At 50.7% G+C, this 125,001-nt stretch overlaps 4 protein-coding genes across 11 annotated transcripts; 2 read left to right on the top strand and 2 right to left on the bottom strand.

Annotated features, from left to right (window-relative positions):
• Positions 1–11,984: 11,984 nt before the first annotated feature.
• ENG (endoglin) lies at positions 11,985–50,639 on the top strand. The gene is made up of 15 exons (XM_049897119.1): positions 11,985–12,413; positions 21,690–21,841; positions 35,203–35,343; positions 38,046–38,211; positions 38,964–39,126; positions 39,442–39,568; positions 40,034–40,208; positions 40,444–40,586; positions 46,744–46,881; positions 47,121–47,159; positions 47,697–47,813; positions 48,169–48,420; positions 48,582–48,636; positions 49,549–49,656; positions 49,769–50,639. The coding sequence occupies exons 1-15, from the start codon at positions 12,014–12,016 to the stop codon at positions 49,891–49,893; spliced, it is 2,301 nt and encodes a 766-aa protein (XP_049753076.1). The 5' UTR covers positions 11,985–12,013; the 3' UTR covers positions 49,894–50,639.
• A 633-nt stretch (positions 50,640–51,272) lies between these two features.
• On the bottom strand, positions 51,273–74,854 carry FPGS (folylpolyglutamate synthase). Of its 4 annotated transcripts, none has more exons than XM_049897121.1 (16): positions 74,699–74,854; positions 60,230–60,371; positions 58,901–59,029; positions 58,763–58,816; positions 58,614–58,678; positions 56,757–56,904; positions 56,565–56,642; positions 56,370–56,431; positions 56,161–56,263; positions 55,808–55,885; positions 55,408–55,555; positions 55,233–55,322; positions 54,227–54,377; positions 53,971–54,046; positions 53,144–53,210; positions 51,273–52,210 (listed from the first exon to the last, which is right to left on the bottom strand). In XM_049897121.1, exons 2-16 carry the CDS (start codon positions 60,365–60,367, stop codon positions 51,801–51,803), a joined length of 1,797 nt encoding a protein of 598 aa, XP_049753078.1. In that variant the 5' UTR covers positions 60,368–60,371; positions 74,699–74,854; the 3' UTR covers positions 51,273–51,800. The 4 variants fall into 4 exon arrangements, with proteins under 4 accessions (XP_049753078.1, XP_049753077.1, XP_049753079.1 ...); XM_049897120.1 differs by lacking the exon at positions 74,699–74,854 and adding an exon at positions 60,706–60,842; XM_049897122.1 differs by lacking the exon at positions 74,699–74,854 and having other exon boundaries at positions 51,274–52,210; positions 56,790–56,904; positions 60,230–60,442.
• A 4,644-nt stretch (positions 74,855–79,498) lies between these two features.
• Positions 79,499–83,742, bottom strand: CDK9 (cyclin dependent kinase 9). Its single transcript, XM_049897129.1, has 7 exons — positions 83,430–83,742; positions 82,885–82,966; positions 82,050–82,140; positions 81,527–81,693; positions 81,242–81,413; positions 80,936–81,084; positions 79,499–80,407 (listed from the first exon to the last, which is right to left on the bottom strand). The coding sequence occupies exons 1-7, from the start codon at positions 83,519–83,521 to the stop codon at positions 80,042–80,044; spliced, it is 1,119 nt and encodes a 372-aa protein (XP_049753086.1). The 5' UTR covers positions 83,522–83,742; the 3' UTR covers positions 79,499–80,041.
• Positions 83,743–90,002: 6,260 nt separating this feature from the next.
• On the top strand, positions 90,003–123,737 carry SH2D3C (SH2 domain containing 3C). Of its 5 annotated transcripts, XM_049897114.1 has the most exons (12): positions 90,003–90,132; positions 92,191–92,668; positions 104,691–104,730; positions 112,429–112,557; positions 113,715–114,166; positions 115,860–115,984; positions 117,604–118,139; positions 119,032–119,147; positions 119,686–119,857; positions 120,674–120,785; positions 121,734–121,940; positions 123,125–123,737. In XM_049897114.1, the coding sequence occupies exons 1-12, from the start codon at positions 90,096–90,098 to the stop codon at positions 123,298–123,300; spliced, it is 2,580 nt and encodes an 859-aa protein (XP_049753071.1). In that variant the 5' UTR covers positions 90,003–90,095; the 3' UTR covers positions 123,301–123,737. The 5 variants fall into 5 exon arrangements, with proteins under 5 accessions (XP_049753071.1, XP_049753072.1, XP_049753073.1 ...); XM_049897115.1 differs by lacking the exon at positions 121,734–121,940; XM_049897116.1 differs by lacking the exon at positions 123,125–123,737 and having other exon boundaries at positions 121,666–121,849.
• The last annotated feature ends 1,264 nt before the right edge of the window (positions 123,738–125,001 follow it).

The following is a 125,001-nucleotide window of genomic DNA, read 5'->3' as shown; positions in this document are numbered from 1 at the left end:
GGGAGTTTCCTTGAGTTGGAGCTCTGGAGTGGGGCCTTGAAGATACCTAGGAGTTCGCCATAAGACAGAGAGCCTGGAAGGACAGGGAACAGCTAGGCAGAGCTGTAGAGGTGGAGAGCATCTGTTTGGCGTAGGGGGAGCTGAGACCTCCTGGATGCTGATATGCAGGCTGAGGGGCTGTAGCTGCTGAGAAGCCCTGGTAAACAGGAGCACGACAGGAGACGGGGGCCAGACTTGCAGGGCCTTGAACGCCGGCCCAAGTTCGTGGCCTTCCTCCCGGAGGCAAGGGGAGACTAAGAAAGAAGGTCTTGTTCCTTTTTTATTTTGAAATAAAACATTTTTAACACACTGAACATTGGTGGAAATAGTGTAATGAACACCCGTATACCCATCACCAACATTTAGCTATTGTTAACACTTTTCCATATTTCCTTTGTTTCTGTTTTACTTTTGCCCAAATACTTTAAAGTAAATTATGGATATGAAGAAATTTCACTCTTAAATACTTCAGTATGACTCTCTAAAAAATGACATTTTCCTGTGTGAAAACCACGACTCAAGGCTCAATGACACATCCAACAAAATTAACAATAATATCATAATAGCTAATACTCAGTCCATACGCAAATGTTCCCAGTTGTCCCTAAAATGTGTCTTAGCATATTACAGTCTGTGACCACACATTGTATTTGGTTGTGTTTTAGTCCAGAACAGCTCCCTCCTCCCTTCCTCTTTTTTTATGACATTGGTCTATGAAAGAACCAGTTATCCTGTGGAAGACTCCTCCTTCCAGATCTGTCTTTTGCTTCCTTGTGATGTTCTTTAACTTGCCCTTCTGTCCCCTGCGTCACCTATAAACTGGAAGTTAGTTGTAAGAGGCTTCATAGTTGCAGGTTAAGCATAGTTGCAGGATACCTGATAGGCAATGCCCATGAAGGGTTTTAAAACCCAGTCGGCTGGTCAGATCTGCAGCACTTCCAGCTTTAAGGGACCCACAAATTGCGTGGAAGTTTCGTTAAGAAGCAGGTTCCAATTCAGTAGGTCTGGGTTGGGCCAGTGATGCCCAGACTGCTGGCTGAGGACCACACTTGGGTAGCTCACGGAGAAACTCTGCTCAGAGAAGACCGGAGTGCCCAGGATGTGGGCAGGGAGGAAGGGTTGCGGTCAGAAGGATGTAGGGCCGTCTCTAGTGTCAGCATGCGGCTCATCTCTCTCTCACTGATGGCCTGAGAAGTGGGCGTGATGTGACATTGGGTCTGAGAAGGTCAATGCTGTCACATCCTCTTCATCTCTAGGGACACTCAAGGCAGCGGCTTGTCCCAAGGTATTAGAACTTTCTAACTAGCCAGCAGGATTAGTGCCTCTATAACCTTGGGGCCTAAGAGGGGTGGTGGCCTCAGATGCCCCCTGGACTGCACCCCTGTGTCTTGGCCTCAAGGGGCCCCAAGGGCTGGGGCCGGAGGCGCTGAAGTGGGAGAGGAAGGAAGCGGGGAGCAGAGGAGGCCAAGGCTGCCGCCTCCCAGTGGCGAGAGGGGCTGCAAGTAAACAGGAAGGCCTGGCGGCTCCACAATGGGGGGGCTTCGGAGAGGTGGGGTGGGGAGGGCCAGGAACCCTATGGGACATGCACAGCCTGATAGCCCAGGGCTCCCTCTCTGAGGGAGCAGGCCCAGAGAGGTTGTGTGTCTTGTCCCAGGTCACACAGCAAGGCAGGGACACAGGGCTGGGCCCCTGCACCCTCCTCTAGTTGTGGTCCCCATAGGCTCTTAAGATTTTGGAGAGCAGGTTTCATCAGGAATGCCAACATTACCAAGGATTTGGAGGCTGTCAGGTGTCAGAGCCCCTTCCACAGGGAAAGAGAAGGAGCCTTTGAGGGACCCCACTCTTCCCGAACAGAATGGTTACCATTGGAGTCACTGACTTCTGTGACTGCTCTATGCCTTTAGAGGGTCACTCCCCCTCTTCAGAGACCCTGTCTCTGTGTTCAGAATGCCCCCAACAAGCACACCCTGAGGACTCAGAATCATAAACTATGAAGCCTTGAGTGTGTTGCCCAGTGATTAAAGCCATTCGTTTATTCCATAAGCATTTATGGAATGCCTCGCCTAGGCCAGGCACTATTCTTGCCCTCATGGAGCTTCCATTCTAAAGAGGCAGACATACAAAATAAATGAACAATATATAGTGTGTCTGACTTAACACATGCCCTGAGGGCAAATTGCTGCTGGGCAGGATTATTTTAAATACAATGGGAAGGGAAGATCTGACTGAACAAGTGACAGACAATCAGATACTTAAAGGATGAGGGGGATCCTTGAGACTGTGTAGGGTGGAGTGTGTCAGGGAGAAGGAATAGCCTGAGGTGGAGGTATACTTGGCACATTCGAAGAACAGCCAAAAGGTCAGCATGGCTGGAGTGCAGTGAGGGAGGGGGAGAAGACAGAAGGCTCCATGGGGAGCCCCAGTGGCCATTTGAGGGTCTTTGGCTTTTACTTTGAATGAGATAGTTTCCAAGGGAGGGTGTTGAGCAGATGAGGGATGGAATTTGACTTAGTTTTAACAGGATCCCATGGCAGTGTGGAGAAAGGGGAAGGAAAGGGTGGAAGCAAGGAGAGACAAGTGAGGAATCAACTGCAATATTCCAAGAGATGCTCGTGGCTTGGACCAAGGCAGTAGCTGTGAGGTGGTGAGAAGTGGCCAGATTCCGCGTACACTGGGATTTGAAGAAGAAGCTGACAGGATTTGCTGGTGCTTTGGATGAGAGTGTGAGAGAAAGAATAAAGGTTGACTCCCAGGCTTGAGCAATGAAAGGCCGGAGCTCCCATGGAGGCAGGAGCAGTTTGCAGAAGAAGAATATAGTCCAGTTCGGGATGTGTGAGTTTCAAGATGCCTGTTGTACATGCAAGGGTCTGACACTTGGGTGGAGTCGTCAGTATATGTTGTTGTTGTTAGGTGCTATTGAGTCGGTTCCGACTCATAGTGACCCCTATGTACAATAGAACAAAACAGTGCCAGGTCCTGTGCCAACCTCACAATTGTTGTTATACTTGGGCCCATCGTTGCAGCCAGTGTGTCAATCCATCTTGAGGGTCTTCTTTTTCACTGACGCTCTACTTTACCAAGCATGATGTCCTCCAGGGACTGGTCTCCTGAAAACAGGTCCAAAGTATGTGAAAAGAAGTCTTGCCATCCTTGCTTCTAAGGAGCATTCTGGCTGTACTTCTTCCAAGACAGATTTGTTTGTTCTTCTGGCAGTCCATGGTGTATTCGATATTCTTTGCCAACACCACAATTCAAAGGCGTCAATTTTTCTTCAGTGTTCATTATTCATTTTCCAGCTTTTGCATGCATATGAAGTGATTGAAAACACCATGACTTGGTTCAGGCACACAAGTGACATCTTTGTTTTTTGATACTTTAAAGAGATCTTTTGCAGCAGATTTGCCCAATGCAATGCATCGTTTAATTTCCTGACTGCAGCTTCCATGGGTGTTGATTGCGGATCCAAGTTATATGAAATCCTTGACAACTTCAATCTTTTCTCCATTTGTTATGATGATGCTTATTGGTCCATTTGTGAGGATTTTTGTTTTCTTTATGTTGAAGTGTAATCCATACTGAAAGCTGTAGTCTTTGATCTTAATTAGTAAGTGCTTCAAGTCCTCTTTACTTTCAGCAAGCAAGGTTGTGTTATCTGCATATCTCAGGTCATTAATGAGTCTTCCACCAATCCTGATGCCACGTTCTTCTGCATATAGTCCAGCTTCTCTGATTATTTGCTTGGCATACACATTGAATAAGTATGGTGAAAGGATACAACCCCGATGCACACCTTTCCTGACTTTAAACCACACGGTATGCCCTTGTTCTGTTTGAACGGCTGCCTCTTGGTCTATATACAGGTTCCGCATGAACACAATTAAGTGTTTTGGAATTTCCATTCTTTGTAATGTTATCCATAATTTGTTATGATCCACACAGTCCAATGCCTTTGCATAGTCAATAAAACACAGGTAAACATCTTTCTGATATTCTCTGCTTTTAGCCAAGGTCCATCTGACACCAGCAATGATAGCCCTTGCTCCATGTCCTCTTTCTGAACTCAGCTTGAATTTCTGGCAGGTCCCTGTTGATGTACTGCTGCACCCACTTTTTTTTTTATTAACTTTTATTGAGCTTCAAGTGAACGTTTACAAATCAAGTCAGTCTGTCACATATAAGTTTATATACATCTTACTCCATACTCCCACTTGCTCTCCCCCTACTGAGTCAGCCCTTCCAGTCTCTCCTTTCGTGACAATTTTGCCAGCTTCCAACTCTCTCTATCCTCCCATCCCCCCTCCAGACAGGAGATGCCAACACAGTCTCAAGTGTCCACCTGATATAATTAGCTCACTCTTCATCAGCATCTCTCTCCTACCCACTGTCCAGTCCCTTTCATGTCTGATGAGTTGTCTTTGGGGATGGTTCCTGTCCTGTGCCAACAGAAGGTTTGGGGACCATGACCGCCAGGATTCCTCTAGTCACATCCAGACCGTTAAGTATGGTCTTTTTATGAGAATTTGGGGTCTGCATCCCACTTATCTCCTGCTCCCTCAGGGGTTCTCTATTGTGCTCCCTGTCAGGGCAGTCATCGATTGTGGCCGGGCACCAACTAGTTCTTCTGGTCTCAGGATGATGTAGGTCTCTGGTTCATGTGGCCCTTTCTGTCTCTTGGGCTCTTAGTTGTCGTGTGACCTTGGTGTTCTTCATTCTCCTTTGATCCAGGTGGGTTGAGACCAATTGATGCATCTTAGATGGCTGCTTGTTAGCATTTAAGACCCCAGATGCCACATTTCAAAGTGGGATGCAGAATGTTTTCATAATAGAATTATTTTGCCAATTGACTTAGAAGTCCCCTTAAACCATGGTTCCCAAACCTCTGCCCTTGCTCCGCTGACCTTTGAAGCATTCATTTTATCCTGGAAACTTCTTTGCTTTTGGTCCAGTCCAATTGAGCTGACCTTCCATGTATTGAGTGTTGTCCTTCCCTTCACCTAAAGCAGTTCTTAACTACTAATTAATCAGTAAAAAACCCTCTCCCTCCCTCCCTCCCTCCCTCCCCGCCTCGTAACCACAAAAGTATGTGTTCTTCTCAGTTTATACTATTTCTTAAGATCTTATAATAGTGGTCTTATACAATATTTGTCCTTCTGCCTCTGACTGATTTCGCTCAGCATAATGCCTTCCAGGTTCCTCCATGTTATGAAATGTTTCACAGATTCGTCACTGTTCTTTATCGATGCGTAGTATTCCATTGTGTGAATATACCACAATTTATTTACCCATTCATCCGTTGATGGACACCTTGGTTGCTTCCACCTTTTTGCTATTGTAAACAGAGCTGCAATAAACATGGGTGTACATATATCTGTTTGTGTGAAGGCTCTTGTTTCTCTAGGATATATTCTGAGGAGTGGGATTTCTGGGTTGCACCCACTTTTGAACGATTTTCAGCAAAATTTTACTTGTGAGTGATATTAATGATATTGTTCAAGAATTTCCACATTCTGTTGGATCGCTTTTCTTTGCAATGGGCACAGATATGGATCTCTTTCAGTCCCTTGGCCAGGTAGCTGTCTTCCGAATTTCTTGGCATAGACGAGTGAACGCTTCCAGTACTGTACCCGTTTGTTGAAACATCTCAATTGGTATTCCATCAATTCTTGGAGCCTTGTTTTTCGCCAATGCCTTTCACACAGCTTAGATTTTTTCCTTCAATACTGTTGGTTCTTGATCATATTTTACTTCCTGAAATGGTTGAATGTCAACCAATTCTTTTTGGTACAGTGACTCTGTGTATTCCTTCCATCTTCTTTTGATGCCTTCTGCATTAATTAATATTTTCCCCATAGAAGCCTACAATATTGGAACTCAAGTCTTGAATTTTCTCTTCAGTTCTTCCAGCTTGAGAAATGCTGAGCACGTTCTTCCCTTTTGGTTTTCTAACTCCAGGTCTTTGCACATGTCATTATAATACTTTACTTTGTCTTCTTGAACTGCCCTTTGAAATCTTATGTTCAGCTCTTTTACTTCATCATTTCTTCTGTTCACTTTGGCTACTCGATGTTCAAGAACAAGTTTCAGAGTTTCTTCTGACATACATTTTGGTCTTTTCTTTCTTTCCTGTTTTTTTAGTGACCTCTTGCTTTGTTCACGTATGATGCCCTTGATGTCATTCCACTACTCGTCTGGCCTTCGGTCATTAGTGTTCAGTGTGTTAAATCTATTTTTGAGATGCTCTCTAAATTTGGGTGGAATATACACAAGGTCATACTTTGGCTATCGTGGACTTGTTCTAATTTTCTTCAGGTTCAACTTGAACTTGCATGTGAGGAACTGATGGTCTGTCCCACAGTCGGCCCTTGGCCTTGTTCTGACTGAGGATATTGAGCTTTTCCATCATCTCTTTCCACAGATGTGTTTGTGGTGGATTGGCTTTCCACAGATGTAGTCAATTTGATTCCTGTGTATCCCATCTGGTGAGGTCCCTGAGCATAGTTGTTGTTCATGTTATTGAAAAAAGGTATTTGCAATGAGGAAGTTGTTGGTCTTACAAAATTCTATCATGCGATCTCCAGCTTCGTTTCTATCACCAAGGCTGTATTTTCCAACTATCGTTGCTTCTTCTTTGTTTCTAACTTTCACATTCCAATCACCAGTAATTATCAATGCATCTTGATTACGCGTTTGATCAGTTTCAGACTGCAGAAGTTGGTAAAAACTTCAATTTCCTCATATTTGGCATTAGTGGTTGGTGTGTAAATTTGAATAATAGTCATATTAACAGGTCTTCCTTGTAGGCAAATGGATATTATCCTAACACTGACCATGTTGCACTTCAGGATAGATGTTGAAATGTTCTTTTTGACGATGAATGCAACAACATTCCCCTTCGATTTGTCATTCCCAACATAGTAGACCATGTGATTGTCTGATTCAAAATGGCCGATAGCAATCCATTTCAGTTCTAAGATATCCATGTTTATGCATTCCATTTAATTTTCAATGACTTCCAATTTTCTTAGATTCGTATTTGTACATTCCACCTTCCTACTATTAATGGATGTTTTCAGCTGTTTCTTCTCATTTTGAGTTGTGCCACATCAGCAAATGGAGGTTCTGAAAGCTTGACTCCATCCACGTCGTTGAGGTCAGCTCTACTTTGAGGAGGCAGCTCTTCCCCAGTATTTTGAGTGCCTTCTAACCTGAGGGGCTCATCTTCCAGCAATATATCAGTGTGTGTGTGTATATATGTATATGTATAAAAAATATATATATATATATATATATATGGCATTTAAAGCTATTTGTCTGGATGGAGTCACCTAGAACAGCACTTCTCAAACTTGAATACAGTCATGAACCCCCAGGGGAGTCTTGAAAAAACATAGGTTCTGATTCAGCAGGTCGGGGACAGGGCCTGAGATTCTGCATTTCTCACAAGTTCCCAGGAGATGCAAAGACCACATTTCAAGTAATAAGGATCCTAATTAAAAAAACAAACAAACAAACAAACAAAAAAAACCCCACTATTGTCATCAAGTCAATTTGACTCATGGCAACCCCATGTGTTAGAGTGGAACTGCTCTTTACAGCAGTAAATGGTCAGGCCTTTCTTCTGTGGTAGCTGCTGGGTCGGTTCAAACCACTAGCCTTCAGGTTAGTAGTTAAGCACAAACCGTTTGTGCCACCCAGGGACCTCTTAGTAACGCTCCTAAATAACCGTCTAGCAGAGCATATTTCATGGCCAAGACCCACGAATGTGTAGTGAGATTAATAGAGTGACCCGTGATCAGCATTCGAGAGAAAAAGCAGGATAGATGCTCTCGGCATGCGGCACATTGTAAGGGTATTTATATAGTTTCACGAAGCACTTGTTTCAATCATTTGAGCCGGAGTCCCAGTGTCTGAGTCACAAAGATTTGAAGAAAACTTGACCTGGGGGTGAAGGTAAACAGAGAAGAGGCCCAAGGACCAAGCCTGGGAGGAGAGGAGGAGGAGACGGATAAGAGGTGACTACTGAGGTAGGATGAAAGCCAGGTTTGGGTCGGGGGTGGGGGGTTGCTTCTGGAAGCTGAAGGAGGAAAGACAGACCTAGATTTGAATTCTCTACTTCTCCCCAGCCCTGTGGCCTTGGACACCTGAGCCTCAGTTTCCTCCATTTTAAACTGGGGACAGGACAGTCTCTGCCCATTACGGTGGCTGTGAGGACTGAATGTGCACTCAGCATGGGGCTGTGGAGAAATTTCGATTCTTGTCCTGGCCCTTTGAACTCCCAGGCTAGCAGGCTACCCTCCCATTGTGCAGATGAAGAAACTGAGGCCCAGAAAGAGGAAAAGTCTTGGGTGAGGCCACTTGGCCAGCATGGGGCACAGTCTGGGTACCTTGATGCTCAACCCAGTACTTTCTCTTCCCTCTGTATCCACTGTCTGTCTTGCCCATGTGGGTCTGGCCCTGCTGTCCTCAGCGGTCCCTGGCTCCAGGCCGGTGCTGGAGACGGAGAGCCGCCTGGGGGGTCCCTAGGGGCTGCTTGAAATTCCTCTGGTGGCCAGGGGCCAGGGTAGACGTGCTCCATCCCTCCCAGCAACCCCAGCCTTCCTGCCCAGCCAGGAGGAGGAAGGAGCCCACTGTGGGGTCCAGGCACGGGGGCCTGGTCACCAGCCACGTGTCTCTTTGGCTTGTGGACAGGCGGCACCTGAAATCATCTGTATCAGTTAGAGCCCCAGCAGGAAACAGATGGCACGCTTAAATGGGATAATTTGAGGAAAGTTTAATAAAGGGTCTGTTTACACAGGTGTGGGCCGAGTTTAGAGAAACCACAAGGGACAGTGCAGAACCCCAGGACTGGCAGCAGCGTGGGCCATGACCACCCTCTACCTAAAGGGCGGTTTCCAGAGCAAGAGAGAGCTGTGTGGAGGGGGTCTTGACAGGGCCCTGGTCCTCAGAGGAGGGAGGCACCAGTGTGCAATGACCTGCAGGGAGGGAACAGAGGAATGAATGCTAAACTCCTTCCTCCTGCTGATCCCCTGCAGGGGCGAGAGTAGGGCTCTGTCTGTCCCTGTCATCCTCCAGGCTTCAAGCAGGGTGGAGGGTGCATCTGGAGAGGCATCAAGCTTCCGAGGGCCAGGAGACCCAGCCCAGAGACTGGCCTCTGCCAGTGGGGACGAAGAGCAAGACCCACCACTTTGTACCTCAGTTTCCCTGTGCCTCCATGACTTCCGACTCTGCCTTACTTTCCGGGATACTTCATACTTTCTATAAGTCTATCACAAGGGCCAAAAAGCCACAGGTTCTGTGCTGGGGACTCAGTGGTACAGAGGACACTGAAGTTCCTGTTCTCATGGGGCTTCCAGTTCAGTGGGGAGGCACATAGCATACAACCCCACATGGATGGGAATGATGGAGAAGCACAGGGCACTGTGGAAGCTGCGAGGTGACCTCCCACTCCACCCCCCACCTCTACGCCATCCCTGTAGTCCCAGTCTTTTCCTTCTTCCAGATGTCTCAAGCTCAGGGCTCCAGGCCCTGTCATGGTTGCCTGCAGGGTTTTTCTTTCCCTAGAGCTTTTCTACAAGTGCTGCCTCCTGTCCACCTGGAGTCTCTCCTGCTTTCTAGAGAATCCACTGGGTTTTGTTTATGGCATGGGTGGGGATGGGTTGTTCGGAGTGCAAGGAAGTAGGCAGGAGGGAGGTTTTAGAAGAGCCTCCGATGGATTCCCTGTTACTACCCTGGCTGCCCCAGACACTCACTCTGGACAACAATCTCCCCCACCCTGTGACGTCCACTGCCCCAGACATATGCTACCCCAAATCCAGCTCAGGTGGCGGAGGCAGGGAAAGAGCCCAGCTGGGAGCCAGGCAGCTGTGGGGTTGCCACTTTCCAGCTGGGGATCTTGGGAAAGTCGCTCAAACCTCACAGAGCTTGGGGTTCCTCCTCTGTAGAATGGAGGCCTAATAGTACCAACCTCATGGGGTGACTGTAAGGATTCAGAGCTGATGAGGTGAACGGCTAGGGCAGGGCCTGGTGTACAGGGAGAGTTCAGTCTCTTGGGGGTGAATTAACTGTCCCTGAGGTACAGGGCCTGGGGGGACTTCAAAGCCCCCTTCACTGAAGTCACCCTTTACCTCTCGTGGTTTCTACCTCCCCATCTCTGTGGCTGCAGGAAAAGACAGAGGAGGGACTGACCACTGTCAGGATGGCCCCCTCCAACATCACAGTCTTCCTAGCCTGCCAGGCGTGGGTGGGTCTCCCTTGACCCCACGCCCACGCTTGGCTGGGAACTGGCCGGTAGCTGCAGGGCTGCGCCAGCTGACCCTTCCCCCAATATCCACCCAAGGAGCCCCAACGCCCTTCCCACTGCTGGGTCAGCTCCTGCGGAGACAGATACTTGGCCTGCTCTGTTACTAGAGCCGCAGGCCAATGAGGGCTGGAATGCATGGATCGGGGCCAAGCCTCGGACCCCAGGGCAACACCCTTCCTCCAGAAGCACCCAGGGCTCCAGCTTTCTTCTCCATCTCTGGGTCACTGTTTCTCCGTCTGTGATCCAGGGCAGGTGGGTCCATCTCCCCTCTGGGTCCTGCCAGAACATGCCAAGGTCCATCTTCTCAAAGTCTAGCTCTGCCAGCATCCTCCTGCTCAAGAATCTTCCATGATTCCCCATGGCCTTCAGAATTAAGTTCTCCCAGAGCCAGCTGGAGTCTGTCTTTTCAGGCTTACTGCCCCACCACACCCCTGTTCGTCCCATGGTGGTCCAACCGACCACTTCCTGCTTCTGCTCCTTTGCTCGGACTGGTCCCTCTGCCCAGAATGCCCTTTCCCCTGTCTACTCCCCAGGCTTTCAAAGGCCAAGCCTAAATGCTACCTCCTCCAGGAAGCTCAGGCTTCCTCCTGTAAGCACCCTTAGGCTGACCCTAGCACCATGTACATTGCACATGTTGGGTACACAGTAGGTGCTTACTGTTTGCAGAATGAACACGGTTCCCTCCTGGAGCCCTAGACCAGCACCAGGCCGTTCTCTGCCTGGATTCTTGAATTGTCTCCCAGGCTCAGGGAGCATGAATGGGGGAGAGATTGAGACCCCCTTCAATGGGCACTTCTGTGTGCCAGGCCCAGGACTCAGTGCTGTAGTGCCTCACCCTCAGAAATCTCACAAAGGCCTGGTGAGGAAGGAGCTTTTGTGCCACTTTACAGACAGGGCGACTAAGGGTTGAGGGGACTTGCCCAAGGTTTTATAGCTCACACCAAGCAGAGCAGGGTTGTGAACCCAGGGTCATCTGACTTCAGAAATGCCACTAAAGGTCTGTCTCCCTTTTGTTTGGGGTTGTCCTTTGTCTCTGGAGGGTTTTCTACCCATGGAGGGGCAGACACAAAGTATGTGGTGCTGAGTGAGTCCCCTGCCTCCTCTGGGCCCTGAGACCCCGGCCCAGCTGCCTTCCTGTGCCAATTTGGGAGTGTTCCTTCTCCATCCTGGCCTCAGTTTCCCTGCCTGAGAAACAAGGAAACAGCAGCCCAGTGTCATGATTACATGAGCCAGCTTTGGAGCTCGATGAATGGGGGTTTGAATCCCAATGCCAGCACCTTCTTGGGCCAATTATCTCACCTCGTCAGGCCTCTGTTTTCTCATCTGCAAATTGGGAACCCTGAGTTCATGGAATGTGAGTCCCATGTGAACTGTCTCAGCCAGGGCCTGGCCCCTGGAAGTGCCTCTTGATGGGCTGTTATGGTGATAGTTTTCATCTGGACCTGGAGGGTTGCCAGATGCACCCCCACCCACCAGCCCTGGAGAGGGTGGGATGGGAGGGTGGAGTGGGTGAGGAGACAAGCCTGGAGCCTGGGCTCTTCCACCCCTGCTGTCCCCCCCCAGGCCCCCCACTCAGTGACAAAGCCCGTGGCACTTCCTCTCCCCGCCTAGCAGGCAGCCTGGCCCAGCCCCTTTTCTAAGGAAGCACATTTCCTGCCTCCCCAGCTGGGCTGGATGAGTTCGGAGCTCCCTGCCACCGACGGTCAGACTCCAACCAACATCCGTGTCCACGGACTGCCTCCGCTGCTGCCCACAGGAGCCAGCGCCCCCTCCTCGTCGTCCATCATCAGCCAGCCAGCCTCCGACCCCCAGCCCAGACCTGCGTCCCCCTGCCCACTTCTCCTGATCCCTCGGCCGCCCACCGCAGAAGGCTGGAGCAGGGACGCCGCTCCGGCCGCCTGTTCCCTTTGGGTCCCCGCGCGAGCCCACGCCGGCCCCTGCTCCCAGCCGAAGCCCTGCCCCTGGACACCGGATAAGGCCCAGCGCACAGACCCCCTGGTGGACAGCATGGAGTGTGGCTCACTTCCCCTGGTCATTGCCCTGCTGCTGGTGGTCTGCAGCCTCAGCTCCACAAGTAGGTGTCCAGGGATCTGGGGTGGGAGACAAGGCTCAGAGAGGGCAGGGCTTCGCCCAGCACACAGCCCAGGCCTTCCCGTGTCTGGAGCTCACGTCCAGTGGAGCTGGTCTGGTGTCTTGCCTGGGAGGACTGGGGGCTCTGGTCATCCAGAGTTGGGTGCTGTAGGGTGATCAATACCCCAGTTTTCTGAGACTGAGAGGGTTCGAGGGATACAGGATTTTCAGTGCTAAAAAGTCAGGGCCAATCCGGATGAGTTGGTCACCTTAACCCCAACCTCTGAACTCTGTCCTCTCTCAGTTGTGTCCAGTTTCTGCCCAGGAAGCCCAGGTTGCAGACCTTTTGTATCCCCCTCCTTGCTGTGTGGCCCAAGGAGAGTCCCCTGCCCTCTCTGGTCCTTGAGTTTTTCATCAGAGGAATGTGTGGAAAGGAGCCATGTGTGCTCTAGAGTCAGACTCGGGCTCTTCCTCGCTGTGTGATCTTGGGAAACTGCCTTCATACCTCTGAGCCCCAGTTTCCTCATTTGCAAAGTTGGGATGGTAATAAACTTCCCCCTCAGGGCTGTCGCAATGGGTGGTAATGAGTGTGCTTGTTACAGAGAAATCTGGCCCTTTCTCTGCTTCCCCGGCAGATGAGGGTGCAGTTTGGATGAGGTGTTTGAGGGTGCAGGCCCAGGTTAGGAGGCCTGTGGAGGATCCTCAGCCTGGGGGTTTCTCTAGGTGGTCTGAAACTTTGACCAGGGAAGTGGGCCCAGAGGAGCGGCGAACTCCCAGCCCCACGCCTTGCTCACTGTGCACCTCTGCTGTGACCTGCCCCTCATCCACCTAGTGCCACAGGACATCGCTGTGGACACCCCTCCACCTGTCAGGAACTCGCTAAAGGATCCAGAGCAGGAGGAGAGGAGGAAGAAGCTAATTGTGTGAACAGGAGGGTGAGAACAGGAACAGCAGCAGTGGTGGCCATCGCCTCCCCAGCTCATCCCACTCCACAGCATTTTGAAGTTCCCAATAATTGGTTGGAGCCCTGGTGGCACAGTGGTTAAGAGCTATGGTAAGCTATGGTGGGCTATGGCTGCTAACCAAAAGGTCGGCAGTTCCAATCCACCAGCCACTCCTTGGAAACCCTATGGGGCAGTTCTGCTCTGTCCTGTAGGGTCGCTATGAGTCAGAATTGACTCAATGGCATGAGTTTTTTTTTTTTTTTGTAATCCTTGTTCTCTCTGGAGCCCTGGTGGTGTGGTGGTCAAGAGCTCAGCTGCTAATCAAAAGGTTAGCAGTTCGAATCTACCAGCCACTTCTTGGAAACCCTATGGGGCAGTTCTACTCTGTCCTATAGGGTTGCTATGAGTCGGAATTGACTCGACAGCAATGGGTTTAATCCTTGGTCTCTAAAGCTCTTACCACTGCTCAACTGATAAATGAGAAACTGAGTCTCAGAGATGTTAAGTGACTTAGCAGGAATTTTCCCCTAGGTCTGTGGCTCCCCAGAACATTTGCTTCTAACCACATGTGAGACGGCAACCTTTTTTGAGATGGCAAGCCTTCCTGAGATGGCTCACAATCGCCCTGCAAAATGGCCGCCATTATCATCCCCATTTTTCAGGAAAGGAAATGGAGGCTCTGACCTGCCTAAGTTCACACAGATAGGACAGAACCCCTATCTGGGCACTGAGATGTGTCTCCAGGCCCATGCTACTTTCTCCCCACTGCATCTCACCCATTTCTAGCTATGATAACACTCTCTTCCTCTTGGTCATTGGAGAACAATCCATAGAGATATATGGTGTTTGTTTTTACAGGATAGAAGGCAGTATAGTATACTGGTAAATAATGAACAACTGGCTTGGGTAGGGTGCCCTGATTTGTAGCATTTGTCCATTTCCACGGTGTAAGTACTCTACGTGACTGATTTCAAGCTACCAACTCACTAAACTTAGAGCTGGGAAGAGATAAGCAGCATTACCCCGTTACAGGGTATTTCTACCAACAGATACAATAGCCGTAAATAACATTGAAAGCATGGATGTTAGTGAAATGGGGTAAAATAATTAGGCAGTGATGAGTTTTGATATTTATTACTTTCATTTTTAATATAACTTATTTAATTAGGAGTTTATATAATTTAATTAACAATGGCTTGTTCAAAAAAACCCTGAAAATTTATCAATTGCTCTTGCAAGCAGGTCAGAGCTGGTTCCAGCACACCACTGATTGTAGGACTCAAGGACTTTACAAATCACCTAGTCCAACTCATTCACAGCCCGGCAAACCCGGGAGGGCAGATGAGGGTGTGAGCCAGGGCCTGGAACCCAGATCTCCGGGCCTGGAGTGGGAGTGGGAGTAACACAGGCATCCTCACTCAGGCTGGAAGGGGTGAAGACAGCTCCAAAAACGGGTCTGAAAACAGGTCCAGCCTTCTGTGGGCACAACTTGATACCATCTCTCAAAACTATAACTGTGCCTAACTCTTTACCGCAGCAACTCAACTTCCAGGAAACAGCCCTACGGAGATACTTGCCTAGCTGTGTATAGATGTGTGGTCCATAGGTACATGTAACGACAACAACAAAAACCTGGAAACCACCGAAATTCCATCAGAGGGGCATCTGTTAAATGAATTATTATGTAGCAAAATACCGCACAGCATTTAACAAGAAAAAGGCAGATCTATGCGTCTACTGCTGTGGATAGATGTCTGGGACACACTGTTTCCAAACAACAATGATTCCATTTATGTAATAATAAAATAGCAATAACGCAAAGTATGCATAGAGAAAATTCCAGAAGGATGTGCACACACCGTTACTGTTCTCCAGGTAGGGGTTTCTTTAGGGATTTTCACGGTTTAATGTTTTAAGACATACCTTTCTGTTATGTTGGAAATTTTTTTTTTTTTTGAGAACAAGCATATAGATATATATTTTTTAAAAAAGCAATTTAGCTACAGATTTGCCTCGGCCCACCCCTCAAAAGAAAGAGGGGAAAATTACCCTCCCCAAACTTCCCTGTTAATATTGACACCATTAGCATGTTGATGAATTGCCTTCTAGCCTTTTCAGGTAATTTTAATTCAGTTGGATGAACATTTGGGTATCTTGAGTACCCTTCTCTGTTCCAGAAATTTCTGTGTCGTCATTTGGACTCCACTGCTGTCCCACTGCAGTTCTGGGATAGTCCCTCCCTCAAGTGCCATTGTTTTGCCTAATGAATCTCCTATTGCTGAATATCTAGGTTGTTTCTCCTTTTGTACTGATTATAAATACCACTCTGATGGATGTTTTAGGTAGATGCACCTTTCCAGTGTTTTGGATTATTTCCTTTGGATAGGGACCCAAAAGTGGGGGTGCTGGGGCTCATGGCCTATTCTGTGTGACTGGGATTGAAGAGTGTTCATGTGTATTGATGATTGTTCCCCTGATAATGGGCCAGATGTGTGGCTTGGGCTCCTGTGCTTCTGGCCACTGTGTGGGGGTCTGGGATTCACTGCAGAGGGGCTAGTGATACAGCACAGAGACCCTATATATCTGTCTCTAGGGGCTGCATTCAGGAGCAGCTACTCATTTAACAGGAGGAAAAAGAGCTGGAGCAGGAGCTGTGTGAGCCAGAAAATGTGGGCCCCTGGGGAAAGTGGGGACATGAGCATTAAGAGATCTTCATCTCAGCCAGACAGATGGCGACACTAAGGCCCAGGGGGAGAAGTTTTCTCATGGTCACAGGTGGATCAGTGCTGGAGCCTCTGAGGACAGCTTGGTCCATTGTTCGAGGAGGACCTGAAGGGGCAAGAGGGAGGAAACCACCTGTCCAGGGCCCTCAGTGGTCCAGCACCATGCTGGCCCTTTGTTTCTCTCTGTTCTTAGTTTACAGATGAGGAAACTGAGGCTTGGGCCAAGTGGCAGGTTCAAATTTGAATCCAAACCCAGTATTTTTTCCCTGCACCAGACCAGGGCCCGGACATTTGGTGACCTGGGCTGCGGAGACTTGGAGAGCTGATTGTCCTGGCTTTGGGGCCCCATGCAGCCAGCTCCAGCCCAGACTTTGGGGGGTCAGCCCTAGAGGTTGAAGAGGAGCCTCATCCAGGGCCTGAGCTGGCTTTAATACCTGTGTGTGGCAGAGGCAGAGGGCAAAGATAAGATGATAACCTTTGGCATTTATTCAGCACTTATGGTGCACCAGTCGTCGCTCTAGCCATGTTATATGTACTGTCAGGTTAAACCCTCACAAAATCCTTATGAGGTAGACAGTCCTGGGGCACAAGCAGGTGAAAGAATTTACCTTAGTCAACACACCCTAGATGTATGCAGCTGGGACTTGAGCCCTATGCCTAACCATTGCACCATACTGCCTCAGTGGGGATGATGGGGGTCTCCCTGTTGCCTAATCTTCCCATACCAGGCAACCAGCCCCTTCCCCTGCCCCTAGAGTGGCCCTCCCACCTACAGCACAACCTCTGGGACCCTACCTCTATCCTCAGTAGCCCCATCAATGCCCTACCCTCTGTTCCTGCCTTTATCCCCAGACAGAATCTCAGAATGTCAGATTCCCAGTAGAACTTGGAGCATGTCTTATCCAACCCTCTCCTCCTCTCCAAGTACCCATGGGGAAACTGAGGGGCCCAGACTAGTGGAGGGTCTCAACGCAGGTCATCCAGCAAGTTAGAGGTAGGCTCAACAAATAAATTCTACTCATGCCTACTCTGGGCTCTGGGTTGGGCACTGGAGATTCAGGGTGGTCTGAACTCTGCCTGTCGTGGAAAAGCTTACATCTACGGGGAGAAGTAGACATACAAAGAAATGAAAATGACCCACCTGGGCTGTGTAGCTCCAGAAGGACATCCAGGCACTAATGGACCTGAAAGGGCAGGGATAGGTTCTGATGGGAGGATTTCCAGAACAAGGTTTTGAAGGATGAATAGAAGTTGAACAGGTGGTCAAATAAAGGAAGACCATTAATCTGGGAAAGGACGTAGCAGGGGCAAGCAGCAAGGCGTGTTTGGGGAAAAGGCCCAGCCTCTTCCCATTGACTGGATATAAATAACTATGACAGCAATTGCCAGTGCCTGAATATTCCCACAGGTTAGCACCCAGCTTAGCACTGTGTGTGTTATCCACACTTATCGGCTAGTTGAGGAAGGTATTATGACTACCATCATTCCCGTGTTATAGATAATAACACTGAGGCATGGAAAGGAAGATGGGAGGTTGCAGAATCAGAATCTGAACCTTTGCCATGTCAGATGCTGAAGCCTGCACTTTTAAACTCCACTCTAAGTTGTGGAGTGTGGTCTTGACCCTGCAGGTATTGGGGAGCCATGTGAGAGGCCAGAGCAGAGAGGAGTGTTGAGGCCTCATTGGTGGCCAGGTCCAGGGGGAGTAGTTGGACTGAAAGCTGGCAGATCTGTGAGGCTATAACTGGATCCTAAAAGAAGCAAAGGTTGGCAGGTAGCTGAAGAAGAAGGGTCAGCCTTTTCAGCAGAAAAGAACCTTGTCAAAAAGTATCCGCCCTGGTATGAAATAATAACCACAGCTGCTGTGTTCAGAACATTTACTGGGTACCTGGTGCTTTACACAGGTTACCTCATCGAACTGACACACAGCCTGAGGAGTGGGTGCTAGATTCTGGAGCTGAAACACCTGGGTTCAAATTCAAGCCCTGAAACAGTAGCTGAGTAACCTTAGGCAAGTTTTTTAACCTCCCTGATACTCTGTTTCCTTGTGTATAAAATGGGTATATAATGATATTACCCACCTCACAGGGCTAATGTAAGGATCAAATGAGTTAACTTACATGAAGTCTTCCTTTGCTCTCAGTAAGCATGATGGAAACATTTGCTGTGATCATTTCTGTTTGCAAATGAGGGAACTGAAGCGGGTTAGGCAATTGTTGAAGATGACCAGCTTTCTAGAGGCAGGGCTGGAATTTGACTCAGGCCGTCTGTCTCTAGACCTGCTTTTCTTGACCACAACCCTGTGTGCCCTCCAAAGGTGCTAGGGGTGGTCATTTGGACAGCTCTGGTGGTGGTTGTGTGCTCATGGGGGTCCATAGGTAGGGCAAGAGGAGGAATGGGCCAGTCCATAGGTGGGGAAAGAGGAGGGTGGCTCCAGGGTCTCTCACTCAGGCCCTGGACACTCAGGTCCGCAGAGGCGCCCCCACTGACCTGGTCCCAGGAGGCCCTGCGTTTCCCTTGGTGCCAGGGGATTGTTTTCGGCTCTGTCTGGGCCCGCCTCCGGCTCCTCCGGGAGACTAGGCGTCAAGGCGTCACACTCCCGCCTGTCTCCCCATTCTCGTCTGCGGGGTGGGGGCGGCCAGGATTCGAAAAGGCCCCAAAATAAATGGACCTCTTATCTGATCTCCCAGCCTGGCCTGTTATCTGATCATTACATAATGGCCAGGCCTGTGGCCTCTCCCGCTGACGGCATGGAGGAGGTGGCCCCGGCAATCCGGGAGGAACTGGGGTTCCTGGAAGTCTGGGGAGGGGGCAGGGAAAGTCTGAAGGGAAGGAGGGAGGTGCTGTGCTGATCTGCAGGCCAGTCCTGGGTCGTGTGGGGAGGAGTGGGTGCAAGACACAGCCTGGTCAGCCGTGAGCAGTGTGGCTTTGGCCTCAGTCTCCCCATTTGTATCAGAGGAGGCTAGGCTAGGTAACAGCCAAGAAGTCTATGTTCGCTAATAAGAAAGGGGGAGGGTGGGGAGCTGAGGGGTTGGAGGGCCAGAAAGTATGAAATCAGCCGGAGAGGGAGTCAGCCCTTGAGTTTATTGGGGTGAGGGGAGTCGATTGGCGTGAAGACGGCAGTGACCTTCTTCCCAGAGGCCCCTCACCTGGAGCCTACCCCTTCTTACTACGTCACCCCACCTTGGAGACTGTTCATTCTTCTACAATGACTGAATTGTAGGTTCAATAATTATATGTTTAAAAACCAGTTGCCATCTGGTTGATTCCAATTTATGCCGACCCCAAGTGTGTCAGAGTAGAACTGTGCTCTATAGGGTTTTCGATGGCTGATTTTTCAGAAATAGATTGGCAAGCCTTTCTTCCAAGGTGCCTCTGGGTGGATTCAGACCTCCAAACTTTCATTTAGCAACTGAACATGTTAACTATTTGCACTACCCAGGGATTTAATTATAATATATAATAATAACAGTAATTATTATTATATAATTGTTATATTACTGTAAGACTTGCCATATGCCCGGTCTTGTGGAATCCTCTCAATAACCCATGAGGTGGGTTCTTTTCTCATTTTTACAGATGAAGAAACTGAGGCCCAAAGTGGTAAAATTTTTCACCAAGGCCATGTAACTTGTAAATGTTGAGCCTGAGATTCAAACCTAGGTCTGCCTGGCCCCAGAGGCCTTGCTTTTAAAAAAAAAATTTTTTTTTAATGTACTGTGTTAAAATGTATATAACAAAACAATTGCCACTTGAATCATTTTCACTTGTATAACCCAGTGACATTAATTACGTCCACCATGTTGTGTAGTCATCACCACTATCTGTTTCAAATTTTCCTGTCATCCAGGTGTCTTACTTTTAACCACAATGCCCTAGCACTGTGGAGTCCCTGGCACACTCAGGCCAGAGCCAGGGCAGGGGGTTTATAAGGCCTGGGTCTCCACGGTGGTAAAATGTCCTAATCCTGATCTTATCCATCCCAAGATGGAGCTGGTGGATAGTGTTGCCATGCTGAGGGGCGGCCATCTTATGTCCTTCTCTGACCTCTGGGGGAGCCTGAGCCCAACAAGGTTGTGGAAAGGTGGGGAAGAAGGCCGGGTTAGGCAAAAGAAAGTCGGAGTTTCAGAAGAAGCCACCCTACCCCCTCCTCCTGAGTTGGCGTCAGCTGGATGTGAGGCCAGTCCCTCCGCACCCATCTTTGATCTCCAAGAAAACAGGAAGTGAGCGCGACAAGATGGAGACACAAACTTCCAAACAGTCTCCCCTTCTCTGTCCTCCTTCCCTCCTCTGGAGCCCCCCCCTTCTTCCCCCCACACATTCCTTAGGACTACGAGGTGTAGGGGCCTCATTTCCTCTTCCTCTTCTGCTGGGTCAGGGTGAAATTCCATTCCCTTCCCTCAGGACTTGTGTTTCCCGGCAGGCAGCTCAGGGTAGACTCTGGGGCCTATTCCGGCATCTTTCCTCCTAACCTGGGCTGTCCTTTTGGCTCACCCTGTCTCTTGGAGCCAGGAAACTCACAACACTTTTTGGACCAGAGAGCTATTCTTCCTGGCCTCCTTGAGGCACAAGAAGGGAAGCTTTGTTTCTACATCTCAGCTCCCGCCTTCCTTTGGAGGCTTAGAGGCTTGGGTTAGCATGTGGGCCTGGCCACATAGTGTTGTCAGATTTAGCAAATAGAAATATAGGATGTCCAGTTAAATTTGAATTTCAGATAAACAATGAATATTTTTAGTGTAAGTATGTCCTAAATATTGCATGAGACGTACTAAACAATCATTTATTATCTATCTGAAATTCAGATTTAACTGGGTATTCTGTATTTTATCTGACAACCCTATGTGTAGTAGCAATGAAATCTTAGGCAAGTAGCTTTTTTCTCTAAGCCTCAGTTTCTTCATCTGTGGAATGGTTACACAGGTAGTACCTGACTTACGACATACTCAAGTTACGCAAAACCGCACTTACAACCATCTCCATCTGTTTTTTTTTTTTAAACTTACTGTCAGTAATATGTACTACATGCAGTGTTGCAGCACGTAATTTTCTGATGTTATTCTTCTCAGATGTTCACTGGTAGGTGTTTATATTTGTAATATTTCCAACTCCCAAAGATTGGATTTATAAAGATAAAATAATAAAAGACAATAAAAATGAAAACCTAAAAAAAGAAAATGTATTTGACTTACATCAGAACCAACTTACAACGAAGTCGTTGGAACAGAATCTCATCTTAAGTCGGGGACCATTGTTGTTGTGTGCTGTCGAGTCAAATCCAACTCATAGTGACCCTATAGGAGGGAGTAGAACTCCCCCACAGGGTTTCCTAGGCTGTAATCTTTATGGGAGCAGACTGACATATCTTTCTCCAGCTTCCTCTCTCAGAGTGGCTTGTGGGTTCAAACCGCTGACCTTTCAGTTAGCAACCGAGAGCTTAACCACTACACCACCAGGGCTCCTTAGTTGGAGACTACCTGTAATTATACCTCATAGGGTAGCTATGAAGATACAGCAAAGCCCTTAGCCCGTACCCCTTACCCAGTTCAGAAAGTGAGAGCGATTGTCACCACCACACTCTTACCTGGCCCTCTCATGGCTGTGCTTCCCCAACAGGTCTTGCAGAAACAGTCCATTGTGACCTACAGCCTGTGGACCCTGAGAGGGGCAAGGTGACATACACCACGAGCCAGGTCTCTGAAGGCTGCGTGGCCCAGGTCCCCAGCGCTACCTGTGAAGTTCACATCCTCTTCCTGGAGTTTCCAAGCGTGAGTGCCCCATGGCAGGGTCAGGTGGGGGTCTAGGGGAAGCCCCAAAGCCAATGAAATGAAGATGACCATCCCTGTGGCTGTCCCTGGAGCAGTGGGCTGAGTCCTTACCAGGGCCCTTGCCAAGAGGGTGACATGGACATCTCATAAGGCCTATAGGGGATGGCATTTCTGCGGGTAGGATCTGGGATTGGGATAATATTCTGGATGTCACTACAAGATCTAGTTGGGAAGGGCTGGGTTTGGCTGGCGACCGGGTGGAGTGTGGAGAACAGCCAGATGAGTGGCAGAGCGTACCAGGTAAGCCACTGCCGACAGGTGAGCTGCTGCTTATGCCTCCCGATGATGGAGAGCACACTCCTTCCCAGCAGACACAGCTCCACGACAGGCCAGCTCAGACTTAGAGAGAGTGCTCCCCTCAACTGAGCCCAAATCTTCCTCCCTGGAATGTCCCCTGTCAAGCCTCTACGACCTCCAAGGCAGCCCTTCAGATCTGAAGACAGCAATGTCAGCCTCAGAGAGTATTCTGCCCTGATGAGCCTTCTTGAGGTTCACCATCAGTTTGTCTAAGCCCTTAATAATAACACATTGACTGATAACACATGGTATGTACTAGGTACTATGCTAGGTCTACTATGTACCAGGAATCCAGTTAAGCATCTGACGTGACTAAGCCTCCAAAGGCCACCCGGCAGCATCTGTTGTTATCCCAGCTTTTCAGAGGAGCAAGCTGAGGCTGACCTAGAGAGACATGCCAAGGCCAGAATTCATACCAGATCCCTGGGGACTCCAGAGCCAGGCTCTCACCTGGCTCTGCAGAGAATCTCGGTATTCAGGTGGGGTCTGGCTGGCCCAGACTGAAGGCCACACCTGGCTGATGTGGCCTTAGGTCCTGATAGCATCTTAGCGGCGTTGGCTCGGGGTAGTTTTGTGGCCAACCTGCCTTCAAAACTGTTAAACTGCCCTACGTTTGTGCAGTGATAAGAAGATGCCTGGACTACCAGTATCGGGGGGGGCCTTGCTCCCCACTGCCCTGCCTACCATGAGGACTGTGGGCCTCGATAATCCCCAAACCACAGATAGTGCCAAATACATGTTCACTGTTTTCATGAGCATTATAATTTTTTCAAATTTGGTAATGATATGAAAAATAGGATTTCCCTCTGTAAGTTCAGTTTTTCACTCTGATGTTCAGGCCCCTGTGTCTCCTCTGGGCGACTAGGATCTCCCCAGCCTAATCATCCAACAGCTGGGCCGGACTCAGAGAAAGGCATGGTCCCTGCTTCCAGCGAGTGCCAGGCCTAGGGGACGGGTGTATAGATATGGGGGACAAGCGTGTAGACAGTCAGGATCCAGGTGATTGGCGCATCTGGGGGAGCACAGGGCAGAGCACCACAGCTGCTCTGGGACTAGGCAGGACTTTCCAGACCAAGCAACACCCAGAAGGACGGCCAGGAGCTCACCAGGCAAGGGGGGACATGGGGCCATGGGGAAGAGCAGAGGACAGAGTTTATGCAGAGGCAGAGGGAGGAGCATGGCTGGGTGCCACATTTTTTTTTTTTTTAATAATTTACTTTGTTGTTATTGAGAATATACACAGAGAATATACACTAATTCAACAATTTCTACATGTATAATCCAGTGACATTGATTACATTCTTCAAGTTGTGCAATCATTCTTATTCTCCTTTTCTGAGTTATTCCCTCTCCATTAACATAAACTCTTTGCCCCCTAAGTTTCCTATCTAATCTTTCAAGTTGCTGTTGTCAGTTTGATCCCAAATACGTACTTTTTAAAAAAGCGCAATGCTCAAAGCAGACATTCTTTACTGATTAAGCTAAACTATTGTTTGGCTTAAAGAAGACTTCAGGGAATATTTTTAGTTTAAAGTTTAATGAGTATCTCGGGGAAGTAGTTTCAGGTGTTTATCCAGCCTCACTGGCTCCAGAAAGTCTGGATTCCATGAGAATTTGAATTTTTCTTTCACATTATCCCCCTTTTGATCAGGATTCTTCTATAGAAGGGTGCCACGTATTTCACATCACCATAACTCATGTTATATTCCAAGAATCCTAGAGTTCATAACCACAGAATCTCCATGTCATGCTCTGCCTCTTCCAGACAGCTCAGTCTAAATAATGTCCAACTTCTAATCAAGGAGCCAGATTTCAAGCTTTAAGACTACCAAAGACATTTGTTTGAGGAGGTGGTGGAGAGAGCTGGGATTCAGGAAATACAGGATTCAGTCCCAACTGTCACTGGGGTGCCCGCATCCGCTCCTCCCTACTCTCTAAAAGACATATTTCTTGTGCTCAGGGGCTCCCCTAGGAATCATGGAGTATCTGAATCTGGCCCAAGGCTGACATGTACTAAATAGATGCTTGTTGAATCTGTGAATGTGTATATGAATGAATGAATGTGTACACTGCTATGTGATCTTCTGGGGGTGGTTTAAGAACATGGGCTCTGAAGCCAGACAGGCCTCAGTTTGGATTTTGGCTCCACCACGTACTGGCTGCATCACCCTGAGCAACTACCTTGCTGAGCCTTGGTTTTCATGTCAGAAAAATGGAGACAATAACAGTACCTACCTCCTGAGGTTGTTGTGAAACATAAATGACAAAGTGCAGGCAAATAATGAGAGCTCAGAATGGCTGTCGTTAAAAATATATGGTAGCTGCAATTGTTATTTTTACCTCTCCTCTCTGGGCTCCATTTCTCACCCATCGATCCCCTCATTTTCCAGCACGATACAGTTTACAAAGCATCCTCACACTGGTCGTGTGGACTGATCTGATCCTCAGAGATAGTCACTACTAGGCAGATGAGGCAGGGGCCATGAAGCTATTTTCAGAGGGGCCAACTGAGGCCTGATGAAAGGTTGTGCAAGGCGGAGCTAGGCCTCTCACCAGGTGTCCCTGGCCTCCCTGCCCCAAGGGCTGAGCCCATGATCCCACCCATCCCTACTGCTGTGACCACTGGTTCTCTGAGAGATCCCTTCCTCCCTAGGCAGACCCAAGAATGGGGTCCACAGTGTGACAGCCCCCCTCAGCCAGTCCTCACCAGGTGTCTGCTCTGTGCCCAGCCTGTGTTGGATGCTGAGGATGCAGAGAAAAGGCAGCCCCATGGGCCCGGCCTTGAGCCACTCACAGGCCAGTGCAGAAGCAGATGTGGCATCAGCAGCCCTGGTGTAGAGTGATGGAATCAGCAACGGGGGGTTCAGGGGGTCCGGCACTGAGTGTGAAGGAAAAGGGGCATTAGGAAGAAGACTCCCAGTGTCCAGATGCACACAGAAGGGTAAAGAGCATCCCAGGCAGGGGGCATAGCATGAACAAAGGCCTACAGGCAAGAAGCAGGGGCTGCCAGTGGGGGCAGTGTGGTAGGGTGGCTGGCTCAGCTCCCAGCCCAAATCCCTTCCGACCTATGGCTACCTTCTTCAAACCCTGGCAGCAGAGAAATGGCTTTCCCATCTATCCCTGCATGACCTCAAATCCTCCAGTTTCCTGTGGGTGGGTGGCAGATGAGCTGTGGCCGCCAAGAACCTCAGGCAAGAGAAGTTCAGTGTTATGTGTGTGTTGGGGAGGTTTTGCAGACAGACGAGAGGGGGCCGCCGGGCAGGGGCTCTATCTCACTGGGTCCCTGAAGGGCAGGCCGGAGCCTAGATTCCGGGAGGGGGCCCAGGGTCACATCCTGACCTGCAGAGACAGGAAACCAGCCGGGTGTCTCAGTGATTCCTGTCAGGCTGACTACTCTGATCTTCCGCCTCCCTACAAACCCCCAGGCGGTCAGGCTGGGACAGAGCTGGGCAGCCTCTGATTCAGCCCACTCCTGGGGAAACTCAGGGGAGCCTGGGGACGCCCCACCCACCCCCAAGTGGACAGAGCCCACCAGGCCCTGGCACTGACACACTTCTGGCCAGAGGGGCAGGCGAAGCTGCTCAGGCAAATATGGGAGTTGTGAGGGGCCCCAGCTCCCTGAGACCTACTTAGGGGGCTGTGGAAAGCAGTGTAGCCCTCAGACCTGGGCAAGGGGGCCCCTGCTCCCAGCCCCACAATTATGGCCCCTCTCTGGCCCTCTTCTAGTTGCATCCCTTCCCTGCGTGAGGAAACCCATGGGACCAGAGGAATGTACCCACCTGAAGCCTACACCACTCCCCTTCCAGACCATGCTCTGGGTACCAAAATCAAAAAATCTGTTGTTGTCAAGTGGATTCTGACTTATGGGGATCCCAAGTGTTATAGAGTAGGACTGCTCCGTAGGGTTTTCTTGGCTGTAACCTTTACAGAAGCAGATTGCCAGGCCTTTCTTCCATGGCACCATTGGGTGGGTTTAAAATGCCAACCTTCAGGTTAGTAGTCGAACTTAAACCACTTGCACAACCCAGGGACCTCTCTGGGTACCAAGACCCCAGAATTCCTTACCCAAATGGCACTGAGCCTCCTCCCAGGGCTGCATGGGACTCTTTCTGTTCTATCCTCTAGAGAGGGCTGCATGACTGGTGGAAGCACCCCCAGGCCTAGATGATCAAGGGTAAGTATGGCAGAGCTGGAGCCCTGGCTGCGTAGTGGTTAAGAGCTCTGCTGCTAACCATAAGGTCAGCAGTTTGAATCCACCAGCTGCTCCCTGGAAACCCTATGGGGCAGTTCTACTCTGTCCTATACGGTTGCTATGATTTGGAATTGACTTGACAGCAACTTTTTTTTTTTTTTTATGGCAGAGCTTGAGTATGTGGTCCTGGTTGTCCACGTGTGTACATGCGTGGGCCCTTGGTGTGTAGTCAGAATCAGGGTGGAAGAGAAGGGAGTAGGTTGGGGACCAGAGTCTGCCATCTGTATTCTTTCCCCAGGCCATAAGAGCACAGGTTGACAGGTTCAACAGGCTGGGCAGGGATCACGACTCTCTCATTCACTGCCGTATGCGCAGTGCCCAGCTCAGCGTCAGCCCAGGAATCAATATTTGTTGGAAGGATGGGTGGATGGATGGATAGTGAAAGAAGGATAGGAAGGAAAGGAGGGAGGGAAGGAGAAAAAGGAGGAAGGCAGGGAGGAAGGGAAGGAGGGAGGGAGGGAGCGAGGAAAAATGATGTGTACATGCACATAAGCATTTGCTGATTGGCCACCCCTGAAGGGTTCATGGTGTCACTTGCTGTTCATCTCTGTTGTTTGGGGGTGTTAGTCTTGTTCTTCACCATGCTTCCAGAGGGCAGAGTTGTGCCTTCTCCTGACCCCTCTGGGGCCACAGAAGCCCTAAGCTGGGCCCAGTTCTGGCCTCTCAGATGGGCAGATGAGTTCAGGAGTCGGGTGAGCATGGGCTGACGACCAGTGGGGCTGTAGGGACCAAGGACCCTCAGGTGGGGGAAGCAGCTTGTCTGGAGCTCAGTTTGTGGCCAACTGGCTGGACACCAGAACTCTCAGATGGCAAACAGTGAGACCCCTAGGAAGCAGGATGGGGCACAGATGCCACACAGTTCTGGAACAGCACTGAGCCTAACTCCTCCCTGCACAGAATGAGACCCAGAGAGGGGATGCCACAGTGAGGCATGTCCTGTGTCCCTTGTTCAAATCCAAGCTAACTGCTCCCCAGCTCTAATGCCAACCCTCCCCAGCTCCCAAGCCATGGCACTTCTCTGACGAGTGGTCAAGGAGGAAGTTGGAGGGAATGAAAGCCAAGTTACTACCACATATTTAGCTGGGCACCGGACAACCTACTTTGTGGGCAGGATTTCACTGAATCTTCACAACTCTGTGAAGTGAGTGTATTGCTCAGCCCATTTTTCTAGGTTAGGGGACTGAGGCCCAGAAAGGGGGGTTACTACCCAGGGCCACAGGACTGGTGGCAGAGCTTGGATTTGCATTCACATCAGCCTGGCTTTGACCCCCTTCCCCGGCCACTCTGCCTGTATGTAGCATCTGAGTCTGCTGGGGTGGACAGAGGGACAGCTGGCTCCAATCTGCCGGCTCCCGTCTGGCCCTGGGAGGGTGGGGGCTGCAGGCAGCCCCGAGGCTCCACTCCTAGAAGAATTGCTGGAAGCGACTTTCTATAAGTGGTTACTAGTACTCAGGGCCTCCTCACTGAAATCCCCCATTCCCGCCACCAACCACTCAGCCAACAATGGCGTTTGTGGAACACTGGCACAAAAATAGAAACTCGGGCTCCTGCCCACCCACTTAGGGAGGGGACCAGGGCAGGCCCAGGCTGGCCAGATGGGGGCAAGGGGCTGTCTGGCCTGCCAGCCTCTGCTACACTCCTAGAGTTCCCAGGATCCCATTCGGAAGACTGGGAGCTTGGGGGTGGGGGACAAAGCAGGTTCCTTTGCCTTTGGGCCCCAGGCCTAGCGGAAGAAGGAAGTAAGTGTGCCTGTGAGTGACCACGTCGGTGAGTCAGGGCCATGGGGATGGAAATATTTGCTGTGGAAACCCTGAGTGTTGTTTTTCTGGTAACCGACTGGCCTTCGGCTAGCCCCCAGAGCTCAGACAGCAGTTTTCCAGCCTTCCTGAGTTTTCAAGCTGCTCACTTGCTGTGTGATCCTGGCCAGTAACTGCCTCTCTCTGGACTTCAGCCCTCCACCTCTGTCCTAACTCACAACTCTGCAGGAGAGACCTAGTGATAGCTGGGTGATGGGTTTGTTTTGTGAGCCATGAGGGAAGAGCTGGGAGCTAGGGGTTGTGACAAATGTCCCAAAGGTCTACTAACCTCCTAATTCCTCCACTCCAGCATGACTAGCGCTGACCTCTGCGCCCCCCCCGCCCCCGCTTCTTAACCTCCTTTGCTATAGCCCCACCTGGTATTTGTTCCAGTTCCTGTCTTACCCCCATTTCACAGATGAGGAAACTGAGGTGCAGAGAGACGGGGACTCTTGCAAGACAGCAGTAGGACTAGAACAGTTGCAGGGCTCATCCCTCCCAACTTGGAGCCCGTGGTCCCAGCTGCTCTCTCCAGCTCCTACAGCCCTTTTGGCCCATGGGTCTCTACCAAGAGGAAGATGATGGATGTCCTTGTCTTCTGTGGCCTGGGCTATCTCCAGGCTACCATCTGCTAGCCCATGGGGCCTGTCTCTGTGCTGTGCGTGAACCTCACAGTTCACTCCAGCCCCACCTGGGGACAAGCAGATGGAGTTTGACAGAAATAAACTGTGAAGTCAAATTAGGGTCTGGGGGTGATAGTAGACTTAGTCCAGGCAAGCTGCACAGAGGCCCAGGGGCTGTGGGCTCAACTCTGGCACCAGGCTGATATGCACTGGGGTCCTGATTTTGCCACTCACCTGTTGTTCCCTTGGCAGGTTCCCTCCCTGAGCCTCAATTTCTGCATCTGTAAAATGGGAGAATAACTGTCTCTGCTTTAGTGCATGCTGAGCGTGCAACGTGCTCAGCACAGGGCCAGACGTGGATTAAGTGGACCCCTGCAAAGTTACTGATACTTGATTTTTTTTTTTTTTTGCAGCTTTATTGAGATAGAATTCACCCAAGGAAAGTATACAGTTGAGTGGCTCGTAGTGTATACACAGAGCTGTGAAACTATATCCAGTTGTTTTTGACTTGAGAAACAGCCCTTTCATATGGTTCAAGCTAATAGTGCATATGCAATAAGGGTAAGGTGGCTGGGCGGTCCATTCTCAAAGATCCTGGCCGACTGACTGTGCCTGGGCCTTCCCGACAATAGCTAGATGGGTCTCGATTTGCTCCCGTTAATCCCAGGTAGTGAACACAATCCTGGGACAAGATGTCTGTTCTGATATTTATTTAGTATTTTACCAAAATATAGGTATACTTCCAAGATTTAATTTTTTAAGTGTGTAGAATACATAAAAGGAGCCCTGGTGATGTAAATGGTTAAGCACTCAGCTGCTAACTGAGAGATTGTTAATTCGAACCCCCCCAGTGTCTCAGTGGGAGAAAGACCTGGAGATCTGTTCCTATAAAGATTACAGCCTAGAAAACCCTCTGGGGCAGTTCTACTCTGTCACATGCAGTCACTATGAGTCAAAACCCTCTCGACGGCACCTAACAACAGAATGCATAGTATTTTTAAAAATTGATGAAATAGGATATTTCAAAAACCAAAATTTACAGACATATCCTAAAACATTAATAAAAAGGTGAACTTATACACACATAAGTTTTAAACACCTTATCATTCTAGTATAAATTATCATTTAAATTAATTAAAATAATTATTTAAAAAATAACCAAGCTAAGGAGCTCACTAAAATGGAAAAAAAAAATTATCTGTTAAATATTGAGAAATGAAATAATATTATTTGCTTTTTTTTTTTTTAATAAAGAGAGCAAACTTAAAAACAAAGCATGATTATGGTATCATCATTGAGACACGGAAATATTTCTGGGCAGATTTTTCCAGCGGCTGGAAGGCAGTCTCTGGCTCTGTGACATCGGCTGGGGAGACAGTGAGGAGATGATAAGAAGAGAAATCCAAAAATTTTCCACTGGTATCTTCATCCTTAAACATCCCTTTCCTTTTTGGTAACTTTGAAGGAGATTTTTTGGGTGAACTTTTTGTTTCTTTGGAAGAACTGCAAGCTTTTGTTTGAGAGCAGCTGGAATTTGTGTTTCGGTCAAGTGTGTCCTCATGAGCCCTTGGCTGGGGTCCGGTGGCATTTACCTGTCTCAGTCTCAGTGCTCACCTGTTCACATTGACTAGTTCAGAAAGTCTTTGAGTAAACTTTTGGTCTATATTTTTTCTTTCATCATTTTCTAACATGGTGATGTTACCGTAATAGAAAGCGTTGGAATGCATTCTTCCTTTTTTAATTTTGTTGTGTTTTAGGTCAAAGTTTACAGCACAAATTAGTTTTTCATTCAAAAATTTATACACAAATTGTTTGGTGACATTGGTTGCAGTCCCTGGAATGTGTCAGCACCCTCCCCTTTTCCCACTTACCTTGGGTTCTCCATGTCCATTTGTCCAGTTTTCCTGTCCCTTCCTGCCTTCTCATCTTTTCTTTTGGGCAGGTATTGTCCATTTGATCTCATAGACTTGATTGAACTAAGAAGCACGTTCCTCACATGTGTTATTGTTTGTTATATGGGCCTGTCTAATCTTTGGTTGGAAGGTGGACTTTGGGAGTGGCTTCAGTTCTGAGTTAGCAGGATGTCCAGGGGCCATAGTCTCGGGGATTCCTCTAGTCTCTGTCAAACCAGTAAGTCTGGTCTTTTTTTGTGAATTTGAATTTTGTTCTACATCTTTCTCCCACTCTGTCCAGGACCCTCTATTGTGATCCCTATCAGAGTGGTCAAGTGGTGGTAGCTGGGCGCCACCTAGTTCTCCTGGCCTCAGGTTGGTGGAGGCTGCGGTTCATGTGGTCCATTAGTCCTTTAGACTGATATTTTCCTTGTGTCTTTGGTTTTCTTCATTCTCCTTTGTTCCAGATGGGATGGGACCAACAGATGTATCTTAGATGGCTGCTTGCAAGCTTTTAAGACCCCAGATGCTACTCAGCAAATAGGATGTAGAACATTTTCTTTATAAACTATGTTAGGCTAACTGACCTAGATGTCCCCCAAGTCTATGGTCCCCAGCCCCAGCAACTTGGTCACTCAAAGTGTTTGGATGTGTCTAGGAAGCTTCTACAACTTTGCCTTGGTCAAGTTGTGCTACCTTCCTCTATACTGTGTGTTGTCTTTCCCTTCACCAAAGTTAACTTACCTACAACTTAGTTAGCGATTTCCCCTCCTTACCCCTCCCCTCCCTCATAACCTTCAAAGGTTGTTTTTCTCTGTGTGTAAAGTTTTTCTCCAGTTTTTTTAACCGTGGTCTCATGCAACATTTGTCCTTTTGTGATCAACTTTTTTCACTCAGCATAATGCCCTCCAGATTCGTCATTTCTCGGATTCATCATTGTTCTTTATTTTTGTGTAGTATTCTATTGTGTGTATGTACCGTAATGTGTTTATCCATTCATCTGTTGATGGGCACTTAGGTTGTTTCCATCTTTTTGCTATTGTGAGTAATGCTGCAGTGAACATAGGCGTGTATATGTCTATTTGTGTGACGCTCTTATTTCTCTAGGATATATTCCTACGGGTGGGATTGCTGGATCTTATGGTATTTCTAGGTTTACAAGTAGGCACCATATCATTTTCTATAGTGGTTGTACCATTTTACATTTCCACCAGCAGTACATAAGAGTTCCAATCTACCCGCAACCTCTCCAACATTCGTTATTTTCTGTTTTTTTAATTGGTGCCAGTGATGTTGGGGTGAGATGATATCTCACTGTAGTTTTGATTTGCATTTCTCTAATGGCTTTTTTTTTTTTTAATGGCTAGTGATCGTGTGTCTGTTAGCTATTTGAATGCCTTTTTTGGTGAAGTGTCTGTTTATATCCTTTGCCCATTTTTTAATTGGATTATTTTGTCTTTTTGCTGTTGAGGTGTTCATCTCCTTTTTTCTTTTGTGCGGTATATATTTATAACAGTATAACCCGTTGCCATCGAGTTGACCCTGTAGGACAGACTACAACTGCCCCATAGGGCTTCCAAGGAGCAGCTGGTGGATTCAAACTGCCAACCATTTGGTTAGCAGCCAAGCTCTTAACCACTGTGCCACCAGGGCCACTATAACAGTATAGGGAATGTATACATATGTATAAGGTTTGGTAAAACTTACTTATAAAATAATCTGGGAATGTTGTTTTATTTAGTTTATATACTTGCATTTTTTTCAATATTCTTTCATCATGGTTTGTATGTTCAAACAGTCTACCTCATCTTGCTCCAATTTTGTAATACTTAATTATTAAATCTTTCCTTTATATTTTAATATACATTTTTTTAAAAAAGAATGTCTTTGAAGTAGAGCTGTTGCTGTTGTTGTGTGCTGTCGAGTAGATTTTGGCTCCTAGCAACTTTATACGACAGAGTAGAACTGCCCCATAGGATTTCCTAGCCTGTAATCTTTACGGGAGCAGATCACCAGGTCTTTTCTCTTGCAGAGTGGCTGGTGGGTTAGAACCACTGACCTTTTGGTTAGCAGCTGAGAGCTTAACCATTGTGCCACCAGGAGCCCTTTTGAGTAGATCAGTCGTTTTTTTCAATGGAAGCTTTGCCTTGTGAACTGTCATGTTCCTTTTCCTTTTGGGAGTAAGGAGGTATAGAAAAATGTGGCAGGACGGATAGTGGTCAAGAGCAGAGCCCTGCCGGGCTCAAATCCCAGATCCACACTTACTTGCTGTGTAATCATAGGCAAATGACTTCCCTTCTCTATGCCTCGGTTTTCTCACCTGTAAGGTAGTGCAATAATTTTTTTTTTTTTTACCCTGTAGGGTTGTTCTGAGGATCAAATAAACTCTTGTGTAAGGTGCTCAGAACTGTCCCTGGCACATAGTGACTGCTATATAAGTATTAGGTATTATGATGATGATGCTAAAGAATCCCTGGTGTGGTTAAGCGCTGAGCTGCTAACTGAAAGGTTGGTGGTTCAAACTCACCAGCCACTCCTCGGGAGAAAGATGTGGCAGTCTGCTTCCATAAAGATTAAAAAAAAAAACAAAAAACCCATTGCCAATGACTCAATTCTGATTCACAGTGACCCTGTAGGACAGAGTAGAACTGCCCTGTAGGGTTTCCAAGGAGCGGCTGGCGGATTCGAACCGCTGACATTTTGGTTAACAGCTGAGCTCATAACCTCCGTGCCTTGACAGCCTTGGAAACCCTATGGGCCAGTTCTGTTCTATAGAGTCTCTGTGAGTTGGAATCCACTCCACAGCAATGGGTTTGGTTTTCATGATGATGATGATGATGATGAAGAAAGCATTCTAAACACATCCACCATTGTATTAGTCTCCTAGGGCTGCGGTAACAAAATTCCACAAACTGGGGGGCTTGTAAGAACAGAAATTCATTGTCTCAAAGTTCTGGAAGTTAAATGGCCAAATTAACATATGGCCAGGCCATGCTCTCTCCAAGGCTCTAGGGCTAGATCCCTTCCTGTCCCTCCTAGCTTCTGGTAGCCCCAGGTTGTTTCTTGGCTTAAAGCTGCAGCATAACTCCAACTCTGCCTCCACGGTCACATAGCCATCTTCCTCTGTCTGTTTCTATCTCTGTTCTTCTCTTTTATAAGAATTGAATTAGGACCCATCCAACTCCAGTAAGATCTCATGTTGACTGATAACATCTTTAAAGATCCTATTTCCAACCAAGATCACAGGTTTCAGGGGTTAGGACTTCAACATATCTTTTTGAGGGACACAATTCAATCCATAACAACCACTGATCCATTAAAATTTATTTATTTTATTGTACTTTAGATGAAGGTTTACAGAACAAAGTAGTTTCTCATTAAACAGTTAGTACACTTATTTTTTTATGACATTGATTAACAACCCCACGACATGTCAACACTCTCCCCTCTCAACCTTGGGACTTTCCTATCCCCTCCTGCCTTCTAGTCCTTGCCCCTGGGCTGGTGTGCCCTTTTGGTCATGTTTTGTTTTATGGGCCTGTCTAATCTTTGGCTGAGGGGTGAACTTTGAGAGTGACTTCAGTACTGAGATAAAAGGGTGTGGGGGGAGGGGATCACGCTCTCGTGGTTTCTCCAGTCTCTGTCAGGCCAGTGAGTCTGGTCTTTTTTTGTGAGTTAGAATTTTGTACTACAATTTTCTCCAGTTCTGTCTGGGACCCTCTATTGTGATCCCTGTCAGAGCAGTCAGTGGTGGGTAGCCAGGCACCACCTAGCTGTATTGGACTCAGTCTGGTGGAGGCCGTGGAAGATGTGGTTCATTAGTTCTTCAATTAAAATTTTTAATGCAGTGGCTACATTTGAAGACATAAATGATTTCAACTTCACATTCTTATAAAACGTCAAAATAATGGCATTGTGCCAACAAAAATACGGGCATTTTAGTACTTTAAAATAGTAAGGCAAACAGGAATACTGAAAATTGGCAGAGTAATTGTGAATGCCTGGTGTGGCTGGAAAGGAGAATTGTCACCCAGACACAGCCTGAAAGAGGGTGATGGGGGAGGGGTCATTGACTCAACGATGCTGCACAGGGACATGGAAACGGCACAGGGCACACTAAGTCACGTAGGTAGGTGCTCACAGACCCAGTAAGTATACAGCCAGTGCTCAATGGAAATAATAAACCTTGACTGACCACTGGATGAAGTTCAGGCTCACTTCCACTTTCTGTGTCTTTCAATTTGCTGAGGCAAATCACATTCGTTCATTCAGCAAATATTTTCTGTGCTGGGAACTGGGGAGGTGGGCTGGACAAGCTAAGTAGGGAGAGTACCTGTGGGCTGCAGTGGCAGCTGATAGTGAACGAGGTATCACAAGGGATCTGGGTGGCACAGCCTGTGTGACCGTTTCTGTGCATGTCTCTCCCCTGCCCCCAACCTAGGTGCCGTCAGAGCTGCAGCTCACTCTCGAGGCATCTGAGCAAACTGGCATCCGGCCCCGAGAGGTGCTCTTGGTCCTCCACGTAAACAAGTATGTCTACCTGAAGCTGCAGGCCCCAGGAATCCCCCTCCACCTGGCCTATGTGAGTGTTACCTCCAACCCCAGGCTGAGGTGCTGGCTGTCCATCTCTGTGGGTCAGGGTCTTCCACCCCAGGACCTCTGCTTACCCTTTTCACTCTGACATTATTCACTAGGGCCCTGCAGAAAGAACCCAAAGGGCAACAGGACCTGGGGTAAAGAGCCTAGACTGGGAAGTGGGAATCAGGTCATGTGTGATTCTGGCGAACTCCCATCCTCTCTCGCAGCATCAGTTTGTCCTTCTGTCCGGGGGGAGAATTGGACTCGATGACATTCCATAAAATAATCATGTCACTGTCTCGAAAAAAGTCGCAAGGTGTATATTTGAAAATATTTAAGTACAGAGAAAAAGGTCCAGGAAGAAACCTAGCACGGGGTTAACAATACTTACAGCTGGGAAGTGAGACTAGGAAAGATTTCTATTTTGTTGTTTACACTTTACTGAATTTGCAAGATTTGCTCTAATGAACATGGCCTACATTGGAGAAAAATTATTTTTTGAAAACACAAGTTTTTAAAAGTGTTGGGCATATCCACCAGAGAGGAGGTCAGCTGACTGGGACCCCAGAGGCTCAGGGCTGAGGAGGCAAGCGGACTGTTCTGCCTCCTCCAACATGGAAAGCCCTGGGAAGCTGCTCTTCCACCGGGTCCCCCCCTCCACCCTCCATTGGCGCCCGGATGTGAGCAGCTGTTGTTTACAGCAAGAGAAAGTGGGTGGGGGGGAGCAAAGACAAGGGGGAGAGACACAGAAAGAAAGATGGAAAATGAAAGAGGGAGAGGGACAGACAGACATGCAGGGAGTACAACTCAGAAAGACCCATAGAGACAGAGGAGAGGGAGAGAGGAAGACAACACACAAGCAGACCCAGCGCCAGGGCAGGCAAGGAGACCAGCCAAGTGACAGATTAAGAGAAAAGGATGAGGGAAGAATCCAGACTGACGGCAGAGACAGCACAAAGACAGACTGATGGACATGGCTGAGTCAGCAGGGAAGGCCCCCGCGGGGGAGGGCGCGGGCTAAGGCCCAACACAAGGGCCGAGGACCAAGCTGGACTGATCCCATGTAGCTCATCCCCAAGCGCCCAGAAGGGGAAGTCGAGGCCTCAGGGAGGACGCGGTTTTGCCATGGCTCCTCCTCTCTCTTGATCTTCCCTTTTCCCGCCTCTCCCCCCACCCCACCCCACCCCACCCCCTTCCCCCGGCCCTCCCCTTGGCGGCTCGGGCTGGGGATCTGAGTTCCGCATGGCCCTGGATGACGCAGGGAACATGAAACGTGCCGGCCGGCCGGAAGGTAGCAGCAGCCGCCGGCCTGCCTCCTCCGCCCCTTCCTCCCCGAAGCAAGAACGCTTGGGGGGGCGGGGGGGGGTTATGGGGGGTGGGTGACGTCGGAGCCGCGCACTGTGGGCCCAGCACCGGGTGACTGACTCCTGTTATATCCCTATTTTACAGAGGATGACCTTGAGACAGAGAGGGGTGAAGGGCTTCTCTCAGGGTACCCCCCCCAGGCTCCAGCTCTGAATCACTGCCCAGCCTTTCCCACCATGGGGGCTGGGTTTCTTTCCTCCCTCCCCCAGATGCTTGTCACTTTTTACCCTTGTTAAATTCGTGGGGAGAAAGCAGGGTGCTCCATTCTAGGTCTACCGTTCTATGGTGTCTCTGCCGTCAGTCTATGGCGTCTTGCATACTGTCACTGTCTGGCATTCCTTAATACCTAGCCAAAAGCCCTTAAGCTGTTGCTGCATCAGCTCAATGTCCCTGGCTTTGGAGATGGAACACAAAGGAACCAGGTCCTGAGTCTGTGGCCTCAAGAGCTTCCTCTGAATCCTCCAGCCTCTCCCAATCACCTCCTCCAGGAAGCCTTCCCTTTTACCTTCCCCTAGCCCACAAGGGTTTCACCTGACAAACGGCAGTGGGGGGCAGTCGGGTGCTGGAGCTCCCCAGATTCCCCATCCTTGCCCATCTAGGGGAACCTGTCTTGCTCCTTTGTTTCTTATTAAATGATACCCTCTGTTTTCTATTGTTTTAAATGATTCGATGCATGTCTGACATTTATCCATGTCATTCATTCATTCATCCATTTCTTCTTCCCTTTCCTTCCTCTCTTCCTTCCCATGTGCAGAGAGCATCCCATTGCTAGGTCCAGAGCCCAGCACAAACTTGGACAAATATTTCTCAGTGCCTATTATATGTCAGAGCTCTGGTAGCTCAGTGGTTAAGAGCTCAGCTGCTAACCAAAAAGTTGGCAGTTCGAATCCACCAGTCGCTCCTTGGAAACCCTATGGCGCAGTTCTAATCTGTCCTGTATGATGGCAACATGAGTTTTTTACTATGTGTACAAAGCAGACGTTATCCCTCACAGACCCTCAGAGTGTAGGAGGAGATAGCCGTTAGCCATGTGATGTCTTTAAATGTGTCTTGAATGAGTGTGACTATGAGGGTGGGTGGGTGAAGTTTGGACAGATGGATATGTGTCCATCCACATCCCCAGGAAGGTGTGGAAGGGACATGGGTTAGCCCTTGCCCTGGGGATGGTGGCACCTGGGAGCTCTGAGCTGACTGCAAGTCTACCAGCCTCAATATCCTCAGCCCTGGCCTCCTGTTCTCACCTGGGCCAGCTGCCTCCCCAAATCACCTCCTGATCTCCCACTTGGGACAGGAGACACTCAGGCCTGGGAGCAGCATCTGAGCCTCCACGTGTCTCCCCAGAACCGCAACCTGGTCACCCACCAAGGGTACCTGGGAGTCAACACTATAGAGCTGCCAGCCTTCACCGTCAAGAGTGAGCTCCACGACTGGGCAGCTACGAAGGGCTCTATCGCCTCTATCGCTGAGCTGGACAACCCTGGCAGCATCCTCCTCCGTCTGGGCCAAGGTCAGCTTCCCAGCAGCCACTGTGGGTTCTGGAGGAATCTGAGCTCCTCTCTGGCCATCCCTCAGATTTGGACATGAAGGCTCCAAGAGGGGGCATGATTTGCCTCAGGTCACACAGCAAGCCAGTGCTTTGTTGGGACAGTAATTATTCCTTCACCACGTATTAGGTTGAACCCTGGGAAACTGCTACTATTTGACAGTCTTTTGACCTACAAAAGCAGCTCTTTCCTGTTATTTATTGAGCACTTAATATGCGCTAGGCACTTGGAGACACTGCAGGGACAGACCCAGGCCCTGCCGTCCTGGAGTTGACACCGTGTTGGGTAGGTGACAATAAACATGTACACCAAAAAACCCAAAACCAAACCCATGGCCTTCGAGTGGATGCTGACTCATAGCAACCCTATAACATGTACACAGATAAATAAATTCTATAATTTCAGGTCAAAAGCTATAAGAAAGATAAAAATGGGATGAGGTGCTGGCGGTTGGGAGGCTGCAGCCCTAACATGTGCCATGTGCTTTTATCCCTTACATTAGCCCTATGTTGACAGATGAGAAAACAGGCTCGGGGATTTTCCCGGGGTCATACTTCCCTGCAGGGGAGTTTGAACCTAAGTCCTTCGATGCTTGCCCCTCCCCCCCGCTTGTGGCTCCATCCTGCCCCGCCCAACCAACCCCATCTGGGGTGGGGCACTGTGTTAGGCGCCAAGATACTCTAGGAGGGAACTGAGGTGACGCTTGTCTCCGCAGCGCCGAAGCCACTGTCCTGCCTGCCCGAGGCCCGCCTAGACATGGGCAGCACGCTCGAGTGGCAGCCACGTACCCCGACATCGGTGTTGGGCTGCCGCTTGGAAGGCGTCGCCGGCCACAAGGAAGCGCACATCTTGAGGGTCCTGCCCGGCCTTACTGTCAGGTAAGGGTGCCCGCCCTTCCACCCTTGCCAGGCCCCGTCCCTATTCACACCCCGCCGTTTATTAACCGCGCCCCCGGCTTGATCTCGGCCCTGCCCCCAGTCTGGTAAGAGCGCAGTCGCCCTCACCTGTCTCTAGGCCCGATCCCCTTGTGGGCCCTTCCTGTAGTCAGACCTCGCTCCGCCCAAGCTCCGCCCCGGCCTGCTAACCATCGCAGGTTAGAGCGCAGCTGCGTCCGCGGCCTGGCAAGTCCTCATCTGGCCCGGCCCCATCCCTCATTGGTGCCCGCGCTGACGCGGCTGTCTGTCTGACCGCAGGCCCCGGACAGTGACGGTGAAGGTGGAGCTGAACTGCACATCGGGGGACCCCGACGCCATCCTCATCCTTCAGGGCCCACCTGAAGTATCCTGGCTCATCGACACCACCCGCAACATGCAGATCTGGGTGAGTCTTGTCCCAGACAGCTAGGCGCAGGCCCCACCAAGGCTCCCCGAGGGAGAAAGCCCCCTACCTCCACCTTTGAGGCCTCGCCATCACGCCAGGTCCCTGCACCAGCATGCTAGCCCTGAGCCTTTCCACACGATGATCCTTTTGCCCTGAATGCTCTTCCTCCATCCACCATCAAATCTTCCTTCACACCTTTGCCTAGACATCACCTCCTCCTGGAAACCCTCCCTGGTCGGAAGGTCAGGGAAGATTCCCTGAAGGAGGTGACCCCCCCCACCCCGCCCCCCACCCCACACACAGCAGAGTCCAAGGACAAACAGGAGCCAGTAGGTGAGGGGAAGGGTGCCCCAGGCAGAGAAAAGGGCTAGAGCAAAGGAGAGAGCAGGGCTGAGCTCTGGCATAACCCTGGGTACCCCCCTGACTCCATACGGCTCCGTGCTCTGCCTCTCTCCCTGCCATTAGACTACTGGTGAATACTCCTTCAAGATCTTCCCTGCGAAGAACTTCCCTGGCTTTATGCTCCCAAATACTCCCCAAGGCCTACTAGGAGAGGCCCGGAAGCTCAACGCCAGCATCGTGGCATCTTTTGTGGAGCTCCCTCTGGCCAGTGCCGTCTCACTTCGGTCCCCCAACTGCGGTGAGCACCCAACCCCTCCTCCTCTTGATATCCCCTTGGATCAGTTGCCACACACTGGTGAAGCATCACCATACCACTGTGTGACCTTGGGCAAGTACATCAGCCTTTTTGAGCCTCATTTCCCACCTCTGCAAAATGGGGACGATGAGAGTAGCTAACTCTAGGCGGGCTTAGTACCCAGTGCACAGTACACACTCAGTGACTGTTCGCCTGGTCTGCCTCTGCTTTCCCACAGGTGGCGGGCTGCAGACCTCACCAGCACCAGTCCAGACCACCCTTCCCAAGGACAGCTGCAACCAAGAGCTGCTCATGGCCTTGTTCCAGCCCACATGCTCCAATGACGTCATGACTCTGGTACTCAAGAAAGAACTTGTCTCGGTAAGGGAATCCCTACCACCACCTGAAGAAGGGCCAGCGCTTCTAGCTGACATAGGCAACTGGCCTAAGAATCTTGAGGTCCCAGACCTGGCGCAGGGACAAGTCACGTCCCCTCTGCAAGCTTTAGTTTTCCCATTTGTAAAATGGAGCTGATGATAGTACCTACCACATGGAATAGAATTAAATGAAATCCACACAGTCACGTGTGGCTCACAGTAAGTGCTCAGTAAATGATTCCAATAAAAAAATGATTCCAATACTACCTACTAAATAAGGGTTATTATTATTATTTTTTTAACGTTTTGAAATTTTTTATTTCTTATTTAATTTTTCACAAAATTTACATTTGTTGTTGACGTTGTTGTCTGCTGTCCAGTTGATTCTGACCCATAGCTACACTATAGGACAGAGTAGAACTGCCCCCAAAGGATTTCCTAGAGTGTAAGTCCTTATAGGAGCAGATCTCCAGGTCTTTTCTTCCATGGAGCTGCTGGTGGGTTCGAACACAAAACCTTTCAGTTAGCAGCCGAGGACTTAACCACAGCACCACCAGTGTTAACAATACCATATGTTGCATCTTTTACAAATCAAAGCAACCTTGGTTCTCCTATGAGTCTCTGTTGTTCACTGCCAAATAACCAAACCCATAAGGGTTATTATTAATCCTAACTGCTGGCTGAGCTGAGTGGTAACTTAACAGAGTATTTATATGATATGATTTTTTCCTGACTGAAGACTAAATATATTTATTACAAAAATAACAGGTCTCTGGGTGGCACAAACGGTTGGTGCTTAGCTGGTAACCAAAAGGTTGGTGGTTCAAACTCACCCAGCGGCAACAAGGAAGAAGTCTGGCAATCTGCGTCCATAAAGATTACAGCCAAGAAACTCTATGGAGCAGATCAACTCTGTTAGACACATGGAGCTGCCATGAGTCAAAATCGACTTGATGGCATAAGACAACAGCAACAACAATAAAAATAACACATGCTTTGGAAAAATGTATAGAAATTAAAGAAGAAGAAAATCTTAATCTGCCCACTCAAAGACAACAGCTACCAGTATTTTGGTGTGTTTCCTTTTGGAATGTCTTCTCTGTGTATTTCTTACATGGGTGTAATCATAACAGATCTAGTCATTTGTTTCCTGCTATATTCACTTAACATATTTTTAGAACTTTGCCGTATTTACTTAATATCACGTTTGATAAGCACATATTATTCTATCATCTTGACATGCCATAATTACCTCCTCAACAACATAAACACTGACTATACACATGAACTTCACCAAATGGAAAACACAGGCATCAAAACAACTACATCTGTGGCAAGAGATGATGGAAAAGCTCAGTATCATCAGCCGAACAAGGCCGGGGGCCGACCGTGCAACAGACCATCAGTTGCTCATATGCGAGTTCAAGCTGAAGCTGAAGAAAATTAAAACAAGTGCACAAAAGCCAAAATACGACCTTGAGTATATCCCAACTGAATTTGGAGACCATCTCAAGAATAACTTTGACGCATTGAACACCAGTGAGTGAAGACCAGACGAGTTGTAGGAAAACATCAAGAACATTGTATATGAAGAAAGCAAAAGCTCATTAAAAAGACAAGAAAGAAAGAAAAGACCAAAATGGATGTCAGAAGAGACTCTGAAACTTGCTGTTGAACGTAGAGTAGCTAATGTGAATGGAAGTTATTATGAAGTAAAAGAGCTGAACAAAAGATTTCAAAGGGCAGCTTGAGAAAACAGAGTAAAATATTATAATGAGATGTGCAAAGACCTGGAGATAGAAAACCAAAAGGGAAGAACACGCTTGGCATTTCTCAAGCTGAGAGAACTGAAGAAAAAAATTCAAGTCTCGAGTTGCAATTTTGAACGATTCTGTGGACACTGGGGTTTTTTTTATGGGCAAAATGGAGCCCTAGTGGCACAGTGGTTAAGAGCTTGACTGCTAACCAAAAGATCAACAGTTTATCCACCAGATGCTCCTTGGAAACCCTATGGGGCAGTTCTACTGTGTCCTACAGGGTTGCTACGAGTCGGAATCAACTCCACAGCAACAGGTTTGGTTTTCTTTTTAATGGGCAAAATATTGAATGACACAGTAAGTATCAAAAGAAGATGGAAAGAATACACAGAGTCACTGTACCAAAAAGAATTGGTCGATGTTCAACCATTGCAGGAGGTAGCATATGATCAAGAACAAATGGTACTGAAAGAAGTCCAGGCTGCACCGAAGGTACTGTAATAAAAACAAGGCTCCAGGAATTGAAGGAATGCCAATTGTTTCAACAACAGATGCGTCACAAACAGATGCGGTGCTGCAGGTGCTCACTTGTCTATGTCAAGAAGCCTGGAAGACGGCTACCTGGCCAGCCAACTGGAAGAGATCTGTATTTGTGCCCATTCCAAAGAAAGGTGATCCAACAGAATACAGAAGTTATTGAACAATGTCATTAATATCACACACAAGTAAAATTTTGCTGAAGATAATTCAAAAGCAGTTGCAGCAGTACATCGACAGGGAACTGCCAGAAATTCATGCCAGATTCAGAAGAGGACATAGAATGAGGGACCTCATTGCTAATGTCATGGATCTTGGCTGAAAGCAGAGAATACCAGAAAAAGGTTTACCTGTGTTTTATTGACTATGAAAAGGCATTCGACTGTGTGAATCATAACAAATTATGGATAACATTGCAAAGAATGGGAATTCCAGAACACTTAATCGTACCCATGAGGAGCCTGGACATAGATCAAGAGGCAGTTGTTTGAACAGAGCAAGGGGATACTGCATGGTTTAATATCAAGAAAGGTGTGCATCATGGTTGCATCCTTTCACCATACTTATTCAGTCTGTAAGCTGGGCAACTAATACAGGAAGCTGGACTGTATGAAGAAAAAAGTGGCATCAGGACAGGTGGAAGACTCATTAACAACCTGCGCTATTCAGACAACACAACCTTGCTTCCTGAAAGCGAAGAGGACTTGAAGCACTCACTGATGAAGATCAAAGACCACATACAGCCTTCAGTATGGATTACACCTCAACATAAAGAAAACAGAAATCCTCACAACTGGACGAATGAGCATCATCATAAACGGAAGAAGGATTGAAGTCAAGGATTTCATTTTACTTGGATCTACAATCAATGCCCATGGAAGCAGCAGTCAAGAAATCAAATGATGTACTGCATTGGACAAATCTGCTACAAATGACCTCATTAAAGTGTTAAAAAGCAGAGATGTCATTTTGAGCAGTAAGGTGCACCTGACCTAAGACATGATATTTTCAGTCTCCTCACATGGATGTGAAAAAAAAAAAAAAAAAGTTTTTTTTTTTTTTTACATGCATGTAAAAAAGCTGGACTATGTATGAGGAAGACCAAAGAAGAATTGATGCCTTTGAATTATGGTGTTGGCAAAGAATATTGAATATACCATGGACTACCAGAAGAACAAACAAATCTGTCTTGGAAGTACAGCCAGGATGCTTCTTAGAAGTGAGGATGGCAAAACTTCGTCCCACATACTTTGGACATTTATCAGGAGGGACTGGTCCCTGGAGAAGGGCATCATGCTTGAAAAAGTAGAGGGTCGGCAAAAAAGTGGAAGACCTTTACACATGCCTTGACACAGTGGCTGCAATAATGGGGTCAAACATAATGATTGTGAGGATGGTGCAGGGCCAGGCAATGTTTCGTTCTGTTGTACATAGGGTCACCTTGAGTTGGAACCAACTGGACAGCACCTGACAATACCAACAAATTAACTCCTCCTCACTTGTTATACATTTAGGTCGTTTCCAATTTTGTAATATTATAAATATGCAGAAAATGTCCTTATGCATGAAACTTTTTTATTTAGAATTATTTTCTTGGGGTAGATTTCCACATTAGTGAGATTGTTGAGTCAGAATGAGTGAAATTCTGGAAATTTTGGTACATACTGCCAACCTGCTTTCCAAAAGATGATTTAAATTTTCTCTGCTGATTTATGAGCAGTTCTTGATCATATCTCTCTCTCTCCAGGTTATTACTAAAAAAAAAACCCTTACCAACGTGAGAGGTGGAGAAGAGTGTTTAATTCTTGTTTTAATTCATAATTCTTTGATTAGTAATAGGGTGGGCATGGCTCCATATGACTGATAATATAACCCAAGCCTCTTTATCATTGGGGCTTGGTTTTTTTTCTTGATAATCTTTATAAGTGTTTTACATTAAAAAAAAATTTTTTTTTGGTCCTTTGTCCATTATTCTTATTGAAACCATTTCTTGCAGTCTGTTATAGTTCTTTAAATTCTGGTTACAGTGGTTTTTAGCCTTTGGGATGTTTTAAAACATCGGGCCATCCTAGCTATTCATCTTTCTCTTTGTGATTTCTTCTGGCCTTTCTGAGGTGGAAAATCTCTCTTCAGGGCCCTCGATAAATTGTCCATGTTCTCTCAGGGATTTTTAGAGTGAGATTTAACTCTGGTTAAGTCTACATGAAAGTTTTTGGGGTACACGGCAGGGGAGGCTCCACCGGTCTTCCCCTCATTCCAGGCGCAGCAGATGTCGAGATGGAGGAGCAGACATTGCTTCTGCCCAGCCCCAGGTCTCCTTGTTTCTCCATCTTGACAGCCTTTCCAGAGCTCCCTACTTACTGCCCAAATGCTTAAAAACTGCTTTCTTACTGGAAATAGAAGTTCTCTTAGACGAGTTAGCTGGTCAGTCCTTGGAGTGTTCAGAAGTAGGCAAGAGAGAAAAATGACATCTTGGCCAGGGTGAGGGGAAATGGAACCTTCATACATTGCTGATGGAAGTTTAGGTCCTGATACAGCCCATTGGAGGACAATCGGACCACAGCCAATATACTTTATGATTAAGATTTACCTGGTAAATGTTGCTTTATGACCCAGTAATGCCACCACCCTGCTGCCTGTTGCAAAAGGATGATCCCTGTCACATCATTTGTAAGAGAAAAATTGGAAACCTAAATGTCCACCAGTAGGGACCTGGATAAATAAATTACAATCCATTAATCTTTGCAGTGCTCTGTGGCAGTTTAAAAAAAAACAAAGGTGGTAGATCTATCAATACAGACACAGAAAGGTGTGTATGATTTATTGTTGGGTTAGAAAACTAATGTGCACAATGAAGGACCGCATGATGACATTTAAATACAACAGGATACAAGTCTACACATTTTCTCTAAGTACACGTGTCTGTATAGAAGAAAACACAAAGAAAAAGATCTGAACAGATTCACCCCAAATGTGGAGTACACTGCCTTCTCATAGACTTATAAAATGTGGTCAGTGGGCAAATTTAAATTCCAGGCCCGTGCACCACTGGAGACTTCACTTAACTTAAAAAACTTAGAGGCATTTTATTTGGTGGGCTGATATCGGCTAACATGGGCCCAGGCCGCTGGGGGGCAGTAGCAGTCAGGGGTAGCATTCTGGAGGCGTGGACAAGAGTTAGCTGGATGGGCTCAAGTGTGACCTCCAGCAGCTCCTCAGCTGTAAGACTCTGAGATTCTTTGATGCTAAGACTGACTAAGAAATTCTAAAGACAGGGGTTGGCAAACTATGGCCTGCTGCCTGTTTTGGTAAGTAAAGTTTTATTAGAACACGGCCATACCTATTCATTTATATATTGTCTGTGGCTGCTTTCATGCTATGATGGCGGGGTTGAGTAGTTACAACAGAGACCATATGGCCCACAAAACCCAAAATATTTACTATCCGGCCCTTTATTGGAAAAGTTTGCTAACTGCAGGTCTAAGAGTCTGATTTTGAGATTGTATTATGCTGTGGGGTCTGCATGCCCTGGGGCTGTGAGCGATGATTCTATGTGGAACTTAAATGAATGCTTTTAATTTTAATAGTTATGTACTTATTTTAATATACATAAGAAAAAAAACAGTAAGTAGCAAATCAAATTCATAATGTCACCAATAATATTGCTTAGGACAAGACTTAAGTAAAAAAGTCAAGTTCAAGAAAAGTATTAAATCTTAAATGGTGTAAGATGACGAGATCTAACCAATGGAGGAATGGCTATGATTTGGGAACCCTGGGTTATGGTCAGTCCTTGGTGCTGGAGTGTGACAAATGGGCTTCCGGTATCTCCTGACAGTCCCTTCTCCCCCTCCCTTCCTGGCCCAGGCTCTGCAGTGCACCATCACGGAACTGACCTTCTGGGACCCCAGCTGTCGGGCTGAAGATAGTGCTGACGAGTTTGTTCTGCGCAGTACCTACTCCAACTGTGGCATGAAAGTGACAGAAAATGTGATCAGCAATGAGGTAAGAGCTCGAGCAGGACCAGTATCAAGGGAGCTTGGTTGGTACCTCCCTCTGGATGCCTCCTTGATCCTCCAGGCTGCTGGGTGTTTTGGAGAGCAGGGCATAGACCTAGTAGGAAAACAAGATAAGCTTAGCCATTGGTTGGCTCAGTCTCCCCATCTGTAAAATGGGTGCATTGGGTGGGATACCCTCTGGGGTCCCTGCCGGCTCTGACCACTTCCTTGGCTCTGTCCTTGCAGGTGGTCATCAATGTCCTATCCAGCACATCACCACAGCGGGTAAGATGGAATAGTCACTGTGCTAACGCACTGGTCCAGGATCTGCTGATGGGGGCTGGGGCCCCTTCCTGGTGTGGGAGGGAGCAGACCTCAGGAAACTCATGGCCTGATCTTGATAAGCCAATCATTCTCTGGCATACCTCAGTTTCTCCTTTGGTACAGTGGGAGCAATGCTGTTTAACATGCCATTCTTAGCCTCAAGTCAGGGGGTTCTAGGACATGCTGGTTGTGTGGTCTTAGGCTAATCACTTAAGCTTTCAGAACCCAAATGTCATTAACTGTAAACAATGGTCTAAGGAAGGTCCCCACCCCATGGGGGTACTTATGAACAGTCAAAGACATGGAGCCTGAAAAGCACTTCATACAGGCCTGGCACAGAGTGAATTCCTGGTAAATATTAGTTCAAAAAAAAGAGAAAGATGAAGACGAGGGCCAGGCAACTGCCCTGGACCATGATGCCTGCTACCCACCCCCAGCCCCTTCCCTTCCGTTGGTGCCTTCCAGACTTACCAAGTGCCCCTCCCGTCCCCCCCGCAGAAAGAGGTGCATTGCATCAAGATGGAAAGCCTCTCCTTCCAGCTGGGCCTCTACCTCAGCCCACACTTCCTCCAGGCCTCCAACACCATCGAGCTGGGGCAGCAGGGCTTTGTGCAGGTACTGGGTTGCCCGGTCACCACCTCACATCCAGCAACTCCTGGAATTTCCAATGTGCCTTTCTTTCCACCATTAGTGCAAAGAAGATGAAAATTGAACTTCCCCAGAGGAAGGAGGGAGCTAGCATGGGTGCATGGGGGCGGGGACAGGCAGAAAAGGCAGAGCTCATAGACAGGGAAAGGAAGTGATAGTGACAGGAGTGCCTCCTTATTTGCTCTGCACATGCCCCTGCCTTTCCTTCCACCTTTAGGCCTCAGGGGCAGGAACTTGACATTCTAGCTTATTTCGTGAGAGTAGCTGGGGTGGAAGGTTAAGAGTAATTGACTGTGCCTCCTGTCCTTACCCACCTGTGCAGGTGAGCATGTCCCCGCTGGTCTCTGAGCTTGTGGTCCAGCTAGAGAGCTGCCACCTGGACTTAGGACCTGAGGCAGACACCGTAGAACTCATCCAGAACCAGGAAGCCAAGGGTAGCTGTGTCAGCCTACTGTCCCCAAGCCCTGATGGTGACTTGCGCTTCAGCTTCCTCCTCCGTGGGTACATGGTGCCCACACCCAAGGCTGGCACCCTCAGCTGCACCATAGGCCTGCGTCCCACGACCTTGTCCCAGGTGAGTGAGGCCTGGGTCCAAGGCTCCCAGCTAAAGTGTTGGAAATGTGATTCAAACTCAAGGCTCCAAGGTGGGCTGTGGCAAGCCAGGGCCCAGAGCCACTGAGACAGGAACCTGCTGCCCAAAGGCTGTGCCACATGCCACTTTCTCTTCCTCCCCAGGAAGTCCAGAGGGTTGTCTCCATGCGCCTCAACATCATCAGCCCTAGCCTCACTGGTGAGCTCCCTCTGGGTTTCTCTTGGCTTTGCTTGAGTGGGTGTGCAATGGATAGCCCAAGGAATGGGGCCCCAAGGGGTAGGGCCCGAGGCATACAGCAGGGAGGACCCAGAGAGAGCAGCCTTGGGAGGAGGAATGGGGTGAAGGCTTCCCAGAGCTCTAACAGCCTAAACTAGGATCCACAGCTGCATCTTATAGACAGAGACTCTGCTCATGACCAGCCTTGGGACCAGATCCCAGGCTTCTGGCTCCCTGTCCAGGTTCTGATTCCCAGGATTGGGGGGGGTGGTCCTGGAGTCAGGTGTCTTCGGTGGGACAGAAGGCTCCTTGGAGTAGTGTCTGGGAGCATGCTGGGCAGAGTGCCACCCCCAGTATAGAGGATGTGCCTTCAGCCCAGTGCCCTCCAACCTGTTTGTTCAGCTCCCCCTGGGCCAAGGTCCCCACCAGGCAGGAAGAGTCCCTGACACTGGGGCCCAGGATAGAGCCCCAACCCCAGGCCAGGACCTACAGAGCAAGGCTAAGAACCCCTCTGCACAGCTGGGACAGATCGAAGGTCACGGAGTAGGCCAGGACAGGCATTAGTCTCCCAGGCCCCACTGTCTTTGCCCATATTATGCCATCCATTCTCTCTGAAAAAGCTTCTCCGTCAGCCTTGGGAGGCAGAGGCATGGGCCAAAAGGCCTGGCTGGGCCCTCTGGGTCTATGGTCATAGCAACTGTAGCTTAGTGCTGGGTATGGGGGTGATGAGCTCATTTGCTAGAGGAAGAGACTGGGGTTCAGAGAAGTCAGGGTGAGTGGCTGAGCTGTGACTGGCACCAAAGCCCCTGTTCCTGACCAGCACAACAGGATGTGGGGCCAGGGGTGGGCCCAGGGAGGTGGCGGCAGCACTGACCACAGCTGGCCCTTCCTTAGTTGCAGACAAAGGCCTCGTCCTGCCCGCCGTGCTGGGCATCACCTTTGGTGCCTTCCTCATTGGGGCTCTGCTCACTGCCGCGCTCTGGTACATCTACTCCCACACTCGTGAGTATCCCAGACCCCCACATGAGCGCTCAGGGCCCCTCCACCCTGGGGGAGCCCAGTGAAGCCTCTGGGGGAGTGGGGCCCTGACCTCCGCCCCTGCCCCCGTCACCAGGTCCCCACGGCAAGCGGGAGCCCGTGGTGGCGGTGGCTGCCCCGGCCTCCTCAGAGAGCAGCAGCACCAACCACAGCATCGGGAGCACCCAGAGCACCCCGTGCTCCACCAGCAGCATGGCATAGCACCCAGCCTGAACCCCTGGGGGCCACTGACAGCCCTCGCCCAGCAGGAGAGACTGAGCAGCCACCAGCTGGGAACCATTGGCCACGGACTCATCCTGGGACCCCAGCCCCTCCGCTCAACCAAGGATGGACCACACCCTCTGCACCCGCTCCTCCCGCCTCCCTCAGTTGACTGCTGCCAGCGGGGGCACCGGCTTGGAACACCTTGGGGTCACCCCACCCCACCTCACAGAACCTTCAAACCCAGTGGGTCTGGGGTACGGCTGCCCAGGACCAGAGAGACCACAGCCCTGTATGTCCACGTTTTTGTAGAAACCTGAGTCCCTGTCATTTTAACCCAGATCCACCACTCACTGAAGTGGGCTGAGTGGCAGATGAGAACTTGAACCAGACTCAGTCCGGCCCACCCAGGCCCTGACGGCACCTCCTCTGTGGGAACGGGAGAGGGTCCAGACCAGAGCCACGTGGATCTGATTCCAGCAGCCTCTACACCTGTACCGGCACAGCTCGGTGGGGGAAAAAGAAGCCTAGGGGTCCCCAGCCTGGGAGGCCAGAGGGCAGCAGTGGGGAAGGCCTTAGCTTCTCCCTGCAACTGTCACAAAGAGACCCCCTCCCCCACCTCAGGTGGGCAGCAGATGTGGAGTGGCCAATCTGCCTGCCTGGGACCCACCCCTGTATACTCACCACCAATAAATCAGACCATGAAACAAGCACTGGGCTGGGCTGGGCAAAGTGGGGGGCATCCGAGATAGAGTGTGTATGTGTGAGGGTACAGGAGGGGCCAGGGACACAGAATGGGGCTGCTCTTGTCCTCAGCCCCCACTGGGCCAGCCTGGTGGCCACGGGGTATCCTTGGGCGACACAGCAGCAGGAAGCCAGGCTATGGTAGGTTTGGAGGATACCCACTTCCTCCCTGCTACTCACTCACTCGGAAGCAAATCTCTGGAACCAGGGCTGATGAGAAAACAAAAATCAGGAGGCCCTGCTGACATTCCGCCTCTGGAGTTCTGGGGACAGGCTCTTGACAGCTCTGGGTTCAAATCCTGACCTGCCACTTGGCTGTGTGACTGTGGGCAAGTCCCATGGTTACTTTAAACCCGCCACAGCACCCACATCTGTAAATGAGTATGATAATTCCTCAGTCACAAGGTCTCTGCGAAGAGGTCCGCAAAGCAGTGCCTGGCATGTAGGAAGTGGTCAAGACATATTTGTCCAGTCCTATTCAGACGGGCCAACTGAGGCTCAGAGAGAGGGAGGGGCTTGTCCCAGGCCACATGGCTGGGCTCCTCCTACACAATCCAGTTCCTGTGCCAGCTGCAGCCCATCCCCTACTGTCTGCTAAGGGAGACAGAGGTCAAGAAAGTCAAAAGTTCTGTCATTTCTTAAAAAAAAAATAACAAAGGCTTTAATTTACTGTAGCCACCCTCTGTTCCCAGGGGGCCCCAGGCAGGGGTCCTCCGTTTTCTCAGAAGGCACTGGAAGGAGGAAATCCATCACAGGCACCTGGAGGGACCCTAGGCCTGACCAGGCAGCTCACACAATACACTGGGCCTGAGCCAGGAGGCAGCGAGGTGTGGGGGGAGATGGGCTGGGCTTCCAGGCCTGCTACAATAGCGGGAAAACTGGGAAGCCCCCAGGCTGACTCAGCCAAGAGGGAAAACATTTGGGGGAGAGGCCAAGGCATGGAGGGGGCACTGAGGCCAAGGCCACCCCAGGCTCAGAGACAGAGGGACATCCTCCTCCAGCCTCCCCTCTCCAGTCTCCTATTCCACCGCCTGTGCCCAGGTCTGTGGGTCAGTGTAGACAGAACCAGGAAAGCAGAAAACAAAAGGCACCTAGTACAGGAGTTCACGGAGAGAACGCAGGGAAGGTGTGGGAAGACCCCACCTCCAACCCCGCTGCCTCAGCTACTGGGACAGGGAAGGCTCCAGCAGCTTCAGGACACCACCCACCAGGTGCAGGCTGCCCGTGACCAGCACATGGATGGCAGCAGCCTCCCGAAGTACACTGGCCCCACTGCCTGCCACAGGGTGGGTGAGAAGACCCCGTGGGGAACAGGGTGGCTGAAAGACAGGGTCCCGGCCTTGGCTGATCCACTGTAAAGCATGGGAGATGCAGCTGAAGATGAGGGAGCTGGCGCTGTGGCTGTGGGGTGGGTGGGGTGCCAGCAGCAGGGATGTGGGTCCACTAGGCTCTGGGTTGGGAGGCCTCCACAGGTCTGGGCTGGCCTGCTTCTCGGTCAGGTTGCCCCAGTGCTGCTGGTGTTCAAGGCAGCGAAGCAGCATTTGGTCCAATGTCACTGTGAAGTTCTGCTGGTCTGCAGGGCACAGAAATAGGCATGCTGGTGAGGGATGGGGTGGGGTCAGCGAAGGGGGAGAGGGCCAGGTGTGTCAGGAGCACCTGCTCTGTGCCAGGCCTTTGACACGCCTCATCTGACAGACCTCCTAGTGGTCCTCACAGTGGATGCTATGAAGAAACTGAGGCTCAGAAAAGTTCAGTGACTTGCGCAAGGTCACAGAGCTGGTGAGAGGCAGAGCTAGGCAGTCTAGCTCCAAAGATAGGGCTTTTGCCCACAGAATACCATTTGCCCACCCTGGGGTCATTGCCTTCATTTGTAAAATAGATGGTTAGCTAGGGTTTACCCCCAGCTGGGCATAACTCTTTCCAGGGAAGCTGGTTAAAAATGCACGTTCCTGGACTCTCCCCAGACAGCCTGATGTGAGGTCTGAGAATCATATTTTTTACACTAGTTTAAACATTTTTAACCAAGACCCACAGTAAAAAAGACATTTTACACATTCTACACATACATCTTCTGAGTATCACAAGAGACAATGGATATAAAAGTGCCTTTTAAAAATAAAAGGAGCTAAACAAATGTAAAACAAAACAAAAGACATTTTTACATCGAAACCCAGTGTGTGTGTGTATACCCGGAACAAAATCTTCACAAAACAGTACCTAGCCTTACTTCATGCAGTGCACACTGATATTTTCTATTCTATTTTATTTAAAATAAAAAATGCTGGTTCAGACCCACTCAATCGATTTCAACAACCATTAGTGGGCTTTCACTTGCCTTTTGAAAACCGTTTCCTCAGATAATTCTTTTTTTGGCATTGCAGCCTCATGGTACAAAATTCAAAATGTACTTCCAGTTTCCCTCTCAGCCCCACTGTCACCAACAGAGCAGTCTACCTCAGGGACCTCAGCCCCCTGCCCACCTCACCTGCGTTGTCTGTCACCTCACCTGCATTGTCTGTGGGTGATACTTCTGTCAGGTTGGGGCAGAAGACGGCATAGTCAAACTGGCAGGGCTAGAAGGTCAAGGGGGTAGATTTGGTGTCAGAGGCCAGCGAGGACTCTCCCCATCCTGACTTCCACATGCGTTCCCATCTCTGGAGATGTCCCCCACCCCTAAACCCTGGCTGAAATGGAGTAAAACTGCATAAGCCCAGCTGCAGCACTTCAGTTCCCCAAAACCTCTCAATCCACCTCCATTACCCTGCCTGGCTTGTGGTCTGGATGGTGAAGACATCGGTCACTTTACAGATGGGGGAACTGAGGCTTGGTGGGGGGTGGGGGCACTTGCTTAAGGTCACCAAGTAGTGAACAGGCCCCAAATCCAGGTTGGAGAAAGGCTTCGCCTGTACAAATGGGATATGAACAAGAGCCTCTGCCTATCTGTGAAATGGGAGTGAAAAACCAAATGATTCCTAGAAGCCACTTCAGCCTGACAGCCGAGGGCAGCCCAGTTTCCCCAAGCAGGGAAAGGCCCAGTGACTCCTCAACCCTGAGAAGCAGGTATCCCTAGCAACCCCGTTTTATAGAGAGGCAAACTGAGACTCAGGGAAATGAAATCTTTTGCTCAGGGTCATATGCAATGCCTAGACTTCCCCACGTGTCTGGTGCTTCTATATTCAATCCTCAGTACAATCCATAGGAGGGGGGATGACCCCATTTTACAGTTGAGGAAACCCAGGCTCAGGATGAAGGTGCTGGCCTGGGGTTATACAACCAGAGTGACAGAACCAGGCCTGGGCTGCCTGCTACACATCCCCCGTTGAGGCCCCTCACCTGCAGCAGCTTCAGCAGTGCGGCCCGGTCCCGGTCCCCAGTGGCATTGAAGAGCAGGACCCGCACCTCCTGCCCGCTGTGCGAGAAGGGGAAGGATAAGAAGGCGGCGACCTGCGGCCCTCCTCACCCCCTCTTCTTTGTGAGTCCCACCCCAACTCTTCCTCCAGACCCCAACTCTCTCCACCGGCCAGTCCCGCCCCCGTCGCCGAGACCACACCCCCTCCTGGGCCTGGCCCCGCCCCTGCCTCGCCCTAACCTGCTCAGCCTCTGGCGCCTCTGCAGCGCTTGTCGGAACCAGCGCACGCAGGCCTGCACGCTGCTGGCTGTGTGCGCGCCATCCAGGTACCAGGTGAGGGGCCCGCGCCGCAGAACCTGGGTCCTGCCCAGCCACTCTGTGTCCCGAAGCCCTATGGGGGGGGTCAAAGCAGCCCTCCAGCTGCTGCCACGAGAATGCCGTCCCACGTCCACTCCCACTCCAGCCTCCTCTGCACAAGCAACCTGGAGCAAGGCCTCCCTGCCCTTAGCACCCCCGCTGCTCTGAAGGCTGCCCCTTACGAGGGTTCTGGGGATCTGAAGATCGTATGAGCCTCTTACTGGGCGCCAGTCAGTAAGCTCTTCACTGCCCTCCCTATCTGGTGGAATCTTCCAGGCAACCCGGAGAGGAGGCTGCTATCATATATTATTCCCATGTTACAGTTGGAGGACCTTTAGCTCAGAGGTTAGGTCACAGAGCAAGTGAGTCGTGGGACTGGGGTGGGATCCGAGATCTGCCTGGTTCCAGAACCTTATAATAACCCCTGACACGGGGCCTGGCACACAGTGGGCATACTGGAACCATTTGCTGGAGGGGTTTAACAGCCATTAGCACCTATTATGTGCTGAAAGCTTTGGGGATGGCAAAGCAAATGACAATCTTACCATCCTCAAGAACCTCATGGTCTTATAAAGATGGTAATAAAATGACAGTAACAACAGCTACCACTGGCCAGGCACTTTATCCCATATCCACCAGGCCTGGGCTCAGCACCTTAGCCATGTCGCCTTACTGAATCCTCACCATAGCCCTTTGCGATGTGTCCTATCATTATCTCATTTGGCAGATGAAGAAACAGACTCAGGGACAATTCATTAACTGGAGGTCACAGAGACTTAATGACTTCACAGTCCTCTTAGCCATCAGATCAAAATGATCCCATCTCCCAAACAGGAAACCAAAAGAAGAGGCACAAAGACACCTGGCTGGGCAGGAAGAACCCACTCACCGTGCCGCATGTGGGAGGTGGGCTGGAACACGGGTGCCAGGGGCAGCTGCCGCAGGAGGCTGGATCTGGATGTCTTCAGCTCCCCGATGCCTGTGGGGGCAGGGAAGTGAGACCAAGTGTGCTCAGGACCCTCACAGGCAGGGGCCCCTGCCCGCCCACTTACCTCTCTACTTACCTGGGTGATTCTGCCGCTGCAGCCAGCAGCGGGCCAGTTGTAAGGCTAAGGCAGCGTTGGACCGCTGGTGCTCCCCCTCTAGGCCCAGAGTCAGTGGTGGTCCCCCTTCCTCCAGGGCTTCCAGTGGTGGGCACAGGTAGAGAGGACACTGCCCAGGAGACAGAAAACAGCTGGTCAGGGAAGCTACCACTGCCACCTTGGCCAGGAGGCCCTCCCTGATCCTGCCAGTGTTCCCATCTTCCCCCACCAACCAGAACCCACCAAGCCCTGCTCCCAAAACCGAGATGTGTTACAACCAGATGAGCAGCCGACCCAGCTCCCTCACTGCACACACAAGCAAACTAAGGCCAGAAAGGATAAACTGCCTCCCCAGGCAGGGCCCGCGTTCCATCAGACTCACTGAGATCTGCTGGGCACGATCCCTCAGCACCGCCAGGGGACCATCAGGCTGGAGCACGGTATAGGCAGGAACGCCACACTGTGGGAGATCAGGGAGAGTAAGACGGGGGTGGCCCAGGGCCTTCCATCCTTCCCACTCTGGCCCTACATCCTGGGTCTTGGCCACTCACTCTACCTCTGCCCCACAGAGAACCCCTTGTCCCTCATGTTACGATAGGTAGACAGAAGCCAGAAAGAAGGCTCAGCTTGCTTCACTCATCCCACTGATGCCCTGTCCCAGCCCCACTCCTCTGAGCCTGAGGGCCAGGCCCAGGCCTTCCGTGTACCTCCCCTTGCCCCAGCCTGACTGGCCACCTTAAAGATTCCCCCTTTCTGCCATGCGATCTTCTCCACCGTGTCCCCCAGAAGGCTGGTGTGGTCGATGCCAAGAGAGGAGACCCCACATACCACAGGCTTCCTGCAGAAGATGAAACGGCTGTGATGCCCCTGCCCTGAGTTCCCAAGCAATTGGTCAGGCCTGGGCTCCTGGCACCCCACTCCTCACCCCAAGTAGCTGCCCTTACCTGATGATGTTGGTACAGTCGTAAGCCCCACCGATGCCCACTTCCACCACCGCCAGGTCCACCTGCAGAGGACCAGAGGGCATGGCAAGGGGCACAGGATATCCAGGTGCCATGTGTGCACAGGGAGCCCCCTAGCCTGCTGAGATTGCCCTCCCCACAGCCTCAGGCACAGGGTTCTGGACAGCAGACACGCACCTTCTCCTGGAGGAAGACGTGGAAGGCCATGAGCGTGAGGAAGCGGAAGTAGGCAGGCATGGAGACACAGCTGCCGTCCTGTGGCATAGGAACACATCAAGGTCTAGAGCCCCGCAGCGCCTCCTCTAGGGATGTGGGGTCCTTTGACATGCAGTGCCCTCTGGGCTATCCACCCATGCCAGCGCTCCCTACCCTGTCCACCCCCAGTCCTCCAGCATGGGGCACCTTGGTCTTCTCCAGCCGGTGGTAGAGGTGCCAGAAGTGCTTGGTGAACAGCTCAGGGCTAATGGGCTGCCCATTGATGCGGATCCGCTCACGCACCTGCACCAGGTGGGGAGAGCTGCCGGGAGACCTGGGGTCATCAGGACTCCCTTTTCAAGCCCCCTGGTCTTTCCCCACCTTGTAGTCAGACCTGTGACTGACTACAAATCTGACCTGTCATTCCCCTGCTGGAAACCCCACTACCCTCAGCAAAGCCCCAGCTCCTCACCTGGGCCTCCAAGGCCCCACTGAGGCTGATGCCACTGACCTCTGTGCCTCACCTCTCCTATGCCCCAGCTAGCTCTCTATACCCAAGTTTCCTTCACCCAGACTATTTTTAGCTCCTCCAGCCCCCCCGCCCCATCTCCAGGGCTTTGCACCTGCCTCCCCCTGCTTCACCTGCCTCTCTTCTACTCACTCCAGAGGTTTGGACTAAGACAGCCCTTCCTCCATAAACACCCCCCCACCTCCTGAAGCCAGCCGAGCATGCTCTCTGGGCTCCAGCAGCCCCCCTGCCCGCAATTGCATTTTCCCCGTTACACATTGATCAGTCACTCTGTTAATACCTGCACCTATATCCGTTGCCTTTCAGCCCTAAAGGGCAGGGCCATGTCTGCTGGGTTCAAGCTGCATCCCCCAGCTGGCCCACAAGGACACATGGGCCTGAGTTGAAGTTTAGGGTTTTTACCAAAACAATTATTTAAAAAAAAAAATTGTTGACTTATATTTAAGTCCTCACAGACCCTCTCTTATTACGAGTCCTCCTCTTTATTTCTTTATTTTGAATAAAAAACTGTTTGGGGGAAACACGGTGGCCTGAAATGACCTCAGTCAGCCAGTTTGAGATGCATATGGAGGTCACTGGATAAAAAAAAAAAGTGGTAAAATAAAAAGAGGCAAAAACCTTAAATGCCTCAACCACAAGGAATAAATTGCTTTATCGGTAACTGGCTTAAAAGAGGCCTGTAGTACACAGGGAAGAGGGACCCATATTCTATCTCTGATCCTCTGTGTGTCTGGATGCCTGAGCTGTGACCAAGAGGGGGCGCTGCCTCAAGGGCCAAGCCACAGCTAAGGCTAGCAGCGTGAAAGCCTCCCTTCTGTTGCCCACACCCAGCGGCCTTGACATGGACGTCATAATTAAACCAATGGCCATAAAGTCGATTCCGACTCACAGCGATTCCATGTGTGTTAGTGTAGACCTGTGCTCCACAGGGTTGTCGATGGCTGATTTTTCAAGAGGAGATCACCTTACTCCTAAGGCACCTATGGGTGGACTCAAACCTCCAACCTTTCCTTTAGCAGCTGGGCACATTAACTGTTCGCACCACCCAGGCACTCCAAGAACATCATAAACTATCCTTATTGTTTAAGCCAGGTTTTCTGCTCCTTATTTCAAAGACAGGAATAAATATTCATTTCTATGTGATTTAAAAATTGTATGTGGAATTTAAGTTAATTAAAAAAATCTGACTATTCTAGCTATGTATTTTGTTTGTATATTCAAGTTGCCTTTCTCTTCCAAAATTTTTTCATTATGAAAATTAAGGACTGCCATAACATATAGGGTCACTGTGAGTCACAACTGACTCAGTGGCAAAGGGTTTGGGTTTTTTCATAATTAACACTTGGGCCAATAAGGTCAGTGCTAATTGAATGTTTGTTGAATGAATAAATGCTGGGCAGAGAGACATGCAGCTGAGCTCCTGGGGGTGACCCTGGCCCTGGCTGTTTCCATAGGCTCCCAGAGAGCTAAGAGACACCGTACACCCCCCCACAGCTATGTACCTAAAGAATCCTGTCTTCAGGCCGTAGCTTCGGAGAATCCGTTCAGTGAAGGCACAGGTGGAACCCTAGAAAGAAAAGGTATTGTCTGAGCAGGCCTCATCCCATCGTGCCACTAAGTGGACACCCTACCCCCAGGTCCTGTCCCTTACCTTCCCTTTGGTCCCGGTGACATGGATGATGTTCAGCTTGTCCAAGTCCTCCACCTGGGACAGAAAGACAAAGTTCTGCCTCAGTCACAGGGATGGGAAGGGGGGGTCACAGGCCCTGACTACCACAGCCCTGCTTACCTGCAGCCCACTCTGTGCCAGGTACAGCACCATGGCTTCCAGTTGTGTCTGGGGGTCACCTCGCTGGCGCTTCACCTGGTCCAGGTAACTAGCATTGGTCTGCAGGGTGTTGAGTGTGCGCACAGCATCCTGGCAACCACAAGGTTAAGGCTCACTAGGGGTCCGTAGATACAAGGCACCTGGCACACCAGTGGCCAGAACTGGGTGGCAGGCCTGCCATGCCAGCCCTGTTGCCCCAGCCTAAAGGTTGGGCAACAGGAGAGAGAGGTGGCCCCTTTCCAGCTCTGGCAGAAATGGGAGCCTGGGGCAGCTCAGCCCCACGCAGGGAGTGCAAGGCAAAGAAAGTGGCATGACTGACTAGCAGGGCTAGCCTTGCTTCCTGTTCAGGCTCCCCAGGCTTCACCACCTGGGCACTTTGCCCTCATTCTGTCCAGTGGGGTCCATTGCTGTACTGGGCACCTGCTGGGGTGGGGGTCAGAATGCAGAAGCCGGGAGTATTAGGGTTCTGGAATCCCTGGAGGCTCCACACCCAACCCTGGAGACTGTGGGGTTCCAGATTCTGACCAGGAGAACTGCTGGAAACAACCAGGTGGGGGAAAGAAAAAAGCTCAGAGGGAGGAAGGGTGTGCCCAGGGTCACCCAGCCAGGTTTTGGGAGGTAGGTATGCATCAGGAGGGCCCACAGTGGAGGTAGGGGTGAGGTGCTGTTTATTTTCCCTCAGGCTTCAGATGTGGCCCTCAGGACCTCAATGGCTGGCTGGTGGGTGGTCCAACCCCCTACAAACAGGTACCACTCCCTGCCACCTCCACCCTCACTAGCAACAGGCCCTTGGCACAGCACCGTACACAAACTGTCTTTGTTTCCCAGGGTCTTAGGCTCCCCACTGCCCCACTTGGATACCCCAGTCCTCTGAGCTCTGGAGACTCCACCCCCAGATTCACACTCCTGAATCTTTCAAGTCTCAACTCCCGGATCCCTTCCTCCTCCCCCTCGCGTCGCACTGCCGGTTCGTACACCAGGGCCACCGGATCTCCAGAGCCCCAGTTGAGTCCCTGGACTACCCAGTCCTACCATGGGGTGCACCTTCCCACCCTCTAGTGCCTGACAACTTAGCCTCAAATTCCCAGATCCTGCAGCCCGGGCCTAACTTCCTAATCCCTATCTCCACTCTCAGACTCCAGGATGTTCCCGCCCCCAAAGCCCCTTAGTCTCATTCTCCAACCCTCACCCCCCCCCCGCCCACATAGTCAGCTGGTGAGCCTGTATGGTGGGTGACTCAAGCCCAGCCCACGTGTCATCGCACGACTGCCAGCCCGGCCCGCTACATACCTGATACTCCATGCCAGGCTCTTGCGGCGCCGGCCGCGCGCTTAACCCCCGCTCGGTCCCGACCCCGGTCGTCGTCCAGCGCGCAGAAACCGCCGCCAGGAATAGGGCCGGGTGCAGGCGGGCCCGTGCCCTCGACATAGTCCTGGCGTAGTAGACCGCACACTAGGCCGGGGCCGGAGACGCCCCGCCCCGCTTCGCCCGCTCTAGCCCCGACCCGCCCACGCTCTCCACCAATCAGCGCCGCCTAAGCCTTCTACCACCAATGAGGATCCAGCGCCTTCGCGGGTGCCATCCTTATGCGGGGCAGCCCGAAGAGCCGGGCGGAGCCCATGATTATGAGGGGCACGCTCCCTGGGGCGGCTTTTCCCTTAGCGGTACACCATCCTCCCAAGGACCGGGCTGCGCCTCTCAAAAAAAGCCGATCCCAGTCGGCAGCCCTCAGCTTGAACCAGCCCCACAGAGACAGACTGACAGACCTGGCCAATATCTTGAAGTCATCGAATCCTGGCCCAGACGTGTCCCGACTAAACGCGAAGACCGCAGGCAGCGGGGATGTGGCCTTGGCCCTCCGGATCTGACAACCCAATTGCAGGAGATGGACCAAAACCCAGGCACCTACGCTATTGGGGCCCTAACTGACCCTGGGAAGGCTTCCTGGAAGAAGTGGCATTCTGGCTGAGGCCTGCAGGACTGGGGGGAGTCACGAGGTAGCGAGGTGAGGTGAGGGGAAAGAGGTTTCCTGGCAAAGGGAGAGAACCATGTGTGCAAAGGAAGAGATTGCAGCAATGGGGAACTGAATATAGGCCTGTTCAGGCCTGGTTGTTTCTGAGTACAGGGAGGCCAGATCTTGCCGGGAGGGCTTTGTAGCCTGATGAGTGTGGATTAAATCTAAGTGAAAATAAAATGGTTTTGAGGAAGGCATAAGATCAGATTTGTGCTTTGGAAGATCACTCTCGCAGAGGCTGGGTGGAGAATGGATTCCAGGCACTACCTGGGGTGGGGTAGTAACCTAGCCTACCTATGGGTGAAGGGGACCCCCATTTGTTCTGGAGTTTTCAGAACTATCTCCCATCTATGACCTTCTTGGCTCTGACTTCTACCCTGAAAAAGTAAAATGGTGATTCTCTTTTTACAGATAGGGGAACCTATGCCCAGAAGGGGGCCAGGGGCTGCAAATAGGGCTCCAAGGAAGATCCCACAGATAGAAAGCAATCCTTCAAAAGACTGATGGGATTCCAGTACCTCCCTCCTCCCTCCCTCTTTCCTTCAGGCATTGGGGGTAAATATCAGAGCTTGTTTGATTTTGAAATAAGCTAGTGAGGTGTTGGGAAGATCCCATCAGTGTTTGAGGTTCTGCCCTTCACATCACTGCTAGGGGCATCCCTGCCCCTGTCCCCTCCTCCCCCTCCCCCCACAAGAGATAGAGACACCCTTACCTTTTTTGGTTTCTTTTTCTTTTTTTAATCATTTAAACTGTGTCTGTGCATATACCAGTTGCTACTTTTTTTACTGAGTTGATTCTGACCGACCCAAGTGTTTCAGAGTAGAACTGCACTTCATAGGGTTTTCAATGGCTGTAATCTTTCAGAAGCAGATTGCCAGGCCTTTCTTTCAAGGCATCTCTAGGTGGATTCAAACCACCAACCTTTCAGTTAGTAGCTGAGCGCTTAAACATTTGTGTTACCCAAGATCCATCTCTGCGTATAACCAAAAAAAAAAAAAAAACCCATTGTCATAGAGTCAATTCCAACCCACAGGACAGAGTAGAACTGCCCCAGAGGATTTCCAAGGAGCAGCTGGTGGGTTCGAACACCTGACCTTCTGGTTAGCAGCCGAGCTCTTTAACGCCACCAGAACTCCTCTATGTGTATAAAAAAAAAAAAAAAAAATGTGTATACATGCATATAATTTAAATAAATGAATAAAAATGACAAAGAGCCTTTAAAAGTTTTTCTTTTGCTTATTGCCCCCACTCCCTACTGCCTACCTTAATAACCCTTGTTAATAGCCAAGAATGTATCCTATATTTTTCAACGCTCATGAAATCACAGAAGCACTTATAATCTATAGTTTAGTCAATGCAGACAACAACCTTTTCTGCATCTTAACTTTCTTAATCAACAATAACCTTAAAGGGATCCCTCTAAGATATTTAAGGATTGCTGGTGGTATAGTGGTTAAGCGCTCCTCTGCTAATCAACAGGTTGGTGGTTCGAACTCACTAGCCGCTACATGGGAGAAAGGTATGGCAGTCTGCTTCCGTAAAGATTACAGCCTTGGAAACCCTATGGCGTAGTTCTACTCTGTCCTATAGGGTCACTATGAGTTGGAATCAACTCTTCGGCAATAGGGCCTAAGACATTTACTAGCAAACACTTAGATAACATTCCTTGGCACCAGACACTGTTCTAAACACTTTATCCAGAGAAGCTCATTTAACCCGCACGACAAACCTATGAAACAGGAACTAGCGTTATAATCACCCTTGTTTCACAGACGAGGAACAAAGGAGTAAAGGCACCTGCCAGAGTCACAAAGTCAGGCAGAAGAGCGCAGAGTCCTTACCCCTAACACTAAACCTTTGCATCCTTACAGCTTTATGTGAGGAGAGCATCCCTTTTGCAGAATGTCCCCCAGACCACTGATGAAAAGTGGCATCTCACTGTTGCTCTCTATTTCCCTACTTTAGCATCATTCCATGCGTTTATTTCGGCAAGCTGCTTCACTCATCCTTGGCCCATTTTTCTAATGTCTGTTCATCCCCTTCTCTTGTCAATTATAAAAGTGCTTTTGTATCACAGATTCTGTCCTCTGTATGGCAAGTGTTTTTTCCAGCTCTACTATTGGCAGCCTCAGCTGATTCATCTGTAAGAGAGGGAAATGGAGCTTAGGCCATTCCTTTAAGAACTGGATCCCAGGGACAGACTCCCCCCCTCAGGCATAATGTAGAAACCCCCATTAATCTACATGCCTGAATCTTAACTGATTTCTGTCCCCCCTCTCCCCAGCAAAGAAGTCCTTGTAGTTTCTCCCCTGTAACCTGTTACAAGGAGCCCTGCTGGTGCAGTGGTTAAGCACTTGACTGCTAACCTAAAGGTCAGCAGTTTGAACCCACCAGCTGCCCTATGGTAAAGAGTACAGCCTTGGAAACCTTATGGGGCTGTTCTACTCTGTCCTATAGGGTCACTATGAGTCAGAATTGACTCAACAGCAATAGGTTTGTTAAAGCCATCCATTTATGGTATTTCTGTTATAGCAGCACTAGATAACTAAGAAATGGGATAATGCACCGTATAATTAAGATATTTAAAGGTATAAAAAGGTGTACAGTGAAAAGCCTCTCTCCTACCCGAGGTCTCAGCACCCCAATTTCCCTCCCTAAAAGCAATTGGTGGGATCCAGATCTTGTGATCTTTCCAGAAATACTGTATGCATTTACAAGCAGATAGAAAAACATATCTATTTCTCTTTATACTCACAGGTAGAAGACTGCACATGATCATGCGTCATGCTTTTTCCACGTAACTATGCTAATTGAGGAGCCGGCTGCTAACCAAAAAGTCAGCAGTTCCAATCCACCAAACCGCTCCTTGGAAAGCTGATAGGGCATTTCTACTCTGTCCTATAGGGTCACTGTGACTTGATGGCAACGGGTTTGGTTTTTTTGATTTATGCTAACTGAGGAGCCCTGGCAGCACAGTGGTTAAGAGCTTGGCTGCTAACCAAAAGGTAGGCAGTTCAAACCCACCAGCCACTCCTTGGAAATCCTATGTGGCAGTTCTTCTCTCTCCTGTAGGCTCAGTATGAGTCAGAATCAGCTTGATGGCAGCAGGTTTATGCTAGCCGAAAAGGAGCCATGGTGGCACGGTGATTAAAACACTCAACTGCCAACCAAAAGGTCAGTGGTTCAAACCTACCAGCCACTCCACAGGAGAAAGATGTAGCAATCTGCTTCTTTAGAGATCACAGCCTTGGAAACCCTATGGGGCAGTTCTACCCTGTCCTATGTGATCGCTATGAGCTGGACTCAACGGCACTCAACAACAACATATCCTGGCCCTCATTCTGGACTATCTTGGTACATGTGAGCCACCCTGTTGGCTAACTGGTTTTTTTGAAGCTGCATAGTACTTCATTGTGTTGAAATACCATTGTGTAGGTGACCAGTCTCCTGCCATTGGGTGTTTATGTTGTTTCCAATAATTTGCTTGTAAGCAATGCTCCAATGAGTAACAGTCTGTCTTCATTTTTCTTCCATGTGTGAGTATACTGATGAATAAATTCCAAGAAGTTCAATTGCTGGGTCAAGGGCAACTTGATTTTGAAATTTTCATCCATATTGCCACACTGTCCTCCAGAGGGTTGGGACCAGTTTCCACCCTAAGCAGGGTTTAATCCAGCCTGTTTCCTCACAGCCTCACCAACATAGAGTGTTCTCCAACTTTGATCTTGCCAACCTGATGGGTGGAAAAACAGATCCTCATGGTAGTTATAATTTGCATTTATTTTATTCTGAGGGAGACTGAGAACTTTTTATGTTGAAAAGCCATTTTTAAATGGAAAACAATAGGCGTTGGTGAGGTTGTGGAGAAACTGGAACCCTCATCCATTGCTGGTGGGAATGTAAAATGGTACAACCACTGTGGAAAAGTTCGGCGGTTTCTCAAAAAGTTGAACATAGAACTACCATATGACCCAGCAATCCCAATTCTAGATATATACCCAGAAGAAGTGAAAACAGGAATGCTAACAGAAACCTGTATACCAGTGTTCATTGCAGCACTTTTCACAACAGCCAAAATGTGGAAACAACTGAGATGTCCATCAACAAATGAATGGCTAAGTCAAAACAGCCTGGTACTGGTGCAACAGATACATAGACCAATGGAACAGAATTGAGAACTCAGACGTAAATTCATCCATCTATGAGCAGCTGATACTTGACAAAAAGGCCCAAAGTCCATTAAATAGGAAAAAGACAGTCTCTTTAACACACGGTGCTGGCATAACTGGATATCCATCTTCAAAAAAAAATGAAACAAGACCCATACCTCACACCATGTACAAAAACTAACTCAAAATGGATCAAAGACTCAAATAGAAAATCTGAAACAATAAAGATCATGGAAGAAAACATAGGGACAATGCTAGGAGCCCTAATACACGGCATAAATAGTATACAAACCACAACTAACAATGCACAAACACCAGAAGAGAAGTTAGATAACTGGAAGCTCCTAAAAATCGAACACATACACTCATCAAAAGACTTCACCAAAAGAGTAAAAAGAGAACCTGTGGACTGGGAAAAAAATTTTGGCTACGACATATCCGATTAGGGTCTAATCTCTAAAATCTACAAGATACTGCAACACCTCAACAATAAAAAGACAAATAATCCAATTAAAAAATGAGCAAAGGATATGAACACACTTCACCAAACGAGACATTCAGGTGGCTAACAGACACATGAGGAAACACTCACAATCAGTAGCCATTAGAGAAATGCAAATCAAAACTACAGTGAGATACCATCTCACCCTAACATTACTAGCACTAATCCAAAAAACACAACATAATATATGTTGGCGAGGTTGTAGAGAGACTAGAACACTTATGCACTGCTGGTGGAATGTAAAATGGTACAACCACTTTGGAAAACAATTTGGTGCTTCCTTAAAAAGCTAGAAATAGTAGTACCATACAATCCAGCAATCCTACTCTTTGGAATATATCCTAGAGAAATAAAAGCCATCACGTGAATAGACATATGCACACCCATGTTCATTGCAGCATTGTGCACAAAAGCAAAAAGATAGAAGCAACCTAGGTGCCCATCAACAGACGAAAGGATAAATAAATTATGGTATGTACACAGAATGGAATACTACAAAACCATAAAAATAATGATGAATAAGGAAACATATCACAACATGGATGAATCTGGAGGGCATTATACTTACTGAAATTAGTCACAAAAGGACAAGTATTGTATGAGACCACTATTATAAGAAATCAAGCAAAGGTTTAAACAAAGAAGAAAGCATTCTTTGATGGTTATGAGGGCAGGGAGGAATCTTAACTAGGTAGTAGACAAGGATCATCTTAGGTGAAGGGAAGGACACCACACAATACAGGTGAAGTCAGCACAACTGGACCAAAGCAAAAGCTAAGAATTTTCCTGAACACATTCAAACACTTTGAGGGACAGAGCAGCTGGGGCTGCTGCCTGGGTATCATAACTTCAGGGGACATCTAGGACAATTGGCATAACAGTTTATTAAGAAAGTGTTTGGCCTCCCTCCCACTTTGGTGAGTGGCATCTGGGGTCTTAAAAGCTTGTGGGTGGCCATCTAAGATGCATCAATTTGTCCCAACCCACTTGGAACAAAGGAAAATGAAGAACAGCAAAGACAGAAGGAAAATATTAGCCCAAGAGACTAACCAAACCAAGAAAATCAAACCTGTTGCCATGGAGTCAATTCTGACTCATAGCGACCTCATAGTTTCCAAGTGCCTGATGGATTCAAACTGCCTACCTTTTGGTTAGCAGCCATAGGTCTTAACCACCATGCCACCAGGGTTTTTGAAGAGAGTAAAGGTCCGCCTAAGCCAGAGACTCCACCAGCCTGAGACCAGAAGAACTAGATGGTACCCAGCTACCACCAATGACTACCTGACAGGGAACACAACGGAGAGCACCAGACCAGGAGAAAAGTACGGAGCAGAACTCAAATTCATGTAAAAAGACCAGACTTAGTGGTCTGATAGAGACTGGAAAACCCAAACCCAGTGCCATTGAATCGATTCCGACTCATAGCGACCTTATAGGACAGAGTAGAACTGCCCCACAGAGTTTCCAAGGAGCGCCTGGCAGATTCTTTGGTTCACCAACCCTTTGGTTTGCAGCCGTAGCACTTAACCACTACACCACCAGGGTTTCCAGAGACTGGAAGAACCCCTGAAACTATGGACCCCGGACACTCTGTTAACCCAATAGTAAAACCATTCCCAAAGCCCACTCTTCAGACTAAGATTAGACCAGACTATAAAACAAAAAATAATACACGTGAGGAGAGTGCTTATCAGTTCAATCAGATATATGAGACCAAATGGGCGGCTCCTATCCGGAAGCAGGATGAGAAGGTAGGAAGGGACAGGAACTGGTTGAATGGACACAGGGAGCCCAGGGTAAGAAGGGGGAGTGTGTTGTCACATTGTGGGGATTGCAACTAATGTCACAAAACAATATGTGTATAAATTTTTGTATGAGAAATTAACTTCAGCTATAAACTTTCACCTAAAGCACAATTAAATAAAAAATTAATGGACAAACAAAATGTGGTATGTACATACAGTAGAATTTTTACTCAGCCATAAATAGAAATGAAGTCCTAATACATGCCACAAAATGGATGAGCCTTGATGGAAACATCGGGCTGAGCAAAATAAGTCAGTCACAAAAGGACAAATATTGTATGATCTCATTTATGTGAAATAAGCAAATATATAGAAACCAAAAGTTATTGGTGGTTACCAGGGGTGGGAGGGAGGGGGGAAAGGGGACTTTTTCTTTAGTGGGTATTGAGCTTAGTTTAGGGTCGTGGAATCATTAGGAAAAGTACAGCGAGAATGGTTGCACGACTTGAACATAATCAATGTCACTGAGTTGTACATGCAAAAATTGTTGGGGAAAAAAAGGCTGTTTGTATTGTCTTTATGGTCTGCTCCCCTCCTTTGTATCACTTCTTTTTGTTTGAAAAGCCACAGACACTTGTAGAAGAAAATAGAGGAAAGGATAAAGAAGAAAATCAAAGGCACCTTCATTGCACACATGGGGAGAACCACTGTTGCCTTTTGGTGCCACCATGAAAGCATTCCCACTCTCTGGGAAAAACAACAATAGAAACAAAGCCATTGTCCAGAGAGAAAAGGAAAGAAAATGAATGGCAACAGCATCAAGGGTGCAGGATAACTGGCAAGCAGCCGCTGAGGTTGGCAGGTGTGGTGGAGGGGTAAGTGAGGGCCTGAAGCAGAAGGCGGTGGAGGAATTTTCCTTTAACCCACACCCTCCCAAAGGGAAAGGATGTTGTCCATTCATTCATTCATTTGTTGAGAAACTGTCTCCATGCCAAACCCTGCACTGGGTGCCAGGGACACTCTGGGGAACAGATGGCAAGTTCCTGCCCATCGAGTACTCAGTCCAGCTGATAGGAGCACAGTAAAGAAGGCAACTCCCAAAGGAATACAAGTATTGCAAACCATGATCAAATCTACCCTCATTGCTGTAGAGGCCGGAGACCGAGGCCCAGAGAAGGACAGAGACAGCCTGGGGTCACAGAGTGAGTCCCCAGAGTGAGTTTTCTAAACTCACATTGGCCCAAATTACTGCCCTGCTCCCGCCATCATGCCCTCAGGACAAATAGAGCCCCTGAGCCCCCTGTGGCCTGGCCAGTGCTCACCTCCTGCCTCACCCACCTCCGCACGCATGGTCTTGGCAGCTAGCTGGCCATGGCCTCTCACCTCCAAACTTTTGCTGACAACACATGCCTCTGCCTGAAACACCCTTTCCTTATGCTTTTATTCTTTGCTTTTCTGGATGTTTGTTTTTTTAATTGTGGTAAAATACACGTAACATGAAATTTGTCATTTTAATCATTTTAAAGTGTACACTTCAGTGACATTAAGCACATTCCCAATGCTGTGTAACGATCACCACTGTCAGTTTCTGGGTGGGTTGTTTTTAGCCAACGTTTATTAAGTGTACGTCCCTGCACTGTGCATGGATGATCTCTTTTCATCATGAGAATTGTGTAAATTAGATTATCCCCATTATCCAAAAAAAAAGAAAAAAAACCATTGCCATGGAGTTGATTCCAACTCATAGCAACCCTATAGGACAAAGTAGAATTGCCCCATAGGGTTTCCAAGGAGTAGCTGGTGGATTCAAACTGCTGACATTTTGGTTAGCAGCTGCGCTCTTGACCACTGTACCACAAGGGCTTCATCCCCATTATACAGGGGGTGAAGGAGGGGGAATGCAGTCTCAGAGAGGTTAAGTAACTCACTCAGAGCGACACAGCAAGATTCAAACCCAGGTTTATTGACTCTAAAGTCTGCTCTTCTGACCCAGCAGCTCCAAGGAAGAAAGACCTGGCAATCTGCTCCCGTAAAGATTACAGCCTGGAAAACCCTATGAGGGAGTTCTACTCCATCGCATGGGATCGCTCGGAGCTGAAATCAACTCCACGGCAGCTAACAACAAGAAAAACAAAGTCTGATCTACTCACTCATTAACATCACCTGTCTGGCCATCTTTGCTCTCTGCTGCCTTTATGCCAAGGAAGTCACTTCTCCTCTCTGACCTTCAGTCTCCCTCTCTGTTGGGTGAAGGTTAAAATTAATTCTTTTCCAGCTCATACCTCTGGGGATGTCTAGGAGACTCTCGAGAAGGACAAGAGTCCCCAAAGTCCACCCCCTGAAGACCCTGAATTGGAGGGGTACAGCTACCCCCTGCCCCAGGTTCTGCGGAGACCAGAAGAGGTTCAAGCGTGGCAGCAAGTTTGTGGAGAAGTCTAGCACTCGTCGGGGTGGGCACATTCCTGGTGGCCACGTGGGGGTTCTGACCCTTTGGTGTAGACAAGGACTCTCTCCCCTCTGAATCTCTATTTACAGAGAGTGACCCACAAGAAAACTCTTCTCTGTAATTGGGGGAGAAGAAAACTTGTCTTCAAAAGAATTCTGTATCCTCCAGGGGGTGTAGGGGTGTGGAGGGGGGCAGGCTCTCCTAATCCTCACCCTGACTCTGGCTCATTAGGTGTTAATGGACTTTAGTGTTTTGGGATGGCAACTGGGCCTTCAAATAGGCCTCCCTTTGACCCTGCAGTTCTAATTCTAAAATGACCTGGAGGAAACACTCAGGGCTGTGCTCGTGACCCACACCCTGTTTATCATCCTCAATCTCAGTCTCCTGTGGCAGGTGACACGGCTGACGACATCCTCTCCCTGACACCCTTTCTTCTCCAGACTTCTGGGACACCTCTCTCTCCAGGTTCCCCTCCTTCCTTGCTGGCTGCACCTTCTCCCCAGTATCTTCACGCTGGCAGGTCGGACGGAAGCTCACGCCTCCCTCTCCAAGGCAGCCTCCTGCAGTCCTGGGTCTGAGATGATGCCTGACTTTAAATGTCCCTCTTCAGCCTGGCCCTCCTCACTGAGCTACAGACACAGTATCCGATGGCCTGCTGGCCTACCCACCCGCCCCCCCGCCCCACACCAGGCTGTCCACAGGCATCTTAAATAGCCCACGTCCACTGAACCTCTGCCCCCAAACCTGCTCCTCCCCAGGCCACCCCAGCTCAGGAAATGGCTCCACCATCTACCCAGCTGCTCAGGTCTGAAGCTAGGCCTCACCCTGGGTTTCTCTCTTCCTCACACCCACACCCATCCATCCACTCTACCCCACAGTCTCTTCAGAATCTACTTCCTCCTTTCCAGGCGACCCATTGATCAAGGCTGCCATTGCTGGCCTGCTCTACAGCCACCTGACACAACCATTCTCCTAATTTTAAAGAAAATCAGATCTTATCTTTCTGCTTAAAACCCTCCATTTCATTCCCATCGCACTTGGAATGAATCTGAACTCTTGACAACAGGGGGCAAGATCCCTTATGATATGGCCCCAGCATGCCTCTCTTAACACCATCACTCTAATTCTCAAACACATCAAGCTCATGTCTACCTTCACAAAGTCATTCATGAGCACTTAGCTTGTCACATAGGTCCCTGGGTGGCACAAGTGGTTTGCACTCTGCTACTAACCTAAAGGTTGGCAGTTTGAACTTACTCAGCAATGCAGAGGAAAGGCCTCGTGACAGGCAAGAAAATCCTATTAGGGAACAGCTCTACTATAACACACGGGGTTGCCGTGAGTTGGAAAGAACTCAATGGCGATGGGCTTGATTAGGTTTGGTTTCGTAAGTTGTTCGACGAGCATCACGTGTGTTCCTGTAATCCTCGCAATGGCTCTAGGACAGATGGGAGAGAACCCTGGTGGCACGATGGTTAAGTGTTTGGCTGCTAACCAAAAAGTTGGCTGTTCGAACCCACCCAGCCACTCCACAGGAGAAAGACCTGGCGATCTGCTCCCGTAAAGCTTAAAAAACCAAAACCAAATCTGTTGCCATTGAGTGGATACCAACTCATGATGACCCTGTCGGACAGGGTAGAACTGCCTCACAGGGTTCCCAAGGAGTGGCTGATGGATTCAAGCCGCTGCTGACCTTCTAGTTAGCAGCCGAGCTCTCAACCACTACGGCACCAGGGCTCTCCCGTAAAGATAAAAAAAAAACAAAACAAAAACCCGTTGCCGTCAAGTCAATTCCGACTCATAGTAACCCTATAGGACAGAGTAGAACTGCCCCATAGGGTTTCATAGGAGTGGTTGGTGAGTCCAAACTGCCGACCTTTTTGTTAGCAGCCAAGCTCTTAACCACTATAACCCTATGAGGCAGTTCTACTCTGTCATGTGTGGTCATTATGAGTCGAAAATTGACTCTGTGGCACCTAAGAACAACATACAGATGGGAAAACAGAGGCACAGAGAGGTGACTTAACCAGTCCAGGGTCACACAGGGTGGATGGATGTCAGAGTTTCAGGGCCTTTGTATGGGTTATTCTGCTACTTTGAACACTCTTCCCCCAAAAGTTCACATGACCAGCTCTCTGTTCAAATGCCACCTCTTACCACATTTTCACCTTGGGAATTGTGGACCATGTGGTTGTATTACCATTTCAAAATAAATACTTAAAAAAAAAAATGAGTGACATGAATCACAATATAAAAACACTGTGAGGGAACAAATCCATTGAGACAGTATGGATAGTGTGGCTCCACTTTTGTTAAAATAATTATAATCTAGAAAATAGGCTAAAAGTTTTATTCCCTAAATGATAACTGGGACGTAAGACTAGGGGTAACTTTCATCTTCTTGTTCATTTGTTTCTTATTATATTCCCCCTGTGAACATGCAGAGTTGAGAAAAAGAAATAACCGATTCCTACACCACGGGCCATCTGTGGGGACACTGAGGCCCAGCAAGAGGCCAGCAGGGCCAGAACTGACCTGGAGCTGGTTGTGGCTCCCTAGGCTCTGGGTACTCCTGGGGGTCCGCACTTGTGGGCAAGGGGGTCCTTAGGTGGGCCGTGCCATAGAAACCTTTGGTTCAGTCCTGCTTCCTCAAGGGGCCTGAAAGATCTCTGAGCTCACCAAAACATTCTCTGCTCACACCTGAGACCTGCTCTTGCTGATGCCCAGAGGGGAAAAAAAAATGTTTTTTGATTTTTTTTTCTTCCCAATTTGTTATCTCCCTGTAACCATGGATTGCCTTTGACCCTTGATCCCTGGGATGTAAGATTTACTGGAGCTGGGTGCTATGCTGCGCCTTGTGAAGGAGGGGCTGGCACCATCACCCCCATTGACCTGCTGAAGAAACTGAGGACCGGAGGAGAGGAGTCACTTGCTAAGGTCACCATCTAGCAAGTGGTGGAGTAAGGATTCTGTTTAAATCCAGTTCCGTTTGATTTAATCCACACAACAGCTCTGGGAGTACTATGATTATCCTCACCACACAGAGAAGGAAACTGAGGCACTGACAGATTTTATTTAGGAGGTGACTGTGTGTGGGGGTGGGTGTATGTGTGTGTGGGGGTGGGTGTATGTGTATGTGGGAGACAGAGAGACAGAGAAGAAAGTTAAAATATGGAGGATTGATGGAATTCACACCACACGCTCCCACGCTAATCAAGTTTGGGCATCCCTGGCTACTTGGTTTTCTTAAATAATAGTTATCTGAGTTCTTCCTAGATATTACCACTGTGCTGAGAGCTTTACACACACCGTTTCATTTAATCCCCAGCAACCACTCTGCCAGGAAGGTTGTTCCAAGGCTCATTCCCCAGGGGAGGTAACAAGGGCCTAATAGGGGAAGTGACTTGCCCAAAGTCATGTAGCCACAGGGGTAGGGGCTCCGGTCTGTGTGTCTTTGGGGTCAGCTGTACTGGATGAGGATGAGGGGCCCCTGGATCTGTGCTCTGTGCAGGTTGCACCTCCTTGTTTCAGGTCATTTATAGGCATCTGCAACACCAGCCCCCCAACCCCAGACTCTACTCTTAGGCCACCCTGGACTCTGCCCCCATCCCGCCTGGTGCCCTGTTAGATGAAAGGTTATCTGGTCTACGGGGCTCTGGCTTCAAGTTGGCTCTTATTTCAGAGTGAGGAGCCCTGTGAAATGCCGATGCCCTCTAGCCCCTGGGGGCCTACCCTTGGCTTTCTCTCCCCTGGTGAAGGAGAGCAGAGCCCAGCTCTGAAGACAACCCTTGTGTGACCCTGGGCAAGTTACCTCACCTCTCTGGGGTCCTGATCTCTAAAGCGAGGGGTGCCTAGATGACCTTGAAGTGGTCACTGCTCCCAAACCCTGGGGGCCTGGGGCCACGCTTCTCTGCTGCAGGGCAGAAGGTTATGTCTGGGCAGAAGGTCCAGGGAGGCACAGCACAGCCGGTGGGCAGCACCTGGACCAAGTGGTGAGAAGCAGCCCTGCCATTTGCCATCTGGGCTTTAGACTGCAACCTCAGGAGGGAGGGAGGCACTGCCTCGAAGTCCCCATTCTAGAGAGGAGGAAACTGAGGCTCGGTGTGGCTAAGCAACGTATCTAGTATCTGCTGGGATGTGAACCCAGATTGCCTCTCTGCTGCCCTGCAGCCCAGCCCAGGGTCCGGTCATAGGCTCTGGTCAGTCTCCCGCCCAGCTGGCTGCAAGTCTAGGGACCGGCTCTGCAGCTTCCCAGCCGGCCAGCTTCAGGGCTGAGTCCTATGTCCTTAGCTGTAAAATGCTGCCAGCGTCTCTGCTCTGAGGGCTGTGATGAGGCTGAATTGGAAGGTGCTGGGCCCATAGCACAGAGCAAGGGCATCTCCATGTGAGCTGAGTTCGAAAACCTCTAACTCCTAACCTTAGCTTTCTGATCTACAAAATGCAGATAATAATGGCCCCTGCCTGGGGCACAAGTAGTGAGCACTTGATCAATGTCGCTATTATTATTACCATTATTGTTGTTATTGAAGTATGGCTAGCAACCTTTCCTCACAGAACAACCCTGAGAGTTAAATCAGATGAAATCCAGACTGTAGATCTTAAAAAGGATGTATAAGTACATCGGGGCTTCTGAAGAGAATCCGCTGAGCTGAGGGTGGAGCTGGGAGGCCAACGCCATCCTTTGAGTCACCTCAGGCCTCTCAAGCAAACCTGCTGGCTGACAAGGCCTTTCCTTTTGGGCCCCACAAAGGTGTAGAGTTATCATTACTGATGGCCTTTCAATCTCTGAAAGATTATTCACACTCATTGTACCAAAGAGGAAAGATAGAAACTGAGGCTTCCAGAGCTGAGGTCACCTGTCCGAAGTCACTTGTTTCTCTTACCTGGAAGGAGGCAGCTTTTGCCCAGAGAGGATACCCAGATGAGCCCTGCCACGCCATGCTTGCTTCCCACCAGAACTTCTCAGCCACTGGCCAGGAGGTGGCCGAAGACCTGGCACCTCTCATCCCATGGCTTCCCGCTCCCCTTCCGGGCGGGGCCTGCAGTGACTCAGGCGCGAGAACCTCTGCCAAGGCAAACCTGATCAGGCTTTAGCTGGCGCCGTGGGCCCAGGCTGGGCCAGAGAGGGGAGGGTGAGTTTGTGGGTGGTTCTCAAGGCCTTGTCTTCTCCCCTGACAGGGACCTCGGTGCAAAGTTCTAGCCTCCCTGGCTGCAGGGAGGAAGGTGTTACCTGATAGGTTCCTGTCCTCATTCTGGGATCTGCCCAGAGACCTGTTGGCCTCCCTGGCAGGTCTCTGGAGTGCAAGACTAGTCAGAATCTCCCCATGAGTTAAATAACTACTGGGTCAAGGTTAAAGGTGAGCTGGCAGGCAGGGTTGGAGGTGTGTATTTGGGAGACATCCAATCCTTGGGGCTGGACTTCCTAACAAGGTGGGGCTAGCTTTATCTGGCTTTTCTTCCAGTCCTCCTTATCACAGCCCACCTCCCCTGACAGTTAGGGCCCCTTTTGCCCTCATCCTGCCAGGCTGGAATCCCCGTGGGCAGAACTGAGGGTCTGGCACAGACATGGGGACCTTTGACCTAAAGAATCAGAGTCTGCTAGCAGAGAGGCCTTGCTTCATCAAATCATTTGGTCGAAAAGAAGCCAAGACATGGAGTCCTGTCCCTAGCAAGTGTGTGTGAGGGGTTTTTCAGTTTATACAGTCTCTCCAATCTTTCATCCGTTTACTGACTCACTCAAGAGTACTTGAGAGTTTTTCTTGTGCCAGGTCCAGGAACATGGTAAAGCCCCAAACACACCCTGCCCTCATGGAGTTTTCCTGGTGGGGAGAGGCACACCTCATTCCACAGATGGAGTGAGCCCAGGTCACACAGGGTTTGGGGCTGAAGATGGACAAGAACACGCACTTGACCTGGTGGGCTCAGGCTCCTCCCCAGAGTGGAGTGTAGAGGAGGCAGTGGGTTTGAGCTTGGAGCCAGCAGCTCCAGAAGTTAGGGCCATGCTTTGGTCTTTTTAAAATGTTGTTTAATTGCACGAGTAAAAATATGAATTAAGGGACACGAGGAAACAGAGAAGCATGAAGGTCAGAACCCAAAATCACTATGGTAACGTTTTAGTGTGATGCCTTTTTCTTACAAAAATGAGCTCAAGCAGTACCTATTTTGTAACCTGCTCTCTCCACCTATTGCATCAAGTACGTCTCTCTGTCACAATGCAGGTACTTCCACATTAGTTCTAAGGGCTGGCTAGCATCCCACTACAGGGCTATGCTCTATCCAAGCTGCTGAGATCCTACCACTAGGGCCAGCATCACCTGAAGCTTGGTAGAAATGCCCCTCCCAGGCCCATCCAGATGGTGATTTGTATGTGTTTCAGTTTGAGAAATGTCACTCAAACTTACCTAAGTGGATGGAGCTTATACTTCTCCCCAAACAGGGCTGCCCTGAGCATTGTGGGCGCCTTCACGAGGCAGCAAAGCACAGGCTGGGGCAATGCTGTGAGGTCACAGCCTCAGTGGTGCCTCTGTACAACCAGCCACAGGGCCTTGGGCACTGCTTGAACATCTCTGCACCGTTTTCTCCTGTGTATCGGATCATAATAAACACGTTCTTCTCTCAACAGGGTCATTCATTCTCACGCTGTCAGAGCTCTCGTAGAAAATAAAAGGCTAGCTTGCTCCCTACATTCTCCTTTACAGCAAAACCATCTCACCTTCAATTCTCCCTTGTTCCCACTGTCTTGATTCTACCACTCCTGTCACGGTTTAAGGCTCAGCACTCCACCCAAATGGCTTTTGTCAAGGTCTACTGACATTAATGTGGCTACACCCAACGGTCAGTTCTTAGTTTCATCTTTTGGACCTATCCGTAGCACAGTTGTGTATCTATCCCTCCTCCCAGAAACGCTCACTGTCCCTTAGCTGCTGGAACGCACTCTCCTCTGGTCTCTGCTTACTTGTTCCCTTTAATGCCCTGACCACACCTAAACACTGCAGTGTTCTAGTGGATCATACCCCTATTCTCTCTGGCGCCATCCCATCCTGCCTGAAAACCACTTGCTGTGAGCCAACTCCAGATCATGGTGACCCCATGTGTGTCAGAGCAGAACTGTGCTCCATGGGATTTTCAATGGCTGATTTCTTCAGATCGCCAGGCCTTTCTTCCAAAGTACTTCTGAGTAGATTTGAACATCCAACCTGTCGGTTAAAGCCACGGGCACATCCTGCTTTAGGGCTTTTAAATTCACCAAGCTGACAACTCCCTAAGATGTGTCTGCAGCCCTGACTTTGGGCCCTGAACTAGTCTCCAATACATACCTGCCAACTCAGCCTGGATGTCCATGTGGCAGCTCAAACTTAAACACATCAAAGAACCCAAGCCCCAGCCTGATCCAACTGCAGCCTTCTCCTTATCAGGGAATGACAGCCCCATCCTCCCTCCAGCCAAAGCCTGGAACTCCTGACTCCTTTCATTCACATCTTACCAAAAAGGAAAACAGAAACAACCCCGGTGCTGCCAATTCAATTCTGACTCACGGCGACTCCATGTGCTGCACTGTAGAGCTATACTCCATACGGTTTTCAAAGCTGTGACCTTTTGGAATCAGATCACCAAGCCTTTCTTCTGAGGCACTTCTGGGTAGGTTCCATCTGCCAACCTCACGGTTAATAGTCAAGTACTTAACCATGTGTGCCACCTAGCGACCCCTTGTGCTCACATCCAACCTGAAGGCAAGTCCTGTCAGATTTACACCTCACAATTCATCCATCAATCTAACCACCCCTACTGCCAGCTTCATTACCAGCTTGGTCCAGGCCACTGCCATCTCATACCTGGATGACTCCAGCAGCCCTTAAGTCTCCTGGCTTCCAGCTTTTACTCAACAAAGAGCCATTGTGATCTTTTAAAACATCAGACCACAACTCTCCTCTGCACAAAACTGCAGGCTTCCTCACCCAGGGCTTAGCACTTGCACCCACGCCCACCTCTGCACATCTTCACCTCTCAGGCTCCTCTTTCCTCCTATTCCACTGTTTCCCACCAAATTTACCCATCAGACTAGTTCACACCTACTAGAACTAGTTTCATAGGAGAGTGTGGGCCAGTTCTGTTCAGAGGTATTGCGTGTAGAACAGACCTGCCTCTGGGAGGTACCTAATAAATAAATACTGGTTGAATGTCTCATTCATATGAAACTACGAACGCTGTACCAAGGATTCAGTGAGGTAGCAGACTATCACAGTACAATTACTCAAAGAAATTTCTGTAGGTCTAACTACTGGGTAAAAGAAAACCAACCTTTGAGAGACCTTTTTATCCTCCAGAAAAAGAAAAAAAAAAAAACCTTTTTAACAGTTAGGTTAGCCATGTATGAGAGCTTTCTCATGCCAGGTATTTGATAGGCACTGACACCTTACTGTTGTTTTAACTTGGATTTAATTACTAGTTGTACTGGGCTGAATAGTGTCCCCCTAAACTCATATCCACCTGGAACTTCAGAATGTGAACTTATCTGGAAATACAATCTTTGTACATATAATTGGTTAAGATGAGGTGGTACTGGATCAGGGTGGGCCCTAAGTTCAATGACTGGTGTCTTTATAAGACAAAAACACACACACAGAAGGCAGTTGGCCATGTGAAGACAAACTGATGTGTCTACAAACCAAGGACACCTAGGAGAGAAGCATGGAACAGATTCTCCCTCAGAGCCTCCAGAAGGAACAAATCCCACCTACACCGATGGATTTTGACTTCTAGCTTCTATAACTGTTGGAGAATACATTTTTGTTGTTTTAAGCCACCCAATTTGGGGTAACTTGTTACACTGGCCGAAAAAAGTAATACATTACTTAAGAATTTTTTTTTTTTTTAAACTTCCACTGGTCTTTTGCAATGCTGTGATCTGGGCCAATTTTCAAAAATAAAGAACAGTTCCAGTCAAAGATGCTGCCAACCTACCCTCTGGCTCCACATCAGTCAAAGGCCTCTGCCTTCGATAGAACGTAGAGCCCTTCTTCTCGAACACGCCTGTTCCCAACTTCAGGTGCACAGGAAACGTAGCCAACAGAACACATTGTTTTTTGAGGGGTCCCAGCTGAGCTCTTATGTGACCTTCTCTTCTGTCTTTCCCCTTGCCCACATCACCCTGATCCGAGCTACCACCATTGCCCCAAATCCTGCAGATCCTACAACTCCCTCAGTCCCTTCCTCTCTCACTCACCAGTGCCCCTCTCCACTTAGCAGCCGGAGGGACCTCCGTAAATTACAGATCTCATCATCGTGCAGCCTCCTGTCTGAGGGTCAAGTGCAAGCATGTACTGTCAGCTGTACTAAACTATACTCACCTGGGTCACTGCTACAAACCCAGCTCACAGCAGACCCTCTCCAGCTGTTTTCTCACCTGCCTTATCTCTCCTCTGAGACTGAGCAGAGAAATGTACAGGGGCATCACGGTACCTACTCTAGTGAGGAATGATGGCAAGTGTTCCGGAAGACACCCAAGTCAAAAAAAAAAGATTAACGTCCTCTGCAACGATGTAAGGGAACATGAATTGAGAGGAAGAAAAGAATCAAGACTTCCAGTGACCTGACAAATCAAATCCCAACTGTCAGGCCCAACCTGTTGGCTGCTGGGTAAGAGCTTGGGATCTGAGCGCAGAACACAGAGAACACAGCCAGTGTCTGGAAAAAAGAAAAAAGTCAACTTTTAATTGTAACTGACCAATCTGTGTCTAGGAACGTCTCCGAACAAAAGAAACACGATAAAATTCTTCTACTGAAGAAACCAAAAGTTTTCACCAGCCCCAGTGCTTCTGAGCGTCAGGCCAAGAGCAGCCCATTCCTGAGGCTGACTCTGTTCCCTGTACTAGTTTCTCATCCCACGAGGAGGGTCAGGATGGGTGAAGGACTTATCCTCTCCTCCCATCATGCTAGGAACTCTTAGAAAGTCACTGGCGGGGGGGTGAGTCTTTCCTCCCGTCCTTTGTCCTGTCCTGTCCTAAGGGAAACGGAGACCCTCTGTGTGCCATGCAGAAAATCAGAGAAGGGGTGAGGCAGCCCCAGTACCCTCAGCCAACCTCCACCTGTCTACTCAGCTGGTTGTGCCCGGAGTAGAAATTAAAATGTGGACCAAAACCTCAGACACCCCGTCATCTCCACAATGCAAGTCATATAGCAGAAGGCAAAATAAAACAGCCCTAATGGAAACCAGCTGCAGCTGGCCCTCAGAAGACGCGCTCGAACTCCGTCTGGTTGGTAGTGGCAGGATTGCGGCTCTGGTTGGTGGACTGCTGGGTTATCTGGCTGCCCTTTCGGCGTGGTGGCGCCAGGTACTCGAACATGGACGTCAGGTGTGTGGACAGCATGCCTTTGAGGTCTGAGGGCATGGGGTCGGACCAGAAGAAGTCGTGGTTGAGGGCATCATCGCTGTCGATGCGCTGTGCGGGATCCAGCACCAGCAACTTGTCAATGAGGTCCAGTGCGTAAGGGTCGCGCACGTAGGCCTTAAGCCTGTCCTTCACCTTCCGCTTCTGGCCCTTGGGCAGGTCCAGCTTCTCAAATAGCTCGTACTTGTCCACATTTGGCCACACCTGGGGGGGCGGGGACAGTGACAGGGAACAGAGTTAGTTCACGGGGTGTGTGGCTTATCTGTCGGCCATTTATTCAGATGCTACTGAAGTACCTAAACTAAGACAACTTATCTACTCAGATGTTCCGCAGGCACCCCCGGAGGGAAAACTCAACTTTCCAAGGCGAGAAGGGCAGCAGCTACCATGTACTTAGCACATGTGCAGTGCCAGACTTTTTAAGAAAGTCACCCTGAGTATATGCAGTGCCAACCTAATAGAAGCATTACTTTTGCTTCACACACACACACAAAAAAACAGTTCTCAGATCAGCAGTTCGAATGGCTTGCTGATGGTCCCAGAATTAACTGGTAACAGAATTGAGACTTAAACACTCGCCATGTACTGCTCAAAAGCAGGCCCTTCCCCTCCACCGACCACATCTCCGAGGGGGAGCTTTGGGCCACTGCACTCTCCACTCCTCCCCACCACAGAGGCTTCTGGGCCTCTGCACCCATGGGGACTGGGAGCCCACGCGGCTTGGCCACGCACCTCAGGGGTGATGGAGCCACAGAGCTGGCTGATGAGGGCAAGCTGGTGCTGCTCGGTGTTGCCCTGCATGATAGGGCTGCGGGTCCACATCTCTGCCATGATGCACCCAGCGCCCCACAGGTCAATGGGGGGGCCGTAGTCCCGCTCCCCTGGGAAGAAGAGCGCACCAGGAGGGCCCCTTGAGCCCAAGGGCCTCCTGAGATGCAATGCCCCAGGGCCGACAGCTCAGGAAGCCACGGCAGTGAGGGGCTGGGGTTGGGCAGGTGCCTGGCCCCTGCCCCCCTCTGCCCGCTCGGGGGTCCTCACCGAGCAATAGCTCCGGGGGCCGGTACCAGAGCGTCACCACACGGTTGGTGTAGCGGTTGGGCTGGCTGTTCTTGGCCAGGCTGAAGGCCCGGGCCAGCCCAAAATCTGCCAGCTTCAGGACCCCATCACGGGTGATGAGCACATTAGCTGCTTTCATGTCCCTGTGCAGGATCTGCAGGAAAGACAGGAGTGCAGGCTCAGCCAGGCTCCCCTGGATCCTCTGGCCACAACCATCCCACAGTGGGAGCAAAGGCCTTAGTCTCTCTCTCCTCCGCCGGCCCCTACCTTGTTTCTGTGGATGTAGTACAGGCCATTGAGCAGCATCTGCATGACCTTCTTGATCTCAGACAGTGTGAACTTGACTAAGACATTACTCAGCAGCCCAGCAAGGTCATGCTCGCAGAAGTCAAACACAAGGTATATACTGCCCTTGCAACGGTTATAGGGAGATGCTGAGATGGAAAGAATTGGGGTGAAGGACAGGAAGAAGAGTCAAAAATCCCATATGCAACCCATTTCCCCATAACCAGCTCCTACTCCCTCTAATCCATGGACCACCCATGTCCTCCAGAGCATCCATTTATTCATTCCTTCGCTGGCAAAATATATGTTGAGTGCTTCCCTGGGCCAGGTGGTGTGGTAGGCCCTGGGGAAGAACCAGCTACGACGAGAGAGAACCAAAGAAAGCAATCACCACTGCCTAAGAAGAAGCATTTTAAGGCCCTCCAGTTCTAACTTTACAAACAAAACCTTAGGCTATAAGCCCCACTTTCTCCATCTAAAAACGAAGGATGAGATCCAAACATACCTTTGGTTCGACAGATCTCAATCAAGTTGACCACATTCTCATGTTTCAGAAGTTGGAGAATCTTGATTTCCCGTAGGGCTGTGATGGGAAACTGGGGGGAAAAAAGACGATAAGAGGTCAAAAGTGAGTCAGAGAGCTGCGGGCCAAGGAACTGGTCCTGGGGTCTCTACTAAGGCATACAGATTGAAAGACAGAGTTAAGAACATGGGCTCTGATATAAGCTCACTCAGATCCCTTATCTGTAAAAGGGGTATGATAATAGCATGCACACCTCAAAGAGCTGGTTTGAGACAATGAACTTAATACCCTTATTTTACACAAATTCTTTACTATTCATCACTATATACGCTATTGTCTCCTGCTATTTTCATGTGTTAGCTCTATGCCTGTGTTTAACTTGCTCTGTGGTCACAAAAATAACCTTAAAACATCTTTGATGAGAACTTGGTTTCTGGGGAGTGGGATGAGAGCTAAGATTGGGTGGGATGCTCCTTTCCAACACACTTCTTTGAATATTACTCACTTTTTAAAGCCATATGCATACATTTTTTACATTAAACAAAATCATATACTAAAGAAAACAATTTTTAAAGCTTCTAAACTCTGAACCAAAGTGCATGCAGTGCAAGCATGAGCTCCCCCTCCTGGACTCAGCCCTACTTAAACAAATGTTTAAGATATTTTAATTAAAAGACTTAATTTCGAGGCCAAATTCCCTGAAATGTGCCAATTTCCGAAACTACTAACAAAAATTCAACCTCAGCAGGAGACTCCTGGAAAAAGCAGGCTGGAAACCCAAACCCGCTGCTCTGTGATGCTGGCGGGCCGCACTTACCCCCTCCTTCTCGTTCTCCATCAGCACCTTCTTCAGGGCCACCTTCTGGCCGGTCTTGCGATGCTTGGCCTTAAACACCTCCCTGCAGGCCGAGAGGGGACACTGAGGGCTGATGAGGCAGTTTCCGCAGGGCTCGCCCCTCCCCCACGAGAGGAAGTGTGGCAGGGACAGGGAGACTCCCGGGCGGGGCTCGGCCGGGCACCCGGCACTCGGCCACCTCACCGGCCTGGGTCTCCGGCCCCTTGCCGGGCCTCCGCTTCCCTCCCTCAGTCCCCCCTCTTTACCCAAGCGCCTTCCGGAGGTCCCGCTTTCCTCCCCAGTTCCTCTCTGCAACCCCTCGCCGTCCCACACCCCAGGCCTCAGGCTCCTCCCCGCCAGCCGGCCCCGTCAGGCCCCGGCGGGATGCGGCCCGGCCTTGCGAGACCAGGGGGCATGCCCGGGACTCAGCGGCTTCCCAGCCAACTCAGGCCCAGCTCCCGACGCTCCCACGTCGGCCCTGGGGAGTGCTGGCCCCGGGGCCCCAGTCCCTCGGGGCCCAGTCTTACCCAAAGGTGCCTTGGCCGATTTTGGCGAGCTTCTCATATTTGGACACCTCATCACAAAAGGGGCACTCCACTGAGTCGTACTGCTTTGCCATGGCCGCCTCCAGCGCGCCGCCACCACCTCCAGCCACCGCCGCCGCTCCCACTCCTGGACCTGCTGCTGTGCTCCAGGCCCCTCCGCGGCCGCGCCACTTCCGCCTCCACGGCCACTTCCGGCCTCGCGGCACAGACCCCGCCTCTTCCGCCCGCCGCCCGCCGCCGGGCCCCCTGGGACTTGTAGTTCCCGGGAGGCTAGAGGGAGCTGGAGCTGCAGAGGCGCCGCCGCCGCCGCCGCCGCCGCTGCCCCCGCCGCCGCCGCCGCCGCCGCCGCCACTGCCGGCAACGGCCCCGATCGGGGGCGCGGGGAGCCGGGGCGCCGAAGCTGGGGCTCTGAGCGGTGCGTCCCGCTGCATTGGCCCGGGCCGCTGCTGCTGCCGAAGCTGCTTGCCGCTCTGGCGCCCGATCCGGGGCCAGCCGCAGTGCCCTGCTCCTCCTCCTCCGACGGCACCGCCTCCGCCGGGCTGCGCGGGGCGGCGAGCGGAGGGGCGGTCCCCGAGCCGCGGCCTGGGGGATCCCTGGCCGGGCCCCGGCTCGGGGCGTCCGGGTTAGGGGGCGAGGCAGAAAGAGCCGACGAGGAGGCGGCCCGAGAGCCCCGAAGGGGGCGCGTTATAAAGGGGGAGGTGCCCTGGCCTCGCCCTCCCTTCTCCCTCTACCCGCCCCCTCCCTCCCACCCTCCGCGGCCGCACCTGCCGCCGCCGCCGCTGTCGCCGCCCGCCCGCCCGCCCGCCCGCTGTCCGCCGGCCGCCCTCGGCGCGTCACCGCCTGCGGCCCCTCCCCCGCTTTCGGAGGTGGGGCTCCGCGCCCGACACCTGGCTGCGAGGCGGCCCACCGCGTGCCTCAGTTTACCACCCCGGCAGGCTGTGACGGGGAGCCCCTTCTTTCACGGCTCGGAGTTACCCGCCAGAGGCGAAGGCGGGAGGCGCCAAGGGAGCGGCCTCCGGCCCTGGGAGGAGTGAACGGCCCCCGCCACCGCCCCCCCGGCCCCCGCCACCCGTCGTTGACATGGCAACCGACGGCCGCCAGGGGGCGCGGCGACACTGGAGGCGGCGAGCTAGCAACGCCCCGGCCTCGGGCCCTGTACCCCTGGTTCTCTGGGAGGCAGGAATAAGAATCACAGCGCCCCCACCCCATCCGTGCTGCGCCAGAGCCGGTTGGGCCCATGAAAATAGCTAACATTTACTGAGGACCCCCGTGTGCTCAAGAAGTGCTGGGCGCTCACGCTGAATCCTGGCAACAACCCCCGCAGTCAGGATCACTAACCCATTTTACAGAGAAGGACTCTGAGGCTCAGAGAGATGAGGTCATTTGCCCAAGGTCACACAGTGGCAAAGCTGGAACTTGGTCTCTCTGAACCTGCACGAGGATTCTTTTGACTCTGGCTATTTACAGTATGCTCAGGAGGATAGCAGTGGTGCTACCTGAGGTATGCTGTCCTCCTGCCAGGCACTAAGCTTCCCACTCACCACCGTCCCCCTCCTGACCATACACTTCCCCACATCCCCATGCTGCCTATGCCTTTCCCAGCATCTTCTTGGTATCTTCCTAGCGCTAGGAGCCTCCATTTCTTCCTCTAGCTCTGCCCAATGACCAGCCGCTAGCAGAGTTGTCTTTTCTATGTTCTTCAATCTGCCCCCTTCTTTACAGCTCTGCAGATGTATCCTGAATCCTGGCCACCCCAGTCCAGCCTTTCCATCTGTCTTTCTCACAGCACCCACCAGATTATTCTAAAGTGAGGTCTGCATGTATTTCCCACCTTCAAACCCTCCACTGTCTGGTGACATTCAAGGCTCTTTGTAACTCACCTCCCCAGGTCTATGGCCACACAAATCTCTCTTCCACTTCCTAACTCCTTAAGCTTTCCTGTCTTCAGGGCTGTGCTCTCCAGTCCTCTCCCACCACCCTTCCCCTGACCGAATACCCTTTCTGCCTTCAGAAAGCTCAGGGTTGCTCCCCAGCTCTTACCCTATACTGCCTGGCCTTGAAACCTTCTTGTGACAGCCAGGAATGGGTTTGTTGATCCTGGTATCCCAAGAGGCCCTGTTCTGGGGCAAGGCCTTGCCAGGGAGGGCCTTAAGGATCAGTCCAAGGAGTGGGGAGGCCTCTCCTGAGGGCAGTGTGGAGCCTGTGAGGGTTTTAGGCAGTTGAGTGATGTGTCAGAGTGTGTTGGGCCAGCTTCACGGGTAACCTGTTGCAAACAGGGAGCCCATTGGCTAATATGGGGGTGAGCGAGGGCAGGGAGGACAAAGATAATGATTATAGTAATTAACATTTATTGAAGAAAAATAAATGGGGCAAACCCTACACCTAGCACCATATGAGAATCATCTCAATTCTCACTCAACCCTGTGAGTGGGTACTATTTTCAACTCCGTTGTACACACTGGGTCAAATAGCTAGCCAGTGGCCAACTGGTATTTAAACCAGGTCTGTGTGGCATAAAGCCCAAACCCTTACCCATGTCAGGGCCTGGCCCATCCAGACTGGAGGTGGAGCCAGGGCAGAGCCGTGACACAGGCAAGTTGGCCTGGAGGTAGGATGGGAGGTGGAGGAAGGCAAAGTAGCAATGCGGGTCTGCCATGGGTCTACGTGGCTGCCACCCTCATACCTTCAGACCAGGGCCTGCTGCCTGTTTCCCACGACACCTCCTCTAAGCCACGTCCTGTGGGCAGAGACCTCAGCAGAGGTTCCGGTGCTATCATCACCTCCAACCTACTGTCCCTGGCCTGAACCCCGATATCCATCAGTCACTCCTACTTGGAGCCTTGAACCCTCAGCCCTCCCTGGGGAAGGAAGGCAGGCAAGGGGGGTCAGGAACCCTTCTGAAGGCTGCCACCCACTAAAACTGGCAAAACCCAGGCAGAAGTGAGAAGAAATTAGATCCCAGCCAGAAATAATTTCTCGCTAACTTTGACGTCTGTTTTGCTGGTTTCCTGCTTCCTGTGGACTGGCTAAGCTGGCAAGGTTGGGCATATGGCTGGTACTCACTAACTGTCTGCTGGCTGACCTACTGACCAGGCTCTGACAAGCCCTTAGTCCTGCTGCCATTTAACAGTTTGGGCAGTTGAGACACAGAGCAGGAAAGGGAGCCACTGGACAGCTTTTTGACCCTGGCCTGGACCCTCTGTTTCTACCCCAGAGCAGGAATGGGGTAGAGAAATGTGAACGGGAAGGAAGATAGGCTCCTGGGCTGGGCTGCTTTTGGCTGCTGGTGTGACCAGACAGACAAGGGGTCACTGCGTAGAGGGATACAGGACAGAATGGCTGCTGATGTCCATGGCCCTATAAAACCATGAAAGTTCTGCCCACACTGGCTGGGCACTGACTCTGTATCTGGCCTGTGTTGACATGTGTCATCATCCCCTGAAACTTGATAGCACCTCTTTTGGGAGGTGCTATTTTTGAGCCCAGGTTACAGAGCAGGAAACCGAGGATCTGAGAGGTGAGGTGGCCTGCCCAAAGCCACTCATCCAGGGAGCAGTGGAGGCGGGATTCAAAACCAGGTCTATTTTCAAAGTCCAGAGTCATTAACCATCATCCTATACTGCCCCCAATACCAGGCAACCAGGTCAACCCGGGGAAAAGCATCTATTGAGCACCTATGGTATAGCTGCTGATATGGTAGGTAAGGCATCCAGGAAGCTTGAGTTCTGTTTGGAACATATAAATAAAGACACAAATAAATGTAATAAGAATTATAACCTCAATAAAAATGTTTTTATTTCACTTTCACAAGATGGTGTGGAGGGATGTTGTATTTGCTCCATTCTACTAACCAGGGAAAAGAGGCTCGGAGAGGAGACATGACTCCCCACCCCACACACAGGTGGGGACTGAACTTGGGTTTGCCTGAGTCCAATGCCTTTGAAGTTTTAGGTCTCCAATTTCTGATACTACTTGGTGAAGCTTCAGGTGATTGAGTCATAGACTAGGGGAGAGGGGCAAGGAAAAGGGACAGAAATCAGAGTAGGGTTCCTGGGGGCACTGTGGCTTGGCCAGCCCTGGAGAGACTGGAAGGATGCAAAAGTTTGAGCCAGTGGAGGGGAGAGCAGCATTCTCGATGTGGGTCCAGCCCAAGCAAAGGCCTGGAGGCAGGGGAATGCTAGTTAGTGTGTTCAGGGCTGCGAAGCGTGGGCTGGGCAGGGCTGGCTTCCAGCACAGGCTGAGAAGGGCCTGTGGGACAGCCACCCGCCAGCAGTTTCCCAGCCACACTCCCAACGGCCACTTGAGGCAGCACAAAGGGGGCTCTGAGCTTGGCGGAGCTGCCACACTGAGCTCCATTCATTCTCCCAGCGACAGGGGCAATTCCGCTGGCACCCGGGCCAACGGCAAGACCAAGACCGGCCCTAGCGCTGATGAGGAGCCTCCGCCAAAGCAGCAAGCCCACCCACCAAGGTTTTCCTGGCCTGAGCGGGTTTGTCCTTTTCCTGGCTCCCTCCTATTCCATAGCAACAACAGCCACTGCTTGCCGAGGCCCACTGCGTGCTAGCATTTACTTTTCATTCTCCCATCTTCATTTCACAGATGAGGAAACTGAGGCCCAGAGAAATTAGTCGCAGGATCACACAGCAAGTCAGGAGTAGGCTGGACTGGGAAGCCAGCACTGGCCGATGCCACAGCCCTGGAACTTAACCCTAGTTATGTTGGAACTGCGTCCTGAGAGAGAAGCTGGAGCGGGGGGACCCACCCTCTGCTTTCTGCTAGGGGCCCTCTCCATCTTCTGACATCAACCTGAGACAGGAAAGGGCACTGGCCTGGGAGGACAGACACCTGGATGTCTTTCTCTCTAGTCTCTGCTCGCCCTTAGCCTCAGTTTCCTCATCTGTGAAGTAGGGACAGTACCAGAATTTGCCTCATAGGTCTGTTGTAAAGATTCAAATGGAGGATTGTGGAGGCTTCCAACCTTGTACCTGGCACATTGTCAGTGCTCGATAGCAAGAGCTAGAAATATACCTTCTTCTCCCAAGTTCGTGACTCAGAAATCCCTTACTTTCATTTGAGCCTTGAACACTGGTCTCATCCATGCCTATCTGCAAGCCAGGACCTTGCTCCCTTGGCCTCATGGGCTCTGTTCCTTTCCTTTTCAGGGCCCCTGTTCACCCTTACACCAAGAAGAAAGTTCATCCAGACTCTCCTCCCACCAAAGTGCATCACCTTGCTGACAGGGAGTTAGGGGAGGCCATGAATGTGGCAGTTAAAAACTCAGGCTCTGTAGCTGGACCAAGCAGGTTCCAACTCCAGGTGACTTAACTTTTTGGGGCCTCAGTTTCCACATCTCTAGAATGGGGACAAAAGTAAAATTATTTACCTCTTATGGCTAAGGACTGAGCTATGTGGCTGGAATGAAGTTGGCAGAAGATTTTAGTCATCATCATTATTTTTATAGAGGATACAAAAACCAGCTCCATCTGACCTTGGACTCCCTCCCTCTTAGGCCTGGTTGTCGGCCTGGAGGCCAGAATAATAATAAAATAATGCCAGAACCTCTGCAGGTTGACTGTGGACCTCATACCCATTTTAGAGGTTAGGTGACGGAGGCTTTGGAGGCAGAAGTACTTGTCTGCACTAGGATTTGAAGCCCCTGGTTTTGCTGCTGCACCAGCCGGAGCAACTGCTGACACCCTCTGCAGGTGTTGGGGATGACCTGCTTGAGGGGAGGTTGCATTTCCTCATCTCTGTCCTGCTCACAAGAGTGTGCATACAAGGGAAGGTTGTAGGGTAGGGAAAGTACCAGGCTCCTGTTAAGGGACCCGGAAGGGAAAATTGTAACCCAATCTGTGCTACTGACCTATTGTGTGACCTGGGGCAATCACTCTGTCTGTGCCTTGGTTTCCCCCTCAGTGTACAATGGGTGTGGTGGACCAAATTACTGCTGTGTCCCTGCTAAGTGACCACGCCTTGATAGGCACCAAATCTGTGCCAAGCTCTGTGCCAAGCATGGGACCCTGAGGGGTAGGCACTGCAAGCACCTCTGCTCACAGAGAGGAAACTGAGGCTCAGCGAGTGAGCTCTCCAGACCAAGATGACAAGGTGGCCAAGTGGCCAGCCAAGAGTTGAATTGGGTCTGAGTGGTCCCAGAACCCACAGGTCTGACTACAGACGCTCCTACCCCAGTTGCCAGTCTATCTCCAGGGTACCAAGGCTTGTAACAACTGCCCTGCATGCTGGCCTGACTTCCCGTACCCTCCCCTCTCACTGGCCAGCCCCCCTGATAGTTGCTGGAGGCCCTCGGTGGCCCCTGGCCCAGTGGGCTCCGTTCCCAGAGTCTGTGGTTTGTTCCCCAGACCTTCCAGGTCCCATGGGCTTGTGGTCCCCCTCCTTCCATCCCCTGCTGCTGAGGCCAAGGAGGCGACCCAGAGGGGCTGAGAATGGGGAGGCCCCACCCCCACCCCCTGTGAAGAGGGTGGGGTGGGTGGGGCTGTGGGAGTTTCACTGGTTTAAAAATAAACAGAGGAAGCCAGCAAGAGGGCTTGAGAAAGGGGAAGGGGAGGTGGGGAGGCACATCATTGTTGATGTCCAGAGCCTCAAGTGGCTACTTGCCTGCTGCCCTGGGGCTCTGCACAGCTCGCCAGGATGACAGAGGAGCCCAGAAAAGCCAGCAAAAAGTTCAGTGAGTGCGGGACTGCTGCCTGTGCTCGTCTGCATCCCTCCAACTGTCTGTCTGTCTGTCTGGGCTTCTGGCTGCATCTGTTTCTCTGTTCCCCTGTGCCTTTTCTGTTTTTCTTTCTGTCCATTGCTGTTTCTCTCCGGAGCTCTCTGCTTCTGAATTTCCATGTTGCTGTGTCTCCAACACCCTGGCCCAGTCTCTCTCTCTCTGTCCCCTCAGATGGCTTGACTCCATCTCCTTGCTTCTCTTGTCCCTGTCTCTTTGCCCATCTCTGTTTCTCTGTCTTTCCCCACCCCGCCTCTCGGTCTTTCCATCTCTCCCCATCTCTAGCTTTGTCTAACCTCAGGGCTGGGCAGGGAGAGATCTCCCTCCTCTGCCCTCTCTCCCCTCCCCAGCCTGGGTCCACACTGATCTCAAGCTGGGAGTTACTGGGGCAGGGGGGATACCATGGGATGTTGTCCCATGTTCCTACAGCAGTGAGGCTGGGACCCAGCACCTGGGAAAGAGCCCAGAGCTACTAACCAGGCTCCTGGGCCAGGGGCCACACCCACCCTTCCCTCCACTTCCCCAGCTGGGTCTGCTCGTGGTCCAGTGAACTTCCGCTGTCCCCTGAAACCTTTGATCTGACAGCACCAGGGAGGGAGGTAGGGGAGTAGAATACAGGGTTATGTCTACATTCTACAGATGGGAATACTGAGGCCCATAGAGGGCCAGAGACTTGCCTGAGGTCATATGGGACCACTGAGCTAGGCTAGAGTCTGCATCCCTGGACTCTAGGCCTCGGTTTCTCTCTGTGCCCCACTACTGCCTCTACCTCGAGTGCCCAGGAGACAAAACAAGTAATGCTGAGAAAAGAGGCAGCTGATGGTTATCCCTCTGGCCGTGGGCACAATTTCTACCCCAGGGGGCAGCTGTCTGAGCACATAGCATCAGCATTTTCTGACAGCATTTCTCAGGAGGCAGAGGTGAAGACCAGGTGAGGGTAAGCAGGACAGGGTGAGAAGATCTGACTCAGGAGTCCAGAGCCTGGGCCCTAGTCTAGGCTCAGCCATGGCCTTGCTGTGTGACCCTGGGCAAGTCCCTTCCCCTCTCTGGGCTTCCCGTTGATGGGGGATATCTTACCTATATTCCAAAGTGGTTGTGAGGACCCGAGGAGGTGGAGGTTGCCGGTAAAGTGAAAAATGCCAGTTTTTCTATTTTGCTCATCTAGGGGCCATAGGGAAGGAAGTCAGAAGGTAGAGGCTGAGAGGAGGGATAGTCCTACAGCTGGGGGAGGAGAGGAGGGAGCTCACACACACTCCTGCGGAAGTGAGGAGATGGTATCACCCGAGCCCTGTCGCCTCAGTCCGATATGTGGGCTCAGCTGACAGGAAGCAGAGAACCGCAGAGTGGGACCCTCAGGCCCCCAACACCCCTTTACATTTCATTCCCCTTCCTATACACACACAGGTATCCACACCCACTCATACATGCTTCACCTATTGACTGTGTGACCTAGGGCGGTTCATTTCACCGTTCTGAACCTCAATTTTCTTATCTGGAAAATGGGGAGTTAAGCTTGGGGCATTGAGTTGTGCTGGGGATTCAGTGAGGTAATATGTGCAACATGTTCGACAAATGCAGAGGTATTTGTCACAGTAATGATCACTGTTGTCATTGTCTTCATCGTCATCACGACCTTATTGAGGGTAGTCTGTGTGCCAGGCACCCTGTTAAGCTTGTTACTTACATGCTTTTCTTCAATCCTCCCATCGCCCATGAAAGGAAGTAGGCATTATAACTCGAACTTTACTGATGTGGTGAATGAGGCTCAGAGAGGTCAAGTGACTTGCTTAAGGTCACACATCCAGGATGTGAAAGAGCAGGGATTCAAGCCCAGGGCTGTATGATTCCATAGTGTTACATTACTTTCTGGGAATGTGATAATACTTAGAAGGGGTTTCAGCGAAGCCCTCCAACCTCCTTGAGGCCTCAGTCAGTGGTACTGGAAATATTTATTGTTATTGTTGTTGCTATCATTGTCATTAATTCCTTTTCCTCTGCTCCTCCTACCCCCGCCAGAGTTCTTCAAGTTCAAGGGCTTTGGGAGTCTCTCCAGCCTCTCCCGGTCCTTCACTCTGCGACGGTCCTCAGCCCACATAAGCAACCAATCCCATCTGGAGCCTGACACCTTTGAAGCCACGCAAGATGACATGGTGACAGTTCCCAAGAGTCCCCCAGCCTATGCCCGCTCAAGTGACATGTACAGCCATATGGGCACCATGCCTCGCCCCAACTTCAAGAGGGCTCGAGACCAAAAGGCTGGCCAGGAGGCTCAGGAGAGGGGTCCTGAGCCCCACCTGGTGCCCCAAAGTCTGCGAGACCCCCCAGGCTTGGAGGCAGTCAAGGAGGTGTTTGTGCAGGCCGTTGCTCCCCTGGATGACATCCCAGCAGTGGGGCCCAGTCCTTCAGCAGTGGAGGCAGGCCCCACGAGAAAGCCTGAGGCCCCTAAGGTAGACGTGGAAGAGGAGAGCGCTCCCAGGGATGTGTCCTCAGGAAGGTAGGTGCCCCCAGGGGCAGGTGGAGTGGGACCTACAGGGATGGTGTTTCCAGCCTCCTGCCAATGTACCGCTGGAGAGGATCCCCCAACACACACATCTGGGTTAAAAAGAAAAAGAAACATGTTAACCAAGTGCTTACTACAGACAAGGCTCTGTGCAAGGACTTTCACTTGTAATTAATTCTCAAAAAAAAGAAAAAAACTCAGTGAGGAGGTACTGTTATTATTTCCATATGACAGATTTGGAAACTAAGACTCAGAGAGGGGAAGTCATTTGCCCTAGGCAGATGGCACATCTAGATAATGACAAGGTTAGGATTCGAACTGACGTCCACCAGACTATGAAGCTATAGCCTCCAGCATAGGCCCTCAACTGCTGGTTGGGCCCTGACCTCCATCACTGGAGCCCTCCTCTGCTACCCCCCTTTTCCTCACCACTCAGGTCACCATGTTTAATCCTATTGGACAACACTGCTTCACCTGATCTAGAAAACTGTTTGTCAACTTGGTTATAGGGTGTATTTGTTTCCTAGGGCTGCCATAATAAAATCCCACCAAGTGGGTGGCTTATAAGAACAGAAGTTCATTGTCTCACAGTTCTGGAGGCTGAGAGTCCAAATCAGGGTATCAGCCATGTTGATTCCTTTGAGTGCTCTGAGAGGGAAACTGTTCCATGCCTCTCTCTTGGCTTCTGGTAGCTCCAGGTATTCCTTGGCTTGCAGTTGCAGCATCTCAAGGAGTCCTTCTTCTGTTTCCCTGTGTCTGTGTATCTTCTCTTTATAAGGACACCATTCCTATTGGATTAGGACCCCACTCCAATACGATCTCACGTTAACCTAACTGGTAATATCTTCCAAGACCATACTTCCAAACAAGATCTCATTTACAGGTACCAGAGGTTAGGACTTCACCATATCTTTTTGGAGGGACGCATTTCAATCCATAACATAGAGTGAGCTGAGTTCATGCAAAAACACAAATAACAGTGATGTGACAATAGCTCCCACTCAGTAAGCACTTTTACTGGGTATCAAAACAAATGTTATCTCACTGAAAACTCTGTAGAAGTTTCTATTAGCCCCATCTTAGAGATGGGAAAACTGGGACTCAGCCGAGGTTGTAGAGCTGGGATTTTAGCTGGAATCTGCCTGCCTCCAGTGGCCTCACACTTATCTGTCTTCTAAGCCTAAGGCCATTTTCTTTATGCCTCTGGGAGACTCCTCACCCTTAACCAAAGCAATCATCCATGTTCTCAACCTGCAGAGGCAGAGCCTCTGACTAAATCAAACCAGTCAGAAGTGCCTGCTGAAATAAAGAGAAAAAACCCAGCTGAGCAAAAGTTAACTCTAGGGTAAATTCTGGGACCTTTCATGAGTGGCCTTCCCCTGAGACATCAAACAGCTTCTGAGTACTGGGCTGTAATCTAGTCTAGACCCCCGGTTCACTGGGGAGTGGAACCCTGTAAAGCTACACAGCGAAACCGGTTCAGTCTTTTCCTCTTACTGCCTGCATGACCTTGGACAAGGGTGTTCCCCTCTCAGAGCCTCAGTTTCCTCATCGGAAAAATGGGCATCATGATAGCACCTATCTCATAGGGTTATGGTGAGGATTCAAGGATAATATACCTTCGAAATCTCAGCACAGTGCCAAGCACACCGAAATGCTCAGTAAATGGAAATGCTTATGATTATGGTTAATAAAACTAATGCTTTTCCTCCATACCTGGCTGCTCCAGGCTCCCTTCTCCCGCCAAACCCTCATAAATCTGGCTCATGCAGGTGTGGAGGAATAAGAATTGAGTGTTTAGAGGGGAGTGCCTGATGGGCCTGAGGGAGTCTGAGGTGCTCCGAAGTCTGGGATGTGCACTAGGAGCCTGGTCCCTCCCCGCCAGCAACGTTGACAGCCTGGGAGAGCTGGGCGCGGCGGGACGGGACGGAGGGGCGTGTCCTTTCCGCGGACTGTTTGGGAAGCCAGCGTTGGAGCGGGGCGGAGCGAGGCGGAGGTGTGGTGGTGTGTGCTGCGAAGGGCGTGGCTCCCCAGCTTCGGAAGCCGACAGACGGGTAGGGGGCGGAGCGAGACAGGAGGCGGAGACACGTGTTTGGGGCGCGGCTTTCTCTGCTAGAGTAGCGGGCGGTGGAGCGGAACCCGGCAGAGGGAGGAGGGACGTGCTCGGAGGCGTGGTCTACAGGTCAGGCCCCGCCCCCGGGCCCTGCCTCACACTCCGCAGCTCGGAGGCCAGAGAAAGGCAGGAGCCGCCGGGCTGAGGACGTCCCGGTGTTTCGGGCGGCGACCACAGGGAAATCATGACTACAGTGGGCCGAAGATACCCGGCTCTGGGGCCTCGAGGGTGAGTGACTCAGCTGGGCCGGAGGAGGGCCGGCAGGGACAGGAGTGTCTGAGGGGGAAATCTGACCCTCTAGGACAGCTGATGGTTAAGAGCTGTGGCTGCTAACCAAAAGGTCGGCAGTTCGAATCCGCCAGGCGCTCCTTGGAAGCTCTATGGGGCAGTTCTACTCTGTCCTATAGGGTCGCTATGGATCGGAATCGACTCGACGGCAACGGATTTGTTGGGTTTAGGACAGCTGAGGGAGCCCTGGTGGCTCAGTGGCTAAGTGCTTGTCTGCTAATCCAAAGGTCAGGGGTTCGAATCCGCCAGCCGCCCCCGCGGGAGAAAGTTGTGGCAGTTTGCTTCCTCCGTAAAGATTTACAGACTTGGAAGCCCTATGGGGTGGTTCTGCTCTGTCCTATAGGGTAGCTATGAGTCAGAATCAACTGGACAGCAATGGGTTTGGGAGGACAGCTGACAAACCGAGGTACCAGTTTAGCATCAGGGACTTTTCTAAGTCACACTTCCTTGGCTTTAACTCTGTTCTGGCCTTGCCCTGGCACACACTGGGCATCAGCTCTTCTACTCACAACAGCCTTAGGAGGGAGGTACTATCATCATTCTCATTTTACAGATGAAGAAAGAGAGGTTTACATGCCCAATTTGGCACAGTAGGCATAGTGGTTAAGAGCTGGGCTACAACCAAAAGGTCAGCTGTTCCAATCCACCAGCCGCTCCTTGAAAACCCTATGGGGCAGTTCTACTCTGTCTTATAGGGTCACTATGAGTCAGAATCGACTCAACGACAATGGGTTTGGTTTTTTGGTTTTAATGAAAGTCAGAATCAGCTTTAATTCTGACTTCTAGGTCTATGCACTTAATGACTGGGCAACAGCAGGGTCGGGGTCTCTGAAAAGGGTAGTCTTTAGCAACCTTGAGAATGCCAAGCCTAGGACCCAACCCAAGCTTTTCTCCCCTTTTGGGCAGAGGCCCTGGTGGTTCTGGAAGTGCCTCTGGCATCAGGTCTGGCCTGGAGTTGACTGAGGAAATGGAGAGACTCTTCCCCACTCCCAGTCACCCCAAGTGTTCAGGAATCCTAGGTTGGTGGGGTTAGCAGACCAGATTAAGCCCTCTCCTGGTGTTCCTGGACTTAGTGTCTCACCTCCCCACAGGGCCAGGTAAGAGGCCAGGAGCCCGATCTTTCTTCCAGAAGCCCTGAACCTCAGTCCTGCACTCTGGAGTCAGGAGAGCTGCCTCATCTAGTGATCTCAGGCTAGTCCTGCTGCACCCTGGGCCTCAGTCTCCTCAGCATCCCAGATGGGTTGAAGATAGTCTCTGAGAATCCACCCGGTTTGGGGAAGAGGGCCTTTGAAGAACTGCCACTGAGCAAGAATAGGGTCTCCTTTCCTGTGGGTCCTGAGGGGTCATCCCAGTGGCTGCTCAGGGAGCAACCTAAGCTGGGGGAGATGATGTCATCCTCCCTACCCCCTGGAAAGCAGGGTGCACCTGGAGCAGGAGGAAGGAAGGGGAAGAGGTGAGGCTGCAGGAGTTTCCTGGTGCCCTGCTCCCTGTTGAGATCATGGGGGATGACGAAGAGGAAGAAGGAGGGAGGAGGGGCCAACATCACAGGGATGAAGGGCCTTCAGCAACCAAATAGGAGAGTACCAGCCTAGCTGCCCCCTACCGCTCAAGCACCCTCAGCCTTCTGTAAGGAAATGGCAGATCCCAGAGAGCCACTGGCAGCCGTCTCCCCACTCCCTGCCACTCTATGTTACAGAGGAGGAAATGGAGGCGCAGAGAGGGAAGGGAGGCCTGCAAGTGGCTCCCCTAAAGGAATCAGCAGGCCAGAGCCTGCTCCAGAGATGATCTTGACCCCACTCACAGCCTGCCAGCCCACCTGGAGTGCACTGTCTAACACATGGTCCCTGCCAACTCCTTTACTCCTGTTTTACCAGTGAGGAAGCCAAGGCTCAGAGAGGGAAAGGGACTTTCCTGGGGTCACAGAGTGATTAAGTGCCAGTGCCTGGATTTGATCCCAGACCTGATCCACTTTCAAGCCCAAACTTTTAACCACAGGCCACATTTCACTTTCCTCATGTAAAAATCTTAAAGCTTTCTCTACCATTTCCTCAAATGACTCCCCATAACCCCCCGGAAAGGAGGTAATAAGAGCTCCATTTTACAGATGAACATACTGAGGTTTAGTGAAGTTGATGACTTGCTTCCTATTATAGAGTTAGTGAATTAAAACTTCATTTTAATACCTACTGAGATGCAGCTATGCCCCCAGACACTGTTCTAGGCTCTGGGGAGACAGCAGTGAGCAAGGCAGACAAAACCCTGTCTTCGTGGAGTCCCCATTGCAGTGTGGAGAAGACAGATGTTAAGCAGGATAAGTGAGTTATGTAGTGGACTAGAAGGAAAGGGGGCTATTGAGAAAAATTAAAATTAAATGGAGGGATTGGTTGTGCAGGGGCAAGAGTGGCTAGTGGTGGCAACTTAGGAAAGTTAGCAAGGAAGAAAGTCTCAGTGAGAAAGTAACGTTTGGTCAAAGGAGATGAGGGAACAAATCCTCTTCCTATCTGGGAAAGGATGCACCAGGCTGAGGAATGCCATATGCAAAGGCCCTGAGGTAGGAGCATCTGTGGCAATTTTAAGGAACTGGAGAGACCACAGTAGCTGGAGAGAGCAAAAGGGGTAGGTGGGAGGCCAGGCCAGAGAGGAAATGGGTTCAGATAATGTAGGGCCTGGAAAGTCCCAGCAAGGACCTGGCTTTGATTCTGAGTGAGATGAGGGACCCGCTCTGACTTACATTTTAAGAGGACCTCTCCGTTTAGGAGGATCTGAACACAGCTCTGCCTTACTCCAAGATGCCTTGCCCAAGTGTCCTTTGCCTCTGACCCCGAGACCTAGGCCCCTCCCAAGGGGCTCTCTAGCTGTTCAAAAGGAAACTGAAACTTGGAGAAGGGGCACCATATAGGAGAGCTGGGGTACCTTGTGTTGCTTCTGCCCCAGCTCTGGTACCAGGCGCTGAGAACAGGCCAGGAGCTCCCCCCCACCCCCATTTTCTTCTGGAATGTTGATTCTGGTCCAAGAATTCCCAGCTCTCCTCAGAGTCCCACGACCCTCTCGCCCCATGGAGTGATGTCAGCTGTCAGGCATCTGGTAACGATTACCCACTAGGGGAGGGGGCTGTGGTGGGCCCAGCCTGTTCAGCCTCCTCAGGCTGCAGGCGGCTGGTCCTTGTCTTCCGAGGGGTCCTAGCTGCTCCTGGCTCTCATTTCCTGTGGAGACATTCTCACAGTCCCTGAAACCCCTGGATGCCTCAGGCTGTGGGAACTGGGCTGGCTTGGAAAGGATAGACTGCCCTCCCTCCCCAGTTGAAGCCACATATCCCCCCAAACTTCCAGAGGACCCTGGCTGCCAGATGCTGGACCTGTGTCCTTCACCTGTGTGTGGTGAGGGCTGGGGAGGACAGGAGTGGGATACACTAGGAGCTTAGAGGCCTACTGACTCTCTCTGTGACCTCCAGTAAGTCCCTTCTCCTCTCTTAGCCTCAGTTTTCCCATCTGTAAATTGGGGAAAGTAATGCACCAGCTTCACATGGCTGTTGTGAGGACTGGATGAGATGTGGCCTGTGGAGCATTTATCCTGGGTTTGGCCCAAGGAAGTCCAGCAAATAGGAGCTGCTCATGCTGTTATGACCACATCCAAGTTATAGAAGAGGAAACTGAGGCCTAGTAAGGGGAACTTGCCCAGGATCACAAAGCTTCCTGCTTCCCAGTCGAGGGCTCTCACCAGAGCCCCAGAGGGTCTTTTCTCTGTTCCCCTCCACCCCAATTCCTCTTCCTGACGTTGGTTCTGAACCCCTAGTCTAGTTGAAGTATTATTTTTCTCAGCCCTCCCCTCCTCAGATTCTTCTCCCCATCCCATTTTTCCGGGGAACCCGCACAGGCAAGGAACAGAGATGGAATTTGATGTTGGGCTAACCTGCTTCTAGTCTGAGCAGCTGTGTGCCCTCAGGCAATTTACAAGCCTCTGCTTTCTCCCCTGTGAAGTGGGGCTTCAAGATCACAGGCTTCAGTCAGTACTCAGTAAATGCTCTTCGCTGGCAGGTTTTGAGTCTGTTAGCACCTCTCGGGACTCAGAATCCCCAGCTTTGTCCTGGAAAGAACTGCCTAGTCTGTTTTCTCCTCATAGGATTAATGCCATTTCTTGAGCTCCTTCTGGCTAGCTCACTCCAGTCAGGAAAACTGAGGGCTTGGAATGGTGAAGAATGAGCAGGAATATCTCCGGGAAAATGGTGTCTCATTTTAGAGGGGGTGGCAGGGCAGGGGTTAAAGTTAAGAGCCTTCCAGCAGGGAGTCCCACATGCCCCAGGGCTGGGTATCTCTGGAGAGACAGGCTTTCCACCCTAGCTTTTCTGCCCAGGACCTTTAAGGACCAAGTAACTCAGGCGCCTGGTGCTTCTCTGCTGTGAGTGAGCGAAGGTCTGAATAAGGAGGGGAAGAAGCTTCAGCCCCAGGAGGAGCAGGATAAGAATCTTCTTGGGCAGAGGCCAGGGCAGCGAGGAAAACCCCACACAGGCTACGGAACCTTGTACCCCTCCTTCTTATATAATCCTTACAGCCCTTCTGTGGAGATAGTTATAATATGCCCACTTCACAGATGAGGAAGTTGAGCCTCAGAGAGGGGAAGGCAGGGGAAGGGCAGAGGGAGAGCTGAGAAGTAGGTGGCAGAGCTCTTTGCCACTCTGATGCCCCTGGGTTGGGGAGGTCGTCCATCAAAGCCCTATGACCAGACTCTGAGGTCCAAGGGAACAAACTGGGGAACAGATAGAGGATAGGCAGGCAGCAGGCCTCAACTCTTATGAGGAACGGCCAGGGTGGAACAAGATGGCAGCCTCTCCCTAACCTTTCTCCTCTAGGATTCCTGGGAGGAAGCTCACCCTTTCCTTCTGGGCCGGGATCAAGGCCTTGAAGGTGAAACTCAGATTTAAATGCATCTGGGGAAAGAAAGGCTAATGGGCTCTAATTACTGCTCATTAATCCAATTAATTAAGCTAATGTATGCAATAAGTGGTATCAGTTATCAGAACAAATCAGTTAATACAGGCAATTAAAGGGGCTGGTTATTTAAATAATTAATGCAGCTGATTAAGAGGACTGATTTAGCTGAATTATCACTATTATTTACTAATTGATTTCACCATCAATATTGGAGAAGTGCCTTTTAAGTCCAGAAAATAAAGAATAAATAAATTGATTAATGGAGGTGAGTTTTTAAAAAATGGATGCTTCGATTCCTGGATTTGATCATCACAATGGAAGGGAGAGTTTTCTAGAAATCTCCAAGCAAACTGACTATTGAGGTCTGAAGACTGAATAGGAATTACTTCAGCCATAAAGGAGAGAGGAGATTCCAGGCAGTGGGAACAGCATGTGCAAAGGCCCAGAGGCTGAGGGAGCAGAATTCTGGAGGAAGTATAAGAAGGCAAGAATGCAAAGAAAGAGTGAAAGGAGAGAGGAGGGATGGCCAGCAGAGGTCCTCACAGGGGGCTGAGGACAAGAGGGCTAGACTTTGTTGTCAGGGCTTTTGGGGGCCACTATGGCATTCATTCATTCAAAAAGTATTTATTGGGTGCCTATTTTTTTTTATAGCAGGGCACTGGTAGTTCGGTGGTAGAACCCTTGCCTTCCACTTGGGAAACCTGGATTCAGTTCCCAGCCAACGCACATCCTGTACAACCACCACTTGTCTGTCGGTGGAGGCTTGTGTGTGGCTATGATGCTGAACAGGTTTTAGCAGAGTTTCCAGACAAGACAGACTAGGAAGAAAGGCCTGGTTATCTACTTTCAAAAATCCAATAAAAACCCTATGAATCACAACAGTCCAGTCCACAACCAATTATGGGGATGGCAGAGGACTGAGCAGCACTTTATTCTGTTGCGCATGGGGTCACCATGAATCAGGGACCAACTCCATGGTAGCAAACAACAACAACATTGCATGCCAGCACTGTCTAGACACGGGTCCCTGCCTCTCTGGAGCTGATGTTGTCATAATAGGAGATTGTTAATACATGAGAGGAGATACATGGCATGTCAGATGAAGTTCCAAAAAGAAAAATAAAATAAGGAAAGGACATAAGGAAAGTTGAGAAGGTCTCACTTTCAAATGGGGTGGCCAGGGAATGTATCAATGGGGACATTTTAATAAAGACCTGAAGGAGGGCAGGGATAACTGGAGGAAAAGTATTCCAGGCAGAGAGAACAGAAAGTGCAAAAGCCCTGAGGTGGAAAAAACAAAGTACAGCAAGAAGCCCAGCTTGACTGGAGCAGCGTGAATGAGGGGTAGTGTGGTTAGAGAGGTGGCGAGGGGCAAGTTTGTATGGGGCTGTTATGAGCGCTTTGACTTTTATTTACTCTGGGTGAAATTGGGGACCACCTCAGTGGGCTTTGAGCTGAGGAAAGATGTGATCTGACTTTTAACAAAACCTTTCTGGCTGCTGGACAGAGAACAAGTCACAAGGGGCCTGGTTAGAGGCAGGGAGGCCAGTGACGGGGTAGTGGCAATAGTCCAGGTGAATGATGGCAGTGGCATGTAAGTAGACATGGTCACATTATGTCTTGGAAACCTCGAACGTTATAGGATGAGGCAATGGGGCCTGGAGTGAGGCCCCAGGCCCTCAGCTTTAGAGCCCAGACCTCTGTCCTGAGCACCCTCCTTGGCTCTGGCCACCCCACCCTGGTCTGATCCCTGATGCAGCTAACCCCTCCCCAGGGCTCTTCTCGTGCTCCTGGGAGCCTGAAGGGAAGTGGACAGGAAGCCTGAGGAAGTACTGGGACGATCCCAGTGTCCTGGCCAATCTGTTCCCAGCAGTGGTAGGATTTCCGGGCCTGAATAGCCGGAAATGCTGGGATGGGACACCTCACCCGGGAAGAATGGGTGGAGATGGGCAGGAGGAGGGCCCCCACCCCACCCCACCCCACCCCACCCCACCCCCACTGCCCCTGGACAAAAAGAACCTGAGTGGCTTTGGAAACCTACTTCAGCTAAGCTGTAGCCTGGAGGGCTGTGGTTAGAGGTCAGGAAGGACTTTCCAGAAGGGAGGGGTAGCAGCAATGACCCTAGAATGTCAGAATAGGGAAGGCTGTCAGATAGCTTCTCAATGAGGAACCCCGGCCTTGGGAATTAGGGGGATCTCAGGGTGAAATTCTGCCCTAAGAAAACACACCTTACCCACCGCATTCTTTTTTTTTAACTCAGCCTTCTTTTGTTTTAAATATTGGGCTTCTGTATTTGAAGAAGCAATTTCCTAATGTTTGAGCTCCCCTCCCCCATTTTGCAGATGGGAAGACTGTGGCCTGCCCTGGCCAGAGAAACAGGGCCTAGCATCAATAGAATTAATGATAATGATAGTGGTTTACATTACTTGAGTGTTTACTATTCATCCATTCATTTAAGCAATGAAGCCCTGGTGATGCAGTGGTTAAGAGCTTGGTTACTAACCAAAAGGTCAGCAACCCTATGGAAACCCTGTGGGGCAGTTCTCCTTTGTCTTACAGGGTCGCTATGAGTTGGAATCAGCTCGATGGCAACGGGGTTTATTTAAGCAATATTTATTTAGTTCCTTATTTTACTATGTGCCAGGTGGAGCCCTGGTAGCACAGTGGTTAAGCGCTTGGCTGCTAATCAAAAGGTCGGCAGTTCAAATCCACCAGCTGCTCCCTGGAAACCCTATGGGGCAGTTCTTCTCTGTCCTATAGAGTCACTATGAGTTGGAATCAACCCAACGGCACCGACTTTGATTTTTTATGTGCCAGGCACTGTGCTGGAGGAGAGGTGTTTGATAGTCAATGAAACAAAGTTTCAAGGAGACTTCAGATAACAGTAAATAAGTAGATGTGAAGTGATAATTTCAGGTAAGGGTAAGAGCTGTAAGGAAAATAAAGCAGGGTTGGGAAGAGGGAGTGAAGGAGGGAGGGGGGTTATTTTAGGTAGGATGGTCAGAGAAGGCTTCTCTGAGGAGATGAAATTAAGCAGTGCCTTGAATGAAGTGGAGCCCTGGTGCCACAGTGGTTTAGAGCAGTGGTTAAAAGCTCGACTGCTAACTAAAAGGTCAGCAGTTTAAATCCACCAGCCACTCCTTGAAAACCCTATGGGGCAGTTCTACTGTGCCCTATAGGTTTGCTGTGAGTTGGAATTGACTCAATGGCAACGGATTGAATGAAGTGGGAGGAGCAAATGAGATGCATGACAGTTTGGGGGAAGAGCTTTCCAGGCAGAGGGAACAGCAGGTGCAAAGGTCCTGTGACAGGAATGAGCTTATCAAGGAAGCCAGTGTGGCTAGGGCAGTATGAGGGAGACATGCTGGGGAGCTGATGAGGCAGGCAGTTGGGTACCAGGTCACACGGAGCCTTATAGGTTGAGGTTTATGCCTGTTGTTGTGGGGTAGTAACCCCCATTCACTCTCCAGGGAGGAACAGTTCTGGTTTGGATGGTAAATTACACGGCTTGCCATTTACAGGCTTTGGAAAAGAGTTTAGATTTTTTTCTTAGAGGGATGGAAGCCACTGGAAGTTTGGGGTGTGTGTACCATGATCTGTTGAGGTTTTAATCTTAGGCACAGTCTGGCAGTGGTGTGGAAGCTGGCTGTAGATTGTGAGAGCAGACACAGGGAGCCTGCTCAGAAGGCTGCTGTGTGCTCCATGATGAGATGGTCCAGACCAGGGCTGGGGCTGACACATGGAGAGAAGTGATCAGGATCTATTTTGAAAGCAGAACAGCAGGACTTCCTGATGGATTCGATGTAGAATGTGAAAGAGAGGAGGAACAGATGACCACAAGGTTTTGCCCTGAGCGACAGGAAGGATAAAGCTGACATCAACTGAGATGGGGAAGATGGTGTGGGGAGCAGGGACGCAGGGTGGGGAGGATCAACAGTTTTGCTTTCCGTAAGACAAGTTCAAGATCCTTCAGACATCCAAGGAGATATGTCAGGGAGGCAGCTGGATTTACGAGTCTGGTGTTAAAGGGGAAGATCCAGGCTGTATTAGAGTCAATGGCATTGAAGGCCATGGACGGGGTGAGGTGGCTCACAGTAGAGAAGAATGATATTTGTTTGGCACTCTGGCAGAACAGACAAGCAGCCACTCCTCTGGCCTCCCTAGGCTCCGTTCCAGCCCCACTGAAGCAGAGGGGATCAGTTCCCCAGCCTTCCGTAACCAGCAGTGTGATGGGAGTGCTGAGCCCCAGCCTGGGGCCCTCCAACATTCAGTTGGGGGGGGGGGTGCGGGGGGGTGGTGGTGGTGGTGGGAGGGAACCAGGAGAGCACGGAGTCCTGAAGCTAGGTGAAGAAAGTGATTTAGGAAGCAGACACAACATTAAGCATAAACATCATTAGCTCCCTGAGTCCTCGCAATAACCTGATGAGACTTACCACTGATTTACAGGTAAGGAAACCTAGTCTCTGAAAGGTGAAGGGACTTGCCCTGAGCTGCCCAGCTGGAGAGTGGTGGAACAGGGCTTGCACCCAGGCCGGCAGACATCAAAAAGCTGCAGTGCACCCTCCAGCCATCAGGGTGAGCCCTCTGGGCTCTGAGGGCCAGCACTGGCCCCAGCCAGGTGGGCAGAGGCTGGCAGCGAGGGGACCAGGCAGGGTGGGGGATACTCACGTCTCTTCTCTCCTTCCAGGGCTGCTGGGGAGCTGGAGGCTGGCGGGGACTACGTGAAGGTAGGAGGGGCAGGGCCTGGAGTCGGGTTTCATCTGGGAACACTGAAGGGCTCAGAGCTCCTCCCTTTTTTGGGAACCCTGTTAGGAGCCAGACTTCACTGCCTCTTCCCAGGAGGAGAGAGTCTACAGACTTGGGCAGTGCTTGGGGTCTGGTTCTACCCTGAGCACCTTCTCCCCACACCTGTGATCATTCTCTCATGGCACCAAACTCAGGGCATCCCAATGCTTGTCACCATCAGACTCCACTCCACCCAAGGGTGTCACCATGCAGAGGCTGTGACCCTTGAATCCCACCCAGTCTTTGAGCATCTACCATGTGCTGGGTGCTGGGACTTGGGAGCAGGAAAGGATGACTCAGTTCTTTATCAACAGATAATGAGCACAGCTCACATTTATTGAAAGCTTAATTTTTCCTTGGCAGTGGGAATGTTGAAAAATCAGCTTTGAAATAACAATGATAACAATAGTCTTGTCACATTTTGAGTGTCTATCTTATCATGTGCAGGAGGAGCCCTGGTGGTGCAGTGGTTAAGCACTCAGTGGCTAACCAAAAGGTCAGCAGTTCAAACTCACCAGTGGCTTTGTGGGAGAAAAGACCTGGCCATCTGCTCCCGTAAAGATTATAGCCTAGGGAACCCTATGGGGCAGTTCTGCTCTGTCATAGAAGGTCGCTATGAGTCGGAATCTACTCGACAGCACCCAACAACGCTGTATGCAGAGCCCTCTGCTGGCTGCTGGGCACTGGAGGAGAGACAGTCTTGAGCTCTTTATGTGAAGGAGGTTTTTGACTTCTTTCTCTGTCAATGAACATTGAAGGCTTTTAAACCCATTTACAGATGGGAAACTCAGAAAAGTGCAATGACTTGTCCACAGTCACACAGCCACTATGGGCCAGAGTTGGGATTGCAGACCAATTTTTTCTGATGACAAGACCATGTACAAAGCCCTTGGCCTTTCCACACTAGGAACACCCCCCACCCTTCCACCTCCCCATTCCCCCCTACCCCGAGCCAGGCCCATGCTGAGGACTGAGTACACAGCAGAGGTCAAGGAGCACCAAGCCATGCGGGGCCAGGGCAGAATCACACAATGGCTTGGCCTTGTGTTTTGCAAATTTAGTTCCAGATCTGCCATGTACTTGCTGTGTGACTTTGGGTATGTGCGTCATCTCTCTGTGCTGCAGTGCTCACCGATGTGAAATGGGAATAACAGCAGCACCTCCAATGCAGGGTTGCTATGGGCTCAATTAGCCTGTGGCCATGAATGAGGGAGCTAGGCCTGGAATAGGGCAGGCTGGCCTGGCTCCTGACCCCAGGAACATTCCGTTATCCTGAGATGCTGCCTGTAAAACTGTAAGTGACTAGTAATGAGGCTGGGTGTGGAGTGCTCAGAGCTGCTCTCCCCCACATCATAAAGGCTCCAGATGTAGGGAATGACTCACCTGGGGAGAGGGAAGATCAAGGAAGACTTTCTGGAGGAGGAGGCATTGAAGCCAGACCATTGTAGTTGACTGGGAACATTCACTGACATCCTCTCTCTGAATGAAAAGTTGGAAAGGAGTCAAGGATAAGTGAGGATGGGTGGGAGATTGGTCCAGGCAGAGGTAAGAGTGCGGGCAAAGGCAGAAAGCAAGCTGGGGGAGCCCAGGGAGTATAGCCCAAGGCTGCAGCAAGTCAGGCAGGAGCTGCTCCTGGAATCCAGGCCCTGTCTCCTCATTCAGAATCCTTACACCATAGGGAGAGGGAGGCCCCAGGGAGAACCAGCACCAAAGACAATAGGCGGAACACATGGGGGCATATTTCAATACCTCACAAATCCCAATTGCCTGGCAAGGTAGTGAGAGTCCCATCACTGATGGTAGTGAGATCTCTGTGAAGACTGTTAGCTTTATATTTTTTTCCTTTAGTTTATGGGTTTAAAAAATGTAGCTTCTTTAAACGTTATGAAAGAACTAATATCACTGAAACTGATTCAAGCAATCCCCCAAAGGATGAAGTCCTTGTTTTAGTTTCAAGCCTCAGACAGCAGTTGGAATCAATGCACAGTTCCCGAAAGTCCATTCATCCTCTGAGATTCTCATCTCTGAAGAATCCAGAACTTCAGCGTTCTCACATCATGATGTGAGAATCAATCATTTGATTCTAAGACAAGGATTCTAGAATTCCAAGGCCCTAAAATTCCAGGCTCCATGCTCAGAGCTTCAGATGTATTTACAGAAAAAAGCAAAAGAAAAACAAAAGCTGAGGCCCAGAAAGGTGGACTCAGCTGCCTGAGGACACACAGCCTATCAGAAGAATTTGAACTTCCACCATACTGATGCAGAGTCAGGACAACTCCCTTTGCATTGAAGAGCATATGATTCTCGGACAAAAAAAAATCCAGATTCTAAGACACTAAGCCTGAAAATAATAGCATGCATTTATTGAGCACTTACTTTATGCCTGCCAGCTTACATGCTTCAGCCCAGCCAGTGCCCACAAGAGTTCTGTGAGGTCAGCATAATTATTAGCTGCATTTTCCAGATGCATTTCCCAAATGAGTAAATTGGGGCTCCAAGAGAAGAGGCTGGCGTGGGGGTGGGGCTCTGCTAGTTAGGGAAGAGGCCAAGAGTTGAACCCAGGTCGGCTTCCCTAACCATTGAGCTTACTGGCTCTCTGTACCCCTAGTCTGTCGGACGAACATCTCGAGATTCCCAGCAGAGAGTCTCTGATACCATATCAGAGATGAGAAACCTTGGGCTCTGGGAGATTTCTTGAGGCCACAAAGGATTTGGTCGAACACATACAGGGATTTTTCCAGCTTTAGATGTGATTTAATTCAAAGTCTCTCCCCTTTCCTGGTCAGTGAGGGGCGCAGGGAGTGGGGGAGGCAGGACCCCAACCCCGCCGACCCAGGGGTTCCCACCTTATCACACCGGCCCCCAAGTCGCCTCCCCTTAGCAGGTCCTTCTCTCTGCGCCCACCGCGTCGGGGCAGCCGGAGCGCGCGGGGCTGGAGCCCTGGGGGCGAGGGGCGGGGAGCGGGGCGGGCGGAGGGAGGAACAATGGCCCCCTCCCCTCCCCTGGCCGGCTGGAGGGTGGGGTCTCCCCGCCCCGCCTCCCCGCTCCTCCCCTGACAAGGCGATGAGGTAATCGCGCCGCCAAGAGGCACGCGCAGCCGGTGCCCAGCCCGGTCGGTCCCGCGCCCCTGCCCCGCGGCCGCCGGTCCCCCGCGCCGTCCCAGCCCCGGCCTCCCGGCCCCACCATGACAGAGCGTTGCAGCCTGTGGAGCGCCCTGTCGGCCGCCGCCTGCTGCTTCTACCGCGGCTCCTTCGTACAGGTGCAGGTGAGCGTGCGGCTCTGCCACTGCCGGGCGCGCCGGGCTGGGACCCCTGGCCATTCCGCCGGGGGACCGAGGGCAGGGGAGCTGCAACCCCGCGGCGCCTGACAGGGTCGGTCCTAGGCGGGCAGCGGGCTGAGGGAGGGGGCGGGGTCGCCCCCAGCTTCACCTCTGGGCACTCAGAAGCTCCGCGGGCTGAGGGTCCAGTTGCCATTCCCAGGACTCGGAGAGGGGGTGCTGGGGATGCCGTTCCGGTACTGCCTCCGTCGCAGGCGGGAGCTGCGCTGGGGCACTGGGTACGGGGAGATGGGGTCCCCGGCATCCTGCCGGTCCTCCAGCGAGCACTCGGGCCCCTGCAGCTGACCTGGGCAGCCGGGCTCCCCATTGTACCGGCGTCTTTGGGCTGGAGTCTGAAGGCTGAGTGGGGGGCGGCAACCTGAGGGGATGCCACGGGTGCTAGGAGTGGAACCACAGCGCCCTCAACCCCCCTGCCCTCTAGGTGGGCTCGGGCACTCCTGGGGCACAGGTCCGGCAACCCAGCTGGCTGGGCAGTGCGGAACGGCGCCGTGGCAGTGAAAGGGTTAAACAGAAGGGGGTGGAGGGGAAGACCCGGACCCCGCCTCTCTGCGGAGCATCCTCTAGGGATGGTTTTGCTTGGATTTGGGATGCCATGGGGGCTAGAGGGAGGATGCTGGGCGCAGGGCGGTGGGAAGGGGTTAAGACCTTGACCTAGGGTCTAGGCGCGTTTGCCTCGCGAGCCCCCTGGGGGACGCCGGGCGCGTCACCTCTGTGCTCCCGGGGCTCACACACAAGCTCGGAGCCCGCCTGAATGACGGCCGCGCCGGCGGAGCGCAGCATCCCCACACCGGCCAATCAGGCGCGCGCAGGCCGGGAGGCGGTGAGATCATCTCTGGCCAATAGCAGTGCGCCGAGCTCAGGGATGCTGCATTAGCGCCCCAACCCCCCCCCCACCGCACTCCTGGGAGCTGGGGACCCTCGGGCGAGGTTGAAGAGGAGGGCACAGGGACCGTGGGGTTTCCCATCCTCTTAGTCCTCAGACAGATGCTCTGGACTGTGTCAGGGACCAAGCTGGTCCCCCCCCCGCCCCCCTCCGATTCTTTCTGATCATTAATTAGTGCTGGAAAAGAGGAGCCCAAATCTCTCCTCCTCTTTAATAGATGAGGTTACCTAGCTCAGAGAGGGAGAGTGACTGTCTCAAGGTCACACGGTGGCAGTCTTGGGGCCAAGCTCTTTTCCACACAGCCCTCTCCCCTTTTCTGCCCCATGTCCCTAGCTGTGGATCTGGTGGAGGTTCTCAGATGCATGTTCTTTGTCAAGGAGAGGGACCCAGAAGCTAGGGTATTGGTCCCCTTTTCCCCTGTGACCCCCCACTCTCCCCTACCCAGGCTTGGTGTAGTGTGAGAGGTGAGGAGACCCAGTGGGTGTGAGGAGGAAGGCCAGGGACTCCCAAGAATAGGGGACCTCTTGGAGAAGTGTAGGTATCTGAGAAGGCCCAAATAGCCCAGCAGAGGTCTCCCTGCTCCCCGCCCCCATCTCTTTCTGCAATGGGTAGAGGATGGTCAGACTCTGGATCCCAAGCCCTACCTCTCCTCTGATCACCCCCCTGAGCGCCTTTACGCATCCTCACCTCCACCATCTGTCCCAGAGCCCTGCAGGCCCCTCACAGCTCAAATTTTCATGGGCCCACTGCCAAGGTGCTCCTGCCCCAGCTTTGTCCACCTCAGAGAATGTCCCATTGCCCCTCCCAGGATCTCAACCTGGGAGTCCTCTCTGACCCTTCCATCCTCTTCCCAGTCAATGGCAATCTAAATGCCCTCCCCCCCATTCTCTATCCCCACGCCCTACCCTGCCCTGCCATGGCTTGGAAAGCACTCCACACAGCAGATCAAACTCTGCCCCAACACTTAAAAGAACCTTCTGTGACTCTGCTGGAGCCATCTGGGTAAACGCCAAGGCCCCAGGCAGCCTCAAGGCCCTGCCACACCTGTCCCTGCTACCCCTCCTCCCCAGCTCCTTTAAAGCTTCTAACCCATCCTCCCCCTTCCACTCAGCCCTTGGCTCTGCCTGCAGGGCCCAGACTTTACCACTGTCTTCCCACAAGCTCTTCCCTGCTCTCCCGCTATCTCCACCCTGATGCTTTTACTTGGCTGAGCCAATCCTCCTTCAGGCCTCAGTGGAAACATCATCTTTTTAGAGAAGACCTCCCTGACCCTGCACCAACCAGATGGGGGTAGAGGGAAGAAGGGAGTTCTCATCTGGTCCCAGAGCTCCCTGGATTCCTCAGAACACACCAAAACCTGGAATTGCTTGTCAGTGTCTGTCCTGCTCCTGCACATGGGCTCCCTCAGGCCAGGGTCCACCTGTCCTGGTCACCTTGGGGTCCTGGCCTATGGCAGAGGACCTGGATCAGAGTGGGTCTTAGTCCATGTGGTTGAATGAATGGAGTCAGAGATTCTAGATTTCTCTGAAGCCGGGAACCAGGGTGTCTTGGAAGCAGTGTAGATTGGAGTATAAACTGAGGCAGCGTGAGAGCAGAGGGGTGAAGGATGGAGCTGCCAAATTAGCATCTGAGATCAGTGGAACAGATGAGGAGACAGGGAGTAGACCAGAGGACCCTTGGACTCTGAGGAGCAGGGAGCCCTAGAGAGAGCTACTTGGGCTGAAGTTAGCCCCCTAACCCCTGATCTGTCCTGCCTCCTGGCCAGCCCTGGAATCTTTCTGTCCTGGGGCACCCAGATGGGATTTGGCCAAGGCTGAGCAAATCTTTGGGGCCTGGAGTTGGAAGAATGGAGGGGAAAGAATGTCTCACCTTCTCACAGGGACAAGGGCATTTGTGTGCTAGGGCAGTGCTCTGGAGCTGTCTCTCCTTTCATCTTGGCAATGCTGTGAGGCAGGTTCTGTCGTCATACCCTTTGTACAGATGAGGAAGCTGAGGCTCAGAGAGGCAAAGTCATTTGCTCAAGGCCACACAGCTTGTGGGGCAGTACTCAAGCCTAGGTCCAGCTGGGCACTACCATACTGGTTGTCATCTAACACTACTGATCCCTCCCAGCTGCATGGGTGCCTTAATTTGCGAAGTGCTTCTCCATCTATAGAAACCTCTCCTCATAAAGAGGCCTGTGAGGCAGGCTAAGCAGGGCACACCACTCCATTGCACAGAGGAGGAAACTGAGGCACAGAGAACTCACTTGGCACAGCTATGATTGGGCTGGGCTCCATAGTGGGGGGCTAGCTGGCAGTGGGGCCTCCTTCCACTGCCCCTGCCCTTAGGGCCCCTGGGGTTTGTCAGCCTCTAACCCCTAGGCCACAGGAACCAGGAAACTAGAAACATCCCCTCTTGGGGAGGAGGATGGGTATAGTCCTGGGCGTTATCTCTAGTGGGTGACCTTGGGTTTCCCTGCTGGGCTTCAATTACCCCATCTGACAAGGATTGCTTGAGATGGCAAGGGGCAAGGGATGGGGGAATTGTAAATGACAACCCAGATGGCATTTGTCTGTATGTGAAGGCCTCTGTGGCCCTGTTTATAGTGGCTCTCCCCCAGCCTTAACTGTATAATTCACCTTCCCAGAATGTATCCTTGCCCAGGCAGCCCATGCCTCTGCCTGCGGTATCTGTTGCCTTGCCTGCCTGTCCAACTAGAAATACCTCCTGACCCCACTTTCAAGATCAGCTAAAGTCTTGGTGTCCCTGGTGCTTAAAAAAAATAGTGAGTGTTATTGCCACCTCCTCCAGGAAGTCTTCACTGACCCCTCCACCTCCTAGACTTCATCTTCTCTGTTCTAAATTGACCTGGCTCTTCTCTGCCGCTGTCCAGTGCTGTGGTGCTGACCTCAGTCTGCTCAGAAGCTCACGCCAACTTTTGCCTCCCCTTAGACTGGGGTGTTCCTTGAAGGTCTAGGTTTATTTATTGCTGTATCTACCCTGGCACATAGCATGGGGCCTGGCACATTGCGGGCACTGTTTGGTAGAATGAATTGAGGTTTCTTTAGTCCTGCTGGTCTAGGAGGAAACCCTGGTGGTGTAGTGGTTAAGTGCTACAGCTGCTAACCAAAAGGTTGGCAGTTCAAATGCACCAGGTGCTCCTCAGAAACTCTATGGGGCAGTTCTACTCTGTCCTATAGGGTAGCTATGAGTCAGTATTGACTCAATTGCAATGGGTTTTTTTTTTTTTTTTTATAGTGGTCTAGGAAGCCAGGAGTGCAAGGTTCCAGCAAGCCCCCTGAGTGAGGGTCTTCTGGCACCTGTGCCTCAGTGTTCCCAGAATCCTAAGATGGAAGGAGTTCTTGAGGGAACAAGGTTGTGAGGGGAAAAAGAAGGAAGCTTCTGATTGGGTACCAACTCTCGCTGTCTCCCACCCAGTTCTCCAAGGAGAAGTACATTCTGGACTCATCACCAGAGAAACTACACAAGGAGTTAGAAGAGGAACTCAAACTCAGCAGCACAGATCTCCGCAGCCATGCCTGGTATCATGGCCGCATTCCCCGTGAGGTGAGTGGGCCCTGAATCGGTACCTCAGAATGACCTTCCACCTACTGCCTTGGCTGGCCCCAGCCGTGGCTCCAGCTACCAAAAGGCTCTGGCATATTGCTTGGCAGGTTCAATCAAAGTGAACTGGGACGATGTCTAGCTCTGCCATTTACTGATTGTGTGACCTTGAGTAAGTCACTTCAACTCTCTGAGCCTCAATTTCCTCATCCATAAAATGGGCATACAAACAGTACCTAACTCAAAGATTTGCTGTGAGAATTAAATGAAATAACGCATGTAAGGTGCTTAACATGATGGCTGACACATAAGCTGAAATGAATATTGGCCTCTGTATTGTTGTTGTTACTGGTCTATGTATTATCCTCTTGTGTTTGGTTAGTAAGTATCAGTCCTTAGGCTACTCAGTTTTGGCAAAGTTGAGTTTCTGGGCTGAGGGGACTTCTCAGGCACACACTTGGGCTGATGGATCACACCTCTTCCCTCTTTCATTCACACTGCAAATCCTTGTCAAGTACAAACTCTGTGCCAAGCCTCGTGTTGGGCACCAAGGACACAGAGATAAAAAAAATTTGGTGGCTTCCATAGAGGGCTTGTGGCCCAGGGTGGGATCTGACAGCAGGCAGGCAGCGAGGGGCTGGTGTGAGAAGTTCAAGAATGGAGCACCCTGTATGAGCGCAGGTGAGCCTGGGGAGGGGGCCCCAGGGAGGGAGCAGCTTGGTCTGGTAGAGGGAGGCCTTTGAGAGATGGAGAGGAGCTCACTAGATGGGTGGGGCGGGAAGGGCACACTAGGCCGAGAGAACAGCTTGAGGATGCAAAGGCCCAAGATAGCCAGAGTCCTGGGTGATTGGAAAAATGAGGCTGTGAAATTCACTCTGCCCAGTGGGAGCCCCAGAAGGAGTGGGTCTGAGACTTGGGTCTCAGATCACAGAGACCCTCAGACTTCCCTAGGACTCAAGTCCTTGTCACTTCCATTCTAGGGTGTTGATGTCCTTCCATTCCTGAGCCTCTGTGCCCCAGACCCTGGGCTGAGGTGCCTCTGAATCTGGGTCACTGTGTCCCCCTCAAGCTTCAGATGTCTCTTCACTTTGTCCCCCAGGCCTGGATCCCTGGGCTCCCCTGCCCCTCTTCTACTCCAGCCTTACTGTGCCCCCTCGTAGGTCTCCGAGACCCTGGTGCAGCGCAACGGTGACTTCCTCATCCGGGACTCGCTCACCAGCTTGGGTGACTATGTGCTCACATGCCGCTGGCGCAACCAGGCCTTGCACTTCAAGATCAACAAGGTGGTGGTGAAGGCGGGTGAGAGCTACACGCACATCCAGTACCTGTTCGAGCAGGAGAGCTTCGATCACGTGCCTGCCCTTGTACGCTATCATGTGGGCAGCCGCAAAGCCGTGTCAGAGCAGAGTGGCGCCATCATCTACTGCCCTGTCAACCGCACCTTTCCACTGCGCTACCTCGAGGCCAGCTATGGCCTGAGCCAGGGTGGCGGCAAGGCTGCCAGCCCCGCCAGCCCCTCGGGCAAGGGCAGCCACATGAAGCGGCGCAGTGTCACCATGACTGATGGGCTAACTGCTGACAAGCTCACCCGCGGTGATGGCTGCCCCACCAGGTAAGCCAGGACCCTGCACAAGGCCTCAATTCTCCCTGCTGGTCAAATGGGGGGTGTTGGTAATAAGAGCACTGGTGAGAAAGGGAAGGCACTGTTCACACGGAATGGGGTGAAGTTGTTCTCCTGGAACCTCTGTGCAGGAAAGAACAGGATCAAGGTCAGGAAGTGCTACATAGAGTGTCTTTAGCCCTGTCACTTCTCTCTCTCACGTTCCTACCTATAAACAGCTCTCACTCAAGCAGCCTTCTCTGGCTTAGGAGCATCTCTGGCTGCTGTCCTGTCCTAGGGATGGGACTTGGACCCCGCCCCCCACTGCCATTCCTCTCCACCCTACCCAGCTGGGCCAGGGTGGGCATCAGAGCAGAGGCCTCTGCAGTGTATTAACCTCTGCACAGGGAATGGAATGTTTTCAGCAACATTTTAAGAACTCCCAGTTGCAGAGTAAGACCAGGGCTTAGGATCTCAGGAAAAGCCTCAGCAGCTGATCTGTCCTGAGGCCCTACTGTGTGCCTGGCCCTGTGCTTAGTGCTTTCTGTGTCTGATCTTACCGACTCCCACTTCCCCCTGAGAGGTAGGTCCTATCCCCGCTTTATAGATAAGGAAACAGGCTTGGAGAGGGAAGCCACTTGCTGGAGAGTGGTAGCACCAGGATGCAAACCCAGGTCTGCTGACTCCAAAGTCTGTGCCCCTAGTTGCTATGGTCTCCCGCACTGTTTGCAAAGAGACCTGGTGACTTATGCCACCAGCACCTGGTTAGACCCCCACAGCCCCCTCTCCCTGGGCCTGGGCTGGGGGCTGCCAGCTGAGGAATTGATGGATATTCTGTGCCCAGCAGCCACTTGGTCTGTGGTTCGGAACCAGAGGCTGTGATGGCACCGGAGCCACAGTCGTGTGTGTCCAAGGTATCCTGAGCATGGTGTAGAAGCAGTGAGGAGAGGCCAGGCTGGCCAGCTTGTTCCCTCAGGCTCCCCAACCACTGTCTAGCCCCTGACCCCACACAGTTCTCCAAGCTGAGGGCAAAGTTTTCAGGGAAGGAAATAGTTCTGCAGGTTGTAGACTGCACGAGGGATTCTGGCCCCAGGGGCAAAAGGGAACTGAAATCCAGCCCACCCTCTGTTCATCAAACTGGGGGTTCAGCAAGCTGGGGGCACCAGAGGATGGATGTAATTTACTAATTTGCACGAAAGCACCATATGGGCTAGTGGGGGTTCTGGCCTGTATCCTGATCCCTCTCCCTTCTCCTTCTAGGGGCAGGAGGGACACAGAGGGGCCTGAGAAGCCATAGCTCAGCGTGGGGTCCCCAAGCCTGGCCTCTTAGGCTAATCTCAGCCTTGTAGGAGGGAAATGCTGGGTAGGGGTGGAGAAAGAGAGCAGGATATGTTGAAGGTACTAAACAGACACCAGGCGAGTGAAAGCAAAGATTGGAAGGTGCTGGCCAAAGTCCTGCTGGGGAGTCAAGGCCTGAGTTCCCACCTCTTCTCCTGACTTGCTGTGTGACCTGTTAAGTCCTTCCTCCTCTGGGTTTCAGTTTTGTTTTACCTGTCAATTGAAAGGTAGGACTTGATAAACCCAATCCTTTCTGGCTCTGCAGTTCAAGGGACTGAGGATAGAAGTGGGGGGGGGAGGGGTCACCGGGGCTGGCTGAGGACCCTGCCCCCCAGGCTCCATGCTCATGAAGGTGTCTGCTCCACAGTGCATCACTGCCCCACCCCCGGGAATCCATCCGCAACTGTGCCCTCAGCATGGATCAGATCCCAGACCTGCACTCGCCCATGTCCCCCATCTCCGAGAGCCCCAGCTCCCCTGCCTACAGTACCGGTATGGCCCAGGGAGGGGGGAGGGGCAGGGCGGGGGCATTCAGGTATACTGTGTGTGCACACATGTGTACTGTCTTTGATGACTTCTGTTAGCCAGCATACGATTATTTGTGTTTTTGCCTCTCTTGTGACACAACTTTGCAATGCCCTAGAAGAATTTACACTCAAAATCTGCCAGTGGAACTACCAATGTCAACCCATCCGTGGCTTGTTCGTTCAACAATGATTTGTTAAGTCCCTTTTGGATACCAGGCACTTTGCGTGAAATGTGTTGTCCAGGATGCAGTGATGTCTGGTAGTGGCCCATGTGTTGCTGGGCCTACCCTCAGATGCTGTGCATTTCACCCATGCAGTAATACTCAGCTCCCATTGCTCGAGCTCTTCCTGAGTGTAGGCTCTGTGCTGGGCCCTGCTTTGGCTGGAACTCCAGTGACTTAGCTCCATGGTTCCAAGTGGCTGGCTCAAACAAAATCAACTGGGCTGTGCTTTTCTTTTCTTTTTTTAATGTAAAGTTTCTATTGTGGAAACATGCCACTAGCTCATTTCTTGTGGGAGAGAGGGAGGTTTTCAAGCAGCCATATTGTCCCCATGGCAGGCAAAGTGTGGTGAGAGAGGGGCAGTCCCAGGAGGAACCTTTGCCTGGAGAGGCTTCTGCTGGAGTGTTGCTGTCTGTACATGTCGTCACAAATCCTTCCCTAAATGTAGGGCCATCAACTCGGTTAAAACTACAACATGCCTTCAAAACAACACCCCTGACTATAAACGCACTTGCCTGAAATTATAATTTCTAAGTAATTGTGGGGTAATAAAATAACTCAGGAGTCAGGACTTAACACCTGGTTTTAAATCCCAGCTCCACCACTTGCTGGCTGTGTGACTTTGGGCAGGTCAGTTCACCTCTCTGAGCCTTAGTTTTCTGATCTGTACGGTGAGGATCATAAAAGTACTTACTTCACCAAATCCATTGCCGTCGAGTCGATTCTGACTCATAGCGACCCTACAGGAGAGAGCAGAACTGCCCCATAGGGTTTCCAAGGAGCACCTGGTAGATTTGAACTGCCAACCTGTTGGTTAGCAGCTGTAGCTCTTAGCTACTGCACCACCAGGGTTTCCATTTACTTCACAGACATGTTAAAAGGATTAAATGGACTAATGTGCAGAGAAGACAGCAAGAACTCAATAAATGGCACCTCTGATTTTTGATGATGGTTTTACCGCTATTGACCAGTATATCTCCAGCATGTAACAAGCCCCTGGCACACAATGCGTATTCAATAAATCATTACTACTAATTCTTTGAAAAATAATTCCATGTGGCACAATGATCTCCAGCAAGTGCTTAGTTTCTCTGAATCGCTGGAAATTCCTTTAGGCCATTCAGTGGTTCCTCAAGGGCTTCGGCAATCTTAGGCCTCTGGTATGCTAACTCTGGGGGTCTCGTTATTTCAGAGTATCACCAAGGGCTGGTCAGTTTGCCAGAGTCTTCTAGGCCCAGCCTCTGCCCTGTGTGGGTGTCAGGGGCATTCCCCTGTAGGGTGAAGCCTGCCCTTTGGGGAGAGGGTGGTGAGCTCACTGGCGGGGAGCCCCTGTAACCAGTCTTCTTCTCCTCTCTCTCTGCAGTGACCCGTGTCCATGCAGCCCCTGCGGCCCCCTCTGCCACAGCGCTGCCTGCCTCTCCTGTCACCCGCCGCTCCAGCGAGCCTCAGCTGTGCCCCGGAAGTGCCCCAAAGCCTCTTGGGGAGTTGGACAAGGGCCCTCATGCCAGCCCCTCCCATAGCCTCTGCAAGGCCTCTCCATCCCCGTCACTCAGCAGCTACAGCGACCCGGACTCTGGCCATTACTGCCAGCTCCAGCCTCCCATGCGTGGCAGCCGTGAGTGGGCAGCAGCTGAGGCCTCCAGCCGGCAGGCTAGGAGCTGTGGGGAAAAGCTAAAGGAACTGTCAGAAAATGGAGCTCCCGACGGGGACTGGGGCAGGGCCTTCACAGTCCCCGTTGTGGAAGCCACCTCTTCCTTCAACCCAGCCACCTTCCAGTCACTTCTGATCCCCAAGGACAACCGGCCACTAGAGGTGGGCCTCCTGCGCAAAGTTAAAGAGCTGCTGGCAGAGGTGGACGCCCGGACGCTGGCCCAGCACGTCACCAAGGTTGACTGCCTGGTAGGTGCTGGATGCGTGCAGTACCTGTCCTCTGATCTTGGGACAGGGGTCAGAGCGATGAGGGGCTGGCCTCCACATTCCCCAAGTATAGAGACAGCGCCTGGATTCTAGCTTCATGGCTGTCCTTCACCTGCTATGTGACTCTAGGCTGGTCACTTGGCCTCTTTTGGCCTCCATTTTCTCCTTTAAAAAAGCAAATAACAAGATGTTCCCTCCAGGTGTCAGTTTAGCACAGGAACTGGGCAGTCTTGGTGTCTAGCTCCCTGGGACACTTGGGGCACTAACTCGGACTTCCCGTAATGAAGCTGCTGAAAGAAATTCGGCTGGCTGGTCCGGGGAATATGAAAGGGCTGACTGCCCATTTCACGCCCCCTAGTGGAAAAATAAGGAAAAAACCATTACCTTTTTTTTTTGGCCCATACATTGTCAAAGCCTGTGCCTTTTTGTGAGTCTTTGGTCATCTAAGGATCCCAACTCGCTCTGTGCCTCAGTTTCTTCCTCTGAAGCTTGGGGGTACTGATTTCCTGGTCCCAATGTCCTCAGAGCCTGGGAAACAAGAAAAGACACAGGGTAGAGATGTTGCTTCGTGAGCCCTTTCTCTCCCTGGGCCTCATGTTTGCCCTCTGGAATAAGGATGCCTTGGTCCTTAACCTTAACTGAGTAACTAACATGCCAATTACCTCTGGGCATTTTCCCATTTATCCCCCATTTTACAGATGGGGAAACTGTGGCTTACTCAAGAGAGGCAGAATTCTTGCTCAGAGCGTTAGCAGCAGAGCTGGGATTCAAACCGGGCCTTCCAGGTTGTCCTCCAAGATAAAGCTCTTTGACTCCCAGATAGCTTGGGCCATCCCTGACAGGAAATTAATCAACCCTCTGGGCGTCCTTGCAGGTTGCTAGGATACTAGGCGTTACCAAGGAGATGCAGACCCTAATGGGAGTCCGCTGGGGCATGGAGTTGCTCACTCTCCCCCATGGCCGGCAGCTACGATTAGACCTGCTGGAAAGGTAAGGCAAGCACCAGCACGTGGGGAACCGCAGGGAACCCACGCAGGCTACCTCACTCCCCTTTTGTTGTGCCTGGTTGGCCAATCAAGTTTCTCAGCCGGGCTCCACCAGGGCGCTGGCCACGCCCCCTAATCCCAGTGACCAATCACAGCTTCTCAATATTAAACAGTAGCGACCCTGGTTTCTCAAAGCTTGAGTCATTTATCTCCGTATTCGTCTTTTGCGTCCCCTTGACCAATCACAGCCCATCAGCCATCTCCCCGCCCCTCAGTTCTGTGTTCTCGTCGCTCATTCTTAAACAGTTCTGCCTGCTGAATTCCACGAACGATCACGAGCCCCTCAGTCTGACGCGCGCGGTACCCTGGCCCCGCCTCTGACTCGTACAGACCAATCGTAAACCGCTAAGCCATCCTCTGGCCACGCCCCCAAATCTCCCTGACTGCTCACACCCCCTTGACTTCTGGCTCTGCTCCGCCCAACAACAAGCAGGGGCAGACACCCCCTCGGCCCCGCCCCCTCTGACTCGGCGCTCTGACAGGTTCCACACCATGTCCATCATGCTGGCCGTGGACATCCTGGGCTGCACAGGCTCCGCCGAGGAGCGGGCGGCTCTGCTGCACAAGACCATCCAGCTGGCGGCCGAGCTGCGGGGGACCATGGGCAACATGTTCAGCTTCGCCGCTGTCATGGGCGCCCTGGAGATGGCTCAGGTACTGAAGGGCCCACGTAGAGCAGGGCATCCGGCAGACTGTCTTGAACAGCCCTGAGATACGTTCCTTTGCGGTGGCTGTGTATCGAATTAGGAAGAACTTTGTGATTTTCTGGGGAGCATGGGTGAAAGGGCAACTGGGCAACCCGAGCTCAACTGCTGACCTGCCCTGAGAGGGTGACCAAGTCCTTTCCCTTCTCTGGCCGTCAGTTCTCCCATCTGTCAAATGAGTGTGGAGCACTATGAGTTTAAAGCGTAAAAATAAAACGGCTGTCTTTAGTGAGCATTTGTCATGTACTAGCTGCTACACTAAGCGCCTTACAAGCACTGATCCCTCCAAACACTTTATGAGGTAGGTGTTTTTATTGTCCCCGTTTTATACACGGAGAAATTGAGGCAGACCGGTAACTTGCCTAAGGCCACACTGTAAGAAGCTGAAAGAGTTAGAATTTGAGCGAGTGTTTTACTTGAGCTTCAGCCTTATCCACACCATACTGACTTTCCTATGCCTAACAAATAACAGGATCCCAGAGACAGTGTCCTGGCTGCAGCTCCCAGCTCTACTACTTATTGTCCAAAAGACTTGGAGCAAGTCAAGCCAGTCCTGTGAGCCTTAGTTTCCTAATCTGTAAAATGGGTTGTTGTGAGGGCTTCATGAGGTACATATGAAAAGCAGTCAGCACTCTGGTTGGTGCGTGAATGGCGACAAGAATTATTATGATTCGTATGCCGGCTTTCCACTCAGTGGAGTTGCCTGTGGCCAGTGGCCCCTGTTGGCCCCCTTCCTGGCTGGTTGCTCACAGTCTGGTCTCTCCAGATTGCCCGGCTGGAGCAGACATGGGTGACCCTGCGGCAGCGACACACAGAGGGCGCCATCCTGTATGAGAAGAAGCTCAAGCCATTTCTCAAGAGCCTCAATGAGGGCAAAGGTACTTCCCCAACGTTGCTGTGTGACCTTGGACAGCCATCCCACAGGTTTCAGCCCTCTCGGGCCAGCAAATATGCTCCCAGTGTAGATGATGAGGGCTTGACTGAGCCCTGTGCAAGCTGTTCTCCCTTAGCCCACTTCCTGTATCTGGCAAATGTGTAAGCTGAGTCAGGGCTGGGCCAAGGCTGCAGTCAGTGGCTGGGGCTATGGGTTCAGCTGGGGGAATCTGTTGTTGTTGCTGTTAGGTGCCGTCAAGTCGGTTCTGACTCATAGCAACCCAGTGTACAAGAGTATGAAACACGCCTGGTCCTGTGCCATCCTCACAATCACTGTTAGGCTTGAGCCCATTGTTGCAGCCACTGTCAGCCATCTCATTGAGGGTCTTCCTCTTTTTCGCTGACCCTCTACTTTACCAAGCATGATGTCCTCCAGGGACTGGTTCCTCCAGGTAAAATGTCCAAACAAAGTACACGAGATGAAGTCCCGCCACCCTTGCTTCTAAGGAGCATTCTAGCTACACTTCTAAGAGATTTGTTTGTTCTTCTGGCAATCCATGGCGTATTCAATATTCAACAAAATCATAATTCAAAGGCATCGATTCTTCCGTCTTCCTTATACATTGTCCAGCTTTCACGTGCATATGAGGCTATGGAAAATACCGTGGCTTGGGTCAGGCGCACCTTCATCCTCAAAGTGACATCTTGTTTTTTAACACTTTAAAGAGGACTTTTGCAGTAGATTTGCCAATGCAATACGCCATTTGATTTCTTGACTGCTGCTTCCATGGGGAAATCTGTAGGGAAGGGTTTGTCCCAGGAGTCAGGAGTGCTGGAGGCCCTCTCTAGGACCTCAGGTGGGCTCCTTTCCCTCCTGCACCTCAGTTTCTAGGACTGCAGCGAACATTTGGCCCTCGAGGGTCTCTCAGTGCCTGCTGTCTCCCTCCCTGCAGAAGGCCCACCCCTGAGCAATACCACGTTTCCTCATGTGCTGCCGCTCATCACACTGCTGGAGTGTGACTCGGCCCCAGCCGAGGGTCCTGAGCCCTGGGGCAGCACAGAGCACGGTGTGGAGGTGGTGCTGGCCCACCTGGAGGCTGCCCGCACCGTGGCGCACCACGGCGGCCTGTACCATACCAACGCCGAGGTCAAGCTGCAGGGTGAGTGACAGGTTGCATGGGGCAGGTGCAGGAAGAGGGAGGAAGACAGTCACTGACCTTGTGACTTGGGCCTCCCTCCACCTGACTTGCTGCTCCCCTTTTCTCCAAATATCCACACATTTCTCCCCATCCCTCTCTTTCCTGCCCTGTCTCCTGTCACTGTTTTCTCATCCTTTCTCTTCATTCACTCATTAGTTCAACAAGCATTTATTGATGGCAGGCACCCTGCTAGCGTAGGACACAGAGATCAATCAAAGGGCACTTTTGCTGTGTCTTAGTTTCTCTGAGCCTCAGTTTCCTCATCTGTGAAGTGGGCATTTTAGCAGGCCTACTTTACAAGGTTGTCTGCAAAGCAATTTGGCCTGAGGTCCTGGTGCTGAGACAGACCCTACCGTGCCTTCAGGGAGCTCACAGTCTAGTCAAAAGGTAAAACTCCCTTCATGGAAGGACCAGAGAGAGACAAAATGGCTTCATATAATCTTTTACTGTCCTAAGCAATACTTAAGTCATAAAACTCACTGTAGGCAAATTGGAAATTATAGCTGAGCAAACACAAGATAAAAAAAAAAAAACACAATATAATTATCAAGAAGTCATCTGGTGTACATTTTCCTGCCTTTTTCTTTTCAGAAAAAAAATTTTTTTTACATTTAATTACACCATTCATACGTGTTTTTTAGGAAAAAAATCACAATTCATAGGAACATACAAAAAAAAAAAAAAGAAAAATCACCCAAGATCTCAGACACATTATTAATATTTAAATTTTCTAGTCACTTTTAAATTCTATTCTGAATAGTAGGTCAGAGAAAACCATAACCAAAACAAACCCTTTGCCCTTGAGTCAATTTCAACTATAAGACAGAGTAGAGCTGCCCCATAGCGTTTCCTAGGCTGTAGTCTGTACGGCAACAGATCACCAGGTCTTTTCTCCTGAGGAGTGGCTGGTGGGTTTGAAGCTCCAATCTTGTGGTTAGCAGCTGAGTGCTTAACCACTGTACCACCAGGGCTTCTCTTTTAGGTCAGAGAGTAGAAGCTAAACTATGCAGTTATGTTCATTCAACAAACCTTCTGGGAACTCCTGATGGAGCTGGGGGGAGGTCCCCAGGAGTGGAGCCCTGAGGGTACAGTGGCTCAGGGCAGGATGGCGGTGGTGCCCTGACCTCTGTGCCCTCGCCCTGCAGGGTTCCAAGCCAGGCCGGAGCTCCTGGAGGTGTTCAGTACCGAGTTCCAGATGCGCCTCCTCTGGGGCAGCCAGGGTGCCAGCAGCAGCCAGGCCCGACGCTATGAGAAGTTCGACAAGGTCCTCACTGCCCTGTCCCACAAACTGGAGCCTGCTGTCCGCTCCAGCGAGCTGTGACCTCCAGGGACCTTCCTCCTCTGCAGCTGCGGGCAGCATCAGGGGCAGAGAGGGGCACCGCCTTTCACAGCACCCCAGGGACACTGTGATCAGCCCGAGAATGTTCTGGGTTCAACTCCAGGATCTCCCTTGCTCCTCCAGGGCCCTGCATGGAGGCTGGGCTCTGTCCCACCTGCTACAAGCTCACCAAGTCTCCCTTCAGGAAGAACCGGAACTCCTGTTCCTCCCACCAGCTCTGCTTCTCCCCTTCCTGCCGAGGTTCCCTGTCATTGAGCCATGGGAGGCTCCTCACACCTTCTCACACCTCTCCAGGCATCTGCTCCTCATCCCACCACCACCATCAAGGCCTCCATCTTGCTGTAAATAACTATCTGTTCTGTAAATAGATGTACAGAAACCATGTTTTTCTTTCATATAATAAACTTTTATGACTCTTTTTTCTGTCTCTCAGGGGGCCCTGGGGTGGAAGGAAGTACCTTTTCTTACATGAAAAGTGGAAACATTCATTCATGAAGTATTTATTTAGTACCTGGGATATTCCAGATTATGCCAGGAGCAAGGGTTACAACAAATACTAAAACCCAGTCCCTGCTCTCCAGGAGCTCACAGACCAGTCGGGGAGATAAACAGCTAATTCCTGACCAGTGGGAGAGATGTTGGCCTGACCCACGCTCCTACCCCATTCCCGGCCTTGGGAAGCCACAGCAATGGTTTCCACAAACCCACAACCAAGGATCTGAGCTGTTTGGGGTGGAAAGGTTCTTTGAAACCGAGGACTGGAGGGAGAAGGGACTTTTCCCAGGCCACAGTAGTGGAAAGGAGAACACTAGAGTTCTTTCCTTTTCTCTCTTAAGAGTGCAAGCTATTAATGCCTTTCCAGGCTTTGAAATGTGACCCCAAAAGTCTGTGTGTGTATAGGGATGGGGTGGGGTGAGGAGGGGGGCTGTGAAGGCAGTCGTCTTGGTTTCCTCACTCCAGTGAGTAGGGAAGTAGGTAACAGGCCTGGGAGCCTGTTCACTGAACTTAAAATGTCTAGGGTCCTTTGTTTCTGAATCCTTTGACCAAGATAGGCTAGATAACATATAACTTAGTGTATTAGATCTTTGACAGCAGCCAGACTTGGGTTCAATTCCCTTGTTTATTAGCTGAGTGACCTTGGATAAGCCATTTAACCTCTCTGGGTCCCCAATTTCCTCAGTAAAATGGGGAGAATAACAGACCCTATGTCTTAGTTTGAGGAGCTCTGGTGCAGTAAAGCACTCAGCTGCCAACCAAAATGTCAGCAGCTGGAACCCACCAGCAGCTCGGGGTGGGTGGGGGGTGGGGTGCGTGGGGGGTGAGTGGGTGAGGAGAAAGATCTGGCAGCCTGTTTCCAAAGATTTACAGCTTTGGAAACCCTATGGGGCAGTTTTACTCTGTCCTACAGGGTCGCTATGAACTGGAGTTTACTCCACCACAGTGGGCTTGGTTTTGGCACTTCCTGGGGTTGATTTTAAAGCACTTACCACATAGTTGCTGCTAGGTAAGAGACAGCGATTTTCATACATAATGGACTGGCAATGATTATTTATTGATTGCCTTCTGAGCCAAAACCCTTTATGTGCTTGTAGCTCACTGAAATAGCACCATTTCTCTGCATGACAGGTAACCCAGTGCCGTCAAGTTGATTCCGACTCATAGCGACCCTACAGGACAGAGTAG

The sequence above is a fragment of the Elephas maximus genome, chromosome 9 (genome assembly GCF_024166365.1).
Source record: "Elephas maximus indicus isolate mEleMax1 chromosome 9, mEleMax1 primary haplotype, whole genome shotgun sequence".
NCBI lineage: Eukaryota > Metazoa > Chordata > Mammalia > Proboscidea > Elephantidae > Elephas > Elephas maximus.
This window is presented reverse-complemented; position numbering and strand designations above follow the sequence as displayed.

Excerpts from the sequence above, each read along its gene's own strand:
- ENG (XM_049897119.1), top strand. The coding sequence starts at position 12,014 with ATGAGTTCGGAGCTCCCTGCCACCGACGGTCAGACTCCAACCAACATC. Across the intron at positions 38,212-38,963 it reads CCTCCTCCGTCTGGGCCAAG|CGCCGAAGCCACTGTCCTGC; the intron begins GTCAGCTTCCCA and ends TTGTCTCCGCAG. Across the intron at positions 49,657-49,768 it reads GTACATCTACTCCCACACTC|GTCCCCACGGCAAGCGGGAG; the intron begins GTGAGTATCCCA and ends CCCCGTCACCAG.
- FPGS (XM_049897121.1), bottom strand. The coding sequence starts at position 60,367 with ATGTCGAGGGCACGGGCCCGCCTGCACCCGGCCCTATTCCTGGCGGCG. Across the intron at positions 58,679-58,762 it reads TCACCGGGACCAAAGGGAAG|GGTTCCACCTGTGCCTTCAC; the intron begins GTAAGGGACAGG and ends TTTTCTTTCTAG. Across the intron at positions 53,211-53,970 it reads CACTGCTGAAGCTGCTGCAG|CCCTGCCAGTTTGACTATGC; the intron begins GTGAGGGGCCTC and ends TTGACCTTCTAG.
- CDK9 (XM_049897129.1), bottom strand. The coding sequence starts at position 83,521 with ATGGCAAAGCAGTACGACTCAGTGGAGTGCCCCTTTTGTGATGAGGTG. Across the intron at positions 81,414-81,526 it reads ACTACATCCACAGAAACAAG|ATCCTGCACAGGGACATGAA; the intron begins GTAGGGGCCGGC and ends TCTTTCCTGCAG. Across the intron at positions 81,085-81,241 it reads GCCCCCGGAGCTATTGCTCG|GGGAGCGGGACTACGGCCCC; the intron begins GTGAGGACCCCC and ends TCTTCTTCCCAG.
- SH2D3C (XM_049897114.1), top strand. The coding sequence starts at position 90,096 with ATGACAGAGGAGCCCAGAAAAGCCAGCAAAAAGTTCA. Across the intron at positions 114,167-115,859 it reads GGTGATGGCTGCCCCACCAG|TGCATCACTGCCCCACCCCC; the intron begins GTAAGCCAGGAC and ends TCTGCTCCACAG. Across the intron at positions 120,786-121,733 it reads GAGCCTCAATGAGGGCAAAG|AAGGCCCACCCCTGAGCAAT; the intron begins GTACTTCCCCAA and ends CCCTCCCTGCAG.